This window comes from Panthera tigris, chromosome A3, assembly GCF_018350195.1.
Source record: "Panthera tigris isolate Pti1 chromosome A3, P.tigris_Pti1_mat1.1, whole genome shotgun sequence".
In the NCBI taxonomy this organism is placed as follows: Eukaryota; Metazoa; Chordata; class Mammalia; order Carnivora; family Felidae; genus Panthera; species Panthera tigris.
In genome coordinates, this window is record NC_056662.1 from 109,592,590 (window position 1) to 109,736,768 (window position 144,179).

The 144,179-nt window shown below is 44.6% G+C and overlaps 1 protein-coding gene across 3 annotated transcripts; it reads right to left on the minus strand.

Moving 5' to 3' along the window:
* Positions 1-4,967: 4,967 nt before the first annotated feature.
* On the minus strand, positions 4,968-114,821 carry VIT (vitrin). Of its 3 annotated transcripts, XM_042982175.1 has the most exons (16): positions 114,796-114,821; positions 92,145-92,214; positions 84,677-84,742; positions 71,015-71,171; positions 64,658-64,791; positions 59,514-59,591; positions 52,658-52,849; positions 47,813-47,869; positions 41,002-41,046; positions 39,466-39,528; positions 34,892-35,039; positions 21,701-21,804; positions 18,076-18,302; positions 15,070-15,583; positions 10,956-11,145; positions 4,968-5,324 (listed from the first exon to the last, which is right to left on the minus strand). In XM_042982175.1, exons 2-15 carry the CDS (start codon positions 92,194-92,196, stop codon positions 10,967-10,969), a joined length of 2,016 nt encoding a protein of 671 aa, XP_042838109.1. In that variant the 5' UTR covers positions 92,197-92,214; positions 114,796-114,821; the 3' UTR covers positions 4,968-5,324; positions 10,956-10,966. The 3 variants fall into 3 exon arrangements, with proteins under 3 accessions (XP_042838109.1, XP_007082488.1, XP_042838110.1); XM_007082426.2 differs by lacking the exon at positions 4,968-5,324 and having other exon boundaries at positions 9,818-11,145; positions 114,796-114,820; XM_042982176.1 differs by lacking the exons at positions 4,968-5,324; positions 41,002-41,046 and having other exon boundaries at positions 9,818-11,145; positions 114,796-114,819.
* Between the last annotated feature and the right edge of the window lie 29,358 nt (positions 114,822-144,179).

Below are 144,179 nucleotides of genomic sequence, written 5' to 3' on the forward strand. Positions count from 1 at the left end.
GCTTTACTCATAATTGCCAAAACTTAGAAGCAATCAAGATGTCCTTTGGTAAGTGAATGGATAAATAAATAGTGTTACATCCAGAAAATGGAATATTATTCAGCACTAAAAAGAAATGAATTGTTCGGGTGCCTGAGTGGCTCAGTCAGTTAAGCGTCCAGCTCTTGGTTTCAGCTCAGGTCATGATCTCATGGTTTGTGAGTTTGAGGCCCGCATTGGGCTCAGTACTGACAGTGAGAAGCCTGCTTGGGATTATCTCTCTCCCTCTCTCCCTCTCTGTCTGCCCCTCCCTGGCTTGCTCTCTCTTTCTTTCTATTAGAAAATAAAAAAATAAACATTAAAAATTTATTTTTTTAAAAAAGAAAAGAATTGTCAAGCCATGAAAAGACATGGTGGAAACTTAAATGCATATTACTAAGTGAAAGAATGCAACCTGAAAAGGCTACCTACTATATGATTCCAATTATATGATAATCTGGAAACTATAGAGATAGTAAAAATATCAGTGTTTTTCAGGGACTTGGGAGAGGGAGAGATGAATAGACAGCCCAGAAAATTTTTAGGACAGTGAAACTATTTGTATGATACTATAATGGTGGATATATGTCATTATACATGTGTGAACTCTGATGTAAACTGTGAGCTTTGGGTAATAACGATGTGTCAGAGTAGGCTCATCTATTTTGATAAATGTACCACCTGGCTGTGAGATCTTGATAGTGGGGGAGGCTGTGGAGGGTGGGGGACAGGGAGTATATAAGAAATTTCTATACTTTCTGCTCAATTTTATTGTGAGCCTAAAACTGCTCTAAAAAAAAATAAAGTCTATTAAAAATATTGTGAACAAATATTTTGATCTGAATGAAAATGAAAATGCAACAACATTTGTGAGATACAAAATAAAGAGTACTCGGGGCGCCTGGGTGGCGCAGTCGGTTAAGCGTCCAACTTCAGCCAGGTCACGATCTCGCAATCCGTGAGTTCGAGCCCCGCGTCAGGCTCTGGGCTGATGGCTCGGAGCCTGGAGCCTGTTTCCGATTCTGTGTCTCCCTCTCTCTCTGCCCCTCCCCCGTTCATGCTCTGTCTCTCTCTGTCCCAAAAATAAATAAAAAACGTTGAAAAAAATAATAAAAAAAAATAAAAAATTAAAGGAAAAAAAACAAAACAAAATAAAGAGTACTCAGAGGGAAATTTATAGCACTGAACTCCTATATGAGAAAAGAAGAAAGCTTTCAATTAAATGACCTCAGCTTTCACATTAAGACACTAGACCAAGAGGAGTAAAATAAACCCAAAGTTAGTTGAACAAAGGGAATGATGGAAATAAAAGCAGAAATCAGTAACATGTAAAACAGAAAAACAGAAGAGAAAGTCAATGAAAACATAAGCTGTATTTTTGAGGAGATGAATAAAATGGTTATTCTGGCAGGTTCTCCAGGGAGCTCCTACCTGAATAGGTGGAGGCAGGGACTTGCGATGCCTTCTCACACCCAAGAAAGATGACAAAAAAGGTCTCTGGGTGATGAGAAATACCCACTGCCCTCTCTGCAGGTGGCTGATCTTCTAAAATCAAGTATGATCTGTGTTCTTCAGTGAGGGAAAAACACAGGATTTCTTTTTTCATCCAGGAAACTTGTTCTTATCTAGTCATTTGAGAAGTTTCTATATATGCCTGAAAGTTTGAAAACAATATTTCTTCAAATAATTCTGTATTTCCGACTTCATGTTAGACATCTTTCTCTCATCCTCCCTCTTATTCAGAATTTATAACTTTGAGCTTTCCTCGTATCTTCACTTTATTTTGTTCCATGGCTTTTTAGCTTATTGGCTTTCTGTTTTCTTCTATAGGTAGCAAATCTTAAATAATTGTTTCCCCCCAAAACATCGGTGCATAATTTTATTGCATTTACTTAAAGTATGTTGTATTTACTGAAATGATTTTTTTTTTCTTGAGGCAGATTTGCATTTAAACCAGCCATTTATCCAATATGTGGGCCCAGACAAGAGATTCTCTGAGAGTCTATTTTTCCCTCTAAGAAATGGTGGCTTCACATCTCTTTATCCCACTTAAGTCCTGCAAAGATAGTAGCAGGCATCTGCAAGCCCCTCAGGAGGGCCAGGTTTTCAGCTTTCCTATTCCCACCCCAGCAAACCTAGGGTAGCTGCTCACAGTGTCCAGCCTGCTGCAAGAAGCTTTGCCGTGGAGAATTCTGGACCTGGTAACCAAAAGCAACACATTACAAAGACCTCTTGGTTTAAAGACATTCGTAACCTGAATCTTTCCAGGTGATTTATTTAGAAACCTTCTTAGGAAAGGAGTCAAACTAAAATAAAACTAATTTTCTCCATTCCTAATTTTCCCCAGAAAATGATGAGATTTATTCAAAAGAATTTATAGGCAATGCCACATTTAGGAGCAAAAATCTAAAACAGCTCCCTTTTAATTCCCCAAGTGTGCTTTTCAAGATGCAGCTTTGCTCTTTAAACTATGGAGATGGATAGATCCCAACTCCCCCATCCCACTGCCGTGACAGATACCACGAATTGATTTTAGTGTCTCTTTCTTTAAGGGCCCTTTGGCCTCAGAATCTCTCTTCATATGCTTCGTTAGGCAGTCACTCCTACCAGACACCCAGATGAAACCTATGTACCATCCCAGCCCAAAGCTTTCAGGGTATCAACCCAGTGTGGTGAAGGTGGTATGGTTGCAAACATGTGTATATCTGAAAAGAGAACTCTTTGTTCTGTACTTTGCTCTTAGGAAGAAAAAGTTCCCCAACCCCTGGCAGAGCATTTGCAACTGGGACAGGTGACTGGGGTAGGCCTTGGCATTGTTGTGGGTGTGCAAGATCTGGGGCATCTAGAAACCTCTTTGAGGGTGATACTGCGGTAGGAAGGGCTTCCTAGGGCAACTTGAAAAAAACAGCAGCTGTCAAGTGGCCAGCAGGCCCCAGGCAGCCGCAATTACTGCCAGGGCCAGGTGGGCTTGCCACACTGCAACAGGTTTGGCAGGTAAGGACACAAATGGCCCAAGTGGCTTAAGGCAGCCTACTACATAGGCTCTCTTGTCCCACGGGACATCAACGTGCATGGCAGGACACCAATACCAGAGGGCAGTGGATTCTCTTTATAAGCTATGGCTCAACCCTAGGGAGGGCCCAGGTGGAAAGTAAGTCCTAGGCATGATGCGGTGAATATAAATCTGCTAGCACAATTGGTGGCACGTTGGGACTTTGTCATTGATGTCTAATGGTTGGTTTTCCTTCTGTCGCCGGAATTTCCCTAGGCCTCCTCAGCCTGTGGGTATGAAGGCAAGCAGAGGAACATAACTGCTCCGTAGTACTGGCTTATCCTCATGGGCATACTGCAGGACCAAGCATTTCTGGGGTCTTGAGGGTTGTCGCAGATCTTCTCATGAGCAAGCCTGTGGTCCAGCCAGGACACTCTTGGCCGCTGCCCCTGTGGGCATCCCTCCCTCCCCACTGAGGCTGCCACAGCTCCACCAGCATTTGATGTCCAGGATGGGAGCAGCTCCCAGATGAAAAGGTTGATTTTTCACTTCAGGAGAATGCCCCCTCTTTGCAGAGAGAAACAGGCCTGTGGGTGTTCCAGGCCTTGCATGTAGGTCATAGGAGCTGGAAGGGTCCCCTGTGGTTTCCACACTCTGGTTGTCTCCTGGTTCAATGAGGGTATTCTCTTAGGAGAGAACCAAACTGTACTGCCACTTTGCCCTTTAGAAATTTCTGTCTGCTCATTTATTTTGCTTGGTGCATATCTTAGACAGTTATTACCACAGTGGTTTGTAGCCTTCGACTTGCCCCTGTTCCCTCTTTGGCTTTCAAATGCCACACACACCCCCGCCTATTGAAGTTGGAAAGAAACTCCCTTTCACTGGGGTTTCAAGGAGAAACTTGCAGACTATTAGGGTAATTGAAAAAAAAATCGATATTATAATATCAGGATACAGGTTTACAGATGCCTTGGGGATGTCAGGCTAACAACAATTAAATTGATTTGGGGTCTGGTTTTGGTGTTTGCAGTTTCCATGGCTTCCAGACCTTCCCTGTTTCTGTGCCCTGGGCAGCCATGTAAAGGCTCTTTGTTGAGAACCCAGATTCAAATTTGCCATTAACCTGAATACACCCTGCTCACCTCAACTGAGTGTGAAACTAGAGGAGGCACAGAAAGAAGCCATTCAGCTGGGATTGTACTTTTTATAAGAAAGCCTCAGCTGCCAAGCTGCGTTTAGGATTTGCTTACTTGGGCAGCCTCTAGCCTGCAGGCCCCGTTTGTGTAAAAGGGATGGCAGGAATAAAGCTAAGCTCAGTATTTTTCAATTACAGGAGAAAGAAAAGAAAAGAAAAAAGAAAACAAAAGAAAAAAGAAAAGAAGAGAGGAAGGAAGAAAGGAGGGAGGGGGGAAGGAAGGAAAGAAGGAAAGGAGAAAGAGAAAGAAAAAAGAAAAGAAAGAAAGAAGAAAGAAGGCAAGAAGGAAGAAAAGCTTGCACTGAAACTGTGGTCTTTCAATCCGATTTCTTTTCCATGTAGATGGTTATTTAAACAGCACATTTCTTCTTGGTCAGGCCTTCCTACTGAAAACAGAAGTGGATCCCGGAAGCAGTGCTGTGCCTCTCTGACAGTCTTAACAGTCTTCAAAGGCTGCAGCCTGTAAACAAGTAATGTAAGTGTAGCCATCCAGGCAGAAGGAAGTGAAAGTCTAGCAAGACAGTCATTGGTTTTCTGGGGTGAAACTTCTTTTTTTTTAATTTTTTATTTTTTTTAGTGTTTATTCATTTTTGAGAGAGAGAGACAGAGAGGCAGAGCATGAGCAAGGGATGGGGAGAGAGAGAGGGAGACACAGAATCTGAAGCAGGCTCCAGGCTCTGAGCTGTCAGCACAGAACCTGACGTGGGGCTTAACCCCAGGAACCGTGAGATCACAACCTGAGCTGAAATCAGATGCTCAGCCAACTGAGCCACCCAGGCACCCCTCTGGGGTAAAACTTCTAAACAAGACAGAGGGAGACTGCATTGCTGGAAGACTTTTATTCAGCCTGTCGTTGGTTCTTTCCCAATGCAGGAACTTGTGGGCACACAGTCACTAGCATTCCAAACAACTTGATGAAGGAAATTCAAGAGGTTACTACCTGTGAGGTGATCAGATAGAACAGTGGGGGTGCTTGTCCCCAACCAGCCACATCGGTGTGGTTTCCTGAGTGGCCTTGCTGAAGAAGGCTGCTGCAGGGGGTCAATCCTTAATGGGCAGGAAGCTTCACTCTGTTCCCTCTCTCCAGGGTTGCCCAACACTTTCCAGATGAAGATCTTTCTGGAGGAGAGCAGAGGGAGAGGGCTGCCAGGTTCTCCTGTTCTGCCCCTGACCTTCCTCCCCTTTCTGAGACTGCTGCCTCCCTAACCCTGGACTTCATGAGTTACTCCAGTTTCCTTCCCAAAACTGCCCCTTTGCTTGAGCTACTGTGAATTGAGTTCCTGTTACTTGCAACTGAGAGAGTGTTAACCAATGCAGCCTCCTGTGGCCTGGCCCCTGCCTTGCTCCCCAGCTCTGTTCCTGGACACCTCACATTTCATGCTGTCACTCTCTCTGTGCATCGCTGCTTCCTGCCTCCTTGCCTTTGCTCCTGTCATTCCCTCTGCTGGGATATCTTTTCCATCTTTGTCTGGCTAAAACAGACAAACCCAGCTCAGGAAGCCTCCCCAAGCGTGCCTGTCAACTATCCTATCAGTCAGATGTTAGCTGTTTATCTTTGTGTCTCCCACACTGGCCTCTAAGCTCCTTGGGCAGAGACCAGATCTTATTCATCATCTCTGTACCCTGGTGTCTATTACCATGCCTGGCACACGATAGGTGTTTGTTGGAAGAAAACATGTTTGTTGAAAGAGATTCAAGAGGGTAAACTAAAAAAAGGGTTTCCGTTTCTGCAGAAGTGAGAGCAGAAGGTGAGGAGAAGAGTTACCCTGTGGGTGGGTCCCTGGAGAGGATTTTGGCCCTAGCCCTAGAAAAAGAGCGATTGTAACATACAGTAGTAGACGTCAGAAGGGCGTTCTAAACAGTGGTGCAGATTGGACGGAATTAGATCCTCTTTTTCTCTTGCCATCATATCATGTTTCTCTCTTCCTGAAATATCTCTGCCTCCCATTCTACCAGCGCCATTGTATTAGGGGTTGACACTGTTTGGGTGATTTACATTCAAAGTTCTCATTTCCTGTGTTCCATGTCCCTAGTGACATGTGTGAATTGTGTCCCCTAAAGAGAGGGACTCAGGAGGTTGCTGGAAAATGGGTGGGTCAGGATTTTGTATCCAGAGAGTCTAAATCTATCTGAGCAAATCGGAGAGGGCTCCAAAGAAGAGGTGGCATTTGGCTTGAGACTTGAAGCATAATGAGGAGTTTAACAAGAGGATGGCGAGCCCAGTGTGTTCAGGGAGCTACAGGGACTGTGGATGATAGATTAAAATCACTCATCTCAGGTCTCCTGGGTGGCTCAGTTGGTTGAACATCTGACTTTCGATTTTCTGCTCGGGTCATAATCCCAGGGTTGTGGGATGGAGCCCTGTGTCAGGCTTTTGCTGAGCATGGAGACTGCCTAAGATTCTCTCTTTCTCTCTCTCTCTCTCTCTCTCTCTGCCCCTCCCCCGCCCCTGTCTCTCTCTCTCTCTCTCTCTCTCTCTCTCAAAAAAAAAAAAAATCACTCATCTTAAGTGAGGGCAAGGTGGCCCGCCAGAGAATCAGGTGTAGGAATGGGGGGAAGTGCAGTGTACCTTGGACATTTAATAGACTCTTCACTTTGTACATTTAATAGGCCCTGGGAGCACACTTTGCAGAATTATACATATACTTTAAACTGTCAAGCTTGGTAGAGAACCTTCTATGCAGCCACCATTAACAAGAAGCAAAGTGGTTAAGTATATAGACCCTGGAGTCAGATTGTCTGGCTTTAATTCCCAGATCTGCCTCTACCAGCTCTGTGACCTTGGGCAAGTTATTTGACGCCTCCATGCCTTGGTTGCATGGTCTGTAAAACGAGCATAATAGTACCTCTCTCAGCAAGTCATAGGGGTAAGATGAGTGAGTTAATACATGAGAAGCCCGCAGAATAGTGCCCAGTGCGCAGCAAACACTCACGAACTGTCGGGCACTAGTATGATTTCATTTCTCATAAGGTTGTTTGCAATCACCAACCTTGCACTTAGTGCATGATCCCATGATAGTAATTACATGGTTTTAGTTGTTCATTTGGTGGTGTTTCCCGCTGGACTGTGAATTCCTCAAAGGCATTAGTTGAATAAATGTCTCTTTCCAAAGTAATTGAATTCATGCTTTCAAGCGTATTTCCTACTTACTACATTTACGTGTTGATAATCTAAGGGGAGAACTTTCCTTAGGATTGTGAGGGGGAAATAACATTCTTAGTTGGAAACTCCTTTGCGAGGCGGGAAAAATCTTTGCACACAGAAGCATTGTCTTCTTTATAAACCCAGGCCAGCCCCTTGAGATTGTTGCTGGAAAACTTGCTTCATGGAGATTTTGTCCTATTCAAAAGGGTTTAAGGAGCCCAGAGAAATAAGAAATATCTGAACCCTGAACCTTGTCCATTTGGCTGGACATTTTTAGCAGAGCCTTGTTATAAAACTTTTAGCAAAGAAACTTCTTTCAAAGGGCCCTAACTCCTGAAAGGTGGGAAAATTAAGTTAAGTGGAGTTTAGACATCACATGCACCCAGAGAAACTGGCCTGATGCTTCTTCTCGGCTTGTTTTGATTGCCTTGGAGGAGAAAGGGCACCGAGAAGCTTTTCTGCTGAGACCATGGAATGAAAGTTAAAGTTGCCTTAGGAGATTGGCTCTGAGTCTGCAGGACCCAGGAGCTCTGCAAAGGCTGGACCATAGCCCAGAGGGCAGACCCAGATTGTGTGTGTGTGTGTGTGTGTGTGTGTGTGTGTGTGTGTGTGTTTGTGTGTTTGTGAGAGAGCGAGAGAGAGAGAAAGAGATGGAGGTGAGGGTGGGGGTTCTAACTTCTAACCCTCCCCCACTCAGGAAGGCAGTAAAATAAGTCAGTTGGAAGACAGAGATCTGAATTCCCTTTGTATCTGCATGACCTTTCTCGAGACTGGTTTTTCTCTTTTGCCATTGGAGGGTTTGACGTGAATTGTCTGTAAGGTTCTGTTCCCAGTATTCAGATTCTGCCTTGGCCCCAGCATTGTTGGGCACAGTCTGGGTAGAGCAAGGTAGCATTTACTTCCAAGCTTCCCACATCATCCATCACCACCAGGACCCTTATCTCCAAACTGCTCTGTGCAACCCTGACTTGACCCAGCCCACTCCCACGCCAGCCTGCCCACTGCATCATGGGGCCACTCCTCTCTGTTGCCAGCAAGCTCCCAGAAGCCTCAGGGCTTTCTTGCCCCTGCTCATCTGCACCCTAAGGGGAGGCTCTTCATGCTCTCTCATCCCTTGATCTTCACGCCTACGGTGGGGAGAGGCCTGCTCCTCACCTCCTTTGCCTTTCCAGTCTCCCTCCTTCCTTCTGCAATGTCTCCAGCTCCCTTGGAGATCTGACCTCAGCCCTCCACCCTCATCACTGCTGTCTTCTCCCAACTGGATCACTTCTCATTCGCTGAAGCTGGTGAAGCTTGGCTCACTACTGGTCTCTCCATCCTGACTCACGCCATCAAATTTGGCGATTTGAACATCCACTCAGATGATTCTGGCAACTCCATAGTCCCCAGGTTCCTCGACGACCTCACCTCTGATGCTCCCTTCCTCCACGCACATACACTCAAATATTTGTTGGCCACATGTAGACAATGGGCCCACTTGGAGAAGTTTCATTTATCTTGAAAACTATGATACCTAAACTAGAGTGATCATATAATTTATTTTCCAAACTGGGACAGTATTGTGAATGAAAGAGGACACCAAAGTGATTTAGATTATATTATTTTTGCAAATATTTACGTATTGATGACCAATTGGCTTTTGTATTAAGGCCCCTATGAAATAATTATATTCAAAAACTATTTTCCCAAAATAAGTTTTTCTTCAAAAATTAAAAAATAACTGGGCGCCTGGGTGGCTCAGTTGGTTAAGCGTCTGACTTCGGCTCGGGTCATGATCTCACGGTTCGTGAGTTCCAGCCCTGCATCAGGCTCTCTGCTCTCAGCACAGAGGCCGCTTCAGATCCTCTGTCTTCCTCTCTCTCTGCCCCTCCCCCACTCATGCTCTCTTGCGCAAGTGCGCTCTCTCTCAAAAATAAACATTTTTTTTAAAAAAGACAAAAAATTTAAAAACACTTGTATGTGTACATATTTTTATGTATGTACATTGAAGAGACATTAAACAAAACTCTTTTGTATTGATTATCTGCATATTCAAACACATAGGCAGAGTAAGACTTCCTTGTACTTGTTTTAACTTCTTTAATTAGTTTCTTAGCTGAAGTTCTCACTAATTGTGTGTGTCACTGGTATCTTTATAAAGAATTTCCTTTTTGAAAATGTTTTTGTATTTGGAGGTTTTTGAACAAATCTGTTTGTAATCACTTTTGAAGTAAAATTTAGGGTTAAAGAATTTGAAACTGCTGACAAATAATGACTTGATTCCTCCCTGTAGACTTCAATGTTTTTAGTTGACAATATACTGTCTTTCCAGGTACCGAGAAATTTGGTAAGCTTGACACAAATTCTGCTAAATAGATATCTTCAAACTGTTTATGTTAAATATTTTGTCCCAAGTGTTGACACAGGTATAATCTTTTTGCCGCCATTCATGGTAGCAGCCTTCAACACACATTTTCACGAAACACAATTTGTCAGGTAAGTCATCTTTATTAAGGATTCTTTGGAACACTCCCCCATTACACACGGATTTCATATCCTAACAGATGAGTCCTTGGCAGGAGCTGGAAGTAGAAAGTGGAGCTCAACCAAACCCCATCCTGGCTTATCTGAATGCAACTATTAATGATCATATCTGGTTAACGACAAATGCAGCGCAAATGCTAAAACTGAATAGGACACAAGGCAACAGGCACAAACAGGGGCTCTCCCAGGAAACACCTATAACACTGACCCCTCAGAGGCAGCTCATGGTTCTCAATCAGTGGCAGCATAGCAGTATCGCCAGAGAGCTCTTCAAACAATACTGGTGTTCAGGCTCCACCCCCCGAGACCCAGATTCCATAGCTATTGGAATGGAGCCTGGGAACCAGCATTTTAGTCTCTAAGAGAGTCAAAGGTGCAGCTCAGGCCAAGAGCAGCCTCACGCACTGGTGTTAGGCCAGATCACCGTGGTCCTCCAGGGCCGTTCCTCAACTCCTAACGCTATAGGATGCAGGTACACAGTGATTCAGATGATAGAGAGGAGGGAGGTAAATCAGGAATGGCTATGCTGCTGCCACACTTTCTCTGCACCCCCATGGTTGTATTGTTACCATGGGCCAGGGGTGGGTGCATAGCAGGTGTTCTGAGAAACGAGAAGAGCGGAGGGTGGTCCTGCCATAAACCCTGTGAACATTAGCCATGATATGGTCAGAATGATTGCATGTAATCCTTTAAAACATTTAATGAAGCTACTCCTCTATTGTTATGATAAAAATGAAATTTGTTGAGGGTTACAGAATCGTAATTAGAAATAAAAATGGAAAAAAATCTCACAAAAGCTCTAGTGAAGCCTGTCTTAAGTTGTGCACTCGATTCTGAACATTTATTTTGAAAATAATCACCAAATGTAGATCCCCAGCACCCTCAAAATGATGTATCATTTTGCCTCATTCTATAAGTTTCTGATTATCTTTCTCACTCCAAGTTTCAAAGTATGAAAAACCACACAGGCAGAAAACAATCACAGCACATCCACTGTCCAAGCCCTACACGCCTTACTGCCCCATAATGCATTGGGGTTGTCCCAGAGCCAGTCGGGAAAGCAGCATCTGTCAGTGCTTCACCTGCTCTGAATTCAGTTTCGAGGCTGTGAGTTGAACTCTGTACAAATGTTCTGGATGACCTTGGGGACAAATTTGTACAGGTTGTCAAACTCGTCGACAAAGAAGGAATGGTCCTTGGCGGGGTGAGTGGCAATGACTTCCAGCTCGTCCTGCGCAGCCCATGCGACACCTATTGCGTAGGTGATCACTCCTGTGGGGACAAAGTTTAGATGAAGCAAAAGTGCCCAAGAAAAGGTACTGCTGATGAATCCTTGCCTTACTGTTGCTCTGTTGGCTATTGTGTTTGAATGCAAACAAATTCAAAATCAGAAGTGTTCCTCAAAGCATAACCACCTGCTATGTGCCAACAGTAACAAAATTGATAGAGCTGCCATCTCATAGGAGTTTAGAATCTTTGGGAGGAAAAAACCCAGACAAAATGGAATAAATAAGTAAGATGTTCATGTCCAAGGGCAGTAGAGGGTATTTTGGGACAAGTAAAACTTGGTGCCGTGTAGATGACATCACACAGTACATGCCTGCTCTACCTGTGTGTAGAGCCAAACAAAATCTGATTGATTGATTGATTGATTGATTTTTCAAAGATTGTATTTGTTTTTAAATCATCTCCATACCCAATGTGGGGCTTGAACTCACAACCCTGTGGTCAAGAGTCGTCAACTTGCTCCACTGACTGAGCCAGCCAGGCTCCCCTCAGTCTTAAATGCATCAAAAGTCAGTTTGAGATCTTAACGAAAACCGTGGAACTGAATTACTTTAGGCTTGAAGGTGACTTTACAAGCCATACAATGCAATGTCATTCCCAGCGCAGGAGCCCTTGCACAAGGACCCGGAGAGACGGTGACCCAGCGTCTGCTCCATCACTGGTATGAAGAAAGGCTTTCAAGACAAGGAAGTGCCCAACAGTGTTGGATGCTGCAGGGAGGTCATGTGGGATTAAGACAAACAAACAAAAATGCACATTGGATTTAGAAAACAAGACATAGGTAGAGTGGTGAGAGCAGTTTCAGGGAAGTAAGTAGATGCCAAAAACCCCAGATGAATTGCTGTGAGGTGAGAGTGAAAAAGAACAGAAGATGTGGACACAGCACATAGAACTGATCCTTTTCAAAAGTCTGGCTGCAAAGAGAAGGAGGTAGGTGGGAAGTGGAGCAGAACATGGTGTCAAAGAGTTTGGTTTTATTTTTTAGGGAGGGATCTCGGTGTGCCTAGATGCAAATGGGGAAGGGTGCTGGGGGGTTAAAGGTCTGGAGTGAGGAAAAAGAGTCCCTAGGGAGGAGAGGACAGACTCAGAGACTAGGCATCTGTCCTCAGTGGGAAACCTGGAAGACTCGCTGCTGGATGGTTCCTGATTGGGGTTGGGGGCAGCTGGTCAGCAGGAGCTTGAGGTTACTCTGCAAAAGCCTGTTCCCATGCCACCTGCAGGCTGGCAGAGTGGGGTCAGCTACTTGGCCATGAAGCAGAGGGGAGAGCCTGGGTGTGGCTCTCCTACCCAGCCACCCATGGCAGCCCGTGTCACCATCTTCCAAGCGCCCTGTTGTGTTGATTGGAGAGTCATCCACACCTCACATGGCTGTGGCCTAAGCTGCTTTTCAACTGTGGCTCGAAAAGCTGCATTTAAGCTGCCAGTCCCTTGTCTTACCTCTCCAGTGTCTTTTCTCTGGATGTTGTCTATGTTGTTGTCTACAAACACTAGCATTAGGCTTAAGAATGCTGCCAAGTGGCAGTGGGAACAGATGTGCTGCACAACGTGGCTTAGATCGGCTAAGCCCTCGTTTTGCACAAAGATTGAAAGGCTGCCCCCCAATAAAGGCAACACAAACAGTATTAGAAATTTAGCTTTTCAGATCCTTGAGTCCACCCTTGTAGAGAACCTTCCACTGGCAATTCTGACCAATGGTCAGCCAGCCTTGGCTTGGACACTCCTGGGGACACAACGCTCATTGCCTCCACATAATTTGCTTCTATTGTAAAGTTTCCCAGAACGTCTCTCTCAGTCTTCGCTGCTTCTAATGAGGAGGCCGAGGATATCCTCTGGGTGAGGCCCAAAGGATGTCCATTTAGGAAAATGAGTAAGAGTGGAGCTAAACATGAACTGGAGACAGATGTTTGGAGGTAGCAGGAGAGCCCTGGGCTTTCAGACAAAAGCTGGCCCATCTGGCTCTGCCCACTCACTTTGGAACTTAGAGAAGGCTGCGTCTCAGCTGTTTATCTTCACTCCGCTGACATGAGCCCAAGGGAGGCTGTGACTGCTGGCCGACTTGCAGGCCATCTACCATTTTGCTGTTGAATACCCCCCGTAGGCTCTACAAGGGCAAATCACTGGGAAGACTCTGCCTGAACCTGGTGTCTGGTTACTTTGGTTCCCAGAAGGCAGAACTGCTGGTTCATGAAGGCTTGTTTATTTTTCCCCCTCCTTGTTTAGGGAAGGATTAAAGCAGCTTTAAAGAATACTGAAAATCTTGCAAACTAACGGAAATCAAATGCAGGCGCAGAAGAAGGGGACAACCCTGGCCCTGAGTGAGTCTTCTACCCTAGTATGTATCTGTCCAGTCTTTGGTGTTCACGGACAACTCAGTTTACTTTGGTTATCCTTACTATTATTACTAGCACTTGGGTTTTTGCCAGTTGTTTGTATTTTTGTGATGTTTTATGGTACTTTTCAAAATGGTGATTCAACTTGATTCTGTGAAAAAGGCATTTAATGGGACTGATTTTCTAAACAGCTCAATTTTCATAGTTTTAATTTTTTTAGTTTATTTTTTGAGAAAGAGCGAGAGCGAGAGCAAGAGAGAAAGAGAGACAGAGAAAGTGAACAGGGGAGGGGCTGAGAGGGTGGGGAAGAGAGAATCCCAAGCAGGCTCCGCACGTCAGCGCACAGCCCAATGTGGGGCTCAAACTCACAAACCATCAGAGCATGACTTGAGCTGAAATCAAGAGGCAAATGTTTAAACTGGCTGAACCACCCAGGCACCCCTCATTTTTCATAGTTTTAAACTTTCTGTTGCCCTCTTACAAATTTTTATTCAGAAATATCTCTTTAAGTATTTTGGATGAAAATTTCTTTGAGGTTTCCTCAAAACCCCCAACATCTGGCTAGCAGCTACTTACAAAAATTAGTACTTTTCTTTTAAAACACTAGTTTTCGGGGCGCCTGGGTGGCTCAGTCGGTTAAGCGGCCGACTTCAGCTCAGGTCATGATCTCACATCCGTGAGTTTGAGCCCCGCGTCAGGCTCTGTGCTGACAGCTCAGAGCCTGGAGCCTGTTTCAGATTCTGTGTCTCCCTCTCTCTGACCCTCTCCTGTTCATGCTCTGTCTCTCTCTGTCTCAAAAATAAATGTTAAAAAAAAAAATTTAAAACACTAGTTTTCTTCAAATTTCTAACACAATTTGGTGGCCTTCAATAGAGACTAAAATAATGAGCCAAATTCCTTTTTAATGCATTACAACTTCGCGTGTAATGCCTCAGAGTGTTGGACGCAAAGGAGAAGGTTAATGTTCCCAGTCATCTGCAGGCCTTGTGTTTGCCATGACACTTTGTAAACCATCGTGGTACTCCCCACCTTGTTCCTTCTTTGCTGCTCATAGAGGCCTGTAGTGCTTACCAGCACCTCAAATACATTCCCCATGGTTTTGGGCATTTTATTAAATGGTGGACAAAAACAGTGCATAAAAAGACAGCCCCGGGGTGCCTGGTGGCTCAGTTGGTTAAGCTACTGACTCTTGATTTCTGCTCAGGTTATGATCTCATGGTTCATGAGTTTGAGCCATGCAAACAGCCACAGCTGTGCTGTGCTGACGGCAGAGAGCCTACTTCGGATCCTCTGTTCCCCTCTCCCTCTGCTCCTCCCCTGCTTGCGCTCTCTCTCTCTCTCAAATATAAATAAATAAATAAATAAATAAATAAATAAATAAATAAATAAATAAAATGTTTATAAATATATATAAATATAAATAAATAACATATTTATAAATGCATATAAATATATAAAAATACAAATAAATAAAATATTTAAATAAAACGTATTTAAAATAAATAAATAAAATAAAACAAAATAAAAAGACAGCCCCCTCCTTGTCCCTCACTGGGACTGGTCAGCAAGACCAGCTTACCCTTGTGATGGGCAACCATGGCCGGTATTCGGACGTCATCATAGGATCTCCCATCAGTGATGAGGATCATTAACTTCCTCTTGTTGGGTTTGGACTTCTTGAAGAGCTGTTCCAGGGCATAGTTGATGGCGGCCCCCGTGCTGGTCCCACCACTCCAGTATCCCACCCTCTTGATGGCATTGAGGATGTCAGACTTGGTGTTGTAATCGTCAAATCCAAATTCCAGCCGCTGCTCGTAGGTGTATTGCACAGCCCCGATTCGCGTGTCTATGTCCGAAATCTCAAACTCTTTGCTGAGGTTGGCCACAAACTGGAGAACCGTGCGGAAGTTGCCTGTCCCCACGCTGCTGGAGCCGTCGATGACGAAGCCAATGTCGGCCGAGTTCAAGCAGGTCTTGCTACAGGCCAGTCTGTCGGTGTCGCAGACCCGCTTCACCAGGGCTTGCACTGTCTTGTGGAGGCTGAACCAGCTCTGCACATTGAGCGAGTAGAAGCCATTTGTTCTGCACACAGCCTGGAAGACAGAGGGAAGGGACACTCGCCATGTCAGGTGTCACATTCTCCAGGCTGTTGTCACTACCCCGACCAGCAAGGCAGGTGAAGAAAGAAGCGAACAGACTCTTGTTTTCTGCACTCTTCTTCCTAATGCTCTTTCTTCACCACGGTTCCCCCAGTCAGGTGCTCACTGGGGCAAAGATCCCTCAAGTTATCTCTGGACTCAGCCTTACTCCCTCAGCTGGCTCTCCGCTTTAGGGGAGAGCTATCACTTAAGCAAATCCTTAGAGAGAGGTGAATCACTCATTTCAGCTTTGTACCTGTGCCTCCCTGGGCCCCTCAGTTCATTTGTACTGGCAGCCGGCCATGAGATTGGCACACCAACATATGGCGCCAACATATGAGAGGATTAAAGAAAGTTTTTGTTCTGATGGGGAAAACGAGATACAGGAGAAATAGCTGAAGAAATGTTTCTGGAGCAGCCTTGCACCCAGCAACAAGGGGTCCCATACGTATGTAAGGAGTCATGCTAGAAGTTCTCGGAGAGATTCTCTCATAACCCCCTGCCCTCATCCTAAAAGGAGGATATAACCCCTCTTCGTGAAGGAACAAACTGGGGGCCGGCTGTGAAGGGACATCCCTGAGTCCCTAAGATGGGAACACAAGTCTCTCTGCCTGCAAAACCCAAATTCTGTCCTCCAGATGACCCTGCCTCCAGACAAATGAGTATTTATTGACTTGTGCCCAAGCGTGTTCCAGAAAAAATTTAAGGTAGCTACAAATAAACATTGAGCAACCTGACTGGTGTGCTCCTGGAAGGGACCAGGTTTGTGTTCCTAAAGTGAAGTGTTTCCTCCTTGCCGCTGTCTGTCCGGGGGTCACAGAGAGAGTCACAGACCTGGTGACTACAGATGAAGCAGTAAGATTAACAATTTATTTTAAAACAAGAAATGGCTTTAAAATATCCTAGGAAATGTTTTTAATTGGTTTGCAAAAACCTAAAAGGGGTTTATAAAACTTTCCATGAACTAGGTGGTATTTGAGATGAGTGTCCAGGTTGAGCTGAGTTCTAGCCAGTGGAGGGAAAGGAGGGAGACCCACCAGGCACTGGCTGAGGTCATGGAGGGAGAGGGCAGTGGTGCTTGGCGTGGGCAGGAGATGGGTCGGGACCACACTCCAGAAGGCCTCAAGAGTATGGGGGACAATGAAGGGTTTGGAGCAAGGACCCCTCCGGACTGGAAGAGCTCTCCATAAACAGGAGTTGGGCTTCATTGTGGAATCTAAACTAGACTGGGGAGCCCTAAGTGGGGAGACAGACCAGATGCAGAGTGCTAGCGTGACCCAGGGAGGTGGCACTGGGAGTTATCGAGGCCTCTGGGACAGCTGTGGGGCCATTCATGTGAAGTCCAGAGGAGGAATAAATTTGGTGGGAAAGATGGCACTCAAGCTTTTTACATGTAAGTTTCAAAGCTCTTCATGACATCAGGTGGAGGGAAGTCAATTGGCTGGAAACAGATGGAAACAGAGCTCAGGAGAGACCGGGGTTGGGGACAGATGAGGATATTGTTGCTTGTGACTTGTGAGTGAGGGTGGCGGCTGTGGCCTGGGAGGACTCTGTGGGGAGAAAGCCCAATGAGAGGGGAGGAGAGGGCCAAGCACTGAGTCCGGGCAAGTCGGGTGCAAGACAGGAAAGGGTAGAGAGAGCAAAGGAGATAAGAGCCACGCTGTGTCCTGGAAGTCAAGGGAGATGAGAATTTCAAGGACGATGAAGTGGTCAGCAGATTGGTGCAGGAGGTTGAGCCCTGTGAGATCTGGAGACACAGACCATCAAAGCTAGAAGGGCGTCAAAGACAAACCGGTACAACGTATTCCTCCCTCCTTTCTTTTCCGTTTCAAGCTGGGGCCTTTTCCTTGGAGGCAGGTTTATGTGGAGTCCCACTGTGTAAAACATACAAAAGGTGAGCTTCTCCAGGGGAGTGGGCGCAGAGGCCTGGCTCCCCGTCTATCCTGCTCCTGTCTGCTGCCAGCCATCTCCACAGAAACCATGAGCAGAGTTTGGAAACCTGATCTGCCTGACCTGATTCAATGCCTTTCTTTTCTTGTTTATTGGGTTGGTTTAATCTGCAGTGTGTGTGTATGTGTGCATGCACATGTGTGTGAGCAAGTGGACACATGTGGCTGTGTGTGTGCTCACATGAGGCCTCACCAGGTGGCCTGGTGGAGGTCCTCTGTGGCCATGGAAAGAGCCTGGGGAAGCCTCTATTGGAGACTTGGGGACACTGCTTCTCCCGAGGGGCTGTTGTTGGCCTCAGTTCACCAGGTGGGTGTGGGGTCTTGCTCTGAGAGGGTAAGTCTGGGTTCCAGACTTACTAGCCCCTCACTAGGGGCTCCCCTACCTAGAAGAGAGCTCAATCCTTCTTCAAAAGTAGGAGAACAGCCTTGATGGCAGTTACAGCTTTGCAAAGTGCGGCAGATCCTGACGGTGGGCGGGTCCCTTGGGCAGTTACGTACCTTATGAGAGAAGTTGGGCTCCACCACGTACTGCTTCTCGTTTTCAGTGGCGCCTTCGATGGTGATGAAGAAAATATTGATTCCTGACTCCCTTGCAAACCTCGAAGCCTCCTCCACCTTGTCGGTGGGCCAGCCATCCACAATCACCACGGCCACGTTGGGAGCACTGCCTCTGTTCCCATTAGCTTTGGAAAAGAAGTTCTTGGTCACAAAGGAGATGGCCCGGCCTGGAAGAAAAAGAAACCTCATGCTTGGAGTGCTTAGAAATGCACGCAAGATCCCAGTGGTGTAAAGAGAGCCAGAAAAACCCATTCATTCTCTTCTTTTGTTTGTTGGTTCCCCCCACCCCCACCAGCTTTTTTTTTTTAAAACCACATTAACTATTTTGAGGTGTACAATTCAGTGGTATTAAGTACATTCACAATGTTGTAAAACCACGACCACTAACCATTTCCCTCCCCCATGTCACTTTAAGCCTTTAACTTCTAATTGTCTTTTATTTAAAAAAAAGTGTTAGGGACCAGCAAACAGATGAGAAAGACTTTCATGGGAATAAAAGGGTCCCCTCTTTGCCTGCATGCTGGAACCATGCTATGCTCTTTCTGGGAGCATGGGGTGGGAGGGGTTGACCTGGAGAGACAGGAGCCTTTTCTCCACCTCCTGTCACTGGGGGTCAGCCAGCCTGGTGCTCTAGGGGCTGCTGGGTGTGGAAGGCTACATTCGAGGTTGAGTGGTGTCTTTTGTCCAGTTAGGGGCACAGGTCTGGCTGGCGAGGGAAGCACTGCACCTGCTAAGAACTGAGGGACTGCGTTCTAGCCCTGGCTGTGCTGCCTACTGGCTGTGTGGGCCCAGGTGGGTCACTCCGGGCCTCTGGGCCTGGATTCCCATTTCAGCTGAAAGCCACAGTTGTAAGACGTAATGGAGCCTCCCAGCCTGCCTTTCCAAAGCACATGTTTCACACCACATAGGACCTCAGGGATTTTTCAGTCAAGCAGGGTGACAATTGTCTCCGTTTGCTGGGACTTTCCCAGTTTAAGCGCTGAAAGCCCCATATGTTCCTGGGCAGATTGGGATGACCAGGTCACCCTAGAGTTAGCATAACTGCATACAGTAAGGTGGTGCTCTTAACCCGGGCTCTGTGGACCCCTGGGGGCAATGGGCATGTGTATCCACAAATTCCCTGAAATTATACACAACATTTTGTGTATAAAAGTATTTATTTGGGTAGAGGAGTAGCTTTCAGGAGATACTCAAAGGAGTCTTCAATCTAAATAAAAGTTAAGAACAACCATCTTAAGACTTTAGGATTAACATCATTTCACTCAATGCTTTTTGGTTTTGGCCAATATCCTGGCTCCACGGGTTAATCTTAACCTGTCAAAGGAAGGATCAAATGATCACACATTCAGTTGCTGGAGAAAAGTCTTGGAAAACCCATGTGATCTGGCTGCAGGGAGCACAGTTGCTAAGGGAAAACCTGGCTGCTGAGAACTGCCTTCACAGCCAAGGGACATGTCCCTCAAGGCCCAAGGCACCTGGCAGTCCCCTCTGGCTTAATGTTAGATGCCTGTAAACAGAGCATACCCCTGGCCTCACCCAGTCTTAAATTTGGAGGCCACAGTCCATTACTGCTCAACCCACATTGCATCCACCTTCTAGCACATCTTGGAAGCAGAGGCTGGAAATCTGAAAACTACATTGTTGAGACTCCCTTGCAACTACAGCCCTGGATTTGTTCTAGTTTCATGAATCGATGTGCATACATGAAATTTAGAAGATTGAAGAGAGGCAGAGACTGTATTTTGGACTCTGCTCTTTCTGCTTATGAGCATCTGTAGGGTACTTGACTTCTTGGGTGGTGCCAGAGGAACTTATGTCTGCTGTCTAGCTTTGTTGCCATTGAGGTGGCAGGGTGCAGAACATTCTTTCTGTGCATGTGAATGGAGCAGGCAAGGCCTGGTTGGGGGGCTGACCACCGTAGCAGGAACTTCCTGACTGTGGTGGCTTCCTGGCTAAATCAGGTTCCTGAAGAGGCTCTGCTGGCAGAATTGAGAATGTGATTTCCTGATCTTGGAAGAGGCAGCAGCTCCTTGGAGGTCCAAGTTTTGCAGGAAGACTTTAGAAAACATCTCTCAAAGTTCAACCTAGAGTTCATTTCTTCAGTCCTTTTGATTATCTTCAAAACCATTTAATACCTAGGAATAAACCCCTTTCTGCTTGAACCAGTTGAAATGGGTCCTGTTCTCTGAACCCAAACTCTGATCAGTACAGGGCAGGGATAGAACATGTTATCTGCTGAAAAAGGTATATGATTTTATTAAGACACCACTCTAATCCCATCAAGAACATAGGGTGTCTTCAGAAGTTTTAAAGTTTTGCTTCATGATACATTACTGCAATATGACTGATATAAGTATTCAATTGAAAACAAATCAGAAATAAACTCTATCGGGGCACCTGGGTGGCTCAGTCAGTTAAGCATCTGACTCTTGACTTCGGCTCAGGTCATGATCTCATAGCTCATGGGTTCGAGCCCCATGTCGGGCTCTGGTCTGGCAGGGCAGAGGCTGCTTGGGATTCTCTCTCTCTCCCTCTCTCTCTGCTCCTCCCCTGCTCACATGCTGTCTCTCTCTCAAAATAAATAAATAAACTTTTTTAAAAAAAGAAATTAAGTCTATTATGTTTGCAATGTGGTAATACTGATTTGGGGTCCCGGAGAGCAGTGACTTGGCTAATGTTTATTTAGCATTTTTCAAAGATCAAGGGCTTTTTCATTTGCCAGATACTAACATACTGGTCCACAGAGATGTACAATGAAGCAGAGAACAAAATAATCAGACTTGTAGTAACTTCAAAGAAGTTCCTTCAGAGTCAGTTCTATTCTCTGTGTGCTCCATGCCAAGCAACTGTGGCTCACTTCTCCATTTCTTTGGGTTTCAATGATACAAAGAGGTTCCCTGAGAAGTAGATAGCCCTCCCAGTGCCCCCAAAGCCAGACTACCATTTATGAATTGAAACGCTGGCATAGGCTTACTGGCAACCTTTGAGTTTGGTTAGTATGAAAGGGTTCCCCAAAGCCTGGATAGCTCCTGGTGAACTGGCAAAATGGTTTCTGGACACACTGAGGGCTAGACTTGGACTTCTGGTAAACCCCCCACCCCTAACCACCAAGGTGCAGACATCTCAGGAGACTCAGCTTGAAACAAGGAACCTGTCTCTGTTTCCAGAGTCAACACTAGAACAGGGGAGCTCATTGGAAGAAGATTCCCAAGGGGCACTGTGGAGCTTTCTGAGTGGAGCTGGTTATAACATTTAATGTTAAATAGTTTATGGCTTGTCAGTCAATTAGGAAACAGTTACAATAGCAGTCCTGCTTGTCCTGAAGAAAACTGCCAACCTGAGGAACCAGGCATGCTGGAACTCTTCAGCGTATGTGTAGTGATGATTCTTACCCCTGAATCCATGATGATACCTTAGAAAAGATACAATTCATTTGTATATGTGTGTCATTTCTTGATGGATTATTATTATTATTTTTCCTCCTCCTATATAGGATGTTAGAAGACAATCACACAGAGGGAGAACCGTGGAAGCAAGCTAGAATGATCTGAATTCGGTCACATACCTGCATTGGAAAGCCCTCCTCTCTGGGTGATTTTCTCTATGGCAGTTCTCAGATCCCGGGAATTCATGTGAGTTCTGAGGTTAAACTGGGCAGAAGGGTTGTCTCTGGAGAGTGAGAACAAGAAATAAAAATTAGCTGGAAAGAGAACATGTTATGTGCTGAAAAGGTATATGGTTTTATTAAGACACCACTCTAATCCCATCAAGGATATAGGGTGTCTTGTGAAGTTTTAAAGTTGTACTCCATGATTACATTACTGCAATGTGATTGATCTAAGTATTCAATTGAAAACAAATCAGAAATCAACTCTAAAATCCAACTCTAAAATCCTTTGGAGGAAAGCAGAAATCAGTCTATTCTTTTATATATGAATAGAATGAAGCCGCTTCAAAGCCTTGAGCTGGATTTCATAAAATGCCCCACTGTGGACAGAAGGAACAATGAGATGGGGAGACTGGGGTCCTCTTCAGTGTGTGTAGAGAAAAGTGGTCTGTTTTAGGACTCAGGGTTCTAGTTTTGAGTGTGCTATTTCCTAGCTGTGTGACCTTGGGAAGTTGTTTAACTTTTCTCGGCTTCAACTTCCTCATCTAGGTAAAAGCAAAGATTGTGACATTCAGATTTCTAAAAAAACCAGGATGATAGTCAAGTGGGATTCTGCAAATGTGTAGGTGTCCCCAGGTTGCCCCAGACCCTCCTCTCCAGGGAGACAATCCCAGCTGGCAGCCACTGCCTGGGTCACCCCTCCACTGGAATTGCGCCTTAACAGTGTTGTCCAGGAGAGGACATCCCTTTATTTTTTCATTTTGTGGTGCCTGTGACTGGGTGAGAATATTCAAATCTTACGCAAAAGGTTAATCTATTAACCAAAAGGTCAGCTGGAGATGAGGTGGAGTGAATTAAATGGAGAAAGAGAAGGAGAATCCTTCTCTAGAGACGAGTCTCTGTGGGTAAGCTGGGCGTACAGGCATGGGAGTAGCTGAGCAGAGGGTGTGGATACCTTTTATGACCAGGTTGGGGAGGGGGGGTCTATCGGGTGGGTGTTTGCACCCACACCCACGATGAAGTGGGGAAGCACAGTATGAGCACATCTCACGATGCACTGACTTCTCACGATGCGCCGTTGGCGCGGCTTCATGTGAGTGTGACCTCTAAGGTCACGTGGGCCCCCCACTCCAGAAAAGCCAGTGCTCGGTTCAGTGCTCTGATGCTGCCATCTTGAAATCCTTAGTTTTTAAAACAGGGCCCAGCAAATCATGTAACAGGTCATGCCTGCAGTTTACTAAGCCTTCAAGGGAAGGGAGAAGACTTTTTTCTGTTTGTTTATTTATTTTGAGAGAGAGGGCCAGTGCAAGTGGGGAAGGGGCAGAAAGAGAGGGGGGCAGAGAATCCCAAGCACTAATAGCGTGGAGCCCTACGCAGAGCTCGAACTCACGGAACTGTGAGATCATGACCTGAGCTGAAACCCAGAGTCAGGGGCCTAACTAACCGAGCCACCCAGACGTTCCAGGAGAAGACTTTAAAAAGCAGCCTTTCCACAAGCACCTGGAGTAGGTCCCAGGAGAAGCAGCTTTAGGCGGTTTAGGCGGGTTTAGGCGGGAATTCCAAGGGGACTTACAGTGGATTCTTAGCAAGTCCTCTAGGAGACCTGGCAGTGTGGTCACCAGGAAGCCAGTTCCTTAGGACTGAGAGGAGACATCTTCTGTCTCTCTCCCTGCTTCCCTCCCCTACTCTGCCCATGATTCCCACTTTTCTAGGTATCTCAAGGTGATCTATGTCGGAGGAGAACTCTTGGGAGACTGGCAGTGTGACCCTCTGTCCTCCATTTTATTAGTAAACGTGAGGGACATGGGCTGGTTCTCAGACCAAACCAAAGTGCCCAGAAGGCATGCTTGTCTCGGTGAGAGGCAGGACAGGCTCCATTCAGGGAAGATGAGGGAGGTTTAAAAGCAGCTCAGTGACGTGAGTGTTGGGGCCAAACCCAACCAGAGAAATGCCACCAGGTGAAAACCAAGTTCTAGTTTAGGATTCAACAAGAACAAACAACAACAAAGCAAACTGGAGAATGGGGAAATGTGGGCATTTTAGCCGAGCCCGACCTTACTCTCAACCTAAGTATGGTGTGGGTCCTCACAAATGGGCTGCAGTAACACAAGCCCTGTGCGGGACGGGGAGGAGGTATCACACAGAGAAAGAGCTCTATGGTTTCCATGGTTAGATTTCTCTCTCCCTCCTGGCTCAAGGGTTTTTGGGCTTATATGCTTTGCAGATCAATGTCAGTGAATGCTGAACTTGCCTCCTGGCCATCAAGACTCAAAACCTGGACTCCCATCGCTATTTGCTCATCATAGGGCCCGTGAGTCCAATCGGTAAAACCCTTCAAGTTCCTCTATACACCATCACTTGCTTTCATCCCTCCTCCATATGTCTGCAGTGACCCTCTGAGTTCAGGCACCCTGCTTCTTGCTGCTTCTATTATAAGAGTTTCTATTTGGTCTGTGCAAAGCCAATTGTATGCACATCTTCTAAAAACCTCTTCCTCATGTTCAGCTCTGAGAGTAAAATTCCTCTGCTCAAAAATCATCAGAGGCTCCCATGGTTAAACTTCATATTTTGGCTTTCAAAAGCCCATCCATAATTTAATGCCAACGTACAATGTTCATATCATGCTCTCTGTCTCTGTCTCAGGATAACCTATATCCCAGTTGGAAAGAGCTGCTCACTGTTTCCTGGTTTTTGAGCTTTGTGACTTTGCTCATTAACTCCCTCATCTGGAAAACCCAAATTGTGCTCACCCTCTACCTCTAGCTCCCTGTCACCCTGCCCGGTGCTGACAACCTCCCCATACCTGACTCTGTTCTCCTCTAACTCAACACCATACACAGTATTTAGTCCCTGCAGGTTCTCAATGAACAGTATTGAAGAAACAAACATTTCCTCTTTTTCTGTGCATCTCTACCTCTAAATGATGGTGTTGCCCAGAGTGTATCTCCTTCACGTCTCCCTCCTCATTTTATGCACTTCCCTGGGAGAGTTCATCAACTTCAGTCACCAGGGGTTCAGAGACCATTCACATGCCAACAGCTGTCTGGTACACACTGGTGGGTGCTCTGTCTTGAGCCCCAGATAGACATAAAATGACTTCCATCCATCTCTGTCCAGAATGCACTGTGTGGTGCCTGGGGGCGGTCCACAGCCACCTCAGGTTTGATATTTCCAAAACTGAAGTCATTTATCTTCTAAATCTGCTCCATCTAACCACTCATATCCCCTTCTGTGTTCCCTCTTCTGACTCATTGTCATCTCAGCAGAAAACATGCTGGACATGTTCTGACACCTCCTTCATCAAATGACATTTCCTATCAGACCAACCTCATAAATACCTCTTGTATCTCTCCCTTCCTTTCCATCCCCATGTTTGTACTTTGATCTTTCCTTTCTTGAACTACTGCTAGAATTTCCTACCTGGTCTTCCTGTACCCAGGGTGGCCTCTGAAGAGGACCTTTTTTTTTTTTTTTTAAGCAGGCTTCACACCCAGTGTGGAGGCCAATGTGGGGCTTGAACTCACGACTCCAAGATCAAGACCTGAGCTGAGATCAAGAACTGGATGTTTAACCGACTGAGCCACCCAGGCACCTCTCTGCAGAGGACCTTTTATTCAATAGGCTATACATGCTGATCAGAGAGAAATTAACCTGGGAGCTAATAATACTTCTTCCAAGGGGCCTAATTTTGTATTTGTAATTTTGTGTTCTTTTTCTTCACAGGACCCTTGAGCTGCATAAGCTTCAGAGTTCCCTGTCTTGATCTTCCCTTGGTTACCAAGGACTAGGAACTTTCTCAAGGCCTAAAAAATAAAATACGAGTTGAACCAAAACAAAATATTATGGGCTATAAAATTAAAAATTGCAAAATGGATATTGTCAATGGTAAGTATGTAAATTGTCTACCAAACATAACACAACTTACACTTCCATAGTTGTACAATTTTAAACTCACCAAATTTTAATTACATTTGAAACGGATTTGTGGGCTAGATTTTCTCCCTCTACAGGATTTCCTGCGTATGTGAGATGATCGTGTAGAAATCATAGCTAATCATAAAGTATTGCTCATACACACATAACTTAAAAAGCAAAAATATAAAATTTTCTTTTGAAAGTTTTTCCAGAAAAAAATGTATTTAAATGTAGAACCTAGTCACTTAGTCACGTCCACAGCATTCCCTGGAATGCTGCTCAGGAAGCTGTCTTGATATTCATCACTTCGCAGAGCAATCGATTACCTGTCTCTTTCCCATTCTACATATACAGCCAAGTCTCCTTATTTGCAGTAGCTACGTTCTATAAAGTTGCTGCGAGCATCACATTAGCAAATACTGAGCCCTTGCTCCTAGGGGAAATACTGGCTTAGGTTCCTGTGGGCCTCTGGTCACATTTTCATCAGCAGATCGATATATAAACTTGTTTTATGTACGTTTCTGTTGGAAGACACCTAATTTAATATATGTTTCTTACAAATAATTAATTACATGCAATATTTCTGTCTAATAAAACACCAGCTGAGAAGGGTTTAACAGTTTCCTGACCCTGAGTAATGTTACCATAAATTTCTTTGGCTTTTAGCCTCACAATGCTGTCCACCATTTTTTTTTTTTTTTTTTTTGCAAATCAGTCTTCACTTCATGAATTCATAAGTTCAGCTACTTTTCCATCTTTTTCATAGCTTCATCAGACATTATAGATATTACTTTAGAACTTTCCAGAGCAGAAGCACACGCATATCAGCGACGTTCCTCTTTCTTTTTCTGAAAGTACTGAATTATTGGTTCATTAACATTGAGCTCATGACCAACGCACTGTCACGCATGCCTGAAGGAAACTTATCAAACAGTTGTAGCGTCTCAGTAAGTGCATCACAGCCTTCCTGTGCTTTGAACCCCAGATAGCATTTTCAGCACCACATTTGGGGGGCATTTAAAATAGTGAACATAACCAATGACAAGCACAAAAATATGAAGACTGTGGCACTAGATAGATTGTGACAAGGAGACTTGTTTATAGCATGGCGGCTGAAACAAGGCACAACATTGCCTTGTTTGACCTGGGCTGGGGATGTGTGTCAAGCAACTCAAATCCCACCCCTATGCTGTGCTAGTCTGCAGATGACTGTAAAAGTACCATGAGAGTTTGCTGTCAAATATGGAAGCCACAAGTCAGGAAGATCGACTGTTACCTATTTGAGAACAGGCGCTATGTCCCGGTATTTCCTATCCCTAGTGCTTAGCATACAAGTGATAATAGGTGATTGTGGAATAAATAAATGAAAGGAAGAAAGCTCAAATGACCTTTCCTCTCTCAGATCATCCCTGGTGGAGTTGAACACTCTGCTTCTGGGCTCCACACTGATCCTTCTCTTCCTTTATGATACCATAGAGGTGGATGAATCCATCTACAGAGGCAGACAGATGAGCTATTCACATACGCAGTGAATGGATGCTTTTAATTTTATTTAATGTTATTTCTTTTAAAAATATTGCCTCCCTTACTAGATGGTGAAGTCCTGAAGAACACAATCTCTATCACATTTATTGATTTATTTTTAGCAGATTGAAAGTTTGGATCAGAGGACCTCTGAAACTCTCCAAATGCTAAAATTATGATTAGGAGCAAAGCAACTGAGCCATCCATCAAGAGACTTATAGGCAAATGTAATCAAACCACTTAGAAGAATTTTACATTAGCATCTCCCACAAATGGCATAGAGCTTAGTGCATGGTAAACATTCAATAAATCTTTATTAAATTGAAATGTAATTAAATCAGAGGGATGAGCGATAAGTCTTAAATCTGCAAACTGTAGCAGCTCTTGGTACTAGAACACATGGGTGTATGTATCCTTTTTCAGGATATACGGGCTGGTGGCCTGACACCCGAGCCAGGTTACTTTTCAGAGACAGACTAGTTAAAAAGTTCAAAGAGGTATGCCACTACATTTCCATCTAAGTAATTTTATTACAAGATCTCATTAAAGGAAAACAGTTTTTTTCCCTCAGCGATTTCAAAGCTTTCCTTTGAAAATAAGAGAAGAAAATAAAAAAAAGGTTTATAGCTCAAGGAGAAAATAACAAATTGTTCTGTTTGAAAAAGAAGCTAATGACGAGAAATTATAGGGAGCCAGAATTTGTGCATGGAAAGGAATAATTTATGTGACAGGAAATGATGAGTCTGTGAATGTTTAAGAAAAAAGAATACCTGTCAGAAATGGCCCCAGGTGATCAATTCCTAGGAAGGCATGGGACCAGGGGGTAGGGAATTGGGATGGATATCAGTGTTTCCAGCTTTCCTGCTGGTGCAACTCACCTGAGGCACTTGTTAAACTACATAGGTACCAGATCTCCTGCTGGCAGAAACTCAATTCAGTAGATCTGGGCTGGAAGTGGGAATTTTTATTTGTTTGTTTGTTTTAAACTAGGGATCCAGGCGAATCCTATCCTTAGGAAAGTTTGGGAAGGCCTGGGGTCTGAAGCCCTTTCAGTCCTAAGGTCCATGCAGTTCTAGTCCCAGAGGCTACTGCTTTACCCCCATAATACTTTCAGTCACACTGCGTGAGCCCCTCAAATGAATTTTTATGCCAGTAGAGACATATTAACTGATCATATAGCAAGAACCTTTCAAAACGGGTTCCTCCAACAAGGCATCACCTTAAGGTTACTAATGCTAAAATGTGATGATTCATGGGCTTAGTCACTGAGATGTACCATGTGAAATCAGGAGGATGTTCTAGGGTGACCCTGGTCACCCAAGGACATGCTGGTGGCTGCAGATTGGGTGGCAAACTTGTTCCTTTAGTGCATTACCTGGCTCAGAACAGAAATGATTTTGCCCCCATCCCCTCAAAGGACCGAGAGCTATGGTCCACCCGGTGGCCTGGGCCAATCTGCTGAGGAACTTTGTACAACTAGCCCCTTCTGAAAGGACACTGGCCTTACACTTCCGAGGATCAGAGATGGAAAGCAGGGTCTCAGAATCAAATTTTGTCTTTAGATGAGTGTTTTTTTTGTCATTAATGACAACAAATTCAATCCACCCACCAAAAAGTGGAGAATTGACCTGAGTACCTCTTCCTTATGGGGGAAAAGCAGATATGCAATCTGCTGATCTGAGAGTCACTCTGGAACCAACGGACTTTCAGGCTGGCTCGTCTGTGACCACATCACAGGGCTTGGAAGCACTACAACGTGGAATGTCTTGGCAACAGACACACTTGTTGGCACCCCCTGGGCTCAGACGTGCACCCGATCTCCTGGGGATCCTGTCTGATTCTATAGGTCTAGAGTGAGGTCTGAGGTTCTGCCTTTCTCCCAGATGATACTGTGGATCCCATGTTGAGAAGCAATGTCTTAGAGGATGCTGCGCCATCAAGAAAATCAGCAGTGGGCTGCCAGTGATAAGGGGAAGGGAGGAGAACAGCTGAGGAGTCTAGAGGAAGCATGAGAAAGGCAGAGAAAAGGAGGAGGAGGACGGAGCGGAGGCAGCTCTGTAGGCACAGAGCTGGGAGAGGATTCACCAGATGACAGCACAAGCCTGTGGGGCTATCTGTGCCTGAGCTCTCTGGTTGCACAATATAATCACCTGGGGAGCTCTAAAAATCAATGATGCCTGGGTCCCACACTCAGAAATTCTGATTTAATCGATCTGAGGTTTGGTCGGGGAATTGGGATTTTCAAAAGCTCCCCAAGTGGTTCTAATTGCATGGGGGTGGCCATCTGCTTCTCTAGCAGAATGATCTAGGGATCTAGGGATGTAGGGAGAATGATCTCAGGGGGGGCCCTGGGATAAACCCAGCCAACGTGCGGTGGGGGCTGAAGGGGGACCGCTGAAAGGGAAGTGGTAGAAGTCAAGTGCACTCTGGGTTTTATTTGTACCTCTGGGAGAACTGAATGGTGAGGAATAGAAAAAGCATAGGGTTCTTTGTGTAGATTTTATTCATAGCTCATTCAGCTTTGAGACTGTGTCCCTGAGGAGTGTGGCACACAGGCTCACCTGTGATCCTGTGAGAAGGGTCCTGTGAGGAAGACAGAGGCAGTCTTTACAAGTTCCATTAGGCCCTTGGAGAGGCTGCTCGGGGGCCCCGTTGGCTTCTGTAAAGGCAGTATAGACTAGGGCACGAGGAGAATGGGGTGGGCATGGGAGAGATCTGAGTTCTGGACGGCGTGGCCACTCTGCTCCTGGGAAGCAGAGCTGTGCCTGACTCTCTCAACAACAGACTGAAATTACAGACTAAAATATCAGCTTCTGGGTTTTTACCAGATTCTGACTTACTGAGTCTGGAATGGGACCTGGGCAGCGGCATCTGTGAAGCCCCCTAGGTGACACTAGCGTGCAGTTGGGGCCTGGGCCGCAGCTTCTTGCTCTGAGCCCCCTGGAGCCATGTCTCGTGCTCCAGCCCTGCCCACTCCTCCTTTGCTGCAGACTCAAGAGAATGTGACAGAATGGTCCTCCTTGCCAGGCATATTCGTTTTCTCTTTCCGCTGTAACAAATGGCTATAAACCTAGGGGCTTAAACGCTCAGTAGGTTACGGTTCTGGAGGTCAGAAGTCTGACACGGGTCTCCCTGGCAGGGCTGCGTTCCCTTCCGGAGGCTTGGGGGCAGGGGTGGGGTGGGTCCATCTCTTTGTCTTTTCTATCTTCTAGAGGCCACTTGCATTCCTTACTCGTGGCCCCTTTCCTCCATCTTCAAAGTCAACACTCACACCTCTGACCATCTTTCCATAGGCATATGTTCCTCTGACTGATAACAGCTGGGGAAGATTCTCTGCTTTAAGGCCTCATGTGATTAGATTGGGGCACTGGATAATCCAGGATAATCTCCCCATCTCAGGGTCCTTAACTTTAATCACATCTGCAAAGTCCCTTTTGCCCTGTGAGGTAACATAATTATAGGTTCCAGGGATTTGGATGTGGACGAGTTTGGGGGCCACTGTTCTGCCTGCCACACCAGGCCTGACACTGGTTCTTCCCTCTGCTCTGACTGTCCCGTGCACGGGGGGCTCAGCTGATCCACGGGAGTCTCTGGGCATCCTTTCTTTGCGGGGGGGAGGGGCAGGGAAGGAGGGAGGGGAGCCGCTGAGTGTACGACTGAGGGTCTTCAGTCCAGGGCTGATAGGTAAGAAGGGTAAGAAAGTACAGCCCTCTTTCTGCCATACTGGACGACTGGTACAGAGCAATGAGCAGAGAAAAGTCTTATTTCATTTTGAAATGAAGAAAAGCCAACATGTGGCTTTGTTCTGTAACTGTTTTCGAATGTTGATATCCTAGGGTTGATTACAGAGTTCAGAAGCACAGGTGCAATTCTGTTCCATTTGTACCGAAACTGGGGGCTAAAACAAAATCACGTCGAAGGTCGGGGGGCACGAGGCACACGCGGATCCAGGCTGCAGTGAAAACACCAGTGTGTTGGTTTCCTTCGTTCTGCCGGCTCGAGTTCACCTACTAGCCACTTGCTCCGGCTGTCCTTGGTTTAGCCCTTCTGTGTGCCTGTTGGTATTAAGTGCAGTCACGAGCCTGTTGGCTGTGCACTTCTAAACCAGAGCTCAGCTGCAAAACAAGGGCTTGGTCCTGGGCTTTTTGCTCAAGCACAGCGTTTCAGTCTTCAGCTTGGTGGAGAGCTTCAATCATCAGAAGCTTTCTCGGCAGATGAGCAAAATCTTTGCTTTGAAGTCAATTTTGGTTGACATTGTAGGGATTAACCCAAGATTTAATACCTGCCCTCTCCCCAGTGGTCATGCATTTAGCTGTGTGCTCTTGGGCAAGTCACTCAACCTCTCTGAGGGCAGCACCGCCTCTCTTACAGCAGGCGTGTGATGATTGGGGAATGAACTCTGTGGTTGCCGGAAGGCTGGTGCGGTTGGGGGTTAGAGGCTTCTTCATGTGCAGGGAGGGGGGACGTGGGAGCATGCTGGTACCACAGTGGTTGAGGCCTCCCCTGGTCTGGATCAGGAGCAGAAGCCCAGGAAGTGCAAGGTGAAGGTGCGGAGGAGCAGAGACCGCGAGCCCGCTGCTCGGCTGAATGGGGAATCGAGGGGACAGAGAGACGCAGAGAGGCAAAGAGGGAAGGACCAACCACTTGTCAGTCCCGTGACATCAACCCCCCTTCCCTTGGGCTACCTAGACTGATTTTCCGTTTCTTGCACCCAAAAAGATCTTTGTGTAGGATGCTTGGGAATCAGGATTCGGAATGAGCACTGCATCCTGTAAATCAGATCATTTTTAATACTTCTGGTATTTTTATCTCATATTTGCCTTTTGTTTCCTGTTAATAGTATGAGTCTCTTAAATTCTAAATTTAAAAGTCTAAATCTAGACGTGAAAGTCTAAATTCTGACGCAGCCCTCCTAAGGAAACGCGGGGAAGGAATCTTCTGAGCCTGGCACGTATGAGCAGAGTTTCCAGATTTCAGGGACTCCTGCCTGGCCAGCTTCTTCCCAGCCCACACCTCTCCTCAGAGTGCTCATTGTTGGTAGGCTGGGCACTTCCTGTAGAGCCTCATTTCCTCTCTATAACATGCGGGACTTTCTATGGCCCCAAGGCTCTGTGATCCTGAGAAAGCAAGGCGATCCCAGTGATCCTAAGGTGGGCACTGGAATCCACTGAGGACCCAAGACTCCAGGAGAGGGATCAGATACCAAATCAGCCAAGCACTGGCCCTTCCTGCTTTTCATCTTCCAGAAACACAGGCCCCACATCTGCCTCTACTTCTGCTTCCTCCCCTTTCCTGCCCCACTCCCTCCCTCTAGATGCACTAAGACCTTTTGGTAAAGAAAGGATTGAAGGGAGCCCCCTCAGGAAGGAAGCCAGGGGGCTGAAATCAGAAGCAATTTCAGCTGGGCACACGGATTTCCCTTCCACCTCACACACACTTCTTATACCGCCCTCCAATTTATTGTGTTCCCCACATTCCACTGAAGGACGCATCACCTCCGTGCAACACATCATGTCATTACTGACTACGCCACCTAACTGGAACCAAGGCTGGAAGGAAGGGAGAGGCGGCTCGTTTAGTCTGTTAGCCCAACCTTCATTTATTGGGTGTCTTCCGAGTACAGAGCCAGTCACTGAATCACAGGACGTCAGGGCTGGTGGCGCCCTAATAAATCATCCCGTCCACCCCCAGGACTTCACAGATGGCAGCACTCACACGGAGAGGTTAAAGCACCTGCTTAAGGTCACACAGCAGAGCTCAGGCCAGAATTCGAGACATCCTGTCACCAGTTCGTTGTGCTTTCTAACCCACCCTATGACTGAAGGAAGGTGCAGATGATTGATTCGCTTCTATGAGTACATAAAGTGAAGGAAAACATGCAATTTCTCTTAAGAGCTCCAAATTAATAAGGACCCAGGATACAGAAAAAGATGAATAGCAAAGGCATTTTTAGAAAGCGAAATTGGAAAGCATGGAGGTAACTCTTCTTCTGCAAATGGTGATCACATTGGGAAAACGTGGGGGGAAATAGTTTTCTGGGGGGAAGGAGCCTTTATTGAATTGGTTTTCCCTCCCTGCTACATTTGCTCGTTCATCCGCCTTCCCACTGGCACACAACACTATTCTTCCGCCCATTTTTCTTCCCCCTGACATATTTATTACCTTATTTTCATATTATACTATAACCCTTGGTATACACAGCTTTTAAAGCAGCTATTTTTAATGCAAGATGACGCGCCAAGCTTTGAACCCCCCAATAAAATTGACCGGGGACATCTGGCACTAAAATGCTTACACTTCCTCCCTAGAGAAGCCTGTTCTCCGTTTGCTATCTTTAAAAAGTAACGTAGGAATGAAAATAGGTTGACATTTCGAAAACAAAACAATGACCAAAAAAATCTCATTTTTCTATTTCAAGTTAAAGTCTTCAAGATAGATCCTTTGAGAGTTGACATTTGACGCAATTGGTTATTTTCATATATTTGACTCTGACTATATACAAGGGCCAGGTAGCTCATCTACTAATTTTTCTTCAGAGGAATACAAGATAGTACTAAACGTGTCATTGGAATTCAATGTTAAAGGTACAAATGCTATAAATTTATGAAAACAAAGGATTTGTGATTATTTCTTTTGACAATTGAAAAATAAATATTCTAGGGTCTTTGAGATAACAGCCTTGATTAAAATACAGCTCCTGGAGACCCTTGGGGAATTCCAAAGGATCTGGAGACCCTCTGGTTGTCAGGTACACATGTTTTTACTTTTTAGGTGCAGAGAAATTAAGTCGTGACTGAAGCTTCTGAGCTACAGGCACAGAGGTCTGTGTTAGTTTCCGCTGCTAAGGTTAAGCTGTGGGTCTGCGGGGAAGAAGGGGTCATCTTGTGTCTGAGAGTCCTTTGTGGAAAGGGAGATAACTATCCTGCCCTTAATGGTTTCTGGTCAAAAGTCCATCTATTATTTGAGATTTGTGCTTGTTTGCTCTTCTGATCGTTTGCTTATTACCTGTCAATATCTGTATATCTGCTTCAGGGAGAAGTAGGTTTCTCGTATTATAATGAAATAAGATGGGCTTATTATCCCAAAGAAGCGAAAGGGGTTGAGATTGGATGTCAGTATGAATGCTCGATTTCTACCCCAGCTAAAATAATAGAACGGAATGGGGACAGGCACCTGGTGCTCAGCTGACTGACAGAGACCACTCCCCTCCCCGCCCATTCTTCCCCATTGCCTGGTGAGCTCTTCTGGTACCAGTGCAGAGGCCTAAGGTCATATGGAGAAAAGAGGAAGGTCAACCTAGAGCACCATATCTTCTGGGCATCTTACCTGTCGGTGTGCAGGAGTGAGCACATGGTACGGTCCACCTTCCTCATCTACAGATGACAAAACTGAGGACGAGAGAGAGGCGAAGGCCTAGCCTGAGGCCACGTGCTTGTGGGCAGAGCGAACACTGGATTCCAGCTCTCCTCATTCCCAGATAAATATCCTCTCTACCAATCGGAAGTGCAAATGCCATTTACTTCCAAATGTTCATTAACCCGTGCTTCCCTTCTGGAAGAATCAGATTTCTTAAATGGCACCTGAATTGCTTCAGTTTCTTTCACTTACATTTGTATTTAGGGAAGACATGAATTTATGCTCTAGGATGCGTTGGTATTATTTGTGGCACAAGATTAAGTATGCGACGCCACTTGGTTTCACAGCACTTACCCATACTGAACGATGCCCATCAGTGGACCGGCAGGGCCAATGTCAAGAGCTTGGGCAACATCAGCCAGGAACTGCTTTTGGATTCGGAACCGACGTTTGCCAATGCTTGAGCTCCCGTCAATTACAAATGCCAAGTCAATTTTGCAATCTGAGGAATGGAAAAGGGGTCTGTTATTCTGATGATCTCTCATTGCATTAACCTGGGCATTCTCCCCCTCCCTCTTTCCCACCAGACCCCTCCCCCCACCCCCCACCCCCACCCGAGAATCCAATGAAAAGAAAATAAAAAGAAGTAGCAAGATGCAGAGTATATTCACTTATTTATATTCCTGACAGATTTTCACTGGGCCCCAAGGTCCGGGACACTTGGACTAGTACTTATTTCTGTAAATGTTTTAGAATTCTCTGCCTCAGCCACACTGATAGACTTCAGGAGCAATGACCTCCCATTCAAGTTTGGGGAAATCCTGAGGATGGTTTCCTCGGCTCAGACCACATAGGTTCAGACCCCTAGATGTAGAATTCACGAAGCCTGAGTCTCAGGAGCTTGTGCTCTCTAACTCTCATCTTAATTTTGTAGAATTATGTGTTGGGTCTTTATAAAGGCAAGAAAAAATCAGCAAGGCCAGTCCGGAGGGGAGGGCAGGAATGGTAGAATGAGAAATTAATACCAATCTTCTCGTCATGTCCCTGGGTAAGGCAACCATAGAATTAACCATAGAATTATCTACATCTATCAGTACTTGTTTGTAGCAGTCTTTGAATTTTTCCCTTTCTTTTAGTTGTGATAAAGACTGGGACATTTTTCTGGCTAGGATCCCTGGACTTCCATGAATATATGGAGGTTATGTTGGAGGTGGGGGGCGAAGAGCTATTCTCGGCCTCTCAAATGCTGTAGAAATAGGTGGAAAGCCACATAGGCTAATAGTGTCTTCTTTGCTCTCGACTGAAATTGCATCACCTTAGTATGATAAAACTGATTATTCAAATCTGATCAGAAGTTCTTAGACGGGGAGGGGTGCCTGGCTGGCTTAGCTGGTTAAACGTCTGACTTCATCAGCTCAGGTCACGATCTCATGGTTTGTGGGTTCAAGCCCCACGTCAGGCTTTGCACTGACATCTCAGAGCCTGGAGCCTGCTTCGGATTCTGTGTGTGTGTCTCTCTCTCTGCCCATCCCCTGCTAGCGCTCTCTTTCTCTCTCAAAAATAAAGAAACATTTAAAAAAATGGGGCATGAATTGTTTAACAACTGCAATTTGGGAGACAAAAATATTTCAAAGCCAGTTCCACGTGGAAAAAAAGAGAGGGGGACAGTAAAATTGGGAATTTCTGGGCTGGAGCATCCATGAGGACACAAGGACCAGTGATGCCCTTTGTGCTTGGTGGTCACAGCTGCCTGAACAGCCTGGATCTCTTTAAGCTGCCATAGGAAAGCCCATGAGGCCACTCTCAGCCTTCTCTTCTCTCCAATGCATGTTGTATTGCTTCCATGCGACTGGGGTCTTCCCTTCCCCAGAAGGAGGTCGGTGGGCAGGGAGGGATATCTATCTACCTATCAATCAATCAAAAAAATATATATACACACACACACACACACACACATATATATGTATGTATATATATATATATATAATGAGAACAAGAAATGGACATGAATTGACACAGTTTTAAGCAGATGTGATGAGAAATATTTATTAAAGAGTGATACTACGGAATTGGCAGATTAAGGGAAAAAAGTTATATCTGAGAACGTGCTTCATTATCTTGCACTGGTGCATGGCAATGAAAGCGAGGGGAGAAATAGGCGATGACAGCGACCTCTCTGGACCTGGCTGACTCTGCTCCATCTGGAATCAGTGCCTTGGCTCATTACTGGATCTTGCAAACTTTTACTTCCTGTCTGCCTGGACATTCAGTGCTGGCCAACTCTTCTTTTTCTGCTGGCTTCTCCTGTCCTTTGCTGCCCCTAAACTGCCTATACCCAAGCATGATCCTTGAGATGAAGATTACAGGAATCAAAGAAAATCAAGAAGTGAAGCTTAAAGATGTCACAGAAGCCTGGGAAAAAGCAGAAGAGAAGCAGAACAGTTCTAGGGCTACTGATGTACCCCACACAGGGCCAGCCCATTCTTTCCTATGTCCGAGCTTGCAATGAGAATTGTTGCCAGCAGGTGGCAGTGGTGTTCTTCAGGGCTTGCCGCTCACCAGGCAGGCACCTGTGGTTTGCTAGAAATGAGGACTCCCAGGCTCCACCCAGATCTACAGAATCAGATCCCCGTTTCAGCAAGAACTCCAGGTGACCTGTGTGCACATTAAAGTTTGAGAAGCACTCCTGAACAGGGCTTTTTCTTCTAGATGTCAGTAGATTAGTTCAATATGCCTTTTAAAATGAAAACTCTTTTTTTTAATAACTTAATTAGAATAAGTCCCCGAAGTGACTTTCTTTCTTTTAAAAGAATGTTTATTTTTGAGCCTGGGAGGGACACAGAGGATCCTAAGTAGGCTCCTCGAAGACAGCAAGGAGCCTGATGCAGGGCTTGAACTCAGGAACCGGGAGGTCATGACCTGAGCCGAGATTGGACGCTTAACCGACTGAGCCACCCAGGCACTCCAAAGGCGGTTTTCTTTTTAAATAAATAAAGCCCACGGGGGGCGTGGCTGGCTCCGTTTGTAGAACTTTGACTCTTGATCTCAGGGTCATGAGTTCAAGTCCCATGTTGGGTGTGGAGCTTAAATAAAGCAATGAGCCTCTTCTTCATGGACAATTTTTTCTCATTTCTTACAACTTGAACCTCGTTCAGGATTCAAGTGTTCACTTCATAGCTAGGCTTTAAAGAAGTTGAGATGCTCTCTATTTGCTTAGGTCTCTTTACTACTACCTGATGGCTGACACTGGAATCACCTGTGCTCCCCATTGCCCAGAATGCTTTAATGATCTGGCTTTCAGCTCTGCGCATGTGCTCACTGAGACACAGCGGCTTTCTCGTACTGAGAGGAAAACATGCCGATATGAAAATGGCATCTCTACTATAGGACAGAACTGAGTTACTAAATGTCCAGCATGAACAATTTATTACGGTCACAGAGGGCAGAGGTTGGAAGACGAGGAAGAAAAGGTAAGACACAGTGTCTACGGGAATCAATCTACCAATAATTTTCTTAATTGCTTTGGTTTTCTCCAACATGATACAATTTTTATAGATTAATGCTTTGTGTTGTCTCATACATTAGGCCAGTGCTTCTTAACCCTGGATATATATCAGAGTCGCTTATGCAGCTTCAACAAATAAGAATGCCTGGGAATCTCTCCGGGCTGTGCTTCTTAAGGTTTGATGTGCAAAGAAATCACTTGACTCAGTAGGTCTGGGGTAGAGCGTGGGATTCTGCCCTCCTACCAGGCCTCCAGGTGATGCTGATGTGGCCAGACCATACACTGAGTAGCAAGATCTAGGGTGAGTGGGATTCAGTAGGTATGAGCAGGAACTGGACATCTTGAGTCTTCAGGTGATTCTCACACACAGCTGGGTTGGGACTCACAGCCCCCTGGTAGCTGACTTGCAGCGACTTTCTAGGGGAATCTGCGGGTGCTCCCTTGGGCCTGTAGCACTCACCTGCATCTCGGTTTTCCTCTTTTCCCCCCAACCCCGCCTGGATCCCTCCTGTCTGGTATCCTCAGGTGGCTTCTCCACCTATTTAGTGCTGAAGTTCTTCAAGTTTTTTCACTTTTTAAAAATGTATTTATTTATTTATTTTGAGAGAGAGTGGGGGAGGGGCAGAGAGAGAGAGAGAAAGAGAGAGAATTCCAAGCAGGCTCCACTGTGTCAGCACAGAGCCCAACACAGGGCTCAATCTTGCAAACCATGAGATCATGACTGGAGCCGAACTCGAGAGTCGTATGCTTAACTGACTAAGGCTCCCAGGCACCCCGGAAGTTCTTCACGATTAAGCCCTCTGGTTTCCCTAGGTCACCTTTCCTGTTCTCATGACCTTGGTTTTAAACCCCAGCTCATCATCTTCCAACTCTGAATTCCCAGGGGGCTCCTCCTTCTCAAGTCAGATCTGGGGAGTCAGGCACCTACTGGACCGAATGTCTTTCAGAAGATGGAAGACAGAAACCATCTCCCTGCCCTACCCCTGTGGACCTCATGGCAGTACCATTATCCCAGCTGCTTCTTCTCTCATACCTCCCCCTCCAAGCCTCTAGATTCTTCCTCTCTGTTTCCTGTTTCTCTCCATTTCCAGTTCCAGCTCGGAGCTCTGTCTGCCCTCATGCCCAGTAAGCCCCTGGTCCTGCTGGCAAGCCAGTCTCCTCCTCTACCCCCCTCCTTTGTCTCCCTTTTCCATCCCACCCTGTTGCCATAGTGATGTTTAAAAAATCCGATCCTCTCCCCTTCGTGTACACAGTTTAAATCCTCCATAAGCTTCCCTTTCCCCTTAGAACAAAGTGACAGAAGAGAGGAGATCAATAGATCCAGGGTGGGAAAGAGGTGGGTTTGGGTGGGAGTAAGCGGGGAGAGAGGGAAGCAGATTGGATGTCACGGCCACTATGGGTTTCTAGTTGTCAGTTAACTTACTTGGATCTCCCTGGGATAGCGGCTCCAAAGCCTGTGTGCTTAATTCTTCTTTTGGAACAAATCCTGGAAAGAGCAGTAAAACTTTTGGTGACTTACAAGAACAGGAAGCATCTGGCCTTACCCCAGGGATGGGGACATAATGGGTATTCACACCCAGCTGCAGGGCGAGGGGCTTGGCTACAGGCTGACTGTGTTCTTCTCCACACCACCCCCACCTTGAGAGAGAAGACTGAATTACTGACAGGCTACAAAAGACATGGCAGCTTATGGGTGCTCAGGGGTCTGAAGTCAGAAGACTTGAGTTCTGTTCCCTACTGCCTGTTAACTGAGTCTGTCTGAGCCGTAGTTTCCTTACCTGCAAGCAGTAAGCACTTTGCCAGTGTGAATTATCCCTCTGTAAAACTCTGAAAATCTCAAGGTCAGGGCATGTGTCTTACCCATCGTATAAACCTTCATGGTGCCTATCACCATAGGTCCTCGGTCAACATTTGGTGACTGAGTCAATGCACAAAGATGGGTGAGACACATGGCCAGTCTAACGGGGGGGTGGGGGGCAGATGTAAGCTGCAGGGCAGGAGATAAGATACCAGCAACTCCAACAAGTGAGAGGGTCTAGAACGCAACCCCTCCCCTCCACAGGCTGAGATTAGAGGGGAAGCTACAAAAGGGTTTTGTCCTTTTAGTGTGTGTGTGTGTGTGTGTGTGTGTGTGTGTGTGTTGAATTTCAGCCTTGGGAATTTGCTTTAGAGCCATTTACATGGAAGCCAAGTTCACACATGTATCATTTAAGGGAATAAAGACCATCAGTAAGATGGCCTGGGAAGTTGGTCTTCCTATTTTCAGCATGCCTGGAGTGTGGGGTGCCCTCCCAGAGGCTCTGTCAGAGGAGGGAAGTGCGGGGGGCTCTGCTCTTGGCTGTGGTGAGCTTTCTCCAGGCTTGTTAGTTTTTCCAATTTGCCAAGCACATGATTTCATCTTTCCATGAAAGGTCAGTCTGCTCATCCCACTTCCTCACATCATTTTGAAAATTCGCTTTGGGTGTCTAATGGCATTTCTCAGCCAGGAGCCTCTCAGGGAAACTGTCCAAGGCTCCAGGTTGGAGGGAGGGGGGAAGAAACGTGAGGCCAGAGGCCTCTCCTCCACCCCGTCATTCCCTACCAGTAAAATCTACCCTCAGACCGAGAGCCAGAAGGCTGTGTTTGCTGTTGGAGTTTCAGACCCTTAATTCAGTAAACAGTAAACAGCGAGCAACACTCATTCATGTCACAGGCCAAGCTGAATACCACTTTGCAAAGAAGGACAGGGCAATAGAAGGAAGTCAGAGTGTGCTTCGAGATGGAGTGAGCCTCTAAACCTAATTTTGGGGTGAGGAACTCACTCCCTTGTACATTCGGGTCTTCATGACTCTCACTTCCCTTTTGTTATCCGGTGGACAACAGTGGCCTCTGTGCCACCAGCTGGATTATCAGACTCTCGTGATTCTGTAATCCTATGTCTCCATCTAGTCGTGGCCAGGAGGTTGGGCTGTATAATTACCTGCATCTAAAAGGACCGATCCAGGTTTCCACAAGTCCATTTCCCCTGATTTTCAAAATTAAAAAGAAGCAAACTTGTTATTTAGGTGAAACCAGCAGAAACTTTCAAGTGAACTGCCCGGATGATAACATTTTCCACTTGTGGCAGAGAGTTCAATAAAAGAACACGGGACCAGACGTTAGGAGGAGACCACCTAAAACCTACAGCGTTTTTTCTCCTGGGAAGCTCTGAAAACCAAAGACAAACACATCTTTGCCCTTTCCTTTCTTTTACTGTGCACCAAGAATCATGGACTGTAAAAATCCCGGGATTCAAGGGGACCTAAAAGCTCGTCCAATCCAGACCAACCTCCCCAGCATGCTTCCACAACATCACTACCAAGTGAGTGGATGGCTGGTGCTTGGATACCGCCAGAGACAGGGAACTCATTACATACCCAACCAAGACAGTACATTTCTTCTCGGACCATTGAGACTGTTAGAAAATTTTTCATCGTATTGATCGGAAATCTTAATCCATCCCTCCATCCACACTTATTAAGCGCCCAGCATATATCCAATATCATTTCAGGTACATTTGACTCACCCATCTATTTTATGTTCTCTTCCTTAGAACCACACAGAACAAATCTGGCCCCGTCAGGGAGTGGGCAGTCCACTCATTTCCTGGGGCTCGGCTGCTCATTGTGTGCCTCATGCAGAATAAAGCAGTCACCGGGCATTTCTATGTGCAGTAAAATGTTTAATGCCCCACTATAAACTGGGGTTGATAAGGTGGAAAGGGTGGTCGGGAAGGGAGGGGGATTCTTACCCAATAGTCCCTGACGTCTCTTGGAGAATCATGGCCAGGAGGGGCTCAGAGGCAGCACAAACGTGTTATGAAGCCTCATAAGGACACCAAAATAGCTGTTTCTCTTCCTCTGTCCCTTCCTTCTGCCCCCACCTCCCCAGCTCAGAAAGCGTAATCAGCCCATCAGCTTTGCGGCAGGCCGAAATGAGTAACACACCCAAAAGAAGTGATGTTTTCCTTCATAGGATGAAGGTGCCCGGCTATTTTGAAAGGCCGTCTGCGTTCGTGTACATTCTGATTTAGTGGTGAGAACTGAATTTAATCTGGCTCAGCCATTAACCAGGCGTACACCTTAAACGAGTCTCCTACCCTCTGTGAACCTTAATTTCTCTGCGAATCACATTAGCAGGTTGGGTGAGATGATCTCCCTGTTCAAATATTTATGACTTAGAAGTTTAAACGGTCGGCTCGCCTCATTTCTCTATCGCCACCTACTGGTAAACACACGCACTTCACCCTTTCCTTGAAGAACGAGTCTGGTAGCATCTCAGTTTTTGCCCAAGGCTTTCAGCACCCTTGACTGCTACAACGAATTAGAATTCTGGGCATACTTTAGCAAGAGAGAAACAGTTCCCTGACAGCAGGGAACCAAGCCCTTCCTCCTGTCCTGGGAGCCTGTCTTTCTGTTGGTGCCACTTATATTTGTTTGGGACAAGTATGAACCAAATCACTTATCCAAAAGCCGGAGGCTGAAAAATATTTGGACAGCTGAGACTTGGTGTTTTTTGGACTTGGTGGTGATGGGAAGGAAGTCTGTGAGAACACTGACATTCTGGTGTTGAAGAGTAACCAGGTGATGTGAGGATAAAAGGCACTGGAAGACCCATCCTCTGTCTACCCAACCTTGGCCGGGGGGTTGGGGGACTTGCCTACCTTCTCTGACCTCAAGTTTTCTCCTGTGTAAAGCTGAGGTCATGAACACCTGCCTTGACCTGCTTCCCACAGAGGTTAATGCGTACAAAATCACATCGCAAAGAGTAAGCCAGTCTTAAAAAACAAGGACTTATTTTTTGGGACGATACTCGCTTGGTCATCTCATAGATACAGTCAGCGTCTAAGAGAAGAACTGGCTCTGAAGGATTTCCGTGGAAAAAATGTAGATCCGTTAACGTTTACTGAGAGCGCACTTGGCGGCAGGCACTGGCCAAGCACTTTGCAAGTTTAAGTCACAACGGCCCCGTGAGTTGGGTTACGGCTGCGACCTCACGTTACGGGTGAGGAAGCTGAGGCACAGGGAGAGGTCGAGCTGAACTTCGAGCTCAGGCTCCAGAGCCTGCACTTAATCACCCCCTGTTCATCACACGTGAGAAGTCACTGTCACGCTGGCATCTCAGGGTCATCTTACGCCACTGAAGGACACACTACCTGGCACACTCCCCGTGACTCACGCTAAATGTGGGGGGACCCCCATATCCCTGCTCTGAGACCCTGGTGATGACCTCTGCACTGGTGACAGCTTCCGTTCCCTGCACATCTGGAGGTGACCAGCACAGGACCCAAGCGGGAGCTGTAAGACACGGCCCTTAGGGCTGTAAAGTTTTATGGGGCAGAAGCACAGTTGGCCCTTCGCCCCCCCACCGGGTTCTCCCCAGAGAATCCCCTGGAGTGTGAGTGTTAGGAGGTGGTGGTCTGAGAGGCAGCAGGCCTCCGGAGCTGGGGCACCCCCGTACCCTCCTTCCCTTGGCCCGGCTCCCTGCCTGGAGCCGCACGGTCCCCGTGGACAGCTCCCTCTTGCTGTAGTGAAACGGCAGGCACTCGCAGAGCCGCTGGCTGGGCCAGCGAGAGCACAAGGGCTATCAGAGCAGGCTGAGGACAGTCCAAGGCTCTAGGCACTTGATCTGTCACCGACACATCCACAATGCTGGGTTTACAGACGGGTTGCCCTCCCAGCTTGGTGTGGGGTATTGGTTTGGGACCTGGCAGCCTTTTCGCGCGCAGACAACATTAATTCCATGGTTGGGTTTCCAGGCAGGTGAAGCCTATTGGGTTGAACATGGTAGCCTGAAGCTGGACAGCAGAAGCAGAATGGTTCTGAGGCAAAGTCACCGAGTTCTAACTGAAATCATCAGAAGCACCCTCCTTCCCCTGGAAATACAGCTGGCCATGCTAGCAAGGTGGCTCCTGCCCCCACTCAGAGGGTGCTGGAAGGAGGGGCAGGGACTGGCAGTGGAGGCCAGAGGCGGCAGTGGCCTTACGGATGACTCTGAAGGACCGGGGTGTGGGGCCTTCTACCTGTGGAGGCAGAATTCCAGAACCTGAAAATATCTTAGTTGTCTTTGTAGTCCTAATGCAAAGCACAGTGTCTGACATCTAGCATGCTCAGGAAATAGACTTTCTTTTAATTAAAGAACAGTTCCTCTGCAGTGGGGGTGGTGGCTTAAATTGGGGACGTTGGGCAGAAGGCATGGTGGGAGGTGGGTTTCAAGTCTGGCGTCCTGTGGAGGAGAGGATGAACTACTGAGGCCACCGACAATCTCATGAGGTCCATGTATAGCTGTCCGCGTCTGTTAGTGGGTGGCCTTAAACACAGGTATTTAGTGGGGCTCTGAGATTTGGTCCCATGTGGTATAGATTTGTATCAGTGATGAGAAAAGAGGCAGGTGGCACATTAATTATGCGGATGACAGAAAAGTCGGAAGGATAGTTAATACATTAAATGACAGAATTAAGATTCAGGAAGATGGCAACAGACAAAACTGAGGAATTTCACAGCGATAAGCGTGATATTCTAAGTTGGGTTCAAAGACTCAATGGCACAAAGACAGGACTGATGTCACCTGCTTCTGTAGAAGTGCAAGAGAAAAACACCCTGGTGACTTGAGTTACTGAGTTATTGCCATGATGGAAGCAGAATATTTAGGCAGCGAGAGGCAGTGCCCTGGCACACACCCCTCGTGGGTGGCATCGTGTTCTGGTCTGAGTGCTCTGTGTGAGTCCTTCGAGGACTGTGGTCACAATCTGCCAGGTCACAGAAAGACCTGTGGGAGGAACCGGAGAAATTTATCCTAGAAAAGATGAGACGTAAGGTGGATGTGAAGTCTCCTTTTGTATATTTGAAAGGCTCTCAAATTCATACTCTTAAAAATGACTGAAGGGGCGCCTGGGTGGCTCAGTCAGTTAAGCATCCAGCTTTGGCTCAGCTCATGATCTCACGGTTCATGAGTTCAAGCCCTGCGTTGGGCTCTCTGCTGACAGCTCGGAGCCTGGAGCCTGTGTCTCCCTTTCTCTCTGCCCCTCCACCTCTCGTGCTCTGTGTGTCTCTCTCTCTCTCTGTTTCTCAATAAATAAATAAATAAATAAATGTTAAAAAAAATGATCGAAGACCCCAAGGGGTTCTTGTTTGTGTGTTATCCTACTAAAAATCAAAATGCTCGGTCATTTGAAACAGAATGTTAACTATTTCACCATTTAATACGCCTTTTTTTTTTAACACGAGAAATAGCTATTTTCCAAAATAATTCAGTGACAAGGGTGACAAATTTCTTCAATGCCTGGCATAACAGAAGACTGTGGGAATCTGATATCTGTTGCTCAGTCTGTTGGGACATGTTGTTTCGGTTGAAGGACGAGAAGAAAGTCTGGCCTCACTCAGTTGTGCGGTGGGCGCAGGGAGGACATCCCAGGATCCCCATGAGCAGGGTCCTCAGGCTTCACTCTGAGACACACTAGTTTAGCCAAATTAGGATCAATGGGCCTAAGTTCTAGATAGTTACGTCTAACAGTGAGGGGGCTGGGACCCCTCCTGACCGCTCACTCAAAGGTATCTGACGTGGGGCAAAAGCCTTTCTCCGGCATATTCGGTGGGGAATCAGACCGGAGGCAGTTTATGCAATTCATCCCAATTCCATGTCTCAGTGATTTTCTAGCTGAAGAACTGGGCAACTTGCCTGATAGGCCTGATTACCTCTGAGGTGAGAGCCTGACAGAGGGTATCTAAGAGCCCCAAACGTTCTGACCTGCCTTTGCTCACGGTGTGCGAGTGGCTTCTGCCCACAGGCAGGAGCCCTAACGAGGCTGCGGGACCGGTGAGGCCTGGGTGCCCGTAGGCTAGGAGACACTCCGAGGCCAGGGCTCTCTGGGGGTGGGTGGGAGGCTCAGAGCAAAGTTCTATGGATGACGGGGAGGGAAGGAGCCGCAGAAATGGGTAGGATTTGAGGATACAAAGGCAGCTGGGAGCATCTGGAAAGTTTAGGAAGATCAAGCATAATGGCTGGGAGCATGAAAGAGAAAGGGAAAGGAATGAGGGCTCAGAGCTAGAGAACTAGAGAGGTAGCATTAGAAAAAGAGAATGGGGTCAATCACTGAAAGTAACCTTGGGTTCTTGGGAGTCAAAAGTAGGAGCTTGGAGATCAGGTAATGTGCCTCATTACCAACCACCCCCTGAGCCGTGTCTGATTTGTGGTGTATGTGAGCTCAATCAATCCCAGAGGCGGGTCCTGGGGTGTGCAAGGTGGGGGCATAGGCCACCCAGGTGGGGGCCTCTCAAGCAGACCCAACCCACGAGTGCTACTGGATGTCTGCACGGCTGGAGATTTCTCTTTGACACGCCAAGAACAGACAAAGCAAAGAGACGTTTTCTAGAAGGTAAAACACCTTGGCATGCCCACAAACTCTGACCATGTGGCAGGATGAGCTGCAGGGGCCAACAGCCAGTGCATGGGGAGTAAGGTATTTGCAAGGGTGCTGGAGCACAGCTGGTGAGCAGCGGGCAGCTTACCCGGGCTGACCTTTGCTCCAGCAGGCTTCTGGAAAGCAGCTCTGGGAGAATCCCAACTTTGGATACCTGATGGGATCACACGGCATCAGCTGATTCAGGTGCAACCAGCAGTCTGCTCTCCTCCCTTAATTTGCCCCCTGGTATAAGTGCCCCCGGTTCAGATCTTCCTTGGAGGTCAGCCAAGCCAGCTGAGCTTGGTTCTCCTTCTGGGGGTGGTGGAGGAGGCAGAGATCCTAGCCAAGGGGACAGGGTGCGGGAGTGCCCCGTGCCTGGCTGCCTGAAGGGTCCCGGGGGCCTACTGAAGGCTAGGAAGGCCTTGGAATCCTTGCCTTGCCCAGAGATCGATTCTTAAAACCCTTTGTCCAGGACAACAGCGTGTGCTTTGGCAAAGGTACAGTTGGGCAGCAACTAGATGGGGGACCACATGGAGCCTCTGCTCTGATCCAGTATCAAAGCAAAACAGAACCTACAGTCTCTAGGAATCTTTTAACATGCGGAGGACAGACTGGTATCCCCCAGCAAGAGTAAAACCTGGACTCTTTTCCTTGGGAGACCCAGGCCCCACATGGCAGTGCCCTGTGGCTGCAAAAGGCTTTGTGTCCCTGTATCAAGTGGATCAGCTTGTGGCCCAGGCCCTGAGCACAGTTCGTAGAAAGCACCCTGCCCTGCTGGATTTTCCTTTCTAATCTCTGCAGGCCTCCAGGGCATCACAGAGAAGAGAATTACTTGCCTCGTCCCTCTGCCATCCCAGGGCTTGGGCCAAACTTTAAGGGATCCACACAGACGTGAACAAAGGGTTGCTGGGAGTGTCGTAAGTCACAGAATTCCTGGAGGAGAGAGAATGGGCTTCTATTCTCCATATCATAGAATTACCCCAGCAAGATCGGCTCTGCCCTTCCCTAGACAAAGCCACAAAATTTTCTCTTTCTTTTACCCTAGTTCCTCAAGCATAAACCCCAGAGAGTATCCCTTTTCAGGTTTACAAGAGCCTAGTTACTGAATCCTTAGGAATTTCCATCATAACCTGCACAAAAGTGCCTCGAGGGAACAGCCATGGGTGAAAGCTTTGCATTCCTTTCAAGTTTCCTCACAAGCTGGGCCCCTGAGCAGTATCTCCTGTTGGCATCACTGGTTTAATGCCCTCTGTCCAAATCTAAATCAAATGGCAAGGATCTGGAATGACAAAGCTCATGTAAACACGCTTAACTTCCATCAGTAGCTGGAAAGGTGAGTTCAGGTTCTTACCTGGATCCGCGCGGGGGCTGTTTTGGCCGCTTGTGTAGGTGCTGGTGGCCCAGAGATCTGTAATAACATTTGACCGGTCAGAGCATGAATTTTCATTGAACTGTTCTCATTCTTTCCATGATCCAACCTAGCAAGACATTTCCAAGGTCAGAGCTAAGGTAAAGCTTTGTCCTTGGGAGGTCTGAACCTACCCCGAGGAGGCACTGAAATGGAAAAAGAAAGGGGGGGGGGGAGCAGGGATTTAACTCAAAATACTGACTGAAAATTCCACATAATAATCACCCTTGTATTTCACAATTGTCAAAGTAAGTATCTTTTACTAAAGTGCCATATTTTTTTTTATACTTCGTTATTCTTACAATAATTCTCAACGGTGCCACTCCTGAGGAGGCTAAAGTAATCCTTCAATAGCAATGTCACTTAACATTTAACAATTTGCTTAAATGGCGTTAACAGGGTATTGACACAAATAGCATTAGCTTTCAGTCATTTTAAAGGCACACGAAGGGTTATCCTTAATTACTTTATGAGAAAATCAAATGCAACTTCGGTGTTCATTATTGGGCAATTGCTCTGAAGCAAGGCTTTAAAAGGAAGGAGGGGGGTTTTATAAAGAGGGAACCATGGAAAATGAGCTGAGAGAAGGAACCAAGTTTCAGGGAGGGGGAGAGGAAAAAAAGGCCATGGAACAATATCAATTTCTCTTAAAACCCAAACTGTCCACAAGTCAACGTTTCCCTCCCTTTGACTCTGTTCCATCTGTCTGAATACAAACTCTAAATAGCTTTGTTTTCTCTCTCATTGTAACGATAACATGTGCTCACTGTGAAAATATACGCCGTGTATAGCAAGAACCCACATGCAATCCCTCTATCCTCCAGTTGCTGGTACACAAGTGAGATCAGCACCCGTGCTGTTTTGTCGACTCCTTCCTTGAGTTAACAACCCACCACAGGCCAGTCTCCTGCCAGGAGGTGCACATATTCATCAAAATGATAATAGCTGTGTGCTAATTGCTTTAACCATTCTGATGGTGGACAATTAAATCGCTTGTACTTCTTTTTCTGTTAGGAACAACATCTGTGTCCAGCCTCCTGGTCCCCCTCAGATGACGTTACCTCAGGATACATTCCAGTAAGTGCAAATTCTGGGTCGTTTCTCTACACTTTTGCCCAAACCACGTATCCTCAGTTTCTCATGTGAATTGGTGAAGAAGGATGTGATATAGCTTAATTTGCATTGATTTGATTCCTGGGGAGGTTGAACATCTTCTGCTCTATTTATTGGTCATTTACAGTTCTTCCACTGTGGCTTGCCTGGTCAGGACCTTCACCTATTTTTCCATGGGAATGTTCATCTTTTTCTTACTATTTGTAAGACTGGACTTGAAGACCTAAGTTTTCCAGATAAACTTAAAGACAGATAAGCTTTCAGAGAGGAGATAAACGGCGAGAAGGTGAATGACCACAGCCGCCCGCATGTCTTGCCACCAGGCGGCGCTCTGCTCCCTTCCTTGGTTTACCCTTCTTCGTGGGCACATGTAATCTGTTAGGTCTCCTGAGTCACCTGTGGCACTTCTTGAAAGGAACCCGACTAGGAAAATCATGCCCAGCAGAGCCACCCCACCCTTGTAAGCCTGCGGTAGATTCAGCTGACCCTGCAGAGCAGGCCTGGAGGGATTTTCCATCTTTTCTAGAACTCCTTCCCCAGCATATCTATGGATCTGGTTCTACTGGCTGCCCTCTCTGGTCGTGGGATGTGGCTCTGCGGGTGCCCGTGTAGTCTGGCTTCTCTCATGACGGACGGCCTCACTCCTGTCCCTCTGAGAAGTCTCTATTGCTCTGGCTCTTGGCTCCCTTACCCCCAGCCTTGATTTGTTCCTCACTGTCTTGTTAGGTTTGCCTATTCACGGGTCAGTTAAGGGGTGTCCAGACCCATCCTTTTTCTTCCATCTGTATCGGCTCCTCTTCTTGGGCTGGGAGAGCCTCTGTCTTTTCCTGCTACAAAGTTTCCACCTTCCGCAAGACTCCCTCCAAGTTCCTATGTTCTGTCTGAGAGGCAGCCTTTTATCTTATTGTAGAGCAAAGATACTCATTGATCCCAGAGGCAGATTGCTCCTGTTCTGGCTACACACTTCTAGGTGTCCTAAGCTGAAGGGACCCGTTGCAGGGATCTTGGTAGGGTGTGTTCACAGGTGTAGCCCAAGATCTCAGGGCAGTGCCTGACACATAGTAGGCTCTCAATAAATATTTGTTGAATAAACAAATAAATTATGTTTTACCTGGACACCCCATCTACAACACACTTCTACAATCTTTTGACTCTCGTCAATACAAAAGAGGAGAAAACCCTTAATAAAGGCAGTAACAACAACTCACTTGTCTATCAGCAATAAGAGAGTTGCTCTGTTATAGCTGGCAGAACATTCTCAGTTGATTTGAAGAAAAAAAGGAATTATCTGTGTACTGATTATGATTTAATATAGTTGGGCTAAAAGATCACAGCAAGCTACCTATAGCCATATATGAATATAGGCATTCGTGAAAGTAGACTTACGGTTACCTGGGGCTGGGGGACGGAGGGATCAGTTAATGGGTACAGGTTTCTTTTGGGGATGATGCAAATGTTCTAGAATCGATCGTGGGGATGGTTGCCTAACTCTGCAAATATACTAAGAACAACTGAATTGTACGACTTCAATGGGTGAATTGTAGGATATGTGGAAAGTATTTCAAAAAACTCTTCTTAAAAGAAAAAGACAGAGGCCTTCAAACATCCATTTTCACTTCTCTTCATTCCTACAGCAAATCCTTTGAGCGGGCAACATGGTTTCTTCAAGCCCCCTCTCCCTTCCTCCCTTTCCAGTCTGGCCCATTTCTTGGCAGTTACCGTGGAGGCGGCATGGAGCGCTCGTTCTGAGTGTTTGCCTGGCAGGCTGTGGGGCGGCGTGGGCGCTGGCCGAGGTTGAAGAGGGAGGCTGCCGGGCTGGGAGGCTGCTGTCCAACGGCCCCTGTCCCCCAGCCAGGAATAATGAGGCTTTGCCAGGTCAGGAGCCACTACATCAAGTTCCTTGAGGTTTCTACCAGCACAGGCCCAGCCTGTCACAGGATTTCCAAGTTCCCAGTGTAGCCAGATAAATATGCCACATGTTTAATTATATGTGTTATGTAAAAACTGACCTCCTCCGAGGAGACACCAGGAGCAAACAACTTACTCAACCACTCAAAAGTCTCTGAAAGAATCAAGGGCCCCTAAAGTCAAGAGCCTGAAGTTATGAAGAAGGAAAGCTTGTGGCTTGAGTGTCTCTCTCACCCAGGATCCTTGCTTCCTGATATTTCTCTTGCTGTCAGGCATCATGTGCCTGTGCTCGTGTTAGCCGGGGTTCCACAGGAACAGGATGGCGGGGGCGGGGATGGGGGTCATGTCCTGTGTATCCCAGCAATTATTTTTATGGTATTTTTATTTGGGTACTTTCCATCATTGATCCTTCCAGGGGTCGTTCATCCCATGGAATGATAATACCCCTTGTTTCATAGAGTAGTTAGGAACATTGAGTAAAATAGTGCACACAGGGTGCCCAGCACAGGGAAGCAGGGACTGCGTGCTCCATTGTTGTTATTCTTCACACAGTGGGCGTTGGGGGTGCCTAACATCCTCTGGCTTCGCTGCCCCATCCGTGGCAAGGGCAGGTCAGGCCCCTCCTTCTGGGATGGCTTCATTCGTGCCTGGGGTGTTCGTTTATGGCAGGGATGCCTCCTGCAGGACAGGGGGGACCCCGGCTGCTGGGGTGCCATCGTGGCTCTGCTGTTTCCCAGCCGTGTGACCTGGGCCGGTTTCCTCACTGCCCTTCTGTCTGGTTTCCTCATCAATGCAAGGAATTAGTGAAATCAGAAGTCGTAGGTCTAATTATGTAGCTCGGTTATGAGGATCTCATAGGCTAATTGTAAGGTGCTTCGAAGTGTCCAGCATGTTGCAAGTGCTGATGTTATTTGTTAGATAAAAGGATGAATGGATGGCCGGACTCTGACATGGAACAGGCAAGGGCCCTGCTGTGTGGCTGGAGGTGAGGCTGAAGGAACAAGTCCTGGGCACGTCCTCCTAGAAGGAGAAAATGGCCCTGGGTGGGAAATATTTAGAAAAACCTGCTGTCACTCCTGCTGTGGAATGTTCCGGACTCTTTCCAGAAGACCTTTAGAAATGAGACGGTCTTATTAGCCTAGGATGGCTTGCATAAAAACCTGCATAGAAACTAGAGACTGAGTTATCAGATGAGCTCTTGAGGTAATACCAAGATTGGTTATGTAATACCAAGATTGGTTAAATCTAAAACACTATTTAAGAAACGGATACATAAACAGCAATCAGAAAGGGAATAAAAACTTTACCTGTCTGGCTTTTCCTATAATTTTTTTTTTTTTTTTTTTGGTTTTGTTTGCTTCTAATATTTGAAGACTTCCAGGAGCATACGTTTGTCCCTTAAAACAAAACGCAACAGCATTTACCTTGAAACCTACTATCCCTTCGACTTGGCTTTTGCAATGGGAAAGTTTCATGTAACGTTCTACCTTCCTAAGTATGGTAACAGCAGTCACACTTCCGAATCTGTCTTAAGCCCCTTCCACTTGGTTGGCTTAGCTCTTAGCTTGGTCCTAATGTAGTATCAGGCTCAGATTTACCCTGGAGTCTGGAAGGACACAACCACGTACTTCCGGCCCAGGTCTCGGCGCTACTCCTCAGCCAGCCCAAAAGGCGGCACTCCGCACAAGCGTTCGGACAGAGCTGTTACCTCGGAAGCCCCGTCTCTTACTTTCCTAGAGCATGACAACATACAGTCTACCTACTGACCCAGCTCCCCGCTCCTGAGGCCCACGGGCTGGGGTCTGAGGCTGCTGCTGGTGGAGCCGGCAGATGGGGACGGCTTTGGCAGGCTGGCGTGGGCGGCTCCGGTCGCAGTGGCTCCCGTTACCTGCGTCAGGGTGACTGGCTGTGCGGTTGTTTCTGGAACTGGTGGCTTCTGGTAGGCTTTCGTGGCCTCATCTGTAAAAAAGACGAAATTATACTGAGGCCTGCCAATTGGCTGGTGGGCCCGTCAGGACAGAAACGAATGCTTATTGAACACTAGCTTTGGGCAAAGATCTCTGCTAGCTGCTGCGGAGGAGAAAATCCACCTGCCCGAAAGGAATGTACAATCTGAAGGGAACAATGAGCCAATAAACAAACCAAAGACTAAATAACAATAAAATATTTAATTTTTTTTACATTGATTCATTTTTTGAGAGAGAGAGAGAGACAGAGCGCGAGCAGGGGAGTGGCAGAGAGAGAAGGAGACACAGAATCCGAAGCAGACTCCAGGTTCTGAAATGACAGCACGGAGCCCGATGCGGGGCTCGAACTCACAATGTGAGATCATGACCTGAGCCGAAGTTGGACGCTTAACTGAGCCACCCAGGCGCCCCATAACAGTAAAATATTTAAACAGTTAAATCCTACAGCAACACTGAGAAGGCAGAACATGATTTACTGCCAAATTAATTTGCCAGACACCAGAAGCAATGGTTTATGAACCTTTTTCTTTTCTTTTTGTTTTTTGGGTTTTTTTTTGCTGTGTCAGCATTGACCTAGAGATGGAAGGAACTTTGGGGCTTTCACTGTGACTTACTCTCAGAGAATGCATTCTAGATGTTCTAGCCTAGACTGGTTCATGACTAGTCAACTCACTCCTCTGGGCCCCAGTTTTCTCATCTGTAAAATGGGGTAATGGAAATAATTACATGGTAAGGATCACCTAGATTCTACTAAATTGTGCTCTTCATTCATGTGTAGTGATTTACATTGTTTCCATGATTTAAATAAATTTTTTTAGTTGGGGCACGTGGGTGGCTCAGTCAGTTGAGCACCCAACTTCAGCTCAGGTCATGATCTCACGGTTCGTGGGTTCAAGCCCTGGGTCGGGCTCTGTGCTGACAGCACAGAGCCTGCAGCCTGCTTTGGATTCTGTGTCTCCCTCTCTCTCTTCCCCTCCCCCGCTCATTCTCTCTCTCTCTTTCTCTCTCTCAAATAAATAAACATTAAAAAAAATTAAAAAAATTTTTTTTAAGTTTTATTTATTTAGTTTGAGGAAGACAGAGACAGTGTGAGTGGGGAAGAGGCAGAGAAGGAGGGAGAGAGAGAATCCCAAGCAGGCTCTGCGCCCAATGTGGGGCTTGAACCGTGAGATCATGACCTAAGCTGAAATCAGACACTTAACCGACTGAGCCACCCAGGCACCCTTCCACAATTTTATAATTCCATTTGTTTTTTTTTTTAATTTTTTTTAACGTTTATTTATTTTTGAGACAGAGAGAGACAGAGCATCAACGGGGGAGGGTCAGAGAGAGGGAGACACAGAATTTGAAACAGGCTCCAGGCTCTGAGCTGTCAGCACAGAGCCTGACGCGGGGCTTGAACTCACGGACCGTGAGATCATGACCTGAGCTGAAGTTGGCCGCTTAACCAACTGAGCCACCCAGGCACCCCTCCACAATTTTAAACAAGTCTTAATGTGTTAGTTCTCTGGGGGCCCTGACAGTTTCTCTGAAGGTTTAGGGCATGGGGACCAGTGGCTATCCTCTGGGCATTGGATATTGTATTGACAGCCATGGTCTGTGTCAGAAGGGGACACAAAATGGTCCCCAAACTGAACAGCACCCCAGTCCTGGGAGGGACCAGTGACATGTGTCACCTGAGCCCCCCAGCAGGGACATTAACTCCTATGCCTGCTCCTCTGTATTAGTGTCCTAGTGCTGCTGTCATAAATTGTCACAAACGCACAGACTGGCTTAAAACAACAAAAATCTATTCTCTCACAGCTCTGAAGGCCAAAAGTTGGAACTCAGTGTCACTGGGGCTGACCTCAAGGTGTCAGCAGTCAAGGTGTGAGCGGAACCTATTTTCTGCCTCTTCCATTGTCTGGTGGCTGCTGGCATTACTTGGCTTGTGGCCACACCCCTCCAGTCCTCAAGGCCAACATCCTGAGTTTCTCTCTGCTCTGTCTTCACATGACCCTCTCCTCCATGTGTATCAAATCTCCCTCTGTCTCCCCCTGCCCCAGATAATTCAGGATAGTCTCCCCATCCAAAGATCTTAACCTAGTCCCATTGGCCAAGCACCCCTCCCCTTTCTTGTTTTGCCGTATATGGAAGAATTCACAGATACCGGGGACGGGGACGTGGGTATCTTTGGTGGTGCAGGGGCATTTTTCAGCTTACCACAGCATCGTAGCCGTAGCTTTTTTTTTTTTTTATTATTAAGTTTATTTATTTTGAGAGAGAGACAAGTGACAGAGCAGGAGCAGGGGAGGGGCAGAGAGAGAGGGAGAGAGAGAATCCCAAGCAGACTCCATGCTCTCAGCATGGAGCCCGACATGGGGCTCAATCTCATGAACTGTGAGATGATGACCTGAGTTGAAATTAAGAGTTAGATGCTTAACCAACTGAGGCACCCAGGTGCTCCCCGCCCCCAGCTCTAGCTTTTAACTCTGCTTAGGGATATGCAGCTTCGGTACATAGAACAGCAGGCCGAAGGGACAGCATCTGAGATTAGGTGCCGTGCTGTTCCTGTGAACCATCCAACTTCCTCTTTGACACTGTACAGCATGCTGGGAAAACAGTGTCAGCACCATGACCTTGGGCCAGTCACGCAGGCACATGTGTGCCGGGGCATTTAGACCCATCACCCGGCACTGGCATCTGCTCGTTTCCCACCCTGCCGCTGTCACCTGTGAGCACTGACTCGGGAGAGCATATCAGCACACAGTGCCCCAGACACAGGTTGGAGTTTGGCCGTTCAGTCTGCTCTCGTAGGCCATCCGGGCTCTCCTTTTCCCTGTTGTCGCTAACAGTTGGTCACCCTCAAATCTGCCCGGAGATGGTGGCAGACGATCGCTAAAGAGCTGGCGGCAGCTTTGGGGGGTCAGCCAGTCTTCACGCCGTCCTTGGGCAAAACCAAACCTGCGTGGTTTATGACATTTCCGTGACTTCAAAGGAACTGAGCCTTCATGACAAGTCCTAGGGAAGTTTCTGATTTCTCCGGAGTAGTCTTCTGTCTTACTCTCTGGTAAATGCTCCAAAGCATTAGCGTCTTGTTAGGGGCATGTGGGCCCAGGTAGGACCCGCTTCATACAGGGAAGAGCCATTTAATAGAATAACATATGTATATTATGAAATAGGATAAAAGTATTAATTTGGAAAGAAAGATATAAAACCTACAGTACATTTTACTTGGAAATTGTTAATTAAGCCACAATTAAAAATAAAACTTCTAGCAGTAATGACTTTTGTCACCTTATACTCATGAGATACTGAAAACATGAAATGTCTTTTTCTCCCACCGTTGGCTAATGTGAGGTTTCCAAGTACCCCCAGTCTTCCTTTGCTAACTTTGATTGCTGGAGAGCAGATTAAATATCCTGATGACAGCCAGTCGTGTTAGCTGCTTAGGACGCAGATACTTTCAAGCGAGTCATAAATTCAACCAAGAGATCCATGTGTCTGGTTTTCCATGGTCTTCCATGGGCTGTTATTTCCACCTGCTCTCCTGCCTGGAACAGAACTGTCTTTAAGATGAAGACAGAGAAAGAACCCTTCCCCAGTTGCTCCCAATTCCTTACGGAACATAACGCCTGATGTGACCCAAAGTGAATTCTTCATTGCACCAGGTTCCTTTTGAGCAGTTAGAAATGAAACCATCAAAATGGTTTCTTCATACAATGTCAGATACACAGAAGCCTCACGGAAATCTTTTCAAAGATTTTCATGGGAAACGTGAAAATTTCCTTTAGGCTCTTAACATATTACTCTATGGACAAGGTCATGTAGTGTTCTTTTTTTTTTCTAAATTTTTTAAGTTTAGTTATTTATTTTGAGAGAGAGAGCAAGTGAGCATGAGAGGGGGAAGGGCAGCGAGAGAGAGAGAGAGAGAGAGAGAGAGAGAGAGAGAGAACACGAACCCCAAGCAGGCTCCACACCATTGATGCAGAGCCCGATGTGGGGCCCAAACCCACAAACTGTGAGATCGTGACCTGAGCCAAAATCCAGAGTTGGATGCTCAACGAATGGAGCCCACCCAGGCGCCCCAGGTCATGAACAGTTCTGAACAACCTGCTCAGCAGCAGCAGGAGGTCCTCAGAGCTCCCTACACCTCACTCATCATTGAATCATAGCGACGGTGTTAAAATGCAGACTCCAGGGCCCTAATCACATAGATTCTGATGCGCCGCATCTGGGACGGACCCTGGAAATCTGATTTGAGAACCGTCAGCCAGATCAGGCTGGACTCCTGACTTCAGGCCTCAGCAGCTCGGCCACTACCGTTCCTTTGCTGTAAAATGGGGATGGTCAGACCGACCTGACGAGGCCGGGTCCTAACTAGGCACCACGTCTGTGAGGGGCCCGCACAGTGCCTGGCACATGGTGGGCACTCGGCAAGTGGCAGTAGCTGGCACTTATCATCGTGTTGTGTCACCCCTCCCCTTCCCCCAGTGGAGGACAGTGTGGACACTGAAGCCCAGTTAACAGCAGTGTCTGGAGGTCAGGGTGACGAGGGAGGGTTTGCTCTTCCCGCCACTGAGTCAGGATTATACACAAGGGCAGGAAATCTATTCACTAAGCATCTACTATGTGCCAGACGCTGTGAAGGCCTCTTTGACAGCAGCATTCACATTTGATACCAGTCACAGTCCTGGAAGCCAAGCCAAGAAGAGGTCTCACAGACAACAGGTGGCAGAGCCAGGATTCGGACCCCTGTTGGTTTGATTCCAAATTCCGTATGTCTTTCCTCCAAAGGGGAACACGGTGGAAGGCAAGTCATCAAGAGCCTCGAGATTCCTGAATGCGGTTCCCACCAGAGGGTGGCCCAAGGTCTCTCTAGAGTGGTGGCAGAGCCTGTCTTATTCCCAAGACGGGGGGCCGGGGTGGCCTTGGTGGGTACAGGCTGTGAGGGCAGGAGGCTCTGCGAAGTCAAGTGTAACGGAAACGTCAGCTTGATTTTCCTCTGGGGGGTGGGAGGGGCCGCGGCAGGTGGCCAAGGGGAAGCAGGAGGGGGCTCTCCTGCCACTTTCGCTCAGAACCCTCTGAGAAGCATTTCCTTCCCTTTCTCTCACTGTAGTGCCAGCGATGCGCCTTCTCGGGTTTGGTGAGCTTCTCCAAACCAACACTTACCTGTTTTTACTTAGTTCAGAGTAGCTTGAGACTCGAGCCCAATACCAGCTGCCTGCCTGATGGTTGCTGCCTGCCTGGGGAAACAGCATTTAAATCAGAAGGAGCTGCCCCTGGCAAATCAAGGTGCTTTGTAGTTGTTTTTTTTTTTTTTAAGATGTTTCCTATTTGTTGAGTGAGCTCTTTTCCCATGGAAGAAGGCTGCTTTGCTGTGAGGGGGTCATCCTGACCTGATTTACCTGTTAACTCACCGTCGTGGAGGGATTAGGAAGCTTGTTATCCGCACATGCCAAGACCAGAGCAAGTAACTGCTGGCCCCCATATCTTCATCTCATCTGCTTCCCCCCATTTCTATAGGAATTTTGTCATCGGGATAGGAAAAAGGGGACCCCCCTTTTATGGTTCTCACTGGAATTTTTTTTAATACTTACTTATTTTTGAGAGAAAGCCTAAGAGCGTCCACAAGTAGGGGAAGGACGGGGGGTGGGGAGGGGGGACAGAGGATCTCAAAGCAGGCTCTGCACTGACAGCAGAGAGCCCAACATGGGGCTGGAACTCACAAACCATGAGATCATGATCTGATCCAAAGTCGGATGTTTAATCGACTGAGCCACCCAGGTGCCCCAATGCTTTTTATTATTTTTAAAATTTATTTTGAGAGAGAAAGAGAGGGAGCCAGTGGGGGAGGGGCACAGAGAGGGAGACAGAGAATCTCAAGCAGGCTCCATGCTGTCAGTGCAGAGCCTGATGTCGGGCTCGAACCCACAAACCGTGAGATCACGACCTGAGCTGGAACCACGAGTCAGACACTCAACTGACTGAGCCACCCAGGTGCCCAGAGACTATAACTTTAAAGAGTGGCTCCTCTAGAAGCTGAGCAAGACCCCAAGTGTCCCTTTTGTGTTTATGTTGGAAAGGGATGTTTATCCCTTCTCTTTGTGTGGGAAATCAAAGTGCCCCCAAAGACACAATAACTCATAGCCCAGTTCTCCCTTGACACAAAAACCTAGAAAAAGGTATTTTCCTGACCTGAAGTCTATCTGTGCTCCCTTTGTGGTTCACATGACGCACAACCTCATAAACACTGTATCTTTGGCTTGGGTTATTTCTGTTAGTTGTTTTCTGTTAACACCATCCTTTTTGCTTCCCTTCATTTCATACCTAGTAAGAGACAGCTTTTCCCCTTTCATCTGCCAGGGAACATTTCTAGACAGAATGTCCTGTCATCTTCTAAAGTAACAATACAATTCAAGGCAACAACCATTGTGAATGAAAATTACAAAACATAGAGATCATCTTGGAACTCGAAAACCGCAACCAAAAACTGAAGCCTTACTCCTCAGCCCCAGCCATCTGATCCCCTTGACTTCTGGGGCCACGTTTCTGGCATTGGTGAAAATATTGCTGGCATCAGTGGAACTTGACCAGATGTTAATTTCTACACTACCTCCTAAAACACGTGTTTACAAACTCAGAATATTTAGATGAAATCACATACGAACACTTGCCTGTTTTCGCAGCAGGGCTTTTAGATGATGAATATGTGAGCGCCGATGGGTAGGTTACACCCTTTTGGGGTTTACCTTCTGCAAAAAAGAAACAAATAATTTATTTGTAGAGCTAGAAGTTTTAGATGGTTCTATTCTGGTATGCTGATTCCCTCTTTCCTATTGATCTCTCTTGAGTTCAATAAATCCGTGGTCTCCCCCACCAAGCTGAATTGCTGATTACAATAAGAAAGGCAAGTGAGGTTTTGTTTTCCTATATAGCCTGTGTTTTATTAATATTAGAAAGGAAGCAATAATATCTCTGTGACTCAGAGTTAACATTAGCAACCCTCGTTCTGCCCATGAAGATGTGACATGTGAGCTAAGGTTTTCATATGTGTGGTGCTGAATGTTTAATTAGGTCAGTAGATGACTGTAAAAGCACTCCCCGTGCTCTCCTTCTGGATGCTCCAGAGCTCTGGTCACAAGCTGGCTGTGCATGAATGGCTCTTTCCCCCTTTCACGGACCCTGTGGGATCCATTTGAATTCCATGGCACTAAAGAAACCTAGAAGTAGGTTTCAAAATAAGCATTTGTTGCCCACCTAGGGAAAGAAAGTTTAGAGGCCAGGTGAGGAGAAGGAATGTTAATATGTATCAGGGAAAACAAAGGAGGCATAAAAAAGAAAAACGATGAGGTGATCGGAGCTGGGTAAGCAAGTACCAAGCCTGATAGGACTGGAAATTGCCCGGGAAAGGCTTTTGCGTCTAAAGCCTTCCTCCGCCAGGAAATGATGCCTACAATTCCACACAGGAGTTTTGCTCCGCAATGAGGTGGACAGTGTCACTTGGAATGTGGAATCTCCCTGGAGACTGGGGATTTGTCTCACTTGGTAACCGCTGAGACACTGCCTCAAGCGGTGGCTGGTAGGTAGGAGATGATCAGTTAGTATTTATTCGAAGGAGGAATATCTTCATGCTTAGATCTCTGTTACAATTTCAAATACCCTTAGGAGGGGTCCTACCTGGTATCTAATATTTGCATCTGACAGTGAAAGATTTTTAAATCTCAATCTAAGGAAATAGTTTTATAGGATGGGCTTGGGGACGAGATGGGGAGGAGTATTGAATGGAGAGCCCGAGCGGTAGAACAGAATCTAGTGCACGATTCTTGCCAAAAGCCCTACTGACACGAAAGGTTGTAGAGCCATGAAGCAGCCAGAATGATGGGGTCTCAGAAAGGACCTGGAACTGGGAATGAGAACATCTACGTTTCTGTTTGTATTTGCCATGTATTCTCTGCCTCAACCTCTGAGACTCTCATTTTTCTCATTCAGAAAATATGGACAATGATATGGACCAACTTACTATATATTAAGTGGTAGGGGTCTAATGAAAAAAAGAAGTTAAAATGTTTTGGAACTATGTATTACCAGAGAGATGCAAAGATTCTCTGCTGGTATGGTCTATAAATATCACTCAAAGTGGGGATGAGGCAAAATGTTTGGGCTGACTGAGTTATTTTATCCCATTAAAGTCACCTGGGAACAGTTTTCCAGGTCCCCTGCCCTTGACTGGGCCTCTTCCAAATTGTGATTGAGGTTATTTCGGGCCCAGGGAGGGCCCTATGGCCATTGGCCTCACTTGATCAACAGAGGGGACTGCAGAGACATGGTCTTCATCCGTTTACTGTTCTCACATTTAAAATCCTATGGCTTTTCCTGCTTCTATTCAGAAGGAAAAGGAGCATGAGCTCAGTTTTCTGAAGTGTGGATCAAAGAACAAATGGGCAGTATTAGGAAGTCCCTCTCTGACCATTCCTGTCCACGGACTGCCAAAAGATTGTGCTGACCAAAAAGGCATATCCTCTGCTTCCATCCCAGCCCACCAAAGTGAATTAACTAAAGGAGCACAGTGATGCGTGAAAATTAAAAATAAAAAGGTCATGGAGGCACCGGAGCCTTCAGAGGAGGATTCTGACACCATCCCGCTGAAGTTGGTGGCCTTGAGCTCCCAGATAGTGGGGAGCGTGGCTTGGCTGCTGGCCAGTGTTGCCCCCCCAAGTCACCCATTCAAAAGAGATCCCTACTCATTGCAGAAGCACCAATGTTTATTATAATTGGCAAAAAGTGTTTTGGTTAAATGTCACTAGGTGAAATGAGGGGACATGGAAGTTGAGTTTATAGGGAATAAGCTCAGTAGACTGATTTTCATTTAAAAAACCCAAAACATCTCTACTCTCTTGGAGTTAATTTTTCCTTTAAACCTCTGTTGGGGATTCTTGAATTGCAGGCTATGCATTTAAGATGGAAACACTCTTATTTAGCCAGGAGCTACTTGGTAAACACCTATGTGGGGATTACATTTCTCTATATACTTGACAAATTTGTAGTCTAGCTATTAGCATTTTCATATGGCCCCTGTTCTGAATTCTCACGGCACTGTGGTTGATGACTTTCCACTACCTGACATAGAAACCAGTTTAATTTGAACTCTAGGCTGCAGAATTCTGCAGGCAAGAGGAAATAGGAATTGCTCAAGTTGTGAAGAATCCTAAAAGGTCTGTTGGTAGTTCTATTAAAACTCTGAAAAAAAACCAACTCTGATCAATGGAGGATAGTAGGAGTTGGGGCATGGGATGCATAAAGGTACCAGAACACCATCCAGATGAGAAGACCTACTATATTATGAAACATTTTTCTTTTCCTTGCTTTGGGTGGTCTTCCACAGGTGGCTCCTCAGGAGAGTTTCAAGATTCCTAATCTTGTTGGCATGCCAGAAGCTTTGCTAGAATATAGTTTAAAATCATGTGAAACCTCTTTGAAGAAAATGGGATATGCAAGGCCCAGAATAAGGCCAAGTATAACACAAGGATACAACACTATGTTGTGCTCAAACACCAATGAGGACGTGCCAAAAAAGCCCAAAGGGCTCCCACTGGCTGAATTTGGAAAACTTGAACATCAAAAAGAATAATGATAGCCAAATTATGGAAAGAGTGCACATTTCCATCAATTGATGAATGGACACACACATACATACACATATACATACAACGGAATACTACTCAGCGACGAAAAAGGATGAAATCTTGCCATTTGCAGCAATGTGATGGAACTAGAGGGTATCATGCTAAGTGAAATAATCCAGAGAAAGACAGATATCAGATGATTTCACTCATATGTGGAATTTGAGAAACACGACAGATAAACATAGTGAAAAGGAAGGAAAAATTAGATAAAAACACAGAAGGAGGCAAACCATAAGAGACTCTTAAATACAGAGAACAAACTGAGGGTTGCTTGAAGGGTGGTGGGTAGGGGAATAGATTAAATGGGTGACAGGCATGAAGGAGGGCACTTTTTGAGATGAGGACTGGGTGTCATATGTAAGAGATGAAACACTGGGTTCTGCTCCTGAAGCCATGACAACACTGTATGTTAAATTAAGAAAAGAATAATGGTGATAATGGATTACAACATATTTTCAAAAACAATCCATGACTCCCTAGTGGTACTTGAAAAAACAGGTGTGCAGAGAGGGGAAAAACCCCTCTTCTTTATGTAAAAAAACTTGCTAACAAATGTGGAAGGAATGACAGAATTAGAACAATTATAATTTTGTAAATTCTAGTGTAATTCTTGCTAGTGCAAGGATCATCAATGGATGTTAAACCATTGGATGAATTTGTTGGGGAATGAGCTAGTCATGCTGATTTGAAGTATCTCCCTACAGACTGCTTATTCTTTACAAAGTATCTCTACCATGGAGAGATACTGTAAAGTATCCAAGCAGTCCAGTTTAGCATCACCGACAACTGGATAAACTGACATTATTGTGTCTTCTGATATGACCACTGTGATAAAGCACAATGCATATGCTATGATACTACCTATGTAGTAACCTTGGCGAAATATGTAACCTGAATCCAATCATGAGGACATGGCTGGACATGTTTGTGGTCCAGACTGGGAGACACAGTACTGGACAACTGGCTGGGACTTCAAAAATGTCATTGTCATTCATGACAAAAAAAAAGGTAGTGTGGTGGTAGATAGTTTTAGATAATTGGAGAGTTAATAGACATGACAACTAAAGGCAATGGATGATTTTTATTATTTATTAGACTGTGGATCTGGAAGGAAGGGAGGGAGGGAGGGAGGGAGACAGGGAGACAGGGAGGGAGAGAGGAGGGAAGGAGAGAAAAGTAGGAGGAGGAAGAAATTACTATGAAGACTAAGATAACTGGATACTATTGGGAAGAACTGTTTGTTAGATAACATAATTGTACCAATGTTAATGCTTTAGGTGTGGTATTGGTATTGTGGTTATTAGGAAAATCTGGTTTTTACCAGATGTGTGCAGAAGTATTGAGGGATAAAGTGTCATGATGCCTGCAGCTTATTTTCACATGGTTTAGAGCAAAATGTAGATAAATGATAAGTAGGTTAATAAAGCAAATGTTGGTAGGTGAAGGGAATGTGGATATTCATTGTAGTATTCTTTCAATTAAAAAAGTTTCAAAACAAAAGGTTGCGGAATTCACAATAGGAAAGGGAGGGTCATGATAATACAGATACTAGGTCACCTTTTTTCCCGTGAAATCACACTTGTCATTAGCTCACTGACATTACCTCATTGGAAGAGGGAGGAAAAGAGTGAAAATGTTATCTACAAAAATCCTAAGGAGCTAGATAGCAAGGACCAACGAGTGAAACAATCAATTAAATAAAAAGAAATCTCAAAATTGCAGCTCAGTTCTATAAGAGCCTATATCCCTTTCCATTTACCAGAAATATCAAGGAATGAGGTTCTAGATATGAGACATATTTGGCCTAACTAAAGGAGTAGTTCAAAAACCGAAGTTATTAAATGTAATTCATCTCATTAAAAGTTTGATTGGATTTATGGATAGCTGCAGTGTGTTTAAAATGAGCAATTGGAGCCTTTTAATATTTCCAGACTTTGTAGTGATTTATCACTGTAATTATAATTTATTGTTTCATGATCCTAATTATCAGAAGAGCTAATGCTTCAGACTTTTATGAAATGAGTTGGGCCATAAACTAAAACCAATAGAACATTGAAAAGAATACATTTCATCCCATGAGGTCACTTAAGCCAAGTGCCTGGGTAGGGCTGTGTTTCTCCAGTGTGTGGGCGTACCTGAGACGATGAAGGACTCTCTCCAGCGTGGCAGGGACAATGACTGGACACCATTGGAATAACTCCCCTTATAGCCAGATTGCCCAGCAACTTTCCGAACAAGTATTTTCCCTCCTGAATTATCAAGCACACCACTATGAAGAGAAAAAAAAAATTGAAGAACAGAAAAATATTCTTTGACACAGTCAACAGACTGATATCAAAGTAGCCTCCATCTTTATTTGAAGATATGAAAGAAAGAGCGAGATTAAGAAAAGGTTTATCCTGACCTTCAGTCCATCCCCCAAGAAGGGTGCCTTCATCCCATGGCCCAGCATCTGACCTCCCAGGTCAGATATGCTTCTCTTTCTTATTACAGAACCTGCTTGTTCCATTGGGCAGCAATTTCTGTTTGCCACCATGCCTCAAATTTCTCTTCCTTGGTTTGCTCATTCTAACTAGATCTTTTGAGTAATACTTCTGACAATTTCCAGTTTGGTTTTGTGACATCACAGAATGACTCCAGTTATTTCGGAGGGTGGCCATGAACTTTTACAAAGCAAATTATTCCTTTTATTTTGAGCAAGGGAAGGAAGGTGCGTGGCTATACTGAACTCATTAAAAAGAGTCCTGAAGGACTAGAAATTGTTTCTTTAATTTCTAGGATTTTGAAGGTTTTAGATCCTGATGTAACGGTGACTGACATATACACCTCTTTGCTTGTATGTGAAGCAGGGGTCCCATTCTGCTTCCTCAGAATCACTTCACATTGTCATTTCCTTGCCCCGGAGCCAAAAATGGCTCCTGTGGGTATCTGTGATTTATGGCACAGAGGGAACTAAAAAAGCACTTAGATTTGTTCTCATCAACACCCTCCCTTCCCTCCAGGAGTGAGAGTTGCCATTTCCTGCCCTCCCACCTTCATGAGCCAACAAGTTTCAAGACTCACCTGCTCAATGACCCAGAAGGAAAGATAGTGATAATAGTACTTGACATGTGGAGCGCTTAATTGATTTAAAATCATTCCCATGTGTGGTATCTCACCGGGTCCACCCAGCAAACCCCCGACTTGTGGCGTAGAGGCAGTGCTGTTGTTCCCATTTCACAGAATTGGGCTTGGACCAGCGGAGTGACTCAGGCCAGATTTTGTAACTAGTAAATTGGCAAGGCAGGGATTTGAACCCAGGTCTCGCTGACCTGGAATCCCGGGTCGGTCCCCCTTGGTCACAGTTGCCTCTGAGAGTCCAAAAGCACAGGCACCAAACTCCTCATCTTTCCAAATCTTTGCAACCCTGCCCTCCTTTCTCTCGGGGGCTCAGGATCTGTTACCTCACCAATTCCAGCTGCGGGTAGGCTGATCTCGGCTCCCCGGACAGAGCACATGGTTCCCAATCCGTGTCTGCTCCTGCTGCTCTTTTGCTCTGGAAAACCAGCTCCCACTTCTGCCTGACAAGGCCTGTGTTGCTCAGTGCCCAACCCTTTCTTCTCTACAGAGATTCTGGGAAGACTTTGCGGCATCCCTTCGTAATGATGCCTTAGAATGTTGTCTCACAACCGAGACTGATCGTATTTGGTCTTGTGCCATCTTCTAAAAATTTCTCGAGTTGCTTTTGTCTCCCAACCAGATTAGAAATGTTCGTATGGAAAAGGCAGTGTTTTAGGCTTCTGTGCTGGAAGGCCTGTCAGTGGTGTGTGTTGTGCCACTCACGCTGGCTTAGGAAAGCCAGTTGTTAACTTTTCAGGATCGTGGGAGTTGGTTCGCTTCCCACCGTAGCTTGACTCAGCCACAGTGGGAGTATTTATGCCACAGAAGCTGGTAAAATCAGAATTACCCCTGCGTTTGAGGAGCTGGTTGTTAAACATTTACAAGCACAGCTCTGGTGCGGCTGAAAATTCTAGTTATTAAAAAAAATTATCCCATGCTCCTTTTACTTATAATTAATGAGGGAATTAGAAATCACAATAACACTTATGTTTTTATTTTCTTCCCAAGAAATTATTCTGCCCTTGGTTTCATACTCCAGTGTATTCAGGAAATGTGTGTGTGCGTGCATTTGCTCCTGTTTAAGAGTCAGAAGAACAGGGGCACCTGGGCGCCTCCGTCGACTGAGCATTGGACTTCGGCTCAGGTCATGATCTCACAGTTTGCGGGTTTGAGCCCCGCATCAGGCTCTGTGCTGACAGCTCAGAGACTGGAGCCTGCTTCAGATTCTGTGTCTCCTTCTCTCTCTGCCCCTCCCTCGTTCACACTTTGTCTCAGTTTCTCAAAAATAAATAAATGTAAAAAAAAAATTAAAAAAAAAAAGAGAAGAACAGTAGCTGCCACCTAGAAGGAAGGGAAGCAAGTGAAGGGGGGGGGGTCTGTGTTGAGCTTCCCTCAGGCTGTTCAAGGAGATGGGAAGGGTGGGGGCAGGGGTGGTCTCAAGCTGGACAGGTCTGCTGATATCCCTTGTGAGGGTGAGGTAAGGCTGAAAACCTAGACTTTGGGGAAGATGTGATACCCAGCTAGGGTGTGCTCCTGAGATTTCCCTGTTGCAGACCAGACTGATGCCTGACCCTGGCGGTGGACTTAACTGGAGGATGTGGATCTTCCCAGATATTCTAGAGAAGAGTGGATACTGGAGAGGTCAATGGTCTGTGAACTACAGGTGCTAGTAGGCCATGGAGATGGAATGCACTAGAGACTTGACCACTGTAGGATACACTAGAGAAGAGAGACAGCCTGAAAGAGGCTGTGGTTTTGCTTATGAAGCAGATGGGAGTCATGGTACTTTGGAGAATTTAAGTACATGTGCCCTCATTTCTATCCTCACTCAGAGATAGGCACCTCATAAATATTCCCCAAAAGAGCAAAACAGTTTTACTTCTTTGCATTCCTTAGATGCCCTGCATGGTACTGGGCATGGCCTTCTCCTCCTCCCTATCCCTGGTATCCAGGGATTGGGCTATGCTGAGGGTCAGCTGCGTGGTTCAGAGAAAAGGGCCGTTTTGAACAGCTGCCATTCTCAGGGTGGGCCTCTGGTCAGAAATCAGCATGAAGAGGGGCGCCTGGGTGGCTCAGTCAGTTAAGCGTCTGACGTCAGCTCGGGTCATGATCTCATAGTTCACAAGTTCAATCTTCGTGTCCGGCTCTGTGCTCAGAGCCTGGAGCCTGCCTCACATTCTGTGTCTCCTTCTCTCTTTGGCCCCTCCCCACTCATGCTCTTGTCTCTCTCAAAAATAAACATTAAAAAAAATCAGCATGAAGAGTACTCTGCATGGGGATGGATGGCCTCCTCATCACCCCATTGGGCAGAAATCTTCCCCCTCCCTGGCACTTGGTCCTACTCTATGTATAGAGGTTAGTTCGGGACAAGATTGAGCCGAAATATGATGCCTCCAATGTGTTCATTATCCCTTTGGGTTGACAGAATCAAGGGAACCATTCGTAATAAGACATCTGATTATAATATATTGTATTAATATTAAATTCTAAAGCTAAATCTGAATTTCTAAACCAAAGTATGCTCTCTCCAGCTTCCCAGTTCTGACCGTGGGGACTCTGAAGGGACAATATGGGAGGACCCGTGTGTACTTTCTACTCATGTTCTAGGTCTTAAATCCTGCCTTATGAAGACAGACTCATTATGTTTGTGAAAAACAAAACTGAGAGTATCAAAAAACTCCTATCTGTTCTCCCTTAAGGTCTCCATTCATCCTCCCCAGGGACAGTTTCTGAATAGTTTCTGAGTAGTTTCGCACTAGATCAGACACTGGTCCAGAAAACTACAATGGCACTCGGTTGTTCAAGTAGCAAATCTTGTGTTCTGAAACATTCAAGCTCTTCTCCTCCGCCCCTCTACCCTCCTCTGTATTCTCTCCCCATGTTCTTTCCTACTCTCCAACCCCCAACATTGGGATTGCTGAGTCCTGGTCCTTGTCAAAACCCTTCTTATTTTCTCCCCAGTGGGGTCTCCATCCACCATAAAGCCATTCTCAACTCTTACTGGTCCAAAGTCTACATCTACCTCACATCCTCACTTGTATATTAAGCAGTGCTGGGACCCCTGCCCCTGTTCTTATGTACATATGTCACCTGGGCTCTGGACTGGAAGTCAGGGGACATGAGGTCTAATCCTGAATTTGCAACTAACTAGCAACTTAATTAGCTTCCCTATTTCTCAGCTCCTCTTGTAGCAAATGGGGATGTTAACCGCAGCCTCAGGGTCGAGATGATGCTGGAAGGAGGGAATCATAGCGCAAGGGATTACTGTGATTATGATGACATCTTTGTGAGGTTGAATGAACTCGTGTGACTCTGTCCTGCATGGGAAGCATGGAAAGGCAAGAGAGATCCAGCAAATGCCAGAGGGAGCAGAGTGCCAACCATCTGGATCACAGATGGGAAAATACAGGCAACCCGAAGACAGGCTCAGCCTCTGCAGCGGACCCTGTGTCCACACAGACGCAGCCTGGAGAGGGCCAATGGCGCTGGAGCTGACTGGGCATGCATGTGTATGGGGATGTGGGTGTGCATGCACATACGTGCAAGCACACGTGTGGGAGCACGCATGTGTGCATTCGTGCATATGCACGTGTGTGTAGATTTGTGTGCCCCTTTCCTTTTTGCAGATTTATTTCAGAGTGAAAGCGAAATATTTTTTTTCATAGTCTGGCATTAAGAAATAGTGTTTGGTGTAGTTTCTGTCCCTTTTTTTTTAAGTTTATTTACCCATTTTGAGAGAGAGAGAGCAGCATGAGTGGGGGAGGGACAGAGAGAGAGGGAGAGAGAGAATCCCAAGCAGGCTCCGTGCTGTCAGCAGAAGGAGCCCCACGCGGGGCTTGATCTCACGAACTGCGAGATCATGACCTGAGCTGAAATCAAGAGTCAGACACTCAACCAACTGAGCCCCCCATGCGCCCTTGGTATTGTTTCTCTTGAATGTTTCACTAGTTCTCCGTAATAGAGCGTTTGTAGTCCTTTTCCCATCGGAAAATCAGCTCATCATCCCCCCGCAGTGGCGGGGAAAAGAGGCCAGCCAACAGACTCTTCCAGTAATTCTTAAATCTTATTTTACACATAGACTTTGCTTTTGCTGCTTCCCCAAATTTCTGAAAAGCTGCTGACGACACACCTTCAAAGGGAGTGAATTTTACATCTTTGCCCCTCTGTCTGGCAGAGATACGACGGCACTATCACCTGACCGGTGTGCAGGAAGGAAAAAGATACAGAAGCCTGACTGATTCAGAAACTTCATCCGGCATCCAGGGGCCGAGCACTGACTCAGGGGCCGCATCTCAAAGTAGTCTCAGAGTGGTAGTTAAGAGCTGGACTTAGGTGCCAGTTCCCACTCGGGTACTTTCTAACAGTGCGGCTTTAGAAAATCTAGTCTGCCTCTCTCTCTCTCTCTCTCTCTCTCTCTCTCTCTCTCTCTCTCTCTCTCTCAAGATGTGGGCGGTAGTAGCAGCCACAGCGTTGGGAACTGTGAGGATTAAATAAGGTGACACAGGTGAGGCGCTTGACCCAGACCCATTGGCCTTTTTGTCAAAGGCGCTGCGTGGACACGCATTCCCCTGTGTTAGGACTCGCAGCCTGAGCAAAAGAGGTTATGAGCGTTTCGGGGCGCCTGGGTGGCTCACTCGGTCACATGGCTGACTCTCGGTTTCGGCTCAGGTCATGATCTCACAGTTGGTGAATTCCAGCCCCACACGGGGCTCTGCGCTGACAGCACAGAGCCTGCTGGGGAGTCTCTTTCCCACTCTCTCTGCTCTTCCCCTGCTTGCGTGCGCGCTCTCATTCAAAATAAATAAACAAACTTAAAAAAAGAAAGAAGGATGAGGATTCTGTGAAGGTCACTCTTGCCTCTCCTCATTTAGGCAGTGACTTAGTTCAAAACATGTCATGCTTCCTGTCCTCCTTCCTGGAGGACAGCTGACCAAGCAGTGCCACCTGCCACCCTCCTTCTCACGTGTCCTGTTCTACTTGTCTCCAGGCCATCGCCATGGCTGTGACACCACTTCTCTACACTTCTGTGCCTTGCTTAGTCACATCCTGATTATTGCCTTGTTCAGCACATACAGGTAGAAAAACCATGCTTCACGTCACCGAGAACTGTGGCTCCCTTGTCACGAACATGAGAGAGTAGAATTCTCCCCATCCCATGAAGTCAGTCCTTTCCCCGGAGGGCTGTGAAAGGAGACTCGGGGCCATGCTTGGCCTCTGCCTAATCCCAAGGGATAGGGTTGCCACACGAAATACAGGATGCTCGGTTACATTTGTAGAGTCTCATTTGCTAAAGCAGGCAGTCCTGCATGGCAGGGGGTGGGAGGGGTGGGGGGTGGGGGGGAGCCCTGCCCGCAGCCTGGGTGCTGGTTGTTAAGCCCCGTGGAGCTACCCACCTGTGAATCGCAGCACCGCACACGCTTGAGTAAGATGCGTAGATGTCCGTGCCATAAACGTGGTATTTGGGGTCTTGGCACCCTGCTGGACATTTCACAACGAACTCAGGATTGATGATCTTTCCGGCTTTGACATCACAGTTGATCTGAGGCACAGCTGGGAAAGCAAAATGAGGCCAAAATTACACCTAGGGGTATCAGCTTATACACTGGGTGGCTCTGTCAGGTCATACATGATCATTTACTTAATCTCTAAAAGCCAGGGCCTGGGCCGACCCTGGGTCCTCTCCATATAATGAAAGCAAAGATATAATTAGGACATTCCTCAGGCCAAAAGAACAACAGTGACCATCCACCGCATTTAACCTGCTGAGAGCAAAAACAGAGGTGGATTCTTGTGCTTATTCAGACAATTGAAAAGGAGAACTCTGGGAAAAGACCCACCTCCGGCGGGGGGGTGGGGGGGTCAGCAATGTCACTGTGGGTCTATGACTGGGGTACACTGGCTTTTCAGATGCTCTGGAGCTAGTTCGGGAAAAGAGGGAACTCTCAGACGACCTTTCGGGCCACAGGGAAGGTATTTCAGGGAGGGTAGATGAGGGAGCACGGGCTGGGGCCAGGCGGCCTGATGCATCAGAGGCTCTGTACTGGAGCCGGGTGGGAAGGTGGGGATGGGGGGGGGGGGGCTGGGCCGGGTCAGGAGTCTTGAGGGCTTGTGTTCTGCGCAGGAGGTGGGACACAGTGGAAGGTTTCTGGGCAGGGGAGACAGATAATGGAAGAGATCTTAGGTCATGGTCCTAGACAGGGGTCCTAGGTCCGGGCTCAAGATGATAGTAATATTTACTCATCTGCCTCAACACATGATGGAAAACTAGGATCCTCCCCACCCCCATCCCCTCTGCAGAGCAGCCAGGGGAAGCTCAGTCTTTCCTGTCTCCTTTGTCGTTCTTTGGCTTTGTGACGGCCATTGCCAGACTAGCACCATCCATCAGGCAAGTGTTCTAGAGCCGAAAGCTTGTCTGGGAACGAGGTGAGGTAGGTTCTCCAGGGGCAGCAACTAAAAGGGGATGTAGCTGTATCTTCCTTGGAGAAATTTCCCTCAGAAACTCTGAAGGACCAGGTCTCCTGGACGATACTATACTGGTGCCCTTGCAGCTGGGAAATGTATTCCATTCAGGGCCCTGTTCTCCAGAAGGGATTCTGAAACATGAGCACAGTTCAAAAAATAGGCAGAAGCTCAGGAGGTGTCTGTAAACCATCAGGTGGGAGGGCTGGCTGGCAGAACGAGTTGTCTGGCCACAAGGAGGCGAGAATTCGGAGGCAACAAGTGATTGCCGCCTTCACACGTAGGGCTGGTGTGTGCTAGGACACCAGAGGAACAAGCTAGAACTGAAGGAGTGACTTTCCATAGAGGCAAATTTTGCAAAGAAGAACCTTCCAGTGATCGAGGTTGTCCTTGAAGGAATGGGCTGCCTTGTGAAGCGGTGCGTGAGCTGAAGTACGCAAGCAGGGACTGAAGAGTTGAAGACGAGATTTCTCCATTGGGTAGGAGGTAGAATCAAGCCCCGCCCAGGGCTAAGAGTCGGTGAGGACATGCATGGAGCCAGGATCTCTGCCAGGCCACCCACCCTCTCCCTGGGTTACTGAGATGGTCTCAGAGTTGTTAATGGCTTCCAGCTGTACCCAAAACTCTCCCCACCCACCCCCCACTCTCTCTCTTTTAACCCTTATGTACTTGAATGGAGCAGAGTTGCATTTCTCTCAGACTGCAGAGAGAACTGATGTTAGAACTTCTGCTCTTTTCCTAAACTCCTCCCAGACGATATCGGAAGCCCTCCTCCCCCGGGGGGCGGGGGGGGGGGGTGCTGAGTCTGATCACAGGCTAAAACAATTTGTGGTCTAGGTTAAGAAGCGGAGTGCTGTGCTCAGAACAGCCTGTGGTTTTCTTCTCCCTACCACAGGTTGCCTCCTCTCCAAAGCTATTTTCCTTTTATCTTTCATTCTCTTAAATCCTGATACTCAAGTCTGCATTTACTATTTTGAGTCTCAGAATATCTTTTTTTTTTTTTTCTTTTGTAAGCAATTTGGGGGCTGAAGACGCCAGTGTAGTGTCTCCTTAAATTAGTTAATTGATCCCTGGGCGTAAGTGGACGTGTTCGGCTCTCCTCCCTTCCGCACACCACTTCCCCACCCCCAAATGCATCTGCTCCTTTACATGGACACAAAACGGAAGCATGCCTTCTTGGTTCTTAGGGATTTGAACTAGGAGGTGACCAGCTCTGCGAACTGGGATTTAATGTGGATGTGACTTTGGCTCTCCTGGAGGCCAACCCAAATCTTCTGGAGTGGAATAAATGGGGGTATATCTGGAAGCTTATTGCCTGAGTATTACACAGTGACCAACGCTATTGAAAGACTTTAAGGTATACACAACACACGCAAAGGATTTTCCATGAAATAGTTGCTTCAAAAAGACAAGTGGGGGGGGGGGGAGGACTGTCACACGGGAATATTTTGCTTCCTGCTAATCAAGTTCCCCTTTCCCTCAAGGGGTGTTTGTTTCATTTTTTACAAAGGCCTGGAAGTGCCCTAAATAAGCTCTGTTTTAACTGCACCCAATTGGATTAGCAAAATCAGTGAATTAACTCAACCCATAGCAGGGAAAGATGAAATCAAGCACATATGCTCATGTACTTTGGAAAAACAGAATGCAATGGCAAAGTGTGGCTAAAGGTCAAATATTTGTTAAATTTGTACAGAAAGTTAAGCTGGAGAGAGTGAGCTAATTAAAAGTAATTGCCCAAATCACTGGAAAGTGTAATGTCTGAATTCAGCCTCAGGAAGAAGCAGCCATTTGCATTTTGGGGGCCACTTTTCTTTGAGTATAGAAACCACAGTTTGGTTCTTTAAAGTATTCCCCCAGTTATTTGTGAAGTAGTCTGTTTTCTTGTAACCTCGAAGAATCTTTCATCCATCCACTTATAGCCCAAAGGAAGTGATTTCTCTTTGCATTTCCTCTAAATACTTTTGAACCACTCTGATCTTACAGCTTAGGTTTTCCTTTCCTTTTTCTTTCTCTTTTGTTGTTCAGGTTCATTTTCGTATCTCCCTTCACCCTTCTCTGGGTTTTATCTCAACCGTGCAGAACTAAGACTTCCTTAAGAGGACAAGACAAAATTAAGGCAGCTCAGGAAGTATCATCCTCAGGTCTGAGGGGAGGAGGAAGACCTTTGGCAAATGCCTGGTGAGGGGGGTTGGCAGCGTGCGCTGCTTCCCCACTGTCAACCTCAGAGGATAACCTAGAAGTCATCAAAAGGTTTACTGCCAGCAACGTTTGAAGAAAGCAAGACGAGAGCCTCTCCCGGTCCTTCCAGAGTAGACAGGTGCCATGGTGGTGAGGGAGCCCGGGGCTGAAGTCACAGAGATGCTAGGGTTGTCCAGAACTGCTTGGGTGGAACCTTTGCACAGAGACCTGTTCCTTGGCCATGTACTCTTCTTCTCCCTAGTAGGATGCCTTTAGGTTACCTTGCTTTCTCATGGTCACTATCACTTTCATGACAGAGCTCACATGAGAGCATTGCAGAATCCGCCAAGATTTCTTCCTGGAGGTCCTTGGCACCAGCCATAGGCAATAGGGAACCGCTTACAACCCAGATGATTAGAACTGAGAGATGAACTTTAGTTGCTGCTCACTGAGGTCCTGTGTTTGCTGTATGGATCTCAGCGGGTCCCTGGGCAAAACTGGTACTGTCTGAGTCACTATTTCATACAACACAGGAATACTAGAGGTAGGTCTTCTGCCTGATCTAACAACGGATCAGGTGATGGGTTATCAGACTGGGTAATGTCGCATACAATACACCAATCACATAGCAGACCAAATCAAACAGAATATACTTGTTTTCTATTCATCTTTTCACTGATCCCAGGTGAGCTACATTGCTTCTGGAAAACAGATAGGTTTCCTAATCAGTTAAGAGAAGCCCTTTGTAAGGTTGCCTCCTGGCAGCTTATGAGGAGGAATTATTATAACATAAAAGCACTTATGTATAAACAGTTTTGATGTGAAATTTGATTTGTTAGAAATTTGAAACTGAATATGAAATTTGTTAGACTGTGCTATTGAACTCAAGCAAAGTCCAATTTTTAAGATAATTAGGCAAAAACATTAATGGAATAAAAATGACCTTTAAATAAAATTTGAAGATGAACTGTCTCCTTGATCCTCATGCCCAGTGACCAGATCATGTGAATTCTTCCTTGGTAGTGACTTCTTTTGCAAAGCATTCTTGCCCATTTTTCTTAAACGGTCCTTGACCACCTTGAATCTTTGGGCAAAAACCATCAATACTATTTTGCTGCCCGTGGAAAAATTTCAGAATCCTTAAGGCCTTTCCCAATCCCCTCCACAGGACTTCTGGGCTCGCCAATATTGCTCCTGGCACTTTTCAAATGCATGTCATCTTGCACACTTGGCTTGTAGCATTTCCCACACCTGGAACCCTCTTTCTTATATCTGTGTAAATGTTACTACTTGTCAAGGCCCCAGTTTCAGTCAGATCTTCATCTACCTCCTGGAATATATATTCCACAAAAGTAGGGATTGTTGTCTGCTTTGTTTACTGCTGATCAAAAATGTCTGCTGAATGAATGGATGGATGAATGAATGAACTGGTCCATTAGCAAATCTTATTAGTTTTATTTCCAAATCTGCTATTTCTCTCTACCTCCATCTTGGTCCAAGTCACCAACATTTCCTGTCTGGACTATTAACATAATAGCCACCTATCTTGTCTTCTTCCTTCCATGTTGCCCACCCTTTGCCCCAAGCTTTCCCCATTGGAGAGTCAGGGTGACTCTTAAAAAAAAATGTAATCACATTTCATCAGTTTCCTGATTAAAACCCTCATTGGCTTCTTATTGCCCTTAGGATAATGTCCAAGCTCCTTGAGATGGTCTACAAGGCCCAAAGGACTTGGTCCCTGTACTCCTGTCTACTTACTCTCCTACCACTGTTACTTGGTGATGAGAAGGTGCTAGGCAACAAAAGCCTAGAAGAAGGAGCCTTCAGACAGAAAGAAGAGCCAGTGCAAAAACTCTGATGTGGGAATGGGCTTGGTGGTTTGAAGAATATAAAGGAGGCCAGTGTGCGTAGAGAACAGTGGAGGAGGGAGAGAGAGATCTCTGATACAGACTGGGAGGTCAGCAGGGGTCAAATCACACGGGGACTAGATGAATTAATAATCCTGCCATAACCAAGATGTCAGAAATTGTTTTTGCTAGCCCTCTTTCCAGGACTGTACAATAGGTTTTTTTTCAGAAGAAATTTATTGACAAGCCTACTCGGGATAGAGGCTGAGCTTCCCAGGACCTGTGTGTGGGCTGAACTCTTCAGAGAGGCAAGGAGAAGCATCTATGTGTAAAAGGGGCTTGAGAGGGAGGTAGGGGCATGAGATGGTAAGGGAGAGAGAGCGAGGGTGAAATGAGGTGCTAGCAGAAAATTTTATGCTCTACAAGATGACCTCTTCTGTTGATCCTGGAAAGTCCATAGTAAAAGCTCCAAAATATGATAAAACATCAGATACAGGGAAGTTTCTTGTACAAGTTAGTAAAGTAGCTGAATCACAGGACAGGATGGAACAGGAAGGCCATTGCAACACAGGAGTGCCTAGGTAGAGAAATCATGAAGTTCACTGCAGATTCTCCAGAAATCATGGGGAATGCTCCAGACTTTTTAAAAGATTACAGAACTGGTATTTATACAGGTTTAATCTGGCATCTGAGGTTCCATGGTGGCCAAGCTAACACTGGGACGACATCACTCTAGATGATGGAATGACAGCATTGGTTAGAGGTGGGGCTGGATTTGAACTCTACCATGTCTGATTCTAACACTATACCACATTTTCCCTGAGACAAGCTTTTGCCAAGATGTGAAGGCTTGGGGTTAAAAATATTTTCCTTTGGTCATAAAAGATTCCTTAAGAAGACTTTATCAAGCGACATTGGAGGGAAACATAAGACATGTGATGGAAATTGTTTACAAAGGCAAACCCAGTAGAGAGCATGTGCCTCAACAGGTAACTCCAAGCTCAAGCTTTAAGCACTTCTTAAAAACTCTGTAAAGGTTGGTCCTTCTAACCAGGCTTCCATATGCTATGGAAGGACAGCGATGAAGGAGTGACTGGAGAACAGAGGTTAATCTATCTGTGGCAACACAGCTTTTGGGCAGCTGCAAAAGTTTGTGTCTCTACAAATAACCTATTTTTAGTTTTCAAAGGACTCTAATACACATTTTTTCTTTCACTTGAACCCTACAAAACCTTGAGAGGTATATTATTTCTACATTTCAGAGAAGTGAGTTGACTTGCCCAAGCCCAAGTACTAAGTAAGTGGCAGAGGTAGGACCCGCACTCAGGTCTCTGGCTCTAAAGCCAAAGTTTTGCCGCTTCCACCTGTTTACTTCTTCCGTAACTGAGAGAAAGAATTAAATTACTCTTCCCTAATCTAATCCTAAGGGTTTTCCTGAACTCAGAGGTCACTGGCAACCACCAGTGGGTGAATATTTCTTGAAAATTTGTGTGTGTGTGCGCGCGCGTGCACTCATCTGTGCATTTATCCCATTGCTTTCCTGTTATTTCTGACAAGTGCCATGGTAGAGTTTGCTCAACTAAAAATCTGCAACACAGAGAGTGCACCTCCCTTCTCACTCCCACCTCAGAAGGAGGGCTAGAAAGTGAATCCTCTTCCTGTTTCGTGGTCTGAGAAAGGGCACACACACCATTCTGTGTGGAGAACACACTGGTGTTGGTACCAGGTGTCTAAGAAGCAAGCAAGCACTGAAGGTTACTCACAAGTTGCTACAGCTAACAACACGTGAGCCTACTCGGGAAGCTGTGTGTGTGTTCTGCCCAAATCCGACAACCACCCAGAGCTGTCTCTTCATCAGTGTCCAATGCACTAAATAACCAAGTCCCAGAACAATTACCTCTTCATGCCCAAGGCAGTACCTCTGGGAATCATCAACCTTTCAAGGTTGATTGCAAAAATCTTTCCATGCCTTACAAGGTATTAAGGTTAACTTATTGGAAGGAACCATGTGGATTAAAGGTTGTACATTTCACTGCAAGTTAAGACTATTTTAACAGACTCAACGTAATGGAAATATTTCAGAATGTAGCTTTACTGCCCTGGAGAATATCTCACTGTTACTTATCCTACTGATTGTTATCTTCATTGTGTAGACAGCTCAGGAAACTCTGAGGGTCCCTATCATCTAATGAATGGCAAAGAACAAAGCTTCTCCACCTGGCCTTGTCTAGTCCTAACCCATTTCCCAGCTGCATCTCCCATGACTCCCCCACACTTAAACCGACCGCATCACTCACTGTTTCCTGACATCATCTTCCACTTTTTCCCCAGGATGTCTGGGCTTAGTCTACCTAGAAAATCCTCCCACATACCTCTGCCCTACTTTCAGTTCGTGTCCTACCTCGAATGCTTCTTCATCAAAGCAGTATGAATCTTTTTTTAAATTTTTTTTAACGTTTATTTATTTCTGAGACAGAGACAGAGCATGAACGGGGGAGGGTCTGAGAGAGAGAGGGAGACCCAGAATCTGAAACAGGCTCCAGGCTCCGAGCTGTCAGCACGGAGCCCGACACAGGGCCTGAACTCACGGACCATGAGATCATGACCTGAGCCAAAGTCGGACGCTTAACCGACTGAGCCACCCAGGCGTCCCAGTATGAATCTTATTCATACATCCCTTGTTATTCTTATGTAATCATTTGCCACATTTTGCTTTATTTTACAGTGGGTTTTGGATGTTGTTTTTGTTGTTGATTTGTCCATCCATTCAACAAATACTCAATGAGCACTCAATGAGTCTTCATGTTGCTTTTGATCTAGATGGCAAGACAGACTCTATAAAAAAGCTCTTCTAAGAATGTGGGATAAGTACAGAGCAGAGAAGTGTAGTGCACATAGGAGCCATATAAACTCGTTTAGTGTGTGTGTGGCAGTGGGAATTAGGTCCAGGAGGTCTCCCCTTTGCATAATTTAATTTTATCTTCTACAAGATTGGGTGCTCACTGAAGTCAGGGACTCTGCAGGATGGATGGCTGGTAACATGTTGCATGGAGCTGATCATGGCTCTCACCTGTGTGATGCCATCTCGCCTGAACCCACTTTTAAGGGAAGCCATTGCTTCTGAGGCTCTTCTGAGGCTTCCTTACATGTAGAAAAGCTATGGGGGAGACTTTATAACTTAAAAGATTTTTTCCCTCCTTTACAGACACTGCCTGGCAGGGATTGTTCCAGAGATGCTGGTGGACATAATTTAAGGGGAAACATATGATGCGTTTGTTACAGTGTGGCCTGAAATGTTCATGAGTTGAAGACTAGGCTCTTTTTGAATGTGGAATCTACACATAGATGAAGTTAACAATTAAAATTCATAAAGTACAGTGACTGCCTTAGGAGAAGAGTCTTATGAATATACCCAAACCCTTTAATAATTATTTGTAGCCTACAACAATCGAGAAAAATGCCCCCACATTTTGGTCATTTGTTAGCAACTGCTTGAATAGGTTTGTACTGACTATGTCTACCACTGAGGTGCCTCTAAGTAAGGTCAGACCCATGGCTCCAAAACATATCAGGAAAATGAGAACCTTGAGAAATCACCTTTAAAAATAAACTTGGTGAAACTCTCATTGCATATAGTGTGGTAAGCTTTACCATGGACTATATAGTGGGTTGATTTATTGAGACATTAACTTAGGTTTATTCTGATTGTATTCCCCCCGCGCCCCCCCCCCTTACTATTCTAAGAAGGTAGTCAGGCCTTTGTCTTCTCCCACCTCTGGAATTCAAGGTTGCAAGAGAGAGGGCAGAGTTGTCCAAAGACAGCTCTCCCTCATGCATTGGGAATTCATTTCTCCAAATCCCCCTTGTTTGAGAGCACTGAGTTTGGTCAGCCCAAAGAGTGATGGAGAGGAAATGATCTTCCAAGACTGGGAAGGTGGGAGTGGGCAGGTAGGTCTCGGTGGGGGAAATGTCTCTGTTCCCTAATAGCTGCCTTGGAGGAAAATCATCTGGGAGCAATACCTGGTGTGGTGCCCCTCACGGTGAATCCTTAGTCCTGGGACTGCCGCCATCTTTCCCAAGATCCCACATTTCAGAAAACAATGGAGTGCCCAACTTCTACAGATAACATGGGCTTGGACACTGAGCAGGGCAGGGGAACTCCCTGAATACTGTAGATTGCATAAGCCTTCCAGGGACTGGAGCGGGGAGGGAGGAAGCCCCTGTAATGATGAAATTTTAATTTCTCAGCCCCTGGAAATTGGCAGTTTGGAGTCAGACTTGATTTGATTAGAAAATGAAGTGATGTGATAAGCCAAGCGTGCTGGAATTACATTGTGCCCAATACAATTGTGTACATGAAAGCAAAATATTAGCTTGAAATGAATGGTCATGCATAAGAGCGAGGAGTAAGTTTGTAAGAGCTTCTCCCATTTCTTTCTTTTTTTTTTTAACCTTTGCTTTCCCTTTTGTAAGACTCCCATGCCAGATTATTTTCAACATGTAATACCTTCTTGGTCTGAAGGGCCCCCAACGGAGATAAGTGATATCCATGAGGGCCTCTGGGGAGCCATAGGAAGACCAAAGAAATGGAAAAAGGAAAAGGAGATGAGAAGAAAAAGAAATGATAAAGAAGACGAAGGAGAGAAAGCAAAGTCTACATGTAGACAGAATAGATGCACTTGTATGGCACATGGCTTCTGGCCAGACCAAAGGAAGACACCCACGCTGGTTCCTCCTTTTCCTGTTCTCTCCACATCGCTTCTACTTTATTTCCTATTTGGTCAGCCCGTAGTCATCCCACACCCCTCATCTGTCTCCAGGCAACAGATACTTCGTTCCTAAGCCCTGGCTGGCTTGGCAGAAGGCACTAAGAAAGCATCTGGGGTTGAACCTCACACAGACCTGCATTTCCAATCTGGCTCTGCCAGCCTGTGGCACCAAGTCGTGGGCACTGAGTCAAGAGCAGCGCTGCATGGGTCGTAGGGGTCAGTGTCCACTCACCAAAACTCTCAGATTACTTTCTTCTTGTTAGCCTTGAATGGGCACTGGTGCCAGCGGAGGGCTGGCCCGAAGAGGGCCCAGCGGGCACTGATGAGTACCCATGGTTTTACAATCATGTCTGAAAGTACCCCTGATCTGGGATGTCTGTCTACTTCATGGGTTCTCAAATTTCACCAGGCACTGGGATTACAGGAGGGCTTGCTAAAACATGGATGGCTGGGCCCCGGCGCTCGCATGTCTGATGTCAGCAGCCTGGGCGGGGTGGGGCAGAAGGCCCCAGGTGCTGCTGGTGCGGCTGGTGCGGCTGGTCCAGGAGCACACTGTGAGCATCACTGACCCAATTCGTTCTCACACCGAGGCCAAAGTGATTGGTTTAAAGTCTTGCTTTTATGATTTCCCTTTTCTGCCTAAAACCCTTTAGTAGCTCCCTACAAGATACATTTTGGGGTGTCAGCTGAGCTGGAAATGAAACAACATCTTCCTTGGGGAAGAGGAAGGAGACCACCTCCTCCTTTTTGAGCGTCTCCTGGGAATATGGGCTCCAAAAAGGCCCACCTTTTGATCTTATGATGCAAGGCCTTCAGCCTTCTGACCTGTGGATCCGTAAATACTTACTTCTAGAAGGAGCTCGGGGCTGTCCAGGTATAGGGGAGACAACCACGGAGTCCATGCATTCATCTCTCAAGGAGATGAGAGAAGATGTAATTGTCGTGCCTCCTACTTCACTGTAGACCTTCGTGTGAAGTGCTGGGCAGACTCAGTAGACGCTTTCACTGTACCCGTACATGCGTGTAAATCCGTGCCCTCACCAACAAACTGCATGCTCTCTCCTCTCTCTCCATTTGTCGGCAGAAGGAGTTTTGTGTTTTTTCAAATTTTTTTTTTTTTTCTTGGCAGGATGGTCTTATTTCCCCAGCACAACCCTAACTACTTTATTCTTCTCTGAGAACCACCCTGCCGCCTGGGATGATGCAATTAGGTTCTCTCTCCCAGGAATGTGGAGTCAGTATTGACAGACACCTTGTGCACAGAGTGGGTAAAGGGAGGGGGAGAGGGAGGACCAGGGAGAGAGAGGGAGAGGGAGACAGTGAGGCAGACATGCATAGAGAAGCAGAGGTACTCATTCTTGGGGCCTTTTGTCTGGGGTGCGGTTCCAGCAAGTTCCAGCTACCAACCCCCCACCCACGTCCTGCCAAAATCCCTTTTGGAGTTATGCTGATTGCAACCAAAATAATGTGCGCTGAGATATTCCCATAGCCCTCATAAGGAAGTCCAGATTCCCCGGCACGGTAACAAAGCTCTCCACGATCCCACGCCTGTTTAGTCCTTCACCTCCTATCTCAACACCTTCACTTCCTACTCTATGTTTCAGTCACATCAAACTACTTTTTAGCTCTTTCCACTCTTCAGGCCTTAAGCGTGCTGTTTTCTCTCTGCTTGCATCCCTCTCTTCTCACCTTTGCCTGGTCTATACCTAGTCGGTCTCCACGTATCAGTGTAGGTGTGGTGCTTCCTCCAGGAAGCCCTCCCAGATACACAGCTCTTCTCCACATTCTTGGAGTACCTTTAGCTGCCTGGTGACTTGCCTTTCTTTCTCCCTAGATTTTGAGCTCTGTGAGGGCAAAGACTGAGTCTCAATCGCTGTTGTATCTGGGTGTCTAACATAGAAACCGGTACTTGGTGGGCACTCAATAAATACTGATAAAATGAATGGAGTGCCTCTTTGCCATCAGGCACCTACCCCAGTGGCAGACTGACAACAGCGAAAAGAAAACATGAAAATGACTTTGGCCTCAAGCTATATAGACTGTCATTTGGAAATACTCCTGAGGTAAAGAATCAGACATTGCCATGGTTTGGGAATATCTTATTACCTTCACTGTATCCCCATCTCCCTACCCCCCTTATTTCATCATTGTGCCAGGGTTTCTAACTAGAGAAAAGGCCTCTTGCGTGTATTGATTCAAATGTGCTGCATCACCAGGGAGATTTCGAGTATAAGGTTAGAATTTAGCATATCAGAAATCTAATCCATTTGAGATCTCTCAAAGAGGTTTGCCTTTGGGTCATTTAGCACAGGCTTTCATAGTCACTGACAACTGTTGTCATGGTAATCATGGAGCCTTTCATGATTTTTGTAGATGAGTTAATGAAGATACTGGAAACAGCCCAAAGGAATTCATACTTGGGTATGCGTTTGTCTCCATATTAACCCAATCATTGTTTTGAACACACATCTGCCCCTGGGCTGATTCTCTTGGCTCTTGGTATCGACAGGAATAAATAAACAACTGATTCCTTTTTAGGATTTTAGGCTTGGAGGCTGTGGATGGCTGCTCTTTTGGTCTCATTTCAACAGGAAATCCCACATGGAGGGTTTAAAGGAACAGAAGGGAAAAAGAATGGTGTGTGAAGCAAATATCTTTCTTTTATTTCAAATTATTAATGTTGCTGATTGCCAGCATCTAAATTTAATGCCTATGAAGAAGTTTCAGTTGTGGGAAGCGCAGAACATTGACTATATCTACAGCATTTCTTTCATGGTCCTTTATAAATATACCTTCACTTAGGCCTCCATCAAATGCACAAATTTAGATCCAGATATCTGAGCGTGTTTACAGTACTGGAGTGGAGACTTTCCATCTATGTCCTGTCCTGCTAGTGATTTCCCAATATCCATTCCTCCTTCTTTCCTGTAATACAACCCCTTACTTTTAGCTAGGCATGTGGATGCTTGAAATCAAGACATTTCCCATTCTTCCTTAAAGCTGGCCAATGATATTTAAGTAGAAGTGGTGTATTTAACTTGCTGGACTTATCTTTAAAGGGGTGGGTATGTGTCCTTCTTCATCTCTTCCTGCTGACAGGAATGTGGATGTGATGGATGGAGCTGGGGCACCCATTCTGGGCAATGAGTTGAGAGCCATGTTGAGGAGAGCAGAATGACAACACAGAAGGGGTCCAGGTCCCTGGAGACTATAAACCTTCCATAAAAGCCCAAACTGACTATGTTTACAGGAGAAAGAAGCTTTGCTCCTATTTAAGCAATTGTTATTCTGGGTTTTCTGTCATCTAATTTTAACTGATCTATTATCCAAAAATGAAATTTATTTTTCCTCTTTCCACTGATTAGGTGTGAAACCTTATGCACTTTTCTGTGAGATTTACCTTCTTATCCCAGAGCATGCTGGAAGGTGAACATGTTTGCATTAGCCAGACTCAATTTTCTGGTATGGAGAATTGAGACACCATTTCAATGGCAAGAAACTACCTACTCCAGCTTAGCCATAGAGACTTAGTGTTGCCCAGCCTTTGTATGTGCATTTTGAAGTTTTCCAATGTGATGGGACCACATATCTTTTACCCTAAAATCAGTGCTCCTATTTCAGATGCTTTTGTGGAATGAAGTAGGTGGTAAATAATAATTACTACTAATTAGTCTGAATGCAAAGTAACTGAAGGAAGACCAAGAAACCCCAAACCTTCCAAATTATCTGAAACAAGTAATAACAGCCCAATACACGGGGAGATACAAGTCTTATGCTAGTAAGGAACTGCAGTTTTACTTACTGAACTTGGGCCTTTTAATCTTCTTTGTCACGTCTTTATTTGAATGTATTCCAGTCGCCAGCAAAACTACATGAAAAAAAAAAATTGAAGAAAACCTAATCAATATCATTTTACCTAAACACTTTCCTTTGACTCTTATCTTTGCTTCAATCCCATGTTAAAATATTCTCGTTGATGGAACTAATTTTCCCTTAAATGAAGGTCGGGGAAATAAGACGATTAGTTTGTGTTTTTGTCTTCCGCGGAAACAGGCCTTTCAAAAACATCTCTTGGATACCTGCCCTTTGCTTTTCTTCACATTTCACCGCATCAACTCCCCTCTCTCCAATTTCCAAAGGAGGAAATGTGGGCCTGGAGAAGCCTACTCTTTGCTTGGTGCAGAAATAAATGATGGAGGAAGGATGAGCACCGAGCTCTTCTGGCGCTCTTTCCTCCGGTCCACACTCCGTTTCCAAATGGCTAATTCCCCGCTAGTCGGAGAACTCCATGCGCATGCGCATGCCTGTGTGCTTTTGTGCATGTCTGCGCATGTGCATGCGAGTGACAAAGGGAGGGCTGGCAGGGAAAGGTAAACTAGGAGGAGGGGGGCTGGGGAGAAGAGGGGGACTGGTCGCAGGGTCTTAGGTGTGACCTAGGTGTCCCCTGTTGGTGCAGCACCTGGTTCTGTGCCCCATCAAGGCCAACTGCAGGTAGGTGACCTTTCCCCTCAGAAACAGGAATAGAACAGCTTTTGGAGACGGCTGTCTTCAGGAGGTGTAACACCAGAGGAAGGAGGGGGAACTCTCTCCTTTTTAATTTGAAGTCACGTTACCAGTTTGAGCCTTGTGTTTTTAAAAAATAACATTGGCCAGGGGCGCCTGGGTGGCGCAGTCGGTTAAGCGTCCGACTTCAGCCAGGTCACAATCTTGCGGTCCGTGAGTTAGAGCCCCGCGTCAGGCTCTGGGCTGATGGCTCGGAGCCTGGAGCCTGTTTCCGATTCTGTGTCTCCCTCTCTCTCTGCCCCTCCCCCATTCATGCTCTGTCTCTCTCTGTCCCAAAAATAAATAAAAAACGTTGAAAAAAATTAAAAAAAAAAATAACATTGGCCAGTTTTTCTTATTTCCAAAATAGTACACGTTCCTCACTGAAGGATGTAAAAAACACAAAGAACAGTAAGGAAAATATAAATATAAATATAGATGAACACAAGAGTATAATATTTTTGTTTTTTTTTTTCTGTATGTGTACTTATTCATGCAGGTGCTCAAACAAACCTTTGATCATGCTCACACCGTTTACAATGTTTTATAACTTATTTCTACTTGAGGATATATACAAACACTTTTTCATGTCACATTAAATGTGCCTCTCACAATAATTTTAAGTGTGGGCAAGGTATTGCACTGTATGGATGTATCAGAATTTAGCTAACATCTGATTTAATATAAATTGCTTCATCTCCACACGGATCCTTTGTTATTTCCTTTAAATAAATTTCCAAACAGGATTTCTTGTCTGAGAGACATGCCCACTTAAAATTTCAATATGTATTGTGAATATTTCTCATAGCATTTTTTTTATTAGCAATGTCTGAAAACGCTCATGTCTCTACCAATGCAAATTCTACCTGCAGATAGAAAAGCAGTGTTTTCCCTTCAAAAGGCTGGTCAATTCTCCATTCTCCTTCCTTCCTCTCTAGGCCTCCCTTCTACTCTACCCACCCAAAGCTGGTACTGTTTCACGTGTCTCTATTTTAGCCACGTTTTTGAGAAGCTCACTTTGTGGATGGGTTTGGGACTCCAGAGGTAAACATGGAGAGATAGAGTAATCAAAATAGTCATTCTACTTCCTGCCGTGTGTGTGTGTGTGTGTGTGTGTGTGTGTGTGTGTATAACACAACTCAGATCCTCAATGTAAGCATACATGGACTTAGGAATTCTTGAATTGGCAACTACCTTTGAAGGAAAATGTCACCAGCACTCATTAAGAAAACTTTGTATTTATCTTGTGATTAGCTAGTCTGCACCAATGGTACAGCCCTTGAATTATCCCCAGTTTCGACCTTTAATGTTAAGCGGAGGCCTGCACAGTTGACATACCATATCCTGCAAGAACAGACACATGAAAGAGAACTGAATGAGACCCAGAAGTCGAGCCAGGTGGAATGAAGGCAGACATTTTTTACGTGTTATTTACTTCTGGGGTTTGGGTGGGTGTGAGTGTCCTGGAGGTCTAATTTTTATAGTAGTCTCTGTGTCATTTAACTCTGTGCAAAGACACATCTTCATTTTATCCACGAAAACAACGAGCCCTAGAATATTTAAAAAAAAAAAAAAGCAAGTACTAAATAAGTATATAGAAGAAAATTAAGCAAGTAGAAGGAGTAAATGAAATAGTAAGTAATACATTTGGGTATCAATATTTGTGGAAAACCAAATACTGTCCTCCCAGGTCTGTGTGCCTGTGGCGAGTGGTTTACAAGTCTCTGTATCATTAGGACTATAAATACTTCGGTAAGACCACCCCATCACTCGCATTTGCTCCCCCATGACCCTCCAGGCTGAAAACATGCATAACTGGGCTCAGTTTGACCACAGTGGTTAATAAAGTCATTATTTTCAATGGAACGCAGAGGCCCTCTCCTTGGCTTAGACGCTTGTTAATTAAAACTCTCCAGAAACCACTCCTCAAGGGGAGGGCTGGTCAATAAGGCTGCAAATGTGCTTGTGCCCTGGAGCAAGTCTTCATTCCTCATATATAAGGCTTCCCTCCCTGCACTGGAAATGGTGAATTGACTGTTGAATTTGGGAAAGAGAAAAATCACTCTTGTGTTGCCTTTCTTAGGAAGTCAGGCAGAGCACGGGGATGGATGACCAATAAGGGATAGATGGCCAATGCTCACTTCCGAGGACAAAGTGGACCACAGGTCTGAAAGCCAATCCCTTCTGTAGGAGTAGCTAGTCACCAGGCTATGGAGGCCATTAGTGTCTAGAAGACCTGACGATGTTAAATCTAGAGGCCAAAGTTCCAAGGCAATCATGGTTTATGAAATTTGTTGCAATTTTCAATTGTTGAAAATTCAATATTCTAGTTTTGAGTAACGTTGAATAAAGGGAATACGGTTCTCACCTTTTGATAGTAGTGCTTGAAATTACCAAACCAACGAACTGTTGATATTACTTTTTCAAAGAAAAGATTTCCCCCCACTTCTCACTCTCTTCCTCTTTAGAGTAGCCATGAGTACAGTTGAGAGGGCTGAGGTGTGATTGTTTTAAAATTCAATTTAAATACATTATCATCCAGATAGCTTATAGATAAATACAAATGAGTTGGCTTAAAACGATGTTCGGTCTCATTAATGACAAGAAATGCAAGGTAAAGCCAAACATGATAGTTTCTCTTATCATGTCAGTAAATATTGAATACAAGATTATACTTAATCTTGGCATGGATTTGAGATGATGGCATTTAGGTACACTGCTGGTGAAGTCTAAGCAGGTACAGTCATTCTGGAAAGCCATTTGGCAATATATGTCAGTAGCCTTAAAAATATTTCTATTCTTTGTCCTAGAAAATATGCCCCTAGGAATATATCCCAAGTTATAATTAGAGATGAAGATAAAAAGTGAGGTAAACAAATGTCCATTACAGCATTATATATAATGGCAATCTGGAAATAATGAAATGTTGGAAATATCCCAACATTGGGGGTATCCTGAGCATTTATTACAAATGATGTGTTAAAGAATATTAAACGGCAAGTGCTCAGTTCTAAACTTCAGAATGATTCTGACAAAGTTAGAATATATGCAGAGAGAAATAACATAGCAAAATGTTAATGATGGAATTATCATTTCTATTTTCTATATTTTCCCCATTTTATAGTGTATTCCATATATGTATTCCATATTTTATATAGGATATGTTTCTTTTACAATTAGAAAAAGACAAAATATTTTATAATTGGGTCATGGTGAAATCATATAGGCTTATGATAATGCAAAGTCCATTCCAAAATCATTGGTATGATTAATAGGCACTTGTGTCCCAGTTCTCCCTATCAATAATGAATTATAATCAGAATTCACTTACTTTCAAGAAAAGACATGAAGGGCCAGAACATCTAATCAATGACCAAATCAGGAAGTACTTACTGAAAACTTATTGTGTGCCCAGAACTTTTATGGAAGTGCCTCGTTTTAGCCCATAAACTTTTTGATAGATCCCTTCATGACCCCTGAAGACACTAACTCCGGTGGTGTTGACAAAAACTCTCTCCTTGACCAAACTTTAATTCAACTCCTCCAGACCCTCTTCCCAGCTGGCCTTTGAGTGTGGGCTTCATTGTCTCTCCTTGTTGATTCTGCATCACTCGGTTTTCGCAAGAATCCTGTTTAGAGAGAATTCTCCACCCTTGATACCTGATCGCCCTGGTCTGCCTTTAGCAAGAACCCCCCACCCTTGATGTCTTCACTCAGTAATTTCCATCCACTGACCCATGCGACTTGCTGCTTGGATAGAAATCTCCATGTTCCTTGTTGTATTTGGATTTGAGCCCAGTTCTATAGTGCGGTGTCCTCTACTGCAATAGTTCCTGATTACAATCTGTTTTTACCTCTTTAAACACTATCCAGCTCTGGTTCTCTTTAAGTGTCCACAATGCCTTCCTGAAAACTGATTTACGAGGCAGGTCATTTGAAAGCAGTTCAAATTTCCCCCATGCTTTAATTTGGGATTATGTTCTCAATGAAACATCTGGCATTAAATAAATCAGAGCTTCATAGCAAAGACAGGACAACTTACTCTCTACAAACATATAAATCATACAGTTATGCTTCAGATCACGAATATTAAAGCTGGGAGGAGCTTTGCAGGTTATCCTTTTATTTTATAAAAAAGAAACAAAGTTCAGGGTTAACACCTTGCCTAAGCGGCAGTTATTTGGGGGCAGAAGTTGGAACCGGAACGCAAGTTTGGTGGCTACTGTCTTAGCCCATGTATACCACTTGCTCCCCATAGGTGCCGTTGTTGAGTTTGACGCCGTCTTCAGGTAGGTAGAGTCAGAATTGAGTTAAATTACAGGACATTCAGCTGGTGTTGGGGAATCACTTCGTGTGGTGAAAAAACCCACACATCAGAATTGGGTACAGAGTTGGACTCTGATACCTTAGAAATCCAGCCTCCCTAAGGAGAACAGTTTATTTCACGGTTATTCTTGAGTGCCTGTGGGATGTGTCAAGCACTGGCAATGCACCAGCTCTTGCCCTCAATGAGTTCACAGCTTTGGGGGACCTGGGCCAGTGGCAAGGCAAATGCCACGCAGCTATGATGAGAATCAATACAGGGTGCAGTGGGACACTTAGAAAGATGGCCTGATCAGATGAGGGGCTGAGGGAAGCTTTCTGAGGACCAGTAGGGCTTGGGGAGGTATGGAGGCAAGAGGAAGAACATTCCAGGAAGGGGAACAGCATGGTCAAAGGCCTGGAGGGGAGAAATGATGTGAGTCTCAGGGGAATGAGAAAGTCAGTACTTTTCAGGTCCCTGGAACCCAGAGTGGACTCCGTGGGGAGCAAGGAGCACAGAAGACAACAAAGTGCCCAACAAGCAAGGCACTTTAATTGATATGGACCCCATCTCAAAGACAAAGGGGGAAATACTGAGGAGTTTAACTCAAGAGTGGTGATCAGACATGGGCTTTAGAGAGATTGGGGTATGGTCGAGAAGGAGTTAGAGGGGTCAGGATTTGGGGCAGGGAGGCTGTCATGGGTACCAAGGAGCATGACAGGGAAATGGTCCTGGGATGGAGACCAGCAGATGAACAAGAGAGATGCCAGGGAGGCAGACGTGTGAGGACACAGAGAGGGGATTTTGTGACAGGAGTCTCCTTTGTCTACTTCGATTTCTCACTTTCTGAATGAGTAGCCCTGAGGGGAGAGAGTTTTGCAGAAAGGCAGGCTGAGTCAGGCTGGGACCAGGAAGGACAGTCAAGTCTTCCTTCTTGGTTCTGTGATGCAGGGGACATGCTGAGTATGAAATGGCCTCAGGGTTTGCTTGTTTTGTTTGTTTTACAGTCACTAAAGCCTTCTTATTTCTGACTCTCTACCTGCCCTAAATAAGAAACCTGCTAACAGGCGAGTGATTGTGGGAGGGGGCAGCCTCTCAAAGGACAAGGTCCAAGTGAAGGAGCCCGAGTTTCCCAGGTGACTATCCTTCAGCAGGTTGGTGGGGGAGTCTGGACCAGAACCCATGTGAACCCTCCGACTCCCAGTCTAGTCTCCTTCCACCAGGTGAAAGCCCTCTTGCCTTCTCAGCCGTGTTACCTCTTTCTCTTCCATTTACCAGCTCTGCTGTGTAGACGCCCTCTGCACAGACCTTGAACATTGAGACGATGTTATGGGTTTAATTTTGTCCATCCTAGATTCATATGTTGAAGTCCCAGCCCCCAATACCGAATATGACCTCATTTTGAAATAGGCTGCTTGCAGATGTAATGATTTAAGTTCTGATGCGGTCCTACTGGACTAGGTTGGGCCTCTAATCCAATATGTTGGGTTATAAGTGTTATAAGAAGGGGGAAATTTGGGCGCACACACAGATGCACACACAAAGGGGTGTGACGTTAAGAAGTGCCAAAGATGGCCCGCAAACAACCAGAAGCTGAGAGAGAGGCACGGAACAGACTCTCCACCACAGCCCTCTGAAGGAACCAAGCCTGCTGACACTCTGAGTTTGGACTTCTAGCTTTCAGGACAGTGAGCGAATAAAATCTTGCCATTTGAAGCACCCCCCACCCCCACCCCCACCCCCAGTTTGTGGTATTGTGTCGTGGCAGCCCTAGTGAACAGATAGACTGCCTGAAAGGGCTTTGCACACTTCCCTGGCATTAGTATCACAGCCATCCGTGGGGGTCATCCAACATGGTTGGGGTGCAGTGGGGTTGAAATTACGAGAAGATTACCCTTGGGATTAAAGCTAAACCCGTCAACCCTCTTCTCTCTTCTGGGCGAGCTGCTGCTCCTCCAGAGCCTGCCCAAAATTGTGTTCCCTGCTGATAATGGGTAAGGGTTTCATCTCTAAAAGTATGGGTCACCAGTGGTTACAAGTAAGGTCATGTCAGTGATAATAATTTTTTTTTTTTTGAGGAATAAGAAACAAGAATGTTCCCAAATTCAGAATCCGTAAATGTGCTCTATCTGCAATGTTGGCTAGTTGCTGAAGAATGCACAGATATGTGCATATAGATGTGCGTAATATGTACAAACATGTAATACATACATTTGCCTTATACAAAAATATATACACACTTACATCCTGAATTCCATCCACAGTTAACATTCTCACTGAAACTTCCCTCCAAACTATGTATCATAAAAAGATACACTGTACTGTTTACACGCACTGTCTTGGTTTAAACCTTTTCTTGGCAAGATTCTTTGGACTTTAGGAAAATGTTAAAAGTGTATCCAGATACACATATAAAAGTACTTACCAAGGAACATTTCAATAACAGATGCCTTCATAGTGAGGACAACAATCCCCATAAAAATCAAAATGGCACCCTGGAGAGGAAGAAACAATAACACCGTCACATTTCAGCCAAGAGTTCTGAAATTGGACGCATGGAGTGGGGGAGCGGGGCGGGGAGGGCTGCCTCGTTTTGCATCGCTCCCTGGAGTCTCAGGATTCTAAGTGGCAGCTTGCTCTAAGGAGCCCACAGAGATGGCAGTGGCCAGCCTCACTGGTCCCCAGAACCCATGCTGGCCACTAGTCCCTATTCTTCACAGGTTTGGTCTTTACTTAGAACCGAAGACAAAGTAACTCCATAATTTCAGGAAGGTGCTCAACCAGCCTTTAAATTAGGACAAAAGCTACACTTATGATATTGAGAGAACATTTTTGGATTACAAGTAAACAATGCATTCCTCATTCAATAAATATTGATTAAATTCCCGTTATATGGCTAGGTATTATTAGGGAGGAAGTGATGGAAATGGAGCTAATAAAGGTTTCTTGTTCTTAAAAGACTTATATTTTAAAAGAAGTGGGAAGACATGTGTAGATATAAATAACCATAACATTAGTAAGTGTGCCAGGCTCCATAAGGGAATAGAAGAGGCGTGTGTAGACCAGTGGTTCTCAAACTTTGCTGCATATTAGTATCGTCTGCGAGTTTTAAGAGGCCCTGATGTCCGGGCTGCACCTCAGACTAATTGAATCAAAATCTCTTAAGGTGGGATCTAGCATTGTGTTTTTAAGAACTCCCCAGGTAATTTCAATGTGCTGACAAACTTGAGGACCCGTGGTTTAGAGCAAGACTTGCTAAATCTTACATGCATAGGAATTACCTGAGATTTTGTTAAGACGCAGATTCTAATCCAGTAGGTCTGGGATCCTGTCAGAGATTCCCCAGGAGGCCAGGGAATTTTAGAGAAAGGAGAGATAATGACAGCCATGGGGATAAGCGAAAGCCTCCTAGAGGTGGTAGCATTTGATCAACTTTGAAAGACCAACAGTTTGGACATGCAGAAATAGGGAGAAGTGACCCCAAGGTCACTTGGGGGAGGAACAGCACTGACAGGAGCTCAGAGGTTAGCATAGTGATGCTATCGATCTGTATGGGGTTTCCTCCTTCTCTTGAGGCTATGAGGAAACTCTAAAAGGTTTGTTCATACTACCATTACTCATCACATGGAGCACATACTCTGTTGCCTCAAATCTTCACGATAAGCCAGTGTGGCAGATTTTATGATGCCTTCAGGAAAGTAAGGCTTAGAAAGGTTAAATGTCACATCCCTGGTGACCAGGGTGGTCAGTAGGACCGGAATGGAGGTAGAGTAGGTAGGATGGATCTGCCCTGGGCACGGGCAGTGAGGAAGAACATTGTCTGAAAGAGTTTAAAGGCTTAAGGTTGGTCTGCTTTTTATTACCTTTATAAGCTAGCAATTCTAAGCAATGTCAATGATAAAGCACCCCTGTCTTCTGGGGTGCACGGCTCTCTGCCCAGTGCTATTGCTGTGTGGCCTAAATCTGGCATTCATACCCTGCACTCTGCTATCCCCAGTGGTGTTACTCTCTGGGGCAGGGAGACAGGGAAAGCCCCTGACTTGTAGCGTTTGTTGATTTCTGTGTAAAAATTCCATGGCTGATGACGAAGCCACCAAAGTAGGGAATTGGAAACACCATCTGGTACTAGCTAGGTCCAGTGCAAGCTTATACCCAATATTTAGATTCAGTACTATGCAGATTTTATTAACAAAAAGCAATTATCAAATTATGGTTGAGGTGGTAATACAAGTACCTGATGCAATTAACTTAAATAAAACTTTTTAGGATATGAAAGATTTTATTACAGACAATTAAATTAGGCAGCAAGAGTAACCTCAAACAGAACGGATTATTTTGCTAATTTCCAGCAACAATTGCAATGTGTTAAATTTCCCAGTAAAAGTTGTTGACTACTGTTTACATAATAGGCAGATAACGGCTCTTAGCTTCAAAATAGAAATAAAATCATACATACAGTCAGTTTGGCAATTTGATGCTTAAATAGCTGGGTTATGTTTTGGAAATAGGGTGATAGCAATTAAAAAATTTTTTTCGTCTTTTACTATTTTGACTCTGAGAAGCTCCGGAGCCACTTAACATGTATGTTTTCAGGACGAAACCGTTAACTTTTTATGGAATAAATGCAGTATATCAAGCTACCCTACTGTACCGACCGTAACCCAGCCCCACCAGTTGGCTGTTACTGTTCAGCTTTGCAGATTTTATCAGGTCACCCTTGATTTCTGCTTCTCTTTCTCCACATCTTACCTATCAGCCAAGGCTGTTGGCTCTATGTTCGTAATGTATCCAGAATCTGACCATGTCTTATCACCTTTACTACTGCCATCTGCTCCAGGCCATGCCTCCTGTCACCTGGTTATCGCAATCAGCCTCCTTACTGGGCTAGTTCCTTCTTCCTCTGACTCCACAATCCTCACAGCAATCAGAACTCTGAAGTGGCTCCCCATGTTACTCCGAATCAAAGCCCAAGTCTTGACAAGTGGCTTACAACCCTATGTGATTTTGCACCATTGGCCCCCCTGACCTCATTTCTCCCCATTTTCTCCCTTACTTGTTAAGCTCTGAGTACAATGGCCTCCTGGCTGTTTCTAGCACATGCTTCTCATCTCATGGTCTGTTTCCTCTACCTGGATGCCCCTCCCCCAAGATCAGAACATGATTTACTGCCTCATTTCTTTCAAGTCTTTGCTTAAGTGTTACCTTCTCTTGGGACATCCCCTTACCACCCAACATAACCTCTGCCACCCACCACCAACTGGTACACCCTATCCTTTTCCCACTATTTTTTTTTCATGTTACTATTGCCACTGACATACTTTATTTATTTAATTGTTTACTGTTTGTGTTCTCCACTAGAATGCAAGCTCCATGAGGGCAAGGATTTTTTACTCGATTTTTTTTTATGTGCCTGATAAATACATGTTGGATTAATGAGTGAGTAGCTGGGGCTTTCTCCTTTCCCTGGGAAATAAAAAAAGAAAACCAACAATCTTGTGAATACACTAAAAACTAGTGAATTGTACACTTTCAAGGGTTATCTTATGGCATGTGATTTATATCTCAATAAGCATTATTGATCGTCAGCAAACTGAAGATGGATTGCAGAGAGAAATGCTCTCAGATCTGTGTCTTACAACTTGAGGAGACATGATGGACCTGACCTTTACGTGCTGGGACGGGTGGATGAAAACAAACAGGATTCCAGGAAACACTCTAATCCTGTAGGAGTTATCACCCAAATGCTGACTCATTCATCATGGACTAGAATCACTCTGGTCTCTTGGAATCAATGTTTTGAGGCCTCTTTCTTACCACTTCAATTTCTCTCCTTGTTTGGCCCATTCACTCATATACTGAAAGTATAAATGTGCCTTTTTGAAATGTGTGTTGAAAAATCTCTAACCCTCTCTTAGCCATTCCAGAGGTCGGAAATGAGGATGGCTGCCACCGCTGTTAAGCAATACTTGTAGACTGTCCAGTGCCACGAAACTGTGTGGTGCACAGTAATGTTGGAGCCCTGAATCCTCATGTGCTCACCAGGGTTTGAACAAAACCCAGACAACTGGAGTTTCCAAAAGAATGTGTTACTGATTCATGAATTTATGGATTGCGCCATGAGATGGAATATGGAGTCCTGAACGTGAAGTTCTGGTGAGGCAAATGAAGCCTGATTGTGAAATAAAAATACACACTACCGTAAGTGGAGTAGCCAGCCAACTTAATTAGACCTCTCGTTGCCTGGATTTAGAAAAGAGTGCGTTGGTAATAAATAATAACATCACCTTATATTTATACGGTTCTTCAGGTTTTTTTCCTCCAATTTAAAAATCGTGCTAAAATGCACAAATGTAAAATTTACTATCTTAACCGTTTTGTAAGAGGCTAATGTTGACACATTCATAACGTACAATCATCACCGCCATCGATTTCCAGAACTCTTTTTGTCTTGTAAAACTGAAATTCTACGCCCATTAAACAAAAACTCCCCATCTCCCCCTACTCCCAAGTCCCTGGCAACCAGCATTCTGCCTCAAGGATTTTGACTAAGTACTTCATTTAAGTGAATCATACGGTATTTGTCTTTTTGTGACCGGCCCATTTCAGATAGTATGATGTTTTCAGGGTTCATCCACGTTGTAGCCTGTCTCAGAATTTCTTTCTTTTTGGTGCTGGGTGATACTGCATTGTATGTATAAACCACATTTTACTTATCCTTTCACCTGTTCGTGAACTCTTGGGTTGCTTCTATACTTTGGTTATCGTGAAAAATGCTGCCACGATCGTGGATGTACAGGTATCTCTTAGAGACCCTGCTTTCAGTTCTTTTGTTTATACCTCCAAGGGAAATCACTGGATCGTATGGTAGTTTTATGGTCTTGTGTTTTGAGGAACCACCATACTGTTTTTGGAATGGCTGCACCATTTTACGTGGCCATTAACAGTGCTCAAGGGGTCCAGCATCTGCATGTTGTCACCAACCTTGTTATTTTCAGTTTCTTTAGATGGTCATTCTAATGGGTGTGAAGTGGCATCTCGTCGCAGCTTTGATTTGCGTTTCCCTAATGGTTAGGGATGTTGACCCAACTGCTTGTGTGCTTGTTGGCCACTTGGAGATCTTCTGTGAAGAAATGTCTATTCAAGTCCTGTGCCTGGCTTTTTAGCAGGTTGTTTTCTTGTTGCATTCTTGGAGTCACGTATACTTTCTGGATATTAATCTCTTATCAGCTATGATTTGCAAATATTTTATCCCATTTTTTTGTACTTTGTTGACAGTGCCTTTGATGCACAAGATTTTTAAATATTCATGAAGACTAATTTGTCTATTTTTCTTTTGTTGTCTGTGCCTTTGGGTGTCATATCCAAGAAATCATTGCCAAATCCAATGTCATGCAGCTTTTGTCGTATGTTTTTCCCTTAGAGTTTTACAGTTTTAGGTCTCACATTTAGATCTTTGGTCCATTCGAGTTAAATTTTGTTTATGGTGTTAGGTGAGGGTACAGCTTTGTTCTTTTGCATGTGGATATGCTCTTCTCCCAGCACCATTTGTTTAAGAGTCTGTCTTTTCCCTATTGAATGGTCTTGGCACCGTGGTCAAAAATGATTTGACCATATATGTAAGGGTTCATTTCTGGGCACTCTATTCTGTTCCATGTATGTTTCTGTCGATGTATGTTTCTCTGCCAATTCCACACTATTTTGATTACTATAGCTTTGTAGTAATTTGTTTTTTTACTTTTAGATCAGGAACTGTGTGTCCTCCAGCTCTCCTCTTCTTTTTCAAGACTGTTTTGGCTATTTGGTGTCCCTTGAGATTTCACATAAATTTTTGGATGCGTTTTTCAATTTCTGCAAAGAACATCATTGGAATTTTGATAGGTATTGTATTGAATCTATAGATTGCTTTAGGTAGTATTGAGATCTTTTTAAAAATAGACTTTATTTTACTTATTTATTTTTGAGAGAGAGAGAGAGAGTGAGCATGCGAATGCATGCAAGTGGGGGAGGGGCAAAGAGAGGGAAAGAGAGAATCTTAAGCAGGCTCCACCATGAGATCGTGACCTGAGCTGAAATCAAGTGTCTGACTTTTAACTGACTGAGCCACCCAGGTGCCCTGGTATTGACATTGTAAAAGTATTAAGTCTTCCAGAGGCACCTGGGTGGCTCAGTCGGTTGAGCATCTGACTCTTGATTTCGGCTCAGGTAATGACCCAGGGTCATGGGATCCAGCTATGTATCAGCCTCTGTGCTAAGTGTGCAGTCTCCCTGGGATTCTCTCTCTCTCTCTGTCCCTCTCTCTAGCCCCCCCCCATATATGTGTGTGTGTGTGTGTGTATTATATATATGTATATAATAAAATGAAAAAAGTACTAAGTCTTCCAGTTTATCAATATGGAATACGTTTCTACTTATTTATGCCTCCTTCAGTTTCTTTCAGCAATATTCTGTAGTTTTCATTGTATAAGTCTTTAGCCTCCTTGATTAAATTAATTCCCAAGTATTTTATTCTTTTTGATGCTATTGTAAATGGAATTGTTTTCTTAATTTCCTCTTTAGACTGTACGTTGTTCATGTATAAAGATGCAAGTGATTTTTGCCTGTTGACTTTGTATCCTATTTGGCTGAATTCATTTATTCATTCTAACAATTTGGTTGTGTAATCTTTAGGATTTTCTACGTATAAGAGCATACCATCTGCAAACAGATAATTTTACTTCTTCCTTCCATTTTAGATGAATTTTATTTACCTCCCTTGCCTAATTCCTCTGGCTAGAACTTCCAGTGCTATGCTGAATAGAAGTGGTAAAAACAGATGGGCATCCTTGTCTTGTTCCTGACCCTAAGGAGAAACTTTCAGTTTTTCACCATTGAGCAGGAGGTTTGCTATAAGATTTCATATATGGTTTTTATTATATTCAGGTAGTTTCCTTCTATTCCTAGTTTGCTGAGTATTTTTTATCATGAAAGGGTGCTAAATTTTGCCAAATGATTTTTCTGCATCACTTGAGATGATGTTTGTTTTTTCCTCCCTTTATTCTATTAACATGGTATATTACATTAGTTGATTTTTGCATGTTCAACCATTTTTCCATTCCAGGAGTAAATCCCACTTGGTCATGTTGTATAATTACTTTTAATCTGCTTCTGAATTCAATTTCCTAATATTCTGTGGAAGAGTTTTGCATCCACATTTATACGGGATATTGTATTGTTAGGCGACACTGTAGTTTTCTTTTCCTGTGGTGCCTTTGTCTAATTTGGGCTCTGGGTAACGCTGGCCTTACAGGATGATTTAAGAAGCATTCCCTTATCTTTAGTTTTTGGGAAAAGTTTGAGAAGGTTTGATATTGGTTCTTCTTTAAATGTTTGGTGGAATTCACCAGAGAAGCCATCAGACCCAGGGCTTTTTGTTGTCAGGCGATTTTTGATTACTGATTAAATCTCTATACTAGTTACAGGTCTATTCAGATTTACTATTTCTTCATAGTCTTGGTAGGCTTTGCGCGTCTAGAATTTGTCCACGTCAGCTAAGTTATCCAATTTGTTGGCATACAATTGTCCATAGAACTTTCCTATATATTTTTTTATTTCAATAACATTGAAAGAAAACCCGGTAAGTGGTGATGAGAGACAGAAGTGAGTGTGACAGTTTTGTTCTGTTGAAATCCTTACCCTATGCCCCTATGTAAATAAGGCAGAAATTAGTGAAACAGGCTGTTTGGAAGATTGAACATAGATAACATTGATATTTAACGAGAAGCTGCAGTCATCTCCCAACCCATTCCTTGCTCTCTGCTTTCTGCTCCGGGTCATCCTTCCCCCCAGCTGGGGAGGATCAGCTTCCTGAAGCATGGGCCCGAGTGTACATTCACCCTCTCAGAATCCTCCTTCACAGTCCCCTCATCCTCTGTGGAATAAAAGCCTGGCTTCCTCAGTGAGGGATTTCAAGCCATCACACTGCAGTTCTTGTCTGTAGCCCTCTCCTCGGACCCCAGCACACCTGGGAGTCAGAGGAGGGTTTTTCTCTACACGTGACACCTCAGCGTCTCGTCCCGTGAGCTTGCTATTCCTCTGTCTGGAATAGCTCCTCATCTGCCTTACACAAGCCTCTCCATCTCTCAAGGTTCAGCTCATGGGCCACCTTTTCTTGTAAATCTTTGTGACCTCCTCAAGTCAAAATTCATCTTCATTTGTGCATCCATTTAATCATCCAAAAAAATTGTGTGCTCCATGCTAGGCGGAGAGGAGCGAGATGCAGGTCCCATCATCAAGTTGCCTGGGGTCTTCTAGAAGGAGACTGATGTGCCCTCACCATAACTAACGCAGACTGAGCACATACTAAGTGTCAATAATGTCTCATTTAATCTTTGCAACAACCCCATGAGGTGGGGGCTCCTTCCCGCCTTAATTGTAGAGGTCCTCTGCCCAAGGTCACAAGGCTGAGGAAGAAGAGCTGGAATTCACAGCAGGCATTCTGAGCCCAGAGCCCTGCATTTGCAAATCACTGTTTTGTAATAAGTATGCTTCCTTCATCTGTTCTGATGTAATTGCTCTGAGTTGGTATCAATATTGTTTTAAAGTTCCCCCGGTGACTCCCCTGTGCAGCCAGAAGTGAGAATCTCTGCTGTCAAGGATACGGTGATGGCAAAAAGTGTGGATGGTCACATAGGCCTGGGGCATGGGGATTGGAAGGGGCTTGAACTCGTTTAACTGGCAGGTCGGAACACAATGAGTGACGAGGGGAGGACAGGACACAGGGGACTGAGTAGCTTCAGGAACTGGGAGCTGCTCTGAGAGGCTGGGCGAGAGATCAGACTGTTAGAGAGGAAAGAAGGGGCCATGTTGGCCTTGAATGTCATGCCTAAAGAATGTGCAATTGATCCTTTAGGCAACAGGGAGACATGGAAGACTTAAAAATTATTTTTGCATTCATCATTTTTAATAAGCCCCCTAGAGGCTTACTGGAGCCCCTCACTTGCAGAAAATCTGCCCTAGTGGGCGTGTAAGATTTATGCAGTGCTGGTGTTTGTCTGATCTATGATGCTACAAGGGGGAGCACCTAACAGTACTCTTTGTCCACAAGGCAGAAAGAGCCAGCGTCCATCTGGAAACGCTTAATAGTTATGAGAGGCTTGTGCTGTATTTCCAAAATGCCAAAAATCCCCCGAGGGCAGACATCTCTGAATGGGGAGAGGCTACATGTGCAGCCTTTTGCTTTCCCCATCTCTGCCTGATGTAAAGCCTCAGCTGTTTGTCAGTGGATGTGGGTTGATCTAGTGAGGTTGGAAGAAGGAAGACTGGTCCTAGGAGGGGTCTTTTCAATGTGGAGGTGGCCTCGATCTGCATATAAACCTTTACATAGATCCTATTCCTCTGGGCTGGGCCTGAAACACTGCATTTCCTGTTGCCATGACACCAGCAGTCACTATTACAATCCCCCAGGATTCTGTGAAGGAGAGGGAGAGGGAGGGAGGGAGGGAGAGAACACAGGAGCGAGCCAGAAAGCATGGTAGTTTTTCTCCCTTTCCTTATTTTCCTTCTCTTTCCAATCCCTTCTTCTATCTTAAAGAAATACCAACAGAAAAGTACAAGCCAAATAGGCAAGGGAGGCAGGGGAGAGTTTCCCTTTTCTCCATGTTGGCTGCTAAGAATATACCAGGCTACTTGAAGATGTGCTCTGAGGCAGGCTTTGCGGACAGGACGCTGATGGTTGCCTAAGCAGAGCGACCTCTTCTCCACTTCCTCTTTCCTAACACAACCCCAATTTGATAAAAAGAATAAATGCATACAGGTGACTTAGAGGAAGCTGCTCTATCCCTGCTCCTGGGATGGATCCTGATTCCAAGTCTAAGCCAAGGATTGTTATATATACTTTCTCCCCCTTGCTGGCGATTGCTTCAGAACCCCAGCCTTGAGCCTATCAACACGGGGCCCACTCCAAGCGATAGCGCCTAGTTCAAGGGCGGGCCGTGTCCTGAGTTGTGTCAGACACACAGAATGGAAAGACTTAAGTCTGTGTTTTTCAGGGAGAGAGGTTGCCTCCCTTGTTGGTCTGCTGGCAGCCATCTTGTGACCACGAGACAAGTCAGTGTGAGGAAAAAGTCAACACACAAAAAAGGAGGAGGACAGCCAAGTGAATCACAGAGAAATGGAGCTGGAACTCTGTCTTGTGCCTGGAGGTGGGGCCCACCTCTGGACCACCTGACAATTGAGATAATGTGTTTCCTTTTCAGTTGGGCTTGTAGCTGAGAAATGATTCCCGATTCTTTCCTAACTCAAAGTACCTGTCTTTGTAACTACAGAAGACTATAACAATGACAGAGTCTGTAAGAAGCTTTCTCAACAATTCTGTCATGTGAATCACCTAAGAACCTCTTGATGTAGAATGACCATTATTATCCCTATAATTCAGAGCAGTGTAGTGACTTGTCTAAGGCCAGGTCTCTATTTTAGTCCCATGCTCTTTTGACTATATCAAACCTCTCACGTAACTGTTACTGTAAATAAATCCCATGATTTATTATATATTATTATAAAATAAAAACTCCACTCATTTGTATAGTTCTTTGCACATTTAAATGCCTGGTTACATCTAGGGCTTTAATCTCAAAAGACCCCTGAAATGAATGTCTCAGATGTTACAGTCAGACACAGAAATAATACATGCTAAAATTAAGTGACGCGGCTGGTCTGGCAGGAAAAGATAACCTATGCCAATCAAGATCCCCCTTGGGATTTGGAGTTGGGACCCTGAATAAGATGCAGAGATGAAGGCCAAAGAGAGGAGAAGAGAAAGCCTATGGCCCCGAGAGAAGCAGGGGGAGAAGACACCTTGGTTTCTGGCCACTTTCTAGGTCCCATTTCCAGTGTGATGGAGGTCCAGCTGGACTGGGTCTCCTGCTCATGACATAGATGTTTCTGGGCCCTTTTACTCCAGTCAGTTGGAGTTGGTTTCTATTTCTTGAAGCTTTGATTCGAACTTCCCCTTCTTTAGTTTGTTTATTTACTTTGAGAGAGGGAGAGAGAGAGGTGGGGAGGGGCACAGAGAGAGAGAGAGAGACCCTAGGCAGGCTCTATGCTGTTAGCACAGAGCCCGATGCGGGGCTCCATCTCCCAAACTGTGAAATCATGACCTGAGCCGAAATCTGGAGTTGGATGCTTAGCCAGCTGAGCCACCTAGGCGCCCCCAAACCCTTTTCATCTCGTTTTAGTTATCGCTTTCCCTGACATGATTAGTAGTAAAAAATGAAAACACTTAAGATGAAAAGGGCCCTGGTGCCAGTCTTGTGGTAGCCTCAAGCAGGGGTTTGAGAGGCTATATCCCAGTCTGGAGGGAGGCTCTGGGAACAAGTGTGACAAAGAATCTCACAAGCTGTGGCAGCACCTGAGGAGGAAGAACACAGCCTGCACACCTGGGGTGCTCTGGGAGTGGGTGACCTTGAGCTGATGCTGTGAGAATGTCACCGTGGAGTTTCCGATATGTTTAAGACCATGGTTCATGGGGCAACTGGGTGGCTCAGTCAGTTAAGCGTTGGCTCAGGTCATGATCTCAAGGCTCATGAGCTCGAGCCCCACGTCGGGCTCTGTGCTGACAGCTTGGAGCCTGGAGCCTGCTTTGGATCTGTGTCTCCCTCCCCCCCTCTCTCTCTGCCCCTCCCCTGGTCATGTTCTGTCTCTCTCTCTCCTTCAAAAATAAATAAATATTAAAAAAAAAAAAGACCATGGTTCACAACCAAGAGGATTTTGCCCCCTCCCCAAAAAGGTATGGTAGTGTTTGAAGACATTTTTGGTTGTCACAGCTTGGGATGGGGCCTCTGCTTCTAGTGGGTAGAAGGGTGGGGGCAAGGGATGCTGCTGAACGCCCTCTAGCACGTGGGACAGCCTCACAACCGTGAATTATCTAGCCTGACATACCAATAGTGCCAGGGTTGAGCAACTGTGATTTCTGAGATTTTTTTTTCCCAGTGTGTTTATAAGAGGGTTATGTTTACTGATGTTCCAGTCTAGGAATTTTCCATAAATATTATAGGTAAATATTTTTTATAACCAAGGTGTGGACAACTCAGGCTCACTTTCCCCAGGACCGCTTCTGATCACCACGTACAGTCAGGTCAAATCCCGAAGCAGAGAGATTTACTGGTGGGCAGTGGGGGACTAGAGAGGTCATCCCTGTGTTCGATGACGGAGATAGGCCTCCGCCATTAGGCTCATTGATCCATGTGGCGTGTTTCTGCGTGTCAGAAAAGCAAAAAGGGAAAGCCTTTTTTGGTGTGCGTGTTTCGGACCATCATTTTGTACCTCGTTAAGAACCTGACATATGGTAATGCTTACCACATCCACAAAGGCTTCGACCAATAGTGATTTCTAGTAAGGTTGCAAACAGTAATTACGTTTCTAAAGTGGTAGTTTAGATCTTCTATTGCCAGTAGGAAAAAAATACTAGTTTGCAGGCATGCCCCCAAATGAGCTCTAAAGAACTCCTTCCAAGAGTTATTTATCTTCCGTAATGGAAGGGCAGTAAATCTGGGGGAAGGGCTGAGGACCTCAGTGAAAGGCGAGGTGGACCATGACCGCTCCTTTCAGTTACTCTGGCAACTGTGTGCGGTTAAAAGATTCTCATGGAGCTTTGGAAGATGAGCTTCTCTCATCAGAAGCTTCTTTACTTAATGTGTTTGACACTGTGGATTAGCGCTGCCTCCTCCCAGTGGGTTTTCTCCTTTGGGCTCTGAGGTTTGTGGTTGCCAAGGGCTGTCCACTCTGAATGTGGAGCTGTGTGCTTGGATCCGTCCAGCTGTGATCCCCGGAGCCTCGACTGGCCTGAACGCTCTGTGCTTTCTGGTCTGCCTTCAATTCTGAGGCACAGAAAAACATTTTCAGGTCTTGCCTCGCCTCCCAGCTGGGGTAGGAAGGAAGATGAGGGTGATTCTGTAAGATCCATAGCATCTTCCCGTTGGCCTCCTGGTAACGCGTGGGTTCCTCTCAGATGAACAGGGTCCTGGGTCTTCCCATGCTGCAGAGAGGCAAGCACGGGGCTGTGGGTTAAAGCGCATTCTTGAATCCCAGCAACCAGAGGCTCCTCGAGGTGGGGGGAGGGCAGGTCGTGGAGGAGGGCAGTCGCTGCGGCTGGGCATTTGAGGTGATGGAGGCTTAAGTCCCAGACATCGGCGGAACCAGCAGAAGGAGGCATTCTGAAGCAGGAGACCCAGGTCTCCAAAGCCATGTGGCGTCCCCCTCCAGGGGCCCTCTCCAGACCATTCTCAGCTCTGATGGAGCCTTCCAACCGTCCTTCGTGTCCATCCCGACAATTTTGGCCCAGCTGTCTAGTGCCCTGTTACATGAGATGGGATTCATTTCTTTGTTGTTCTTCATGGGACGTTTTCGAACCTGAGAGCCCACTGGGATCATAACAACTTCATTTGTTGAATCCCTACCGAATGCTCCACACCGCACACATACCGTCTTCTTTAATTATCGTGGCGGTCCTACGAGGTAAGTCCTACTATGCCCACTCTTTAGAGTAGGAAATTGAGGTTTAGAGAATTTAGGGAGCTGTCCAAGGTTGGAATGAATAGGTGGCAGCACCAGAATTCCGCCCCAGGCCTCACTTTATCCCCGCTTACTGCCTCATTCTACCCCTGCAGGAGGGTTTCACGTTCCTCTTCACCTTGACACGTAATGTCCCAGGTTTTTTGAAATATTCTGTTGACAGTAGTTAAGATGCACACTGTAAAACGCATACGTTGTGTAATAAAATTGTCTTGGTTGTGAGGTCAAGGGATTTTTTTTTTTTTTCTGAGTCCTATCTGGGCCTGAACTCACACAGAGCTTTCTCTCTCTCACAAACGCTATTTAGGGTAAAGTGATGCACCAGGCATATTTTTAAGTTTAACCAGGCATAACACACCCATCTAAATAAACATTTGAGTGTATTGTAATTGACTGTGTAATGAGATGTTAAAATCGGATGACCCTTTGTCTTAGCTTCAGCGGAGACTGGAGACTACAGGAGAACTCATTGCATGTTCCAAAGTGGTCTCCCTGACGGTCCTCTTCCTGCTGTCTGAAGTGATGGGGGTGGGGACACGCCCTGCTCCCCTCCTGCATCTGGAGAGGGGGAGGAGGGGAGGAAATGCCAATAACTTCTCCTACAGCCGTTCCTGCTCTCTGGTCTCCAGCTTCCCACTCGGCTCCTATAACTCTGGTAGTAGTCTGGAGGGAGGCAGTCGGCCACACATCCCGGCTCTTGGTCACCTCCTTTGGAAGTCCATCTTGGATGTCCTGTAGCCCCATTTAAAATGACCGACTGGTCTTGGGGGTGCAGTGGACGGGTGTCTGGCTCATGATTGAGACATCTACATCTACCGGAGAGAGAATAGCTTGTGGGAAAGCAGACCCTGTACAAGAGTCAGCCTGGGGTCACTTCAGGTCCTGCCCAAGCCAAGTACACGGAGGGCTGAGGAGGCCACAGTGGAAATCATAGGAGATAGACTGCCGTTTTTTCAGAGGCTGAGCAAGGAGCTGTAACACAACCCCCTCTCCCGCCCGCCCCTGGCCAGAGCAGATCCGTATGCAGTGGCATCTGGGGAACCGCGGCTGAGGCGTTCCCAACAAACTGGTAGCATCTCCCAAGAACCCACAGAAGTGCCCCCTGCAAACAAGAAACACCTGCACATGCCTGCCAAACCCAAGGAACCTGGATGCCAACTTACAACAGAATCCGCTGTAAGGCCCTTCTGTCCTCTTACCTTTCCTCTCTGTACCCACTTCAACTCTGGATCTGAAGGTACTGTCATTGGCAGCTAAGTGGAAGGTGGGTAGAGGCACAAGGCAGAGAAAGAGAGAATCTAGTCATGCCTCCTCCATTGCAGCAGTTAGGCCTGGGGTGGGGGTGAAACTTTAAACTTAAGCATTACTTAGTATTACATCCATATTAATGACTAAACTGATTGTCTGGAGGTGTAGCGTGGGTAAGATCTTTTTAAAAATTCTGCATGTGGCCTGAGATATTAAGGGACCTACTCTGATTTCATCCAGGGCAGAGGCAAGAACTGCGGCAGAGTATGTGAATCGGCGGAGGGGTGGGGTGGGGGGGGTGCACCTAGGGGAGCTTGAGAAGCATTAGGATAGTGCCCTCCATTCTGCTTGTCCAAATGCCACGACATTACTTTTCCCCCTCACTCTTCGGCTCCAGACCGTGTGGTCCTTGCAGGCATGGTGCTACCTCAGGGCCTTTGCATTTGCTCTTTTCTCTGCCTGGAATGTTCTTCCTCCAAGTGTCCACATAGATTGCTCCCTGGTTTTCTTCACCTCTCTCTCTGTTTAAATGTCCCTTTATCAGACATTTTATCTAACCATGCAATGCAAATCGTCATCCACATCTCACTGCTCTGTCCAGTCCCCTTATTATACATTCTTAGGTTTTCCACAGCCCATAATACCACCACACCTCTCATGTGGATCTGTTTATTGTGTGCTCCCCAGAGCAAGCTCTAGGAGAACAGAGACTATTTTCTTCACTCTTCTTCCCAAATGCATAGAATTATGGATAGCACATGATTGTGGCCCAATAAATATTTGTTATTTCTGTTGTTCAGTGTTATCTCTGCTTCCCCAAATTCCTTTTACCTTTCGGACTGTAGATTCATTCACTCTATTATACAAGCAAAGCCAGTCTGGGCAAGCTGACTCACACCTTTACTTCCAAAGCCTGTTTTCTCTGTCTGGGACACAAAGGAACCCGGAGGAGGGAATTCACTTAGCATTGAGATGCCAGTGACCTGATCTCTTGGAAACGATACATTGGGTTCCCCTGAAGGAATAGTTTCTCTCTCTCTCTCTCTCTCTCTCTCTCTCTCTCTCTCTTTTTCTTTTTAAATCTGAGAAGAAAGAATGCAGAATGAGTCCCTTCTCACTATAGCCCGAAGGGTGGTTTTTATGAATTTTTACCACATGTCCACACAAAACTTTAGCCTTTCTCTCACTGAAGGAAAGAATGTGAGAAATTTTTACTAGAGTCTTGTCCGTGTAGAGACCCTTATCAGGGAAAGTGATTTTCTGAAGTGGCCTGAGTCATTAGGAAATAGGTTTCTTTCTCTGACTCGCAGCTAACTTAGCCCTCGAGCGAAGACAAAGGACTCCTTTTGGGGACTGGCTACTCACAGGGCTTGATAATGAGGTCTGCTCCTTGGCCTTCCCCCTGAGGATCAGGTCTTCCCAGCACACCTGACAAGTGTTCTTAAATCAGGAGCTCATCTAAGAATGACAGAAATAAAAACCTCCCTTCCTGACAGAGCTTCTCCGGTGAGATCCTTACGTCTGCTCCCCTCCATCATTATTACCCCTGTGTCTACACTTGCAGGAAGGAATTTTCTCTGCAATTTCTCTGAAATTTAGTTGGCTTGAAAATGATGTTTTCAGGGATGGCAAAGATTAATTTGGTGCAGTGACAGGGAAACCAGGACCCTGTGTACTTGCTGCCTGGCGGATTGAGAATGTGAGCTTTGGAAATAGACCGCGTGGGTTTGAGGTTGAGCTCTATCACTTACTAGCCGTGTGACCTCGGACAATGTACTTAACTTCTCAGTGCCTCAGTTTTCTCATCTGCAGAATAGGAATAGTAACAACCTACCACATATGGTTGTTGTTAGGATTAAATGAGTGAATATAGGAGGAGGGCTTAAAACAGTGTCTGGGCACATAAGAATAGCTGTGTAGGTGTCGGCAAATATTATTTTTGTTCAGTGGTGGTCAATCGTGATTATCATCATTATCCCCATTGTTTTATCTCCATCCTCCTGCAAATGGGGCCCATTTATTTATTTATTTATTTTACATCTAAGTTAGCGTATAGTGCAACAATGATTCAGGAGTAGATTCCTTAATTCCCCTTACCCATTTAGCCCATCCCCCCTCCTACAACCGCTCCAGCAACCCTCTGTCTGTTCTCCATATTTAAGAGTCTCTTAGGTTTTGTCCCCCTCCCTGTTTTTATATTATTTTTCCTTCCCTTCCCTTATGTTCGTCTGTTTTGTCTCTTAAAGTCCTCATATGAGTGAAGTCATGTGATTTTTGTCTTTCTCTGACTAATTTCACTTAGCATAATACCCTCCAGTTCCATCCACGTAGTTGCAAATGGCAAGATTTCATTCTTTTTGATTGCCGAGTAATACTCCATTGTATATATATATACCACATCTTCTTTATCCATTCATCCGTCGATGGACATTTGGGCTCTTTCCGTACTTTGGCCATTGTTGATAGTGCTGCTATAAACATGGGGGTGCATGTGTCCCTTCGAAACAGCAACAGCACACCTGTATCCCATGGATAAATGCCTAGTAGTTCAATTGCTGGGTCATAGGGTAGTTCTATTTTTAGTTTTTTTGAGGAATCTCCATACTGTTTTCCAAAGTGGCTGCACCAGTTTGCATTCAAATGGGGTCCATTTAGACTCTAGTTGAGGACTTACGAGAGGAAAAGCAGCCAGCTGAATCTCTCTCAACAAGATGCTGCTCAGATTAATCATGGCTTCATTTTTCTCGACTTGTTGGTGAAGGAACCACACGGGTTTGTGACCCCCATTGAGTTCTGTTCTTCCAGGGCTCCAGAAAGGGAGTGATTCTACACTTGTGTTCTTTCCTACTCTCTCAGATTTATAAGGATCATCACCCCATTCTCATGAAAATTTTCTACATGACTGTAGGGCAATCGAACCAATCAGATGGCTGAGGAATGATACCTAGCTTTTTAAAAAGAATTGAAGAAAGCCTCTAGTCGAGAAATGGGAAGTAGAAGTGAGCCTAAACATTTTTTTTTAATTGTATCACCAAAATAAAACACAAATACCAAAATATTCTCCAAACTGGATCTAAACCAAACTAGTGTTTCTTTTGTTCCAAGACCATGGCTTGTAGATTTGAGGAAAGGATTTTGGCATCCACTATCTCAGTTCACCTTTCTCCCTCAGGATATTAGCACTGGAATGTGGCAGCGGATTTCAGCCGAGTCACAACATCTGCATGGGGGATTTGCCTTTTGCAGGTTGCCACATGATGTGCCGCGTTTATAGGTCTCAACTCAGAGCATCACCTGGTACCTGCTTTGTACGCTTCCCAGGCAGCCCCGAGCATTTCACATGGGCAGTCTCTAAGGATCTCTTCAAGCTTTGCAGTCTGTTGAAGCGGAAAGTTTTCTAGCTGATTAAAAACAAATTCTAAATCTAGTATCCACGACTGTTTGTTTAACGGATGAGGTAACCGTAGAAAAATGCAATAAACAAAACTGAAATAGTCTTTGCTCCATTGTGAACGTGGGGCTCTGGGAATCTTGCTGGATTTTGGTCCTTCCTCTCCTGTTCTGCAAACAGGAACTCACCTAGAGGATCACAGACTGACTTAAGTGTGTGTGTGTGTGTGTGTGTGTGTGTGAATTAAAATTTTCTTCTTCATTGTGGAATTTCTTTTTGGTTCTGTTTTATGTCGTCTAGGACTTTGTTGAACCTATTTTGTTTTTGTGTTGTTTTCCTGGTGTTATGATGTAGCTGCATTGTAGCTTTAGAACAATTATTTTGAATTCTTTGTCAGGTAGTTCATGTATCTCCATTTCTTGAGGGTCAGTTTTTGGAGATTCACTGTGCTTCTTTGGTGATGTTGTTTCCCTGTTGCTTCATGATCCTTATACCCTTGTCCAGTGTCCAGTTACCTCTTTTGGACTTCATGGCCTGACTTCAGTAAGGAAAGGTGACTTTGGTAAGATGACTTCACCTGTGGGTCGAGGCATGATGGGGCAGACTGCAACCCTGGGTCTAGTGGTACAGGGAACCAAGTGTAGCAGCTTGTGGTGGCTCTGGGTCCAAGGACGTATGATGTCTCGACAGCTCAGGCTGCTGGGGTCCATAACATTGACAACCGTGTAGTCCTTGGTGAGAACTTTGGTATATCTGCAAGGGCTCTTTGGGTCCTTAGTGATGCCTCAGGGTCCAGAGGCTAGAGACCAGGGAGGGCAGGCAGTGGTGATGGCTGGAGCTGGCGTCGTGCATGCAGGGGCTGCCGTGGTCGGCTGCAGGTGCCTGTGTGGTGGCAGGGGCCGGTTGCGGGCACGCCTTTGGTGGCGGGGGTGGGGGCAGGCCCAACTGCTGGTGCACTAGCAGGTGCCTGGCTCCTGATTGTCATTATGCTCTCTTGTGGCCTCGGGGCCTCACCATGGGCTGTGCACAGCAGTGGAGCCAGTGATGGGAGTTGGGCCAGCAGGGTACAGGTGCACAACTGGAGTGGCTTAGCTGCAGGTGAGCCCAGGGGTGCGGGCAAGTAATGAGTTAGGGCTGGATCTGAGCTGACAAGCTGCTGTGCGGGCCCTGGCCATTGGCATGCTCTCCTGCCACTTAATTAAAATTAACCGGGAGCACCCGGGCGGCTCAGTTGGTTAAGCATCCGACCCTTGATTTCAGATCAGGTCATGATCTCATGGTGTGTGGGATCGAACCCCTGTTGACGGGCTCTGTGCTTACGGTGTGGAGCCTGCTTCGAATTCTCTCTCCCTGTCTCTATTCTCTCCCCCCCACCCTCTCTCTCTCTCTCTCTCAAAATAAATGAACGTTTTAAAATTAACAGCCAGCACTATATCAAACGGTCATTTCTGATGCCTCACCTAAATTCGCCCCGGTCTGGCGCTCCTTCCTTTCCCTCTTCTCTGCACTAACTACGTAAGCTGCTCGCTGCCATGTGTACAAGGACCTTTCGTATGTGTCACATGTCGCAGGCCCCCTTTGCAGCTCTCTAGCTCACACCATGTATGTTCAGAGGGCCAGGAATTCCATGCCCTTCTGCAAACCAGAAGGACACATTCTTAGGCAACGAGAGAGGGCCTTTGGGGTTTCTCAAATTACAGACATCACAGAAGTTGCCTCTCTTGCTTATCATTTGCTGACTGATTAATTAGCTCATATCCTCTGGATGAAGAAATGGCAACACATTTCTCATAATTATACTCATATCACATAATTTCCTAAGTCTAATTACTTAGGACATCCACAAGTGTTAATGGCTAAAAGTTTGAAGAGTATCACCATCAATGTGTCTCACAGCTGATCTGATTTCTTCGTTCTAGTCACATACAATAAAGAGAATTTGGGGGCATCTGGGTGGCTCAGGTAAGTGTCTGGCTGCAGCTCAGGTCATGATCTCACAGTTCGTGTGTTCGAGCCCCACGTCGGGCTCTGTGCTGACAGCTCAGAGCCTGGAGCCTGCTTTGCATTCTGTGTCTCCCTCTCTCTCTCTGCCCCTCCCCGGCTTGCACTGTGTCTCTCTCTGTCTCTCAAAGATAAATGAACGTTAGAAGAAATTAAAAAAAATTTTTTGCTGACATTTGGGTGCTGATGGTATATCAAGCACCAATGGAAGCTTTTTGTCACAATCCTAATAGACACGAATGATAGATGCCTTTTACAGATGAGAAAACCGAGGCCCAAAAAGTTGAAGTAACTTGCCAAGGTTAACACGTTTAAAAAGAGGCAGATCCTCCTGCCAGACAAACTCCCACAGGATCCATGCAGCACAAGAGGGCCACTTGAACTTGGCCTTGCATGCAAGGCCTTAAATTTAGGTATTTGACATTATCTCCATATGAGGTCACACAGTCATAGAAATGCACTAGAAAACTGAAGTAGGTCTGGCATACAATTTGGACCACACTGTCCTCATAATAAAACTGTTATATATTATATATACACACACACACACACGTTTACATACATATAATTATGTAATATATAATAGTATATACACATACACATGTATACACAGTTGTGTTACATTTCTGTAATATGCAATTACCGTACATTTCATTTTTGTGTGTGTTAAAGTCTTAGGTAAACATAAATATTTTAAATATATCATAGGTTCCATACTTCTTTCACTTTGTAATATACAGAGGCCTGGCCATGTCTTGACACGGGAGAGGTCCCAGTGCACAGAACCGTAGCATTAGGAGGGAAACTTAGAGACTAACTATCTTGTCCAACTTTTCATTTCATACGTGAGGACATGGAGACACAGAGATGTCGAGTAACCTCCCCAAGGTTACACAGCTAGAAGGCCCTTCTACTGACAGACCGATGTGCTCTGTCCTGCACCAACTGCTGCTGCTGTAGCTGTTGCTACCTGGTTCATGCTTCCAAATAAGCAAGGAGAGGTTACGCGTATGGGCACAAGTAACATTCTGGAAGCCGTGTAACATTTATTTCGAGGCCAGTGACTCCCTCCAGTGTAATCTGTTTTTGAATATGGTGGGAAAAAAGATTACATTTCCATGGGACTTTGCGCATTTCAAAACCCATTTGGAGCTGAGAATCAGCAGTGGACCTTGTGACCACCCTGGGAGGGTGTGTGCGCAGGCATTGCTACTTCTGTTTTTCAGATGGGTAAACAGAAGTCAAGAAATGTTGCACACCTCTCCCAAGGTAACACAGCCAGGTAGTGGCAGAACTGTTACTGTAATTTAGGACTCCTGGCTTAGACCGTTGTGCTGCACGCCGCTGCTTTTCTGCGTGCGATACGTCCTACAGGAATTACAGAGAGAGCACAAGCATTTTTGTTTTCCTGATGCTATTCATAAACCATTTTAAATCCAGGTTTTTTTTCTGTCTGAAAGAAACTATTCCTCATGTAATCAGTAACCTGGCAAAAAAGATAACTAGATCTTCTAAACGATATTCATACAGTAAATGCTATGAAGATAGACAGTAAGCGTTTCCAGTGTTCCTTAGGTGTTTCCTTTCAGTGGTGAGGTATAAGATATATTTAAATGAAGCTTAGTCTGGGAAACCAGCACATTGCAATTAAAAATGCAGCCCTTTAGTCTTGCAATTCTTTGTCTAAAGCCCTTTTACAAAAGAGGGTATTTTAATTCAATAAATAAAAGGCACTTCCAGCTTTCCTACTGGAGAAGGAGAAGGAGGAGGAGGAGGAGGAGGAGGAGGAGGAGGAGGGGGAGGAGGAAGCTTAGCTACCACTTGCAACTAACACACATAACAGAGGAAACACACAAACAAATAGCATTTGATCTTGCTTTGCTGCAGGGCGTTTTCATCTTTCAAAAGAGGAGGGAAAAACAACCTCAGAACTTTAACCACCAAAGCTTCCAAATTTATTGCAACACAACGTAATGGCAAAATGCTATTTTCTTAGCGCTCAGATTTTTTGAATAACCACCATGGCCAAGAATGCCTGGTTTTATTTTTACAATACACCCAAAGAAAATCTGGAATTCTACTCTCGATTTGGGGATGGCAGAGATGCCTGGGTTTTTCAGAGCAAACCATTGAGTCTAGTTATTCGATCTTATCCTCTCTGTTTAACCTGTGCTTGAGGCATTTATTTCATGTTTATACTAGTTTGACACAAATCATGCTTAAAAGAGATTTCATACCCTGTCTCCCTCTGCAAAGTTGGGCTACAATAGTAGACTTAACAATGCCAGCCCTTTCTTGGGCTTATCAGTTAAAGAAGCATTCAGCCTAAGAAAACGCTTCCAGTGGAAACAGGATACACAATTGAACATCTAGCCACATTCCGCCGAGATTTGTGTGAGCAGAAAGAAGTGTAGATCTGCACTAAAAAACTTCTCTTCATTTAGCATCAATGTGTCCGTTTCTCATACTGCTTTTCATACATGGTTGGAAGCAACTTGTTACAATTCTGTTACATTCCGTATAGGAAGCAAGGTTTAAAAAGGGCAGGGTAATAAAGAGACTTAAAGCTACTTCAAAGTTATACACAAATGTCCTACTTTTCAACTTTTTTTTTTTTTACCATAATTAAATTGGTTTAAAAATACAGTGAAAATCTTGTTCTAATCTTATCTCAGCACAATTTATAGTTGATATACATAATATTAGTCGTTTACAAGGATGTCAACTACCCCCACTCCCTCCCAATTCTCCTGAGACTGAAATTTGTCCAGACTGATTACTTGGTCAGGGTGTGTATTATAGTTTCTTAATGAGAAATACATTTTAACATTTTTATAATAAGGTATGGAAAGCAAACTATCTACATAGCTTAGTAATTCATCAGACATACCTTGTTTGAAGAAAGCAATTTTTTTTCAAAAATTTTCCACCACACAGAATGGATATCCTTTTTTCTTTAAGCTTTTCTGCATCACAAATCCCATCCAAATTATTCTAAAGAAGAAACAAGGAGAGGTCCAAGCAACTTTCCTCTTTTCTCAGAGGAGCTAATCAAACATTCCCATCAACCTCTCAGCACTTTGAAAAGCACATTTTAGCCACACACATACACATCCACACACGTACATGCTCACGCACACACACACACACACACACACACACCCTCACACACTGCTTCTCACACTGGTTTTAGTGCTGAATTAGGCGGTCCTCTTTCAAATTTCCACTCCCACTTGCTTTTCTTTGGGGTAAGGATTTCTAAATATTCTTCTCTAGCCTAAAGCACACATTTTCAGTAAGCAAATTCTATAATTAGAAATTCTAAAAAGTAGAAGAGAGGAGGCTAGATAAAATGGGAAACAAAAAGTATCCTTTAAAAAGGTTGTACACGGGGCGATTAGATTTTCTCTTTCTTTTTCAAATGCTACGAAACAGCTGGTTAAACTGCATAAGGAAAGACTACTGTGCCAACACGACCAACCTGATTCTACCGGACTCTCACTCCTGGAGTCAAAAGCACTTTTCCTACATGGTAATGCTATGTATTTATTTTTTTTTTAATTTTTATTTTTTAGCTCACTGTGGTCCTTTCTGCATTTTGGCAAGCTTAATGAAATGACTGTAGTCTATGCTGCTAGTAACAGGACACAAGATAATAATAGTGGGAAGCCAAACCTGACTCATGTTTCGAAAAACTGATGGTGGCGAGCTCACATCATCAGTGAAATCTGCCGATTTTAGTTATTATTGGTGTCATCAGTTACATGAAAGGAATTCAGACCCAAAACATGCACAGGCATTAGCATATCACAGCATTTTAAACAGCACACCGTGAGTCCATCTGGCACTCCTTGAGATTCAAGTGTGTGTCAATATGACGAGCATCTTCTCTCCAGCAGGGCAGGAGGTAGCATAGAACCATTTCTCCTCCTGCTGGGGAATGTGCACTCACGCAGCCTTTCCCCAGCAGCCTTTCCACCCTATCTGTTGCTCTGAGGTTGCCCCTTATTTAAGATTACGGTTGGAATGCTATTGAACTTTCTCCCCCCTCCCTTTGGTTCTGCGTGTAAATTATTTCTTAGTCCTATTTCTTCTTCCACCAACCCCTGAGCCAAAACCATTGGTAGTAAGAATGCGGCTGCCATCATCATAAGGATGGCTTGTCCCACCATCAGGGTTAGGCGAGGTTCAGATGAAATGGCTGCCCAGGGCACCTGGGTGGCTCAGTCAGTTAAGCTTCTGAGTCTTGATCTCGGCTCAGGTCATGAGCACATGGTTTGTGAGTTCAATCCCTGCATCAGGCTATATGCTGATAGCACAGAGCCTGCTTGGGATTCTGTCTCTCCTTCTCTCCACCCGTCTCCACCCCCCTCAAAATAAATAAACTTAAAAAAAGAAATAAATGACATTCCAACCTGAATAACTGCTGTTTATCAAATACTTACTTTCGCTAGGAATGGTGATAGCCATTAGATAGATCATAGATCATAGATCATCTCATTAAAACTTAAAAGAATCTAGAGAGGCTGGTACCATTATTCCCATTCCTCAGATAAGAGAACTAAGGCTCAAAGAGATTAAGTAACCCAGACAGAGAGGCAAGAACGGGGATTCAAATTCAAGGCCATCTCATTCAGAGGCAAGTGTGCTGTGTTAGCTTCTAATGTTAGTCTGGAGCTTCTTCTCTTTCCCTAATTTGTTTTCTTTTGGTGAATAAGGCAGAATCAGATGTAAAGGTACTGAGAAACATGTGAAGAGATGCTCAAAGAGAAATGCAAATTCAAAGCAACTATATTTGTGGTGATGAAAAATACTGTGGTCACCCCATATCCTTGGGGGACATATTCCAAGACCTGTAGTGGATGCCCAACACTGACTATAGTACCGAACCTTATCTATACTATGTTTCTTCCTCTGAACCTTATCTATAGTATGTTTCTTCCTCTGCATGCATACCTACCTACGATAAAGTGCAACTTAGAAATTAGGCACAGTAAGAGATTAGCAACAATAAGTAATAATAAAATAGAACAATTATAACAATATACTATAATAAAAGTTATATAATGTGATCACTCTCTCAAAATATCTCACTGTATTGTATTCTTGTGATGGCACAAGATAATGTAACAGAGTGAGGTGACAGGCACATTGTGACGCAGTGTTAGGCTACTATTGACCCTCTGGCAATTTGTCGGAAGAACCATCTGTTTCTAGACCAGGTTGACCATGGGTAAGAGAAACCACAGGTAAGGGAGACTACTGTAGATACTGATGGTTGTACATTATGAATGTAATTAATGCTAATGCATTAATGAACTTAAAATGGTTAGACTAGCAAGTGTCTTGTTATATACGTTTCATAATAAAACAGAAATTCCCTTTTGGGAAAAATAATAAAACCTATATAATAACATTATGACAAGGAAATTAATATTCATAAAGTTCTTGGAATCTTACCTATGTGAGGCAAATACGATATTAGTGTTTTTAAAATGAGTAAAATGTACATCAGCACTACTGCGATCATTTTCTATTGCTGGGTCACAAATGACCATACAGTCAGTGTCTTAAAACAACGCCCGTTTCCTGTCTCCCAGTTGTGTGGGTTGGAAGTCCAGGTGGGGCATGACTGGGTTTTCTGCTCAGGGTCTCACAAGGCTGAAATCAAAGTATCAGCTGGACTGAGCTCTTATCTGGACGCTCTGAGAAAGAATCTACCTTAAGTTTGTTCAGGTTGTTGGCTGAATTCAGTCCTTTGTAGTAGTAGGATTGAAGTCCTCATTTATTTTTTTTCTTTCTTTCTTTCTTTCTTTCTTTCTTTCTTTCTTTCTTTCTTTCTTTCTTTCTTTCAAGTTTATTTATTTTGAGAGAGAGAAAGAGAGTGTGTGTGAGCAGGGGAGGGGCAGAGAGACAGGGAGTGAGAGAATCCCTATCCATGCGGAGCCTGATGCAGGGCTTGAACTCATGAACTGTGAGTTCATGACCTGAGCGGAAATCAAGAGTCAGACACTTAACCGACTGAGCCACTCAGGTGCCCATTTTCTTGTTGGCTGTCAACCACGGGCTGCTCTGAACTCTAGAGGTCACCCCACTTCTCCCCACATGCCCCTCCCCCATCTTTAAGCCAGCCATGACATGTTGCATCCTTTTCATGCATGGATTCTGACTTTCTCTTCTACAACAAACCAGAGAAAACTGCCTATAAAGGGTTGTTGTGATTAGTTTAGGCCCACTGGGATAATATCTTAATGTCGACTGATTAGTGACTATAATTACATCTGCAATGTTGCTTTGCCGCTTAACTGTGACATAATCATGCCCCAGGGGCAAAGATCATCTTAGAAGCCTGCCTACTGGCTGCTATTCATCTCAACAACATTACTTTGAGGGAAAGAAAGAAGCAGAATGAGAAACAATACAACATTGGAATGGTTCATTGTTTGTGTCAATCTATGTGTCTAGCTTGCTGACTGCAGACCCCAGATTTCTCAGTCACCATGTGATCCAATTTCTCAGCAAATCTCTCTCTCTCTCCCTTTGGTTCTGCTGCTTTGGGGAGCACCCACGACTACAAATGCAATTATGAAGATTAAAACGATGCACATAAAACTGCAATATTCATTTTGCAAGAACACTTATCAGTCAATGAATATATACTCAGCAGACCCCTGGTGCTTCTGAGCCTCGTGCTTGCTGTTGCTGACGGCTTCTCTCGGATCCCTGTGTGGATCACATGCTCATCTTTGCTCAAATATCAAGATGTGAGTGAGGCCCTGCTTGGACACCCTGATTTAAAATGGCACTCGCCTCTCCCCCCAGCACTCCCTCTGTTTTCCTCATAGTGCTTATTGCATTTTAACAATATTTACTATTTGTCTTTTCATTGTGCATCCTCCACTAGCATGTAGGCTTTGGGAAGGCAGAGGTCTTTCTCTGTTCTGGTCTCTGACATATTCTTAGTTCTTTGAACTGACACATGATAGATATACAGTAAGTCTTTCCTTTTAAAGTTTTTTTTTTAATGTTTATTTATTTTGGGGTCAGAAAGAGAGAGAGAGTGAGAGCACTCTCTGGGGGAGGGGCAGAGACAGAGAGAGAGAGAGAGAGGGAGGGAGGCAGAGGATCCCAAGCAGGCTCTGTGCTGACAGCAGCAAGCCAACGCGGGGCTCGAACTCACGAACTGTGAGATCATGACCTGAGCTAAAGTTGGACGCTTGACCGTGGGAGCCACCCAGGCACCCAGATATACAGTAAGTCCTAACTACATGATTACAAACACATTAGAATGCTTGCCTGTAGGGAAAGGGAATGCGACTGGAGAATTGGGATAAGTGGAATAAAACACATGGTAGCAGAAGGTCCCAGAGTCTTGTGTGGACCAGTGAGGAGGGTGCCGGGAATTGCCTGGACCTTCCACACCTAAAGGCTGGCCGCAATAGTACCAGCTCAACCCTCAAGCTGGGAGCCTCAGGGAAATCTTTTGACTTCAACAAAAACAAGGTCACAGCTTCCTGGTAAGTGGCCTTGAGCTTGCTACTTGGCATAAACTGAACTTTTCGATTGTTTCTAGTTGAGAACAAAATTTGTGGCGTTCAGTTTTTTCCTGCATTACTTCTTGAAATTCTGTTTGGCTTATAAATCACCTGTGGTTGCTTGAAAGCATCGGCTGTTTCCTAAATAACTGTTTGTCACTACGTAAACTTAGTGTCCCAGTCTTTACCCAGCACAAAAACTCAAACCTCTTTTAGAACATTTTCTATTAAAAGTTTTTTATTATTGTCGTAAACATTGAATTTGATGGCTCTTTAAAATACTACCTCATTTTTTTTTTCCACTCCAGAGATAGAACTCAGGGAAATCAATGCCCTCTTCATATCACAAGTCCATTATTTTATGTGACTTTTAAAAATGCAGGGTGGCAATTTAAGAGTAAGTAATGAGGTAGCCTTTTCAGACACTCCCGATACTTTTACTGTGAACAGGTATAAAACGCAAGAGTTACACCTTTCATAACACAAGCTCTCTGAAGTGTCTAAGGCCGCGTCGTGTTTGATGCTCCATCAATTTTTCATAGGAATATGATTTGCCTTGAAATCCTCTACAATAGTTTTGGGACTTTTTTCCCCCTTTGGTAGAAGCTTACTGCCATGATCAGGTGTTATTTCTGTTTCCTGGGCACTTTTGAACATTGCTGCTTAAGTGCACCTGTTCTGTGTACTGTCAGTGCGACATGGGCAATTTGCTACCATAATTAACTTGTGTTAAATTTATGCTACCGCCGTCTTTCAGAAGCAAAGGGGTTATTACAAGAGAAACATATCTTTTAAAAAATGGAAGGAACCAAACTGAGAGCGTGAATAACTTATAGACTATGGGTAGCCAAAAGAGATTTTTGCCACAGAACATAAAAGAGCCTCTGAAACTGGAAGGAAGGTTTGTTTGGAGTATATCAGAGGGAAAAATTGATTAGAGATTGGACAGGAGTTATTGATTATGATACAAAAGATAAACTTAGTGGTGCAAAGGCGATAGTAAACCAATAGGACTCATCTTCCTCAGCCTTTTCTGTTTGTTTGTTTAAGGATGTTAGAAAGATTACTACTCCCAAATGCTTCCCTGAAAGAAATGAGCTGAAGTCACTGTATCAAATATTGGACAACCCCCACAATATTCTAGGCCAAATTGACAAAAAAATAAATGCAGATAAATCACTGTGTGTGCAATAGCAGACAAGAGATTCAAAGACCTACATGATGATATTTGGAACAGGAGGCTGTGATGTAGATCCTAGCATTAAAAAAGGCTGCTGGTCTGGCAGATTCGCAAAATACAAAAGTACCTTATTCAAAACAAGGGCTCGAAATGTTTGGCAGGAGATCATAGGCCCTATATCTCCCTTTTATGCCACGTAAGCAAATGGGGTCTGAAATAAAGGACTGGTTCATTGAACACTGGCCAGCTGGGGCTCTGCTGATCTAAGCTGGTCGCGGTGTGCTATGTAGCTCTCTTCTCACTGCAGGTCTGGGGGTGGGCTGGCGGGCCTCCGTTCTACGGGTATGCATTTTGGTGCCTATGCTGCAGGGCAGCAGCTATACAGGGGAGGAGCTTCTCACGGCAATGGCAGAGTCATAAGAGGGCAACAGGAAATGTGTGAGGAGTCTTAAGGCCTGGTCTCAGAACTGGCACACTGTCATGTCTGGCCCATCCCACTGGCCAGAACAAGTTTCACGAGCCAGCCCAAAGTCTGGGGTCAGGATACAAGACTCTACCCATAAAGAGGCTGTGGCAAGGGTGTGAATGAAGAGAGGCGTGGAGATTTTCATAGTTGATACACTGGCACTCTTTATCAGTGTCCATGTTTGCCTCTGTGTCTTTCTTCCCATGCCTTCTTTCTGGATTCAGGTTTCTTCTCGCTGATAAAAGTTTTGAAGAAAAGAAGAATTGGTAGATACTTTAACGTGATAAAATATATCTGCCTTAGTCCTAGAATCCATTCTCTCTTTTAACGGGGAAACTGTAGAGGCATTCCCACTAAGATCAGCAAGGATGCCTACTATCTCTACTACTATTCCACTGTACTAGAGATGTTAGCTAATGCAATTCAACCAGAGAAGTCTATTAAAAGAAAGAAAAACTAGCAACGAAAGAGTAGCACTGCCTCTATTTACCAATATAGAAATTTACGTGAGAGAGAGAGAGTGTGTGTGTGTGTGTGTGTGTGTGTGTGTGTGTATGCACATATATCTTTGCCTCCCGAGAATGCGTAGAAGCAATAAAACCTCATTACCAATGAGCATATGTAGAACAAAAGCTTGGTTTCTAAATATCATTCTTCAATAAACAGAATCAAATATCCTTAGAAAATACTTGATTCTCGGGCTCAGGATGGGAAAGTACAAGATGTGCCTGGAACATTTGGGAGCCGGTAAGTGAGAAAAATGATGGCGACATGTCAAAGGATGCAGGAGGTGACTGGAGGAACCCTCAATAGCCAGATCCGGGACAGTTTGGACAACAGACCAAATAATGGTATTAATGAACTAACACACTAAATAAAATCACAATTTGGGGATTTGTACTAATATAAATAATTAATTGAAAAAAAATAAATGCAGGAGAGGAACAGCTTCTTTGTACAAAAGAATTCTAACTAATGACGGAAGAACGATGGAAATAGAAAACCATTCAGCAAATAGCACAGTAGTCGGTGAAAAGATGATGAGAAACAGGATATTTGCAGAGCCTCAAAGTATCTCCCCAGAAGATATTTATTAATTAAGTAGGGGGAAATAATATCTTTACAGTGGAGAAACCTGGAAGATGCCACTTAACCCAGTGATCCCAATTGACATCATCAGTGTTTAGACAAATGATACTACGTGCTCCTAACAGGATGTCCTGAGAACGCAACATTACTTCTGTGGGATCCTTGCCAAAAATGTGTAACTGACATTAATCATGAGGACGCATCAGACAAACCCAAATAGAGGAACGGTCTACAAACGAACTGGCTAGTACTTCTCAAAAGTGTCACAGTCATGAAATGTCATTAAAAGAGAAAAAGATGGGACAGTGAAAGCAACATGTGAGTGCAGATTTGCTCTTGGACCAGATAAAGGATATTAATGGGAAAATTGGTGGAATTTAAACGAAGTCCAAAGATTAGCTAATGATGTTGTACTAATGTTAATTTTTTGATTTGGATAATTGTAAGTATGTGAAATATTAGTATTTGGGGCAGCTGGGTAGAGAGTATACAGAAATTCTTTGTACTATTTTTACAACATTTTTGTAAATCTGGAATTATTTTAATATGAAGAGATAATTTTTTTTAAAGGAAAAAAGGTACCGTATGAATGGAAAATTGGATTAAAATTGGATAATAAGTTTTAGTAGAAATAACATCAGATTTGTGCCAGGAGATCCGTATTTGTATCTTTTGGCTCCTTATCCTCAAACGAGTTACTTGGGCAGATTCTTCATTCTGTAAAATGAGGAAGATAATTTGCATGATCACTATATCAAGGGGGTAAAGTTGATTGAGAAAATACCCCGTAATCTCTGAATTGCTGCACAAATTGTTATTAATAATAACGATGATATGGCCTTGTTCTGGACAAGATCAGAGACAGTATTCAGGAATCAGATCCTTTCAGTAATATTTATAACTGCTCTGGAGAAAAAGTGCATAGCAAACATTAAGGTTTTCCAATGACCCCCAATTGTGCCAGCTTGTGAATCGATGTGGATGTGAAGCAGGGGGAAGCCAGGCCTTGGTGGGGCGCAATGCAAGGGGCAGCACCTGGAGATGAACCAAACTCCTACCACAAGCAGAGAGGACAGGCTCAGAGTGCCTTAAAACAGTAGAGAAAAAGGACCTGGGTCTCTTTATGGAAGGGACTCCAAGAATGCCTGCACAAAGCCCAGGTCACACAAATCAATATGCTTGTCATGGGGCGCTTGGTTGGCTCAGTTGGTTAAGCCTCCAACTTCAGCTCAGGTCATGATCTCATGGTTTGTGCGTTTGATCCCTGCATCAGGCTCTGTGCTGACAGCTTCTTCCCTGCTTGTGCTCTCTCTCTCTCTCTCTCTCTCTCTCTCTCTCTCAAATAAATAAATATATTTAAAAAATGTATTTGTCGTAATGTTTGGGTCTTAATGTAGAAAAAGATGACAGATTACCACTTGGAAAAGCGTATACAGGTGATCTGCATCTGGATGGAGGTGGCCTAAGTGGTGGTAGTTATGCTATGGGAAGGTGGCCCCGGACATTTCCATCAGCAGTATAATGAATAGAGCTTCTGTTTGAAAGAGCCAAGTCTGAGATGTGACAGGATGGGACTGAAATGGCATGAAAGCCATGGAAGATATCACAAAAGAAAAGATTGATAGGTTTAACAGCATTACCAATAAAACTATGATATGGTTTTAAAAAATCCACATGCACACCGTAAAGGAATTAAAAGACCAATGACCAAATGGGTGGGAGAACATATTGGTAAGAAATACGACAAATGGCTAATATTCATAAAACATAAAAATACTTAAAATCAGGGGCACCTGGGTGGCTCAGTAGGTTACGCGTACGACTTTGGCTCAGGTCATGGTCTCACAGTTCATGAGTTCGAGCCCCACGTCAGGCTCTGTGCTGACAGCTCAGAGCCTGGAGCCTGCTTCTCATTCTGGGTCTCCCCCTCTCTCTACCCTTCCCCTGCTCATGCTCTGTCTCTATCTGTCTCTCAATAATAAATAAATGTTAAAATTTTTAAAATAGCTGAAATCACTAAGTAAACCTCAAAAGAACCACCAAATGGAAAGAGAGGCCAATGACATAAAGACACACACACACACACACACACTGTAAATGGACAATAAACACCCATTTAACCTTATCTGGACATTCAATAAATACAAATTAAAGTGATACAGAAACACCATTTTCAGCCTGTCGACTTGGCACAGATGTGTTAAATATTCGACATTTGTATGGGTATTGCTACTCAGAGCAAGCAGCAGAATTGGTAAAACCAAATTTGTTGCACTAATTTCAGAAAGCGATTTGGCGGGGCGCCTGGGTGGCGCAGTCGGTTGAGCGTCCGACTTCAGCCAGGTCACGATCTCGCGGTCCGTGAGTTCGAGCCCCGCGTCAGGCTCTGGGCTGATGGCTCGGAGCCTGGAGCCTGTTTCCGATTCTGTGTCTCCCTCTCTCTCTGCCCCTCCCCTGTTCATGCTCTGTCTCTCTCTCTGTCCCAAAAAAATAAATAAAAAACGTTGAAAAAAAAAAATTAAAAAAAAAAAAAAAAAAAAGAAAGCGATTTGGCAAGCTGTTCCATGAAGCGGAAAAAAGTGTGTAATCTTTGACTCAAGAATTCCCCATCTATGAGTGTATCCTAAAGGGAAAACTAGAGATGTGTTTGTCATATCTAGGAGCAAGGCAAATAAACAGCATAATTTATGCTGCTTCCCTGAGCTGCTGAAGCTGCTTTCCCTGCAAAGAACTTGGCTCTCACTCCGGTAGGGAGATGGGCAGGGCTTTGCCAGCACTCCTGGCAAAGAGCACATTCTTGATTTGGTACCACCCAGCATCCTCCCCAGTGTTCACTAAGGTCCTGGGTTGTGCCCCAAACCTTGTTTGGCATTGGCTCAGTGGCCCAGTGGAAAGTTTCAGAACTTCTTTTTTTTTATTTTTTTAAAATGTTTATTTTTGACACACACACAGGGAGAGAGAGAGAGAGAGAGAGAGAGAGAGAGAGAGAGAGAGAGAGAGAATGAATGGGGGAGGGGCAGAGAGAGAGGGAGACACAGAATCTTAAACAGGCCCCAGGCTCCAAGCTGTCAGCACAGAGCCCAACAAGGGGCTTGAACTTACGGACAACGAGATCATGACCTGAGCTGAAGTCAGACGCTCAACCGACTGAGCCACCCAGGCGCCCCAAAGCATCAGAACTTCTAATCCTAGTTATTAGGTATTATTTGAGAAGCTTTGCCCTTCTGTGCCTCTGGTCTTGGGAAACATTGATAATGATGGTAACTACAATGTTAATATTTGTCCATCAACTGATGAATGGATAAAAAAATTGTGGTTTATATACACAATGGAGTACTACATGGCAATGAGAAAGAATGAAATATGGCCCTTTGTAGCAATATGGATGGAACTGGAGAGTGTTATGCTAAGTGAAATAAGCCATACAGAGAAAGACAGATACCATATGGTTTCACTCTTATGTGGATCCTGAGAAACTTAACAGAAACCCATGGGGGAGGGGAAGGAAAAAAAAAAAAGAGGTTAGAGTGGGAGAGAGCCAAAGCATAAGAGACTCTTAAAAACTGAGAACAAACTGAGGGTTGATGGGGGGTGGGAGGGAGGGGAGGGTGGGTGATGGGTATTGAGGAGGGCACCTTTTGGGGTGAGCACTGGGTGTTGTATGGAAACCAATTTGACAATAGATTTCATATATTGGAAAAAAATAATATTTAGTGAGCATTTACTGTATACCAGGTAGAGTTCTTTTTTTTTTTTTTTTTTAATGTTTGTTTATTTTTGAGACAGAGACAGAGCATGAACGGGGGAGGGTCAGAGAGAGAGGGAGACACAGAATCTGAAGCAGGCTCCAGGCTCTGAGCTGTCAGCACAGAGCCCGACGCGGGGCTCGAACTCACGGACTGTGAGATCATGACCTGAGCTGAAGTTGGACGCTTAACCAATGGAGCCACCCAGGTGCCCCAATACCAGGTAGAGTTCTAAGCACTTTGCAGATACGAATTTGGTTAATCTTCAAGCCACCCCAGTGAGTAACAATCATTTTTGAAATGAGAAAACCCAGGTAGAGAGAGTGACATACCCAGGGCCAAATAGATGAAGAAACAGGGTCAGCAGCCTCTCCCCTGACTGTGCTGTTTCTACCTACATTGCTGTGAGGATCAGAACAGAAAAATATGTAAAAGAGATTGTTTAAAATCATAAAGCAGGGCTTACATGTAAGGCCTATTTACTGCCTGAAAGATAATAATAAAGGAGATACTGTGGAGCACTTTCCTTGGCAGCATTTGCTGATAATTCCACATTTAAAATTCAAATAAAGAGGGGTGCTTGGGTGGCTCGGTCGGTTGAGTGTCCGACTTCGGCTCAGGTCATGATCTCACAGTCCGTGAGTTCAAGCCCCGCGTCGGGCTCTGTGCTGACAGCTCAGAGCCTGGAGCCTGTTTCAGATTCTGTGTCTCCCTCTCTCTGTGACCCTCCCCCGTTCATGCTCTGTTTCTCTCTGTCTCAAAAATAAATAAAAACGTTTAAAAAAAAAATTTAAAAAAAAATTCAAATAAAGAAATCCCGACTAGATACAAAAATGAGTATTGAAAACCCTTTTTATTTTCTTAGACCGTAAGCTAGTTGACATGGGTTCCCTTGCTAACTGAGGGGGGAGGTAGGGTTCGGAGGAACTTTCTTTTCCAGTTTTCTGAATGCAAAATTTAATGCAGACTGGAGAGTCTGTTTTTCAGCAAAGGGAGGTTTTCTGTGGCCTGATTTGTCTGGCTGTATTCCCCCCCCTCCTTTTAGATAGAAGAAGCTTAATTTGATGGACTTGTAAGAGAAATGTTTTGTTTTCCCATGTTTTGTGAGATACCAGTGTAGGAAAAGATTAATTAGCATAAAAGATTAATTACAAAGCACTTGAACTAAATGGATTCTCATTATGATGAAAGTCGAATATTACCACTTCATTAGCAGAACAGGGAAAATGCAGATGGCGAGGTGAAGAGGTTATGACGTTCCCAACCAGGTGGAGGGGGAGCACCGGGCAGAAGTGGGGGAGGGGCATGTCCAGCTCAGGCTCTGAGCCCCAGGGCCACCACAGTCTTCCCAAGTCCGGGGTGGACACACCTGACCACCACATTCCCTGATTTAACAAAGTCAGGTGTTTAGAGATGCTCCCAGTATTTTGAAACACTTGAGTTAGTGATATGACTGGACTCCGTGGGTGTTAGGGTACCTATTTACCTTTTTCTTTCTGACACCTTCTTCTCACCCTCCTTGGAGGGCACCTCTTCTGTCCGTTCCTTCAACACGACTTCCCTTCAGAGGCCTACCCCCAGCCTCTGCTCTCTTGGCCCATGTGCCCATCTTAGTTTGTGGTGTTCACTTCCACAGATCTAAGTACAAAATATAGGCTGAATTCTTTCAAATCCTTATCTCTGGACTCTCTGTCATGACTTCCCCTAGCTATGGTTCATCACCATCTTGATACTTCACCGGAACCTCAAGCCAAAATGTCCAGACAGGGGCTTGTCATCCTTCTGAATCTCCTGTCCTTACTTGTGGTGGCCCCATCCACCCAGCTCCATAGGACAGAATCAGGGAATCATTACCACTCTCATTCCAGCCTCATTCTTTTTCCTAAAGAGATACACATTTTTTTTTTTTATTGAGGTGCAATTCACATGTCATAAATTCACCCTTCAAAGTGTACAAATCCAATGGCTTTTAGTAGATTTACAGACTTGTGCATCTATTACCACAATCAATTCTAGAACATTTTCATCATCCCACCTCACAAAGAGCACCCCTTCACCCTTCTCCCCATCCCTCTGCCTCCCGACACCGAACCTACTCTCTACTTCTACGTATTTGCCAGCTCTGGACATTTCTCATGAATGGAATTATGGAGTATGTGGCCTGTTGTGATCGGCTCCTGCCATTTACCATAATGTTTTTGAGGCTCACCCATGTTGTAGCAAATCCTGGTACTCTGTTTCTTTTTATGGGCTAGAGAATATTCCATTGTGCCCATTATTTTTTCTCTGGACAATTACATAAATTCCTAACTTGTTCTTTTGCTTCCAGGCTTATTCATCTCCCCTATCCATTCTCTGCGTTGTTTCCAGAGGAATCTGCAAGCATAAATTTGATGACGTCCTGTTTAAAATCTTTGGGTGACTCCCCACTCCTTGAGGAGGCCTGAACCCCTGGGCATGGCATGTGAGTTCTAGGATGCTTCCATTGACCTACTCAGCTTGTTTCCCGCCCTCTCCTCCTGTTCCCTGGGTGCAGCCTGGACAGGACTATCTGATCCATTTGTTTTGTGTGAGATGACCCCTTCCTGTGTTTGTAGGTGTAGCCTTTCTGCCAGGAAGTCCTTCCTCCCAGACTCTGCCCAGCGCACGCCTGCTCATCCTACTCTATTTCTGTATCATTTCCTGCTCGTGTTTCCATAGGTTCTAGAAGACATTAGGGTATGTGTCGCTTGCTATAATTATTTGTGAATATCATGAACTTGAATCCAGGAGCTAGGTTTTGCTCCTCTCTCTAATCTTGGGGCCTGGTACAGAACCTGAAATACAGGCAGAAATTGATAAATGTTTGTTAAATAAATAAATTCTTGGAGATAGAGATATCATATTTTAATGTTCCTGTTTGTAGCTTACCAAATAATAAACAACGTTAATATTTTTGTCTGAGCACATGTGTAATAAGTGGGGTTTACTAAACACCAGACTGTTGTGCAAAAAGAAGAAGAAAAAGAAGCAGCAGCAACAGCAAAGCTACCATTAAACAGAATAGAACTTTTATTGCCTGGGAATGGCTTAATTTACTTATCAGAGATTCACTAGACAATTGCTGACCGCTTCCTTTTACTCTGAAATGATTAGCTCGATTAGCTCGAGGATCTCAGTAAATAACCAGTTTGTATAAAGAATCGGTTTTTGAATTTGAATCTGCAAAGGGCCTTTCACCCATAAGCCATGGATTTTGATTGTGAAATTCTTGTAGTAACTGAAGGCATGATCACTAAATGTAGGTATTTGTTTCTACATGCGAAACCTAAGAAGCCAAACTAGAATTTCTTCTATTTCGTGAAGTGAGCGACGGACTCACTGAATCGACCAGCAGTCTACTACATGTTGTTCTGCTATGGAAGTTAATTCCTTGGTTTGTGTCTGGTATTTTTGAGGATTTAAAAAAGACTTCAGTTTTGTAGAGTTCTCGCTCTCTTTAATTCATAGCAACAGTATGAGAATGTACTTGCGGAATTCTCAGTTGATGATGAAATTGTAAAAAGTTAATTGACTTGGCAAACAGAGTCACAGGTATGTAACATTCAAAGGCAGATTATGGCCTTTGTGTGCCAGAGCATAAGAAGTCTAAGTGAAGCAGTGTTCTCAAGAACAAGGTTGGAGGACCAACTACCTGACTTCAAGATTTAGGATAAAACTGCAATAATCAAATCAGTGTGCTGTTGGCAAAAGAATAGACAAATAGATCAATGGAACAGAAATAGACCCACATAAAGATCCAACTTTGATCTTAGGCAAAAGAGTAAGATACAATACAACGGAGAAAAGGCTTTTCAACAAATGGTGCTACAATTAGACATCCACATGCAAAAAAAAAAAAAAAAAACTGAACACAGACTTTACACCTTTCACAAAAATCAACTCAAAAGGAATCCTAGATCTAAAGGTAAAATGCAAAACTGTAAAACTAGGAGGTAACACAGGGAAAAAAATCTGGATGTCCTTGGGTGAGGCAGTGACCTTGAAATACAACCCAAGGCATGACTCATGGAAGAAAGACTTGATAAGTCGAACTTCATTAAAACTAAAAACACCTACTCTGGAGAGACAGTGTCAGGAAAATGAGATTAGCCACAGACTGAGAGAGTATGTTTGCAGAAGACATACCTGATAAAGGACTACTATGCTAACTATAGAAAGAACACTTAAAACTTAACAACAAGAAAGTGGACAACCTGATTAAAAAAACAAATGGGCAGAAGACATTTCAGACATTTCACCAAACAAGATATATGAATATCGTACAAACATATGAAAAGATGCTCCCCGTCATATGTCATAAGAGCGTCGCACATTATAGCAACAATGAGATACTATTGCATACCTGTTAGCGTGGCTAAAATCCAAAACACTGACAACAACGAATGCTGGTAAAAATGTAGAGCAACAGGAACTCTTACACATCGCGGTGGGAATGAAAATTGGTACGGTCACTTAGTAAACAGGTTGATAGTTTCTTACAAAATCAAAAATACTCTCACAAATGACTCAGCAGTGGTATTCCTTGGCATTCACTCAGCTGAGTTGAAAAGTAATCTCCACACAAAAGTCTGCACACAGAGACTTATGGAAGATTTATTTATAAGTGCCAAAACTTGAAAGCAACCAAGATGGCCTATAGTAGGTAAATGGATAAATAAACTTTGGTACATCCAGACAATGGAATGTTATTCAGCGCTAAAAAGAAATGAGAAAGTCAACATGCTGTATAATTCCAACAATCTGACATTCTGGAGAAGGTGAAGTTATGGAGACGGTAAAAAGATCAGTGTTGTCAGGAGTTAGGGAGGAAAGATGAACAGGGGAAGCACAGAAGACTTTTAGGGCAGTGAAACTATTCTGTATGGTACTCTCTGTCTTACTATATCAATTTCTCTTTTTTCTGAGACATTCTCATTAGCATACTAACATGCTCTAAAACTTCTATCTGGAAAAATAGCCAAAAAAGATATCTTTCTTTCGTGACTCAATATTCCCACCTAGCTACTGCCTCAAAGCTTTGCTCCCCTTCACATGCAAACTTCTTGAAAGTTGTCCATCTTTACAGTGCCCACTTTCTTTTTTTTAAAGGTTATTCTTTTGAGAGAGACAGAGACAGCGTGAGTGAGGGAGGGGTAGAGAGGGAGGAAGAGAGAGAGAATCCCAAGCAGGCTTCGTGTTGCCAGCGCAGGGCCTGACTTCAGCGCGGGGCTTGAATTCACAAAACTGTGAGATCATGACCTGAGCTGAAACCAAGAGTCAGACGCTTAACCGACTGAGCCACCCAGGTGCCCCTATCGTGCCCACTTTCTTATTCTCTCCCCCACCCTGTGGTCCCTGCTAGTATTCTGAAACTGCTCCTCCCAAGGCCACCTGTTACCTCCACAAGGTCAACTGCAATGACCACTTTCTGGTCCACCTCTACCTTGACCTTTCAGCGTATTTGACATGACTTCCTTCGGGAAATATTCCTATTCTTGCAGCTACCCTGATAGCATGGTGGCGTCCTTTCTGGTTTTGTCCCACTTCACTATTACACCTCACCACAGTCCCCCCTGACTACTCCTTCTCCATCTCCTTCGCTGGCATTTCCTTCTTTGCTTTCCCTGTATTTGTTGGTGTCCCCAGGGCTCAGTCCTGGGCCCTTTTCTCTATTTTACACCCCTCCTAGGTGAACCATTGGTTCCCATGGTTTTCTCTTCTCCCATATGCCAATAACCTCTTTTCTGCACGTGAGGGTCTCTGACCCCAAGCTCTAGACTTCTGATAGCGCATCAGACACATGGTAGGCATGGAGTGTGTCTCTTTTTTTTCCACAGCAATGGCTATCCTGCCTGGTTAGCAAATTAAGATACGTCTTGAGACAAAAAAAAAAAAAAAAAAAGGTAAAATGTATGATTTGGAAAGACTATTATCATTAAAGAAAACTTCTTTAATGGTAAATTATCTTATTATTTCAACAGAGGAAAGCTTATTTCTTATCACAATAGCCAAACACATTGCAATTTGTTTTATATTCAAGCTTCCTGGCTCTAAATATATAAGTGAACTCAAGTCAACCAGGGTGTAAATTTTCCGTGTGTGGCCTGCCTTCCCTCTTCCCCTAATTTGGTAGTTGGAAACACCTTAAAAGGGAAAATAACCCCCCTTTGGGCAAAATGAAACAAAAATGTAAACCGCATCTTATGCTATCTTGAAGAAATTTATGTTTCCCATCATTACATTTCGTGGTCAGGAGTAGGCTCTTGAGAGAAAATGGGGGAAAGAAATGAAAAAATATCAAAGCACATGCATAAAATCATAAAAATAGAAGAGACGGCTGTGTGAGAGCTTACTTTAAAAAACAGTAAACTGATTATTTAATGCTCATGCCAGCTGAATTTTTAGCATCTCTATGAATAGGTTGGTAAGAATAAAAGATGGGCTTTCTCCATCAAGCTTCCCAGTCTCTGCTGAATTCAGGTTGCTATTTACTCTCCATCTTTTTTGGACAATTGGTTCAATCCCTAATCCGGTCCTCCTATCTAGAGAATTTACTCCTTCGGCAAAAATTCCCTTTACTCACCACTGTATGATCCCCACTCAGCGCCCACCCCTCCCCCCGCCCCGGAAGCAAAGGAGATCTTCTGTCCCCACCCCCAACCCCATCTATCCCATTGCCTAGTCAATACTCTGGAAATTCCTGCAGAAGTGTCCATACATAGAAACTATGAACTTTAGAAAAGCTATAATTATGAATCAGTGTGGGGTTACTAGTAGGCTTAGGAAGGAGCAGTAAGGAAGAATATTTCTGTGGAAGTTATTAATGGGGACAAAGAGCTGTTTTTATGCTGTCTTCTGGAAAATGTCTCCATTATGCCTTATTCTCAATTGCAGAGGGGAGTTTGGGGGTGAAGAAGTGAAAGAAAGCGTCTTTCTTAAGTAAGATTATACAATATGCATTTCATTGTCTCTCAAACAACTGGTCCTATAAGTTTATTGTTCAAGTTTTGTATTTTACAGCCATAATCTGTGATGTTACAACCTTTGAGCTATAGACAAAGGCATAAGAACACATTATGGAAAGATACAAACCTCCTTCTTCCTGCTTTCAAAGACGTCTGCAAAGAGGCAGGCAGCACAAAGAAAGACGTTGTTAAACAATGAAAGTCTAAGGGGCACATAGTAAATTTTTCCGCAGAGCAAATAGCGCACGATTAGAAAATAGGGTAATGAATAAGATTGAAACTGGGCAAACCAATGCTGACATAAAGAGCAGGAAGGAAAAAAGAGGTTGGCGGAAAGTTAGCAGGCATCGAATTCTTTATAAGCTGTGGGAATTTGGGGGAAAGTGTCAAACTATTATTGAGCCAGAGAGAAATTTGGCTATGCCTAAGAATGGTAATGACTGGAAGGTGGAACTGATAAGAAGGATGAGGCATGTAAGTTGAAGTTCAGATTCTTTTCTCTTTTTAAAAAAAAAAAATTTTTTTTTAACGTTTTTTATTTATTTTGGAGACAGAGAGAGACAGAGCATGAACGGGGGAGGGGCAGAGAGAGAGAGGGAGACACAGAATCCGAAGCAGGCTCCAGGCTCCAGGCTCCGAGCCATCAGCCCAGAGCCCGACGTGGGGCTCGAACCCATGGACCGCGAGATCGTGACCTGAGCTGGTCGGACGCTTAACCGACTGAGCCACCCAAGCGCCCCTCTCCTTTTTTTTTTTGAACAGCTTTATTGAGATATAATTTACATGCCAGAAAGTTCACTTGCTTAACGTGTATAATTTGATGGTTAATGTGCAATCATCACCATAATCTAATTTTAGAACATTTTTATCATCCTCCAAAGAAACCCCAGTATCCATTAGCAGTCACTTCTGTTCTCTCTTCCCCCCAGCCTCTGTCTCCATGGATTTTCCTATTCTAGAATTTCATATGAATGGAATCATACAATATATGGTCTTTTGTGACTGGCTTCTTTCACTAGGCTTCACATTTACAAAGTTTATTCATGCTGTAACATATGTAAATTCTTCATTTCTTTCATGGAGAAATAACATTCCATTGTATGGACGGACATACCACATCTTGTTTATAATGTTATTAGTTGATGCACATTTGGGTTTCCACTTTTTGCCTAGTAGGAATAATGCTGCTACGAACAATCATGTACAAGTTTTTGTGTATACATATTTCTTCGGTTCTTCAGGGTAGATACCCAGGAATGAAACTGCCAGGTCATTGGTATCTCTAGGTTTAACATTTTGGCGAACTGCCACACTATTTTCCAAAGTGAGTGCTCTATTTTGCATTTCCACCAGCATCGCGTGAAAGTTTCAATTCCTCCACATCTTTGTCATCACTTGTTATTGTCTGTCTTTTGATGTTAGTCATCTCAGTGCGTATGAAGTGGTACCTTATTGTGGTTATGATTGGCATTTCTATGACTAATGAAACTGAGCACTTTTTAGTGCAGTCATAAGCCATTCTTCCTGTCTCCCTTGCTACTACATGTTCATTTATTATCCCTCAATCTCCCGTCCTGTCCTTTCTCTGGAGATATGGCAAAAAACCTAGATATGCAGGACCTGTATTTTCTCTGCTGAAGCTATCTTTCAAGGAAACTCCAAGACAAGTTCATTACTATTGATTCTGGACAATTGAAATTACTAAATTTGGTTTAATTGAAGCCAGTAGACTTTTATTAAGTGCTTTGGTGGTATTTATGTTCGAACTACTGAATATTATGCACTTAGTGACTATAACTCTTGAAAGTTACTAGAACTGTAAGTCCATCAATAAGTATAAAATAAGGAAGAATTAAGTAAATTCATAAGAAAACTACCAAAGTGTGCTATCTATGACTGAAATGAAAACCTTCCAATATACTTACCCTTGACTCAACCATCCACTACTAGAAATCTATCCCAGGGAAATGATTGTATAGTTCCACGAATGTTTGGGTATAGTGATGTTTGCCTGAGTGTTATTTCTAATTGTACAAAATCCAGTAGTTTGATAGGTAGGTAAATAGATTATGACATATCCACCCAGTAATTATGCATTTATTTAAAATGATTTACAAATATGTTTGTTATATACCATGCAGAATGTATGGGAAGTCTCCAGGGACCAGAAAAAAAAGGCAGAAAGGAAAACCAGAGCAGTAAACAGGAAAGCTGATCCTGCAGCAGACTTGGGGAGAAGGGGCTGGGGAGGGGCTATTAGATTTAGGTTCCTAGGGATTTGGGTTTTGATATTCACATGGGGACAGGAGGCAAGAGCTAGGGTACCTGACTGTGCAGCATAAGGCCAGACTCCTTGAAGGACTACAACCAGAGAAGGGGGGCGATTTGGGGAAACTCTCCTCTGCCGTAGAAGTCACATGGGATTTTGTCTGTCTTGGCTAGTCTCTGGGTAGAAAAAATAAATATATTTTGAAATTTTGTAATCATGAACCCGTAACTCATGTAGGATTGGGACCCAAATTTTACTGCCTAAGTTCAAGAGGATCCCAAGGTAGGAAATTAAAAAAAAAAAAAAATGTCTTCTATGCAGGGGCCCTAGGGTACCTGTCAGAAGACAAGAGAAATACACATGTCAGCAATGCAGATTGCACAGGTCACCAGCAGATCAAGTTCAAGGAAGAAAAAGCACATAATCCACAATTCAAGGTCAGTTTCTTCTACTTCACAGATTTTTTTTTCCCCTACAAGATTCCTCATTTTTCAAAAGTCTGAAAAGAAGATCCACACTAATTCTTAACACTCTCATCTTTAAATGTTCCTTCTCGTTTCTTTCCAGCAGCCTGGAAATTCTGCCTTGGTTAAAATGTAAAATCGTGACAAGCTAATGTCAGTGAGGATGATTTCTGAGTGGAACTGAATGGGATCTTTTAATTTGCTGAATAATTGCCTGCCAAAATTATCCATCAGATCAGAAAACAGTTTTCTGTTTTGCTTTTTAAATGTCCTCGCTTATGCTTTCTTCGTGGTTGGCATTTTGTGATTATGCCATTGTTTGCAATTGTAGGTATGCATATTTTGTATCAGCTTCTTTGAACTGTTGTCATCTACTTGATTCATTGCACGGCAGTTTGGTTTTGTATTGTAAATGCTCACCAGCGTATCTGCAATACTTTGCAACATTGACTCAACTTTATCCCAGCTCCCTCTCTGCTTTCAGTTTCTCCTTGGTATTTATAACTGGTGCACGTTCTTCAGGTATCAGTGAACATCCTGCTTCAACTATCAGTATTCTTTTATTTTTATTTATTTATTTTTAATGTTTATTTTTGAGACAAAAAGAGACAGAGCGTGGGAGGGGGGTGCAGAGAGAGAGGGAGACACAATCTGAAGCAGAGCTGAAGCAGACACAGAATCTGAGCTGTCAGCACAGAGCCTGACGTGGGGCTCAAACTTACGAACTGTGAGATCACGACCTGAGTCGAAGCTGGACGCTTAACCGACTGAGCCACCCAGGCAACCCTACCATCAGTATTCTTTTAAAGGAGTTAGTGCTATTTACTTTCTGACTTGTAAAAGGTATTATTATTATTGTTACAACAATCCCACCACTACTCTGGAATATTCCACTCTAGGTTTCTGCTGACTCGTACTTCCTCAGTGACAATGTAACATATTTGAACAGAAACTTTTTTTTTTTTTTTTTTTTGAAGACGTGTTCATTGCTTTAGAAACGCATCTGGCTGGATATTCTTGTTTTTGTTCTTTCAGATGATTTTAAGTTTTAGTTTAAGCGTCCTCCATGCAAGTGGCCCTGTAGATTATAATGAGGACTGGGAGAAGCAGGGAAATGTCTTGTGAGGAGCTGCTTAAGCTTACAGAGATAATTCACCTAAACACAGAACACCCAGGAAAGTCATAAAACGGTCCCCAGATATTGGGATAATGGGTCGAGGGAGGAATAATTCAGGAGGGAGCTGTAGTTTCACTATGCAGAGGAAAATGTTAACCAGAACTGGGCAACAACTAGATAGATGACATTGCAGATGAGTGGTTTTTGTTAGTGGGGTTTGAAGGATCAGGCATAAGCTTCAAGCCCGGACCCAGGGCTTCACTCCCTTTTAGGCTTACACAATACACATTCCATAGTAGGAAGAAAAAAATAATTGTGTGAATTATATACACAGTTCTCTTAAAATTTAATTGATTTAATTATGAGATGAAGCTTGGAAATAGGGTGTCATTATATTTTATACCCTTTTTTGTCTCTTACCTTCAGGGGAAGAGAATTTTGTGATGTCTCTAATATTCTTTTTATGATTTAAATGTCCTTCCCCTTGGGGCATCGTGTAGAAAAATAAGACAGCACTTTGGACAAGTAGCTTTTATTTTCTCTTTACTCTTTGGAATAGTCATTAAAGTATACAAGTTAAGAAATATGAAGGGTATTTTGTGCCTAAGAAATATAAAGTCACCTAGGGGCGCCTGGGTGGCTCCGTCAGTTGAGCGTCCAACTTCGGCTCAGGTCATGATCTCACAGTCTATGAGTTCGAGCCCCGCGTCGGGCTCTGTGCTGACAGCTCAGAGCCTGGAGCCTGCTTCGGATTCTGTGTCTCCCTCTCTCTCTGACCCTCCCCGCACATGCACGCTCTCTCTCTCTCTCTCTCTCTCTCTCTCTCTCAAAAATAAAATAGGGGCACCTGGGTGGCTCAGTCGGTTGAGCGTCAGACTTCAGCTCAGGTCATGTACTCACGGTTCATGAGTTTGAGCCCTGCATCAGGCTCTGTGCTGATGCCTCAGAGCCCGGAGCCTGCTTCAGATTCTGTGTCTCCCTCTCTCTCTGCCCCTCGCCCACTCATGCTCTGTCTCTCTCTCTCTGTCAAAAATAAATAAACATTTAAACAAATTAAAAAGAAATACAAAGTCACCTAAACTACATATATTAATGTACTCATGGATATGATCGGCTCTTTGCTTTTTTCAACTCCTAAGGAAATTTAGTTATAGGTTCTAAACTAGAGAAAGTTCCTCTTTTAAAGAGAAATATTTGTAAGAAAACAAAATAAAGCAGAAAGAAAAATGGCAAAACCCTGAGAAGTCAATTGTCCCATTGTTCCACAATGGGGCACTCTTGAGTTTTGCAAGTTGCCCTTTTAATGGGCAGAAAGGGAACCGTGATACAAATGATCACTTACAAGGTAATGCTTTGGTTTCCTATGATGAGTTGTGTAATGTGTATTTTTCTTAAGTGAGGATTACAAGTCCTCACCAAAGAACTGAGTATATATTTGTATAATTTTCCTTGAAAAGTGCCACCATCTCCTGTTGAGTGGTATCGTTTGGGTCTGAATTCTTTGAAGATGTGAACAAGCGTAGAGAGATTTTTAAATTTGCAAGTGATGTGCTAGATTGAACTTTTTCTTCTAGACTTTGCATTTGTGAGTAGGGAAAAAGTTATTTCAGTCATTAGACTATTTTTAGGTATTCCAAAGGCCCTAAATCCCCATTAACTTTTGGTCTTTTCAAAAATAAACCTTAATATTAGGTTGAGGTGGTGTGATATATAAATAACCTGTGAGTTTAATTCCTCAGTAGGTAAATCACTGAAATAACAGTCTGGTTATTTGGCATTGTATACATAGACCAAATAATTAATGTATTGGTTCTATTTTCGTTTAAAATTTTTCTTTTGTCATCATGAATGAATGTAAGTAGGTATGTATTTTTCTTACTAATGTTTTTGTTTCATTTTGGATAAAATGGCTCTTGTATAAAAGAACAATTTTAAAAAGAAAGGGAGGGGGGCGCCTGGGTGGCTCAGTCGGTTGAGCGTCTGACTTCGGCTCAGGTCATGATCTCGTGGTCTGTGAGTTCGAGCCCCGCGTCGGGCTCTGTGCTGACAGCTCAGAGCCTGGAGCCTGTTGCAGATTCTGTGTCTCCCTCTCACTCTGCCCCTCCCCTGCTCATGCTCTGTCTCTCTCTCTCTGTCAAAAGTAAATAAACATAAAAAAAAATGAAAAGAAAGGGGGAAAATGAATCTGTATATAAACCAAGTTTCATATCTATGTGTTACTTAGAGAGGAGAGACATGTACTCTGGTGGCATCTTGCTCTCCTTACCTAAGCCTGTTGCTAAAATCCTTGGCTCAGTGCTGAACTCTTTGGAGAAATACATGGCACATTGAGGTAGGAGTAGAAAATGAATGGAAATCTGTTCTGAGAGACAGTATGTCTCACTTCCTCTCAGATGTCTCTTCTGACCCTCCCAGTCCTTGCTGCTCTTATAGAGGGGTGGTCAGGGGGATGGTATTTAAAGACGGGAGAAGTTTCAGAAGATACTCAATCCACACTTGCATCCAATGGGGGCTTAAGTATCCCAGAAAGAAAGACATTTGGCTTTTGCTTACTTACCTACATCCTGGGAAAGACAGCACTCTGCCTGCCAAGGCAATCTCTTCAAACGGTGAATTTGTAAAGGTCTTGTTCCTGTGGCTTTGAAAGGTTGTGTCATTGTTAAGTTATTTCAGATTCGCTGGCCTCTGAGTGCCCTCATAGTTGCAATAGCGCATACCATCTGTCTCTTTTCTGTTATGTGACCTCCTGTAAGAGAGGACAGCACTGTAGTCATTGTCCTGTCCTTATCACAATGCCTGCAGAATTATAGCCATTGAAGAAATGTTGATTGCTGCATTAGTATTTCTGGGGACTGGAATGGCTTATGACTCCAGCCTCTCCACCATTGCGTTATTACTCTTCTCACGTGAGCATAATGGAACTGGTCCTTAACACCTATCACGTGCATGTAACAACTAGAGCTAATTTAGTGGGTAGAAAGAGAGCCAGAAATCTTATGTTTGCTACTTCATTTTTTTTTTCTGATCACAAAAGTAAAGTTGGTTCATTGACAAATGTTTGTAAAATACAGAAGAGTACAGAGAACAAAAGAAACGATCTGTATTTGCATCCCTCAAAGGATTCCATTTTGCTTGTATGTATGCCTGTGTGGAAGTGTCTGTAAAGTGTGTGTGTGTGTGCGCGCGTGTGTGTGTGTAAATCCTGAGAACATGCCTTGAACCTCTTCTGGGATATGTGGACCTTTGTCTTTCTTTGGGGGACATAGAATGTGAGGCAACATAAAAAAGTCCCACTTAATGTTCTGTTTTCATATAAATATGTTATGATCTATACTTAATATAATGGAATAATTTGAAGCAATAATTGATTTATTTTTTCTCCCTGTACTTCCCGCTTCCCTTGTTACCTTTCCTCAGATGGGTCAGGTGACAGGAAGCCTCCTTTCAAGGGAAGCTGTGATGGTGGAACCAGATAACAAAGGCTATAATTTCTTTATTTTTAGTTTTGAAAACCATAATCCAGCTCTGAGACCAATGGATCAGGAAAAAAATATGTGATCAACTGAACTCTCCTCGATACGTTTCCCCCCCCCCCGTACAAATATGAGGAACTAAGACAAAAGTTATGTTAGGAAGTATAAGAAAGGAAAGATGTTAATCCAGCTGTAAACATAAAAAATATTGTAAAAAAAATTACCTTCAAAAGAAATGTACAGGACTAACATACAGAAAATTAATATAAAAATAGCTCTACTGAGGGGTACCTTGGTGGCTCAGTCGGTTGAGTGCCCAGTTCTTGGTTTCAGCTCAGTTCATGTTCCTAGGGTCATGGGATCATGCCCCATATCAGGCTCTGTGCTGAGTGTGGAGCCTGCTTGGGATTCTCTCTCTCCCTCTCTTTCTGCCCCTCCTCCACTCATGCGCACGCTCTCTCTCTCTCTCTCTCTCTCTCTCTCAAATAAAAAAAAAGATAACCCTTCTGAAGGTCAGGAAAGAAAATAGGAGTAAATGTAGAGACATGTTTTGTTTTTGATAGACACACTTAATATTACAAAAATGTTAATTCTCCCAAAATTACTTTGTAGAGTTCATACATTCCCAGTCAAAATCCTGCCAGGATTGTTTGTGGAATTTGACAATATGATCCCAAAGATCAGATGGAAGAACAAACATGCAGGAATATTTGGGAAATTCTGAGTTGAGAGGGATGAGAAAACGTTCTCCACCACAAATTATAACGTATCATGGAGCGGTTAGAAATGTCTTAATTGTGCTCCTGATGGGGGAATAAAACGTCAGATCAGTGGAGCAGAATGGAGATCTGAAATAGAGTCCAAAATGTATGGGAGTTTTGTTTCCCCGAGTGTATTACAGTAATTTCCCAATTTTCCTTATTGCGGTCTTCCTATTCTTTTATTAGCCTCTTTCTATCCTTTCTCCTCAGAACATCCAGAGTCATTACCTAAGAGCATAATCAAGTTATGTAAGCCTTGACTTAAAAGCTTTCAGTGGGTTTCCACGCGGTTGGAATCGAATCCGTATTCCTACCCTGAATCTCTCGATCCAACAGACCTGCTAACCTCATCTCGCAGCACACCTCTCCATGCTCAGCATGTCTCAGCCACAATAGCTGCTTTCTTTAAAGAGCCAAGATCTTTTTCCCTGGAGCCCATGCACCCGCTGCTCCTTCCATGGGAGTCAGGGGTGCGTGTCCCCTGGCTCTTTTCGGGGCTGACTTGATCTCATGCTTTGAGCTCTGGCTTAAATTCAACGGAACTTCCTTCAAGCAGTCTTTAAGAGGAAGGTGCCCTCAGCTCCACCCCATCATTCTCTCTCTGTACTGTGTTCGCTTCCTTCTCGGCACTTTGCAAGTTGTACTTACTCGTTGGCCTGCTTGTTATGGTCTCCTCCCCCATACTGTATGTTGCACAATATGGCGGTACATGGCAGGGACTGTGCTTTGCTGGTCACCCTGCTTCCAGCATCTAGCATGGTAGGCTTTCAATTGATATTTGCTGAGTGAGAAAAGGAATACATGCATAAATGAATAAAATCGGTGGGCTATTGAAGAAAGGAAGTTTGGGCAACAGGATAGCCTTTTAGAACAGCAACAACAGAAATAGCGTGAACTCTTTATTTTCTTACATAAACATAAATTTAAGGTTGATCAAAGTTTTAAATTTAAATTGTAAAACCATAACATTTTATAAATAAAACATAACTGAATGTTTTTATGTATTTTGAGCTAATACGTAAGTATGATTCTTGGTGAATACATGAATGTGAGATATCCTGGTGATGTTTAAGAAATTGCTTTTGGGGTGCCTGGGTGGCTCAGTTGGTTAAGTGCCAGACTTCGGCTCAGGTCATGATCTCGGTCTGTGAGTTCAAGCTGTGCATCGGGCTCTGTGCTGACAGCTCAGAGCCTGGAGCCTGCCTCAGATTCTGTGTCTCCCTCTCTCTGTTCCCCTCCCTTACTCGCATTCTGTCTCTCTTTCTCTTTCAAAAATAAATAAACATTAAAAAAAAGAAAAAAGAAATGCTTTTATCTTACATTAAAATTTTAACATTGTTCTATCTTATGTTAAAATATATTTTGCATTCATGTATCTAAACCTAGAAGCAACATCATTGTCCCTTGTCTATCAGTGTAAGTTGTTGTAACAGAGACCCACCCCAAAGGCAATGGTTTAATCAAGATAGCAGCTTATTTTGCCCTTAAAGAAGTTACTGAGATAAGCAGTTCAAGGTTGGTGGGGTGACTCGATAGTCTCGACCTGCACCCCCATCTCCCAGCCAATGGGAAGAAGGAAGGGTAAAGGGAAATACAGGTTATTTTATTCTATGGTCAACCTAGGAGTTAGTTACATGGACATGGGATGCATCTTTGGGTTCACGTTCCACTTACTGGAACCTGGTCATGCATAGCTACCATGGAGACTGGAATATGCAGTCTTTAGGTGGACAGCCTTCTTCCAAGCTCCGATTCAGAAGTTTCATTACTGAAAGACAGGGAGAATGATAATTGATGGATACCTAGGAGTTCTTGCCACAAGGAGGCACTTGACCTACAATACCACGAAACTGACTTTTTCCTTCTCGTGTTTTGCCTTATATTTGTTTTTACAATTAGTTTTATCTGGATTTTCCCCTTTCTTAAACTCCAGCTTCAAAGTTACAGACAGGGTTATGCTCTTCTGGCCATTGTCATTTCCCCCAGTCACTGCAAAAGTTTTCCACTCCATCTTGTGTTAAGAACCCATTGTCCTTGAAATATGGACTGATTCAGCAAGCCAAACCAGATATTTCAGCACATCTATGTTCACCTATTTGTTTTCAAGATCCTTTTCCCTCTCCCCAAATCATGTCCATTAACCTGATTTTGAGGATCAAGGGTCAGCAAACATTTCCTGTAAAGGACCAGATAACAAATGTTTTAGGCTGTGTGGGTGACACATACAGTCTCTGTGCATAAATTTTTGTTTGTTTTATAACTGTTTGAAATGTACAATTATTCTTAGCTTTCAGACTGTACAAAAACAGAAGGTTGGACTGCTTTTGGTACACATGCCATAGTTTGCTGACCCCTCTTGTACAACAGTGAATGACAATGGGTGTCTGTATGTCTCCCTTAAACAGTGAGGGAGTGGCAGTTAGTGTTCCTGCACTAGATGATATATATCAAGGAACTACAAGGAATATCTTGCTATGTCGGCAATGACTATAACTCTGACATAGGTATGTCTTCTGCTAAATAAACACTGGCCAAAAATTATGATATAGTCAGTATCATAAAGCTTTATGCTCTATTTATGTCATCACAAGGATGAAAGTCACATTTTGTCATATATATCTCAGTGCCTTTTTAAATGTTATAAATGTCAACCCATCTATACATATCTTTGATAGAAAGATGCCGATGAGACCCTAATAGCTGGCAATATATAGCTTAGAAACGATTTTCTAATTCCTAACTTAAAATGCTTACAGATTGCATTCTCTCTGAATGTACATGAAGCCATTCATAATACGATTAATCAACAAGTATTTCTCGAACTGCTATCATATAGTAGGCGCTGTACTAGACTCTGGGAATGCAACAGTGAACAGATAAAGTCCCTACTCTCCAGCAGGGGGAGCTCACATTCTAGAGACAGGCAACAAACAAATAAGCACATTCATTAAACATGCAGGATGCTGACAAGTGCTATGAAGAAATATAAAGTATGGAGGTAAGGATATAGATAATGTTTGAAGGAGCTATCTTAGAGTGGTCAGGAATCGCCAAAATGAGATGAGAGTTGAACTAAGTCAAGAATGCAGTCAGGAAAAAGTTATACAGATTCCAAGGGACCAAGTGCAAAAGTGCTCATGAGTGCTCAGGACCAGGAAGGGGCCAGCTGTCTGGGGAGAGTGGAAGGC

Bases quoted from the DNA above. Each gene is read 5' to 3' on its own strand.
- VIT (XM_042982175.1), bottom strand. From the start codon at position 92,196: ATGGGGATTGTTGTCCTCACTATGAAGGCATCTGTTATTGAAATGTTC. The intron at 15,584-18,075 runs GTACGTAACTGC...TCTGTCTTCCAG, and splicing joins AGCCCAACTTCTCTCATAAG to GCTGTGTGCAGAACAAATGG. The intron at 11,146-15,069 runs GTAAGCTGGTCT...TTGTCCCCACAG, and splicing joins CATGGTTGCCCATCACAAGG to GAGTGATCACCTACGCAATA.